We start from the raw sequence: 136,655 nt of genomic DNA on the forward strand, positions 1-136,655 counted from the left end.
CGCGTGCGCGCAGGCAGTAGGGAATCCCAGGCTCCGCCGCAGTGCGCGGGAGGGGGCGTGAGACGGGAGTTCCGTGCCCTCGCAGCCCTCCTCACGCGCGTTGCCAGGACGACCGGGCGGGGCCGCGGGGACGCCGAGCGCTCACTGCGCCTGCGCGGCGATGCTCCCTTCACGCGCCAGGGCTTTCCCGTCGCCCGCAAGTCGTGGGGCGGGGAGGGGGGGGAACACCGCGCCCAGCGCGCATGTGTCAACACCCGCCAGACCCCCGCCCGTGGGCCAGGGAATCCTCACCCGCCGCAGTGCGCACTGGGGGCGGGGCGGGGAAACCGGCTCAAACCGGAGTGGTGTCTGCTTTTGAGGTGGCGGGGGAGGGAGCGAGAGCAGGGTCTTCCCAAGGTTCCCGCTCCGGCCCTTGCCGTAGCTGTGGCAACCCCGCGCGCTGTCCGCAGTGCGGGGGCGACGGCGGCCTGGGGAAGCCGGGCGGCTCTGCGCCTGCGTGGAGCTCCGCTTCTGTGGCCGGGGTTCCCTCTTGAGTGCTGGGGGATCGGCTGGGGAGGAGAGGAGAGGGTGGGCTACCCGGGAGGGGAAGAACGTGGAGGGAGGGGCTGTAGAGAAGGGGTGGGTGCAGGAGAAGGTGGGGGGAACGCGCAGGGTAGGGATGATGAGGAGAGGGGTGCCGAAGGAGGAGGGGTCGGGGGAGGGCGTAGAGGGAGAAGGATAACAAAGGAAAAGCGGGGAAGAGAACTTTGGGGAGCAGTTAAGGAACATGGACAATGTGAAGGGGACAAAGAGAAGTCTATGAAGGTGGCACGGGAGGGTGTTGTGGGTGTGACTGGAGGAGAAGTGGTGGGGGAGGAGGGGGGAGGAAAGGGCAGACACCTCTGGAGCTACCTACCCCAGCCAACCCCAGGTTTGCTTGGCCAGAAGATCCAGGCCTAGGGTTTCCAGATTCAGAAAAGAAAAAAATATACAGGACGCCCAGTTAAACCTGGCTTTCAGATAAACGAATGTCATTTTTATTATAAGTATGTCCCATTCCATGCCCTGTATTTTATCCGGCAGCCCTAGTCTTGTTGGGGCCACCCACCTCTCCTCCCCTCCTCCCCTCACATCGCCTGTCCCTTGAGCCTTTCTGAAAGCCACGGGAGCCTCGCGGATGATGCTTTTGCCCCTCACCTCCCGGATTCCCTACAGCCCAGCACGCCGGGTCCCCCTACCCCATTCCCTATGCCATCTCCCATCCTCCTGGCCTGAGGTTGCGTCCTGGCCAAGTAGTGAAATGCGCAAGGGCGTGGCACGCACACGCACCTTCCGGGGCCTTCATTCTCCCTTAACTCACAGGCCCCCCCACCCCTCCAAAACCTCCGCCATTAGCCTGGCCCTGCTGAGGTGTTATGTTCTTGCTCAGCCCAATGCCTTCACCTCTTGGAACCTCCAGGGCTCCCTATTGTAGGCCTGCGACCCCAGGACCCTCCTCCCCAACTGCCAGGCTTCCCCCTCCATCTCTGGGCAAATAGCATATAGTAGGTGCTGGAAAATACATTTGAGGGTAATTTTAGGGAGGCAAGTAAGGGGGGTAGTGTTTGATTTCTCAACAGGGACAGGTGTGTATTCTGTCCCATGCGGGCACATGCCTGTCTCTGAGCCTTTGTACCCTCCAACAAAACAGTTTTCCTTTTATCCCTTTGGTTTCAAAAGCACAAAATAATAAAAACTAATAGCAGGGGAAGAGTCAGCCCCAGTGCCCCTGGCCCTAGGCTGCCCGCAGCACCTCCCCTCCTCCCCTTCCCAGCTTTCCTCATCTTATTTGTCATGGGAACACATGAACAGTTGCTCCTCCCGCCTAGTTTCCACTCAACAGGCCAGGAACTTGGTATCTGTGGGTCGTTTGTCCCAAAGGTGTGTTATTCTGAAAATGAGCTAAGTGGTCCCGGGGTTGGGAACATGTGGGTGTTTTCAATTTCGCTGTTCTAGGCAGTGCCCCTTCAGAAGCAGGTCCTGGATCTTTTGTCCCAGGTCCTATGGATGCTTTCCAGGGTAGCTACCCTGTTTCCCTGAAATAAGACCTAGCCGGACAGTCAGCTCTAATGAGTCTTTTGGAGCAAAAGTTAATATGAGACCCGGTATTATATTATATTGTATTAACATTATATTATATTATACTATATTATATTGTATTATACCTGGTCTTATAGTAAAATAAGACTGGGTCTTATATTAATTTTTGCTCCAAAAAATGCATTAGAGCTGATGGTCTGGCTAGGTCTTATTTTCGGAGAAACATGGTAGCTGGGTGGTGCTGTACTTTTATTGGGGCTGGGTGGCTTCTGTGATGGTGTTGGGTCAGAGTGGCCCCCTTCTCTCATCAGCCAGGCCCAAGTTGCACTGGGTGCCACATCCCCTGGGAAACAAGGTGACAAAGTGAATAGACCACACCAGGGATTGAAGACAATAAACTAGTGTGATATGCCCAGAGAAGGCAGGACTCTAGGCAGGACGTGACGTTGGACTGGGCTCTGAAAGACAACAGGGGGTGAGGAGAGCCAGGGAAGGGTGACCCTGGCAAAAGGAACAGCAAATGCAAAGTCCCTAAGGCTGGGCTGGTTAGGACAAACAGTGGGCATGGCCAGAGCATGGTGAGTGACAGCAGAAAGGCTGGAACAAAGGGGAGTGGGAGCCAGACCACGCAGGACTTCGAAGAGGGGGTGACTCGGGATCCTTCTCTTGGTTCAAGGAGGGGGGGGTGTTGGTTATTTGTGATAGGGACCCCACCAGTCACATGGGCAAAGATGGAATTCTGTGTCTACGTCATGGAGAAGGGACTGTGGGGAGACAGTGGGATAAAGAGCTGTGGGATTGGGAGGGGCCTTCTGGGGGCCTCCACAGGGCAATTGTGGGGGTTCAAGGCCAGGGGACACCCCCAATGATGTGTGCTTTGTGACTGCTAGCTCCTTACTGTCTCTCGCTGTTTCGGACCAAGGCACGGGGGCTTCAGCCTACACTCACGGGTGGGGAGTCACACCCACGGAGATGCTGGGTGGGGCCCCTCTTCTGTTGCATCTGCAGTACCCCCAGCCTTCTCCTCTCTGCCTCCAAAATGCAGAGCCCTAGCCTCCCATCCTAGCCCGCTCCTTTGTTCTCTTTCCCTCCGTGCACTGACGGCCAGTCACGCTGGCAGCACCCTCTGAGCACCATCTCACACAGGGGAAGAGGGTGAGCTCCCAGTTTCCCCCCATCCCAGCCTGCCCTGCGCCGCGGAATCCCGGCCTCGGACCCTGCCCAGGGAGCACATTACCTTTTACGAGATGCTCCTGGCGGCGGTGGGGGTGGTGGTGGATGGGGAGGGCTATTTTTAGAATGAATGGAAGAAAGGGGGGAACAACAACAAAAAAGAATGGAGGCTTGTAGAAGCCTTCTGGCTCCCAAGAGGAAACCCCCCTCTCTCCAGGCCAAGGCAAAAGGTGGGTGGGGGTTCAGAGGGCGGCGTGGGGAGAACTCCATGATCTGGGAGGGCGCCACGCTTCCTGGAGCGAGGGTGGCGGGGTAGGGGGGGGGAAGCTGGAGGAGAAGAGCAAAACATAGCCGGCAGCCCCACATACTCCCCAGAGCTGGAAGGACCCCAGAGGTGGACGCTGTCCAATTGCTAAAACGAAACTGAGGTTCAGAGAACAGCCTTGGCAGGACCAAGGTCACCGGAGGGGCTGAGCCCTGGGCTGCCCCACTCCATCCTCTAGTATCTCAGCCCCTGGGAGCCACATTGTTCTAATTTGACAATGACCTTCGCAGTCTGCCGCCCAGGCCTCTGCCATTCACGCTCAGCGGGGTCCCCCAATGATGCGGGCGGAGGGGAGACTTCAGGGCCCAACAATGAATACAGAAGTTTTCTGTGGTTTGTTTTCTGGTCACCTGGGGTCCCCCCCTCCTTCACTAGGGCTTTTCAGACCAGGCGACGTCATCAGCCGTCCGAGGCCTCCCAATTCCCCCTGGAGCCCCCAGGCCCTAGAACTCGCTCAGGGCGGGAGGATGCTTAATTGCTTTCCCCTCACTCCCTGGCTCCAGGCCTTCCCGGACCCCGGAGAGCGACGCCCAGAGTGAGGGGACAGCAGTATTCTGTGCTGCTGGGGCGCTGGGTCCTGGCCAGGGGCTCCCCTTCTCTGAGTCTCAGTTTCCCCATCTGTGAAATGAGCGCTTTGGTCCTGAGGCGGCAGAAGGTCCTCCCAGCTATTGGAGCATTTTCTCTGAGGTTTGCCGGCCCGCCCCTGCGGGGAGGGGGCTTTCTGGAGACAAGGAGGGGGATTCCCCCTAGAGCGGGGTCGCTCTGTGGCCTCTCCCTGCGCGGGGTGGGCGCCCTCTCCGGGGCGGCGGGGCGGGGCCCGGGACGACGGGGAGGGGGCGCTCTGCGGCGGCGCGCGCACCCCTCCGGCTTGCACGCCCTTGCCCTGGCGTGCACTTGCTTTCGCGCTCCGGCCAGGCGCGGGGCACCGGCCGCGGCGGTCGTCTCCGGCTGGTGAGTAGGCAATAGGGGGAGGTTCGGGGTGGAGGTCCCAGCGGCGCTCCCCTTCTTGGTGGTGGGCGCATCAGTCGGGGTGTCCCCGACTCGGGGAATCCAAAGGGGGAGCTGCGAAAGGGAAACCCCTTTCATCCCCCGCCAACATCAAGCCGGGAGTCAGCTCCAGACCCCCCACCTCCAATACCTTTATGAGGTGGGGGCTCCCGCTCCTGCAATTTGTGGTGCAGAGACATCCCCTTACCGGAGTGAAGGTGAGGACCTGAAGACCTCTCACGCAGCCCTTGGTGGGGGTTGGGGGCGGGAAGAACTGGCCCCCTTGCCCCCTTCTACCCCACTCCCCAGTCCTTTCTCTCCCAGTATGTGGCAGGATTCCCCCGCCCCGCGGCAGAGTGACAGGATCCCCACCACCACCACCACCACCAGCAGCCAACTGTGTTTGGGAGCTGACTCTGCTCTCTTCCATAAGCTTCTTCCCTCCCCGTCCCCACGCCCATTGACTTGGAGAGGGGCCAAGGCCCAGAGAGGTTTAGCATTTACCCAAGGTCACCCAGCTGGGCAGGGGGCTGAGCTGGGTTTGTGGCACTTACTAACCCCAGAACCCCAGCGAGTGTCAGCATTAGGGTTTTCTGCTCCCTGCCTTTAACAGCAGGTGCAAGGGCCCTGTCTGGGGGCCCTGGAACTGGGGGGTGGGGGTGGGGTGAAGGTTTCCTTACTCTCCCCAAGTCTCTCCATCCTGCTGGAGACTCAGGCAGGACTGAGTGGAGAAGTCCCTGGCCTGGCTCCCTCCTCCAGGCTCCCAGGTCTCTAGTCCCCCCTGACACCCCACCGCCAGCAACATTGGACTGCTCAAGACCTCAAAGGAAATCCCTGGGGGTGGGGGAGACTTACTGATGGGTGAGCCAGAGCATCGTGAGCTGGTAGAATAATCTCCACTCTGAGGCACCTGCCTGGTGGATGACCTTGGTCCCCTGCCCTCCCAGGGTCATAGTCAGCTCCTAAGTCCCCCTGGCTGGCCCCACCCCAGACCCTTGGGGAGAGAAAAGGCAGCTGGGACATCCACAGCTTACTGTGTTTCCCTTTCAGTCCCATTCTGGGGTCTGGCCATGCCTCCTCACCCTTCCCCACAGTGGGACTGCTCTGTGTCCCCTTCTGTCCCCTCATATGGGGACTCTGAAGACCATCCTGTACAAACAGAGGGAATACTGTAAGAGAGCGACAGGCCCCAAAGCAGCAGTAGATGGGCAGAATGTGGAGGTAGCCAAGAATAGAGCTGGTGGAGCCAGGAATCCCAGGTGCCTTCATCCTCACACCTGTCCCAACCTGTCCCACCTGTCCCAAGATCTCCCCGTGATGAAGGAATTGGAGGGTGTGGGGGGAGGACAGGGAACAGCATGGGGAAAGGCAGATAGAGCCTTCAGAGAGCAGTGTCCAGTGGAAAGAGGTGGGCCCTCCAGGGCGGGGTCTGGCCTGGGAGAAGGTATCCACAGGGACTTGCTAATGGACCTGAGGGAGGAAACAGGGCCCTACTGGACACAATGCCACCCATCTTAAGTTTCCTTAAAATTTACAAGGTGACCAAGCTCGTCAGAGTGCAGATATGCCGTCAAGACCATTGCAGTATGGGAACGGTCTGTACCCCACCCTCCTGGGGCCCTGCCTCCACCTCACACCCCATATCTGGTCCTTACAGGTCAAGGGGAAAAGAAAGGTGGCCACAGCCCCCAACAGCCAAGTGGTAACACAGCAGGACTGAAGGGGACAGGCCCTTTGGTGCTGGCTTGTCGGGAAGACCCCTTCACCCCAGGGTGAGTGAATCTCAGACTCAGGTCACCTTTGGGGGTGAGGATGGCCCAGGGTCAGGATAGAAAAACTGGTGACTTAAGCAAAAGTGCCAACCTTTGAAATATTATTAACAATGTAGTAACGATGATGATAATGACGATGCTTAGATCCCCCCAGTCGCTGTCCACTTTCTCTGATCCCTGGTGGTGAGGAACCTGCTCAGAGAGTCTCGGAGACCCACCCAGTGACAGACACCCAGAAGGGGGAAGTTGAACTAGGTTAGAGGGCCAGACCCCCAGTCTCCACCAGCTGGCTCCGGCAGCCGCACTCGCTGGGGACAGCTCTTAGGGAGCGGCTCTTTTGCTCCTTATTTTCCCAGCCCAATGGACAAGACAGTCCAGGGCGGGGCCCCACGGTTGTGGCAGGGGCTCCCCAACCTCGTGGCTTTGTGGGGACTCCATGCTTATTGCAAGCTGATTCCTTCCTGCCTCTCGCCCCCAGTCCTACTTCCTCTTCCAGAGCAGGGACTGAGGGCTCAGTGGGCTGCCCATGGGGAGGACCAGGGGGTACCAGGCGCAGCCCCTCCCCACTCCTCCCTTGCCTCATTTCTTCCATGGACCATATGCAAGGGTCAGTTGGACGAGTATTTATTAATCAAGATCTTATCTTGCCTGCTGGAGTTTGTTTGGATTTTGTGTGTATGTGCTTTTGTCACCGTAGTATCCCCACCTCAAGGCTTGCATACAGGAGGCGCTCAATAAATGCTGATAGAATATAGGAAGCTTCTCTGAAGTCCCTGAATCTGGATAGCCCAGGAACAAGCCCTGTGGGACACCTGCCCCTGTTCCTGCCCCAACAATTCCCAGGACCTTAGGGGGCTTAACCCTCCGTGACTTCTGCTCTGCTCAGAATCCCGCACAGCCCTGCTGGTGGGATTATTGCCCCCCTCTGACTCGCCCCCCCCATTTGCCCCTTTCCTCTAACCCCACTGGTCTCCTTCTCTTCCTCCCAGATGCCCTCCTTGGTCCCACCTCAGGGCCTATGCCCTCGCAATGCCCTCCACCAGATGTACCCTTTTCCTAAGCTCTTCCAGAGCCGGCTCCTGGGCCCCTCTTGAATGCTCTCCCTCCCTCCTCTGACTACCCTAGTTAAAGTCTTCCCATTCCCGTTCCTAGTTTTTCCCCACTTCATCAGATCTTTTCCTAATGCTTTTATATATTTAGAATTCTTATTTGGAGAGGGTTGTCCAGCTCCTCTAGAAGTTCAGCTTCAAGAAGGGCAGGTTTGTATCTGTCTCAGACTAGGTATCTACAGCACCAGACGCAGAAGGAGCTTGGTGGATATGTGAATGAATGAATGAATGAATGAATGAATGAATGAATGAATGAATTGAGTGAATACTTTCGTACCTTCCCGACCCTGCCATCCCACACTCACAGGGGAATCAGCGTCCGGCTTCCCTTCAGGTAGCCATCACTTAGACCCAGGATGGGGCTGAGATTTCTGTGCATGCATAGTTGGGGGTGTTGGAGGGCCACCCCTGGCCACCCTCACACAGACTGTTGCCTCTGGGTCCCTCAGCTCTTGTGAGGTTCTCCCAGCTCTCCTGCACTCACACCCGGGACCACTGTCCCTGGAGAACGGGCTCCATGTTCAGCTACCAGCCTCTCCCCTGTCTGGTCTGCAGGCTATTTCCTGGGGGCGTGAGTCCTGGGGCACCAAGCCATCCTTGGATCCCTTCTGGCCAACTATGGGCTTAAGGTCACTGTTGGCAATGGAGACCCAAGTGGCCTCCACCCATTGCCCTACCCCTGTCCACCACTGCCAGCCTTATCTCTATAAGATGAGGTCCAAATAGGCAGCAGGGCAGGCTTGGGCAGGAGGTTGATCAGTCACCATGTCAATTGTCCTACGTTCAGCAGCTTGAAGGGGTCCCTGACCCCTCAGGACAGGTGAACCCAAAGGGGCAAGAGGGTCTTTCGTCTTTCCAGGGCAAGAAGGTGGGTACAGAGCCCATGAGGCCTGGGCAGGGCAGGAGGCCTGGAGGAGCCTCTGGGGGGGGGTCGGGTAGCCGATATTTTTGTGAATTTGTGAATTTCTGGATGTTTACATGTTGGACTTGAATTCAGAAAGTGTCAAATGCTGCAGGGTCCCCACAGCAGCCTGTGCAGTCCGGGGTCAGCCCATGCGCATGGCGTGAATGCTTGTCGTGGGATAGGGACTCATATGTGGGTGGGGCATTGAGTGTGGTGTAGAGATGTGTGCCATATGCTGAGGGAGATGTGAGTGGCTTCATCAGTGTCTTAGAAAGAGCCCCCAATGGCCCAGTCAGGGGAACAGTCAGGGCAAAGGCCGAGGTGGGAATGGCCATGGGGAGATGGGAGGCCTGGTTGGGGTTGGTGAGAGGCTGGGAGGAGGCAGGAGGGATGGTGCATGGCAGAGAATGACCCCTTTAGAGTCACCACAACCCCACTCGTGGCACCCTTGACAGCAGGGGATGGGTAGTCCCCAAGCCTCCACTTCCAGACCCTCACAGCCCTGGGCACTGTCACCACAGCCAGGCCTTTCTCTGGGTGTCCCAGACAGGTGGGGATGAAGAACAGGTTCTTCAGAAGAGGGGACAGGAGTCTGCTGACCCTGGGCCGTCACCTGGCCCTGCTCAGACTCACCACCATCAACGGCCCACAGGGCCAACTCCTGCCCAAGCAGTTGTCCACTCATTCATTCATTCGGTCCAGCCATTTTCTGGGCCGCAGAGGAAACAAAACAGATTCTGACCTGTTACAAAGCTCAGGTCCAGGAAGTAAACAGATGTGGGGCTTGGAGAGAGATGGGGGAGCTGCTGCATTCAGGAGCCCCCAGGCTGGAGGGACACCAGGCTCAGTCACCCCAGTTAGGGACAAGGTGACGCTGAAGTTGTGAGGCCACCTGGGGGAGGAGGAGGTCCTGGTACCCAAGGCTCCCTGCAGTTACCATTAATGTTGAATGAATTGCCCAAAGACGGCCTTGGTGCCAGGGGAAAATGGCACTGTTTTGGGGACCCCCAAACAGTCTCCTGCTGTCCTGCCATCCTGGCATTGGTTTGCTGGGTTAGAACTGGGACAGGAAGCAGAGTACCAAAGAAGGTGGCCTTGAACCCTATGCCCAGCAGGCACCCCCTTGACCCCTGGAAGCCCCCTGGCCCAACTACTAGGCACTTGGCACTTGCCAACATTTTGCTCCCCCACCCCAAGGTTCCCCCACACGGAGCAGGCGTGTGATGAGGTCATTTCGGGAAGGAGGTGTCCAGGCGCTTTGCAAAGTTGTCCCCTCAGCAAGTGCGTGTGGCTTACAAAGGTTGAGGGGTGCCAGTAGTTTGGGGGACCTAATTTTGGGATTGGACTGCTAGGAGTTCCCGAGGGCTGTCTGGGGCAGGAGTTGTCGCTTGGCTAATGTCCCCTCCATCGCGCGCCGCAAGAGGGCGAGTTTGAGGACCGCCGAACGCTGTGGGGGGTCGAACAGGGCAAGAGGAATGAGGGATCTTTAAATGTAGGCGGTGCTTGCGGGGTCGGAGGGGGCGGGGCCAACCCGGGCTCAGCCAATCGGCAGCGCCGCCCGCGTCGCACCGCCCCCTCCTCTCCCGTCCCGGGCGGGCGCTCGCCCCCCTGTCCGGCCGGTGCACAGGGCGGCGGGGGATGCGCCCACCGCTGCGGTCCCCTACCCCACCACCCCTGGGCCCCGCGCCCCACCGCTTCAGCCCGCCCCCGCTACGACTCCGGCCCCCGCCTGGGGGTCCTTGGCCGCGCGGGACCCTGTCACCTCCAGCCTCGTCCGCATGCCCGAGTCGAGCCCCGCAGGTACGGGTTGGGATGAGCTGGGGCGCCCGGGGAGGGAGGCAAGTCCAGGAGGGGGACGTGATTTGGGGCAGGGGAAACGGGGAGGGGAATGTGTCTGGGCTCTGCCCGGGTGAGTGACGAGTCTCAGACCCCCATCGCGGAGGGGGAGGGTGCTGGGTCCTCTTTGGGGGTGCAGAGCAGTGAGTCTCCAAACTCCATCGATATAGTGGGGGAGCTCTCAGCGTGGAGGCAGTGACCCGGGACTGACTTGGGAACGAGGGGGAGGAGACCCTCCGCACTGGCCCCTGGATCCAGTGGTCAGGAGCAACCCGGCAAGGGTCAGGGAGCCCAGTTCTGCGTGGACAGAAGTCGGAGTACCCCGCACAGGGCAATGCCCTGCTGTCCTGGAGGCGGCCCATAGATGTGAGTGCTGGAGGCTGGGGCCGAGTGGGAGAAGCTGACGGAGATGGAGCAGTGTGGAGGGCGCTAGTGGAGGCAGCCTTGGGGGGCAGGGCTAATTGCACCCTGCTGGCTGCTGGCAGGTCCCTGATGGGTGGTGATTGGAAAGCCTAGGGGATCCGTAGGTCAGCCAACTGCCTTGCTGCACCCTCACCAGGTAGCTCATGGGTTGGGACGGCAAGCTAAGCATGTCCACCCTGCAGAGATAGGGCCCCAAGAGGGCTGGAATGGGGGTGTCCTGGGGTCCTTCCCCACCCTCCACAGGGACACATGACCCACGACTCGCCCACACATCCTGGAAGGTTCCACCATGTGCTGCTCTGGTTCCTGGGAGCAGAGGGGTGGGTATTTTGCTCTATAGGGGCCTCTGCCTCCGGGAAAGACAGGGCAGGGGCACCTTCTCTTGGTCCAGCTCTGAAGGACAGAGCTTTGTCAGGCAGTCAGCACCGCAACAGGTATACCCCCAGCCACATGCTAAGATTTTCCACTCAGCTCTGGCTACCCACACTGTTGGGTGGGCACCGAGAAGCCCCTTTACTGAAGAGACAGTGGAGGAGGGGCTGGGATGCCAAAAGGTCCCTCACGGCAGCTGCTGCGACCAACCTGTCATTTGTAAAAGGGCTCATGGGAGGGCCTTTGGGGTCTGGTTGAGTTTCTTTGTCTTCCTGTTGGGTGAGACAGCGCCTTGCTCCCTGCCACCTGCCCACCTTTCTCAGCTCCTCAAGAACCCTCCTGGGTGTCTCCTGGGATGGCATGGAAGGGGTTTTTGCGTATCCCCCCACCCTGGCCTTCAGGGAACCAAGGTCTCATGCCCCAGACACACTTGACAATTTTGGCCACTCCAGGGTCCCTCAAAATAATGCAGCCTACAGGGTGTTCCTCCTCTTTTAGGGGAGCTCCTTGGGGATCTTGGGAGACTTCACCTAGAAAAAAATGTACCTTTTCATGGACACCCAAATTTTGGCCAGGATTTCAGAGGGGCTCTAGGTTCTTTGGAAGTCCCTGAAGATCCCAGGAACCCCAGCTTTAGGTGCAGGTTTCAGTGGGGGAGGGTGAGGTAGATCTGGGAAGGGGAGGGGTCTCTTGTCTGTGGGTCTTTCTGGTTCCACTCAGCCTTTAGAAACAGGCTGCCCCCACCTTCTGTGGGATCTCAGGCAAGCCAGTCTGTCATTCTATTTTCTCTGAAGTCATGGGAGGGGTTGGCACTCACCATGCCTGTGCCCTGAGCTCTGAGGCCCAACAAGGGCAGGGCCAGGCTGCTTCCCTTTCCAGATTATAGCTTGTCAAGAGGAAACCAGGCAGGTCCAACCACTAAGTGCCCCCCTGTTGACACTGACTTAGTCCCTGGCCTTCTGTCTGTGTGACCTTGGGCAAAGTACTGAACCTCTCTGAACCTTGTCTCCTGTCTATAAAATGGGGTCAGGGACGCTACCTGCATCACCAAGTGGCAATGGGGATTAAATGTGATAATTCTGTTTAAAGGGCTCCACCTACAGTAAGCACTACATGCTCATTAACTTAACGGGCACCAGGAATGCCCTCCACCCTTCTGCTCTCAAGGAAGCCACCTGCCACCTATCCTCCCCACCCCCTCCCTGCCCAGGGCACCTTAGGATGAGGCTGCCAGCCTAGGAGGAGCATGGCTGAATTTGTCCTGTGCTTCGGGTGGCTGAGTCACATCCTCAAATTGCATCTTCATCAGTGTATATCCGAAGGTCATCTGCAGAGCCCCGACCCACTCCCAGTCCTGCCTGCCAGGACACCCTCCTCTCCTGCCTATGCCCCCAGGAGCCTTGAGCAGGGACCTGCATTTTCAGGAGGGATGATGGGGAGGGTGCCAGTGGTTTCCTCGTCCCTTAGGTGAGGGCAGGGTCTGGGGTTACTGCGCGTGTGTCCTGGTGATAAGCTGCCAGACCCGCGTAGCAGCTAATGGCCCTTAGGGTGGGGGGCAGGGTCTCCCCCCACCCTAAGATTGGCACCCAAGTGTTTGTGAGGACAGAGAGAGATCAGGGCCCAGGTCAGCCTTACAAATTGTAAAGTGCTGGGCTTGGAGAAGGCTAGCCCACATGAACTGTGAAGTACTGGGCCTATGTGAGTCCAGGCCTTATAAACTTTGAGGTACTGGGCCTGCAGGAGACCAGCCCATACAAATCATGAAGTGCTGCACCAGCAGAGACCAGGCCTTATAAACTGTGAAGTATCAGACCACAGGTGGCCACGGCGTGATTGAAGTAATGGGTGAGAGTGGTGAAGAAGGGACATGTTCTAAGACTCATGAGGTCACTTGCCATGGAAGGAATGTTTTTTGGGCTCCTACTGTATGCTGGCACCAATGTCTGGGGACATGTAGTTAGCGGGACAGACCCAGTCTGGGGCGGGGGGGTGCTAGACAAGGGTGCAGGTGGTCGTGCGATGCATGGGATGGACACCTTGGCCAAGGTCGCCCATTGCTGTCCAGCAGCATAGCTCCTCATAGCTCATTCCTGACATGACAGTTTCCACGTCTGTCACCTGCCGAGCACAGGTTCAGGGCTGGGGAAACGTCCTGTCTGTGTACACAGCTCCCTCTTCCCAGGCCCCCAGCACATGTAGGCCTGGCCTGTATAAAGGGGACAACACTTTGGCCCACTGCCCATGGCTGCCCCACTAATTGAGAGAATCCCACCAGGCAGCCTGGTCCAGAATCTGCCCTGTGAAGGGAAACAGTCCCTTCACAACTTGGTGCCTCAGTTTCCCTAGCTGTAAAACTGGCCAACTCCCAGGACCCCCTTCTTGGGGGTATTTCAAGATTTAAGGAGAAAGTTTGTGTGAAGGACAGAGCCTGGCACGTAGTAGATGTTCAATAAATGTTGGCAGGGTGGCCACAGGTGGCATGTGAGGGTGAGAGAGTGGGCTAGTCGGAACCCAGCAGACCAAACTCCAGGCAGGATCACTGAGGTCCCTGCTCTGCCACATGACACCATACGATACAACTCCATGAAAGGACAGAATCTGAGGATCTTGCATAATCAGATCATCTGCTCCTTCGTGGCCTGGTGGGGAAAATGAGGCTGGCTCGGGGTCACATGGCCAGGCCAAGCACCTCTCACAAGCCCTATAGAATTAGTTCGGGAATCTTAGAGTTAAATCTTGGATTGCCACATTGTTCTTGGAATACATTTGGAGACCACGGACCACCCTTAGCCAAGGCAGGAAGGAGCTGAGAGTCTCTGTAACCCCAGCCTCTGTCCCTAATGTCCCCTCAGCCATACCCTGTGCCTGCATAAACATGTTCAGGCCTTGGGCCAACTTGAGGGGAGGAACTGAAGGCTCAGTAATGTCTGTCCAAGAGCCTGAAGGTCAGGAGGAGACGACCTGGATTGGAACCACCTCCCAACTGTACACCTATGCGGCCCCCAGTTCTCCTAGGCAAACCTGCTGGCAGATTCCATCTCAAGACATGCAGAAATGTTTAGTGGGTATTGGCTGTGTGGTAGGCATTGTGCTAGGTACTTGGAGATACAGAAAATCCATAGGCAAAGGTCCAGTAGGAGGGTGTTCCAGGCAGAGCGCATAGCACATGCAAAGGTCCTGAGGCAGGATCAAGCTTGTCAGGATGGGTGACAGGGAGGCCAGTATGACTGGAAGGGAGTGACTCTCGGGAGACTGAGAAGGATAAAAGCTTGGGAGTTGGACCGCAGAGGGCCTTCTGCCCACAGTAAAGAGTTTGGTATTTTATGCAACAGCACTGGGGAGCCATAGGAGGGTTTTAGCAGGGGAGGGACATAGGTGGACTCGGATGTTTCTGGAATGGCATACCCACATGTCAGCTTCTCTGGGTTCATGGCCTCCCGAACCTCAGCATGTTCTGGAGTGGCCCTCTGGCAGTTGGCGTGACCGTGTCCCCCATGCCCCTGCAGGTCAGCGTGGGAGCCCAGCTGCTGAGCCATGCCGGGCCCCAGGCGGCCTGCAGCGAGTCCAAGCCCAGCACCCACATAGTCATGAACAGCCACAGCCACAATGGCTGTGGGGGGCGGCCGCTGGGCAGCGGGCCGGGGGCCCTGGGCCGAGACCCTCTGGACCCAGAGGCTGGCCGCCCCTCACAGCCCCCGCACAGCCCAGGCCTGCAGGTGGTGGTGGCCAAGAATGAGCCAGGCCGGCTTTCGCCCGGCAGCCCCCGGGGACAGCTCCAGGACCAGGAGGAGGAGGAAGACGATGAGGAGGATGAGGTGGGCAGTCAGAGGGGCTCAGGGAAGCCCCCCAATGTGGGCCACCGCCTGGGCCATCGGCGAGTGCTCTTCGAGAAGCGGAAGCGCCTCAGTGACTACGCCCTCATCTTTGGCATGTTTGGCATCGTTGTCATGGTGACAGAGACGGAGCTGTCCTGGGGGGTCTACACCAAGGTAGGCACTACCCTTCCCCTTGGTATTCCAGGGAGGCCCCAGTGGGCATCCCAGGGAGACCGCGCTGGTGACCCCTGGCTCTCTGCTGCCCCTTGGGCATGCGATAGGGGCACATTGGCCCCAGGAGAGATGGGTGGGGGGTCCTGGGGAGCCCTGGAGATGGGAGGTGGGGGGCCATGGGGGTCCTGCTATGCCCACTTTCTGGGGGTGGCAGGGAGGCTGCAGATGGGGGCGGAGGCTCCAGCCCATTTCCCTACCTGCACCAAGGGGCTGAACCCTGGCTAAAGGTGGGGAAGGGTCATCCCCCAGGACAGGCCAGATAAGGGAACCGCAGACAAGGCCGAGGTAGGGGGCAAGGAAAGAACCCCATCACCCAAGCAGTTGGGGCTGGGTTAGAACATGACTGTGTGTCCCCTTGTGCTGCGACGGTGTGTGAGGACAGAGAGGTCAGGGCTGTGTCAGCCCATAAACTAAAGCGCTATGCCTGTGTGGGGCCAGGCCTTATAAACTGTGAAGTACTGTACCCACATAAGGCCAAGCCTTATAAATTGTGACATGCTGGGCCTTTAAGAGCCCAGGCCTTATAAACCATGAAGTCCTTGGACCACAGAAGACCAGGTCTTATAAACTGTTAAGTGCTGGACCCAGCTTGCTGTTAGTCCAGGCCTAAGGAGTAAGGACAGGAGCATCGCTTCCTGAGCGAAGTGCGCAGGCGTGGGGGGTTGGAGGACTACGCACCCCCTCAGCATCCGTCCTGCTGTCTGCTCTCTCTCTCTGCCCAGGAGTCCCTGTACTCATTTGCACTCAAATGCCTCATCAGCCTCTCCACCGTCATCCTGCTGGGCCTGGTTGTCCTCTACCATGCCCGGGAGATCCAGGTCAGTGCCCAGCTGAGCTGGGGTACTCCCTGTGCCCCACACCAGCCACCTGGGACCCCAGCCTCCTAAACATACAAGGATCAATAGCCTCCTTATAGGAAAAAAAAAAAAAAGATCTCTGTGAAGACACACTGTTTAGACCACTCTACGTTTTCCTGGAACGTGTGTCTATGTTTTCATTTTTATTGATTATTTGAGAAAGAAAGGGACGATGAGAGCATGAGGTGAGCTCACCTGGGGCATTTTCACAGCCCTGGGGTCTTCTGAGGTTTAGCAGTGGTGGAAACCAATGTTTGTAACACCAGGCTCCTTTCCTTCTTTGATCAGACCCTGCATTTAAAAGATTTATTATATGCCAGGGAGTTTGTTCTTCTGTGTTGGGAGTTAATAAAAAGCAGGTCGGGCCTGAGTTCAGCTCAGGGCATATTGGGCAGGTGTGCCCACAGAGGGCAGACATCACCTGGAGACACTAAAGGCTGTCAGGTTTGGCTTCTCCTCTCTGGCCTCTGACCCCTGACAATCTGGCAGGAGATGGGCATAGGAAAATCCTGCATGGATTGCACCCTATGCAGATGTCTGTGGGGAACACTACTAGAGTCTGGCATGCAAGATAGGCCCCGGATGTGGCTGGGGACAGCACAGAGGGGACAGTGACACCTGAGCTAGAAGGAAGCAGTTCTGAGGGTACAGTCCCTGGGGATGATAGTCTTCTGGTTCCTCAAAAAGTTAAACATAGAGTTACCATATGACCCAGCAATTTTACTCCTAGGTGTAGATCCAAGAGAAACAAAAACATCCACACAAAAACTTGTACATGGATACTCATAGCAGCGCTAGTCACAATAGCCAAAAAGTGGAAACATCCCAGATATTTGTTAACCGGTGTATGGATGAACAAAATGTGGTCCATGCATGTAGTGGAATTGTTATTCATTATATTATTCATATATTACGTTATTGTATTCATACACTCGTATTATTCACATATTGTATTATTTGGCCATACAAAAACAATGAAGCACTGTATGACTTTGCCGGGACTGCCGTAACAAAGTTCCACAGCTGAGCGGCTTAAACAACAGAAATTTATTCTCACAGTTCTGGAGGCTGCAAATCCAAGACAGGGTGCCAGCAGGGTTGCTTCCTGGTGAGGCCTCTCTCCTTGACTTGCAAGTGACCACTTTCTTGCTGTACCCTCTCGGGGCATTTCCCCAGTTTCCCTGGTCTCTCTTCTCTTAGAAGGACACAGTCCTATAGAATGAGGTCCCCACGCCCATGACCTCATTTAACCTGAATCACTTCTTTAAAGGCCCTGTCTCCAAATACAGTCCCAGGGGGCTTCAACATATGAATTTTGAGGGGACATAATTCAGTCCATAGCACTCCATCCTCTGGCCCATCCCCCAATTCATGTCATTCTCCCATGCAAAATACATTCACCCCATCCTAATAGCCCCCCAAATCTGAACCCATTCCAGCATCTACTTGAGGTCCCAAGTCTTATTTAAATATGATCTAAATCGTATTTAAGGTCTGGGTGCGATTGAGGCAAGATTCTTCTCCCGCTGTGAACCAGACAAGTCACATCCTTCCAAAACACAGTGGTCAGAGGCAGAGGATAGACGGTCTCGTTCTAAAAGCGAGAATCCAAAGGAAGAAAGGGGTGATGGCGTCCTAAGTAAGTCTAAGAGCTGGCAAGGTAGATTCCGTGAGTTTTGAAGACTCAAGAGCAATCCTCTTGGCTCTACCTTCGAGAACCAGTGGGGTGGCAGGGTCACTCCTTTGGCTCTGGGTGGTGGCCTTTTGAGTCTGGCGTCTTTCACTCAGCATGGTATAATCAAGGTTCATCCAGTGGTAGCATGTCAGTGCTTCATTCCTTTTTATAGATGAGGAATATTCCACTGTGCGGATGGACACATTTTGTTCACCCACTCATCCTTTGACAGACACTTGAGTTGTTTTCATTTCTGGCTATTGTGAACAGAGCTGCTGTGCTTGTGTGTGTACAAGGATTTGTTCTAACACCTGTTTTCATTTCTCTTGTGTATCCCACCTAAGAGTGGGATTGCTGGGACATGCTCACTCTCTGTTGAACTTTTTGGGGACCCCCTGTCCCATGTTTAGTTTGAATTGTGGCCGACCCTCACATCTAGGGAGTTTCGCCCGTGAGGCCATTTTTCCTGTAAAAGCCGGGCAGGTGGGGTTCTGGGTCGGGATCTTGGGGCGGGGCGGGGGGAGGGGTGCTGGGTGTGTGTCGAGACCCACCGCCTCCCTCCCGCCTGCCCTCTGCAGCTGTTCATGGTGGACAACGGGGCGGACGACTGGCGCATAGCAATGACGTGCGAGCGCGTCCTGCTCATCTCCCTGGAGCTGGCCGTGTGTGCCATCCATCCGGTGCCGGGCCACTACCGCTTCACGTGGACCGCACGGCTGGCCTTCACGTACGCGCCGGCGGCGGCCGAGGCGGACGTGGACGTGCTGCTGTCCGTGCCCATGTTCCTGCGCCTGTACCTGCTGGGCCGCGTGATGCTGCTGCACAGCAAGATCTTCACCGACGCCTCGTCCCGCAGCATCGGGGCGCTCAACAAGATCACCTTCAACACGCGCTTCGTCATGAAGACGCTCATGACCATCTGCCCCGGCACCGTGCTGCTCGTCTTCAGCATCTCCTCCTGGATCATCGCTGCCTGGACCGTGCGCGTCTGCGAGAGGTGGGTCCTCACCCCAAACCCCACCCTGGTGGCCCCCGTGCCCACCACTGGGTGACTTCAGTGACCCAGGCCCCCCCCACCCCCAACCCCGCCATCTCCTCTGTCCCCTTGATTCCCCGCCCCCTCCCCCCTCAGTTCCTGGCCTCAGTGACTGTCCCTCAACGCTGGGACGCCTGCTTTGTGTCCTCAGCCACCCCTGGCCCCTACCCCAACCCGCAACCCTCTTGGACCCCAGCCCTCTCTCCCTCCCCCACGTCCCCCAGGGGGAATCATGCCCCTCTTTCTCCCACTCCTCCCTTCTGTGGGCAACTGACCTCTGACCTCTGGCTCAGATGGGGAGGCAGCAGGAACAGGGACGCCCCCCATCTGCCTGTCCCCCCACAATGTAACCTGCTCTCCTTCTCCCCTCTGCCCACCCCACCGGACTATAGGGAAAACATGTGAGTCCCACCCTCGGCCGAGCTGTACGCACAGAGCTGCTGCCACTGGGCTGCCCGTCAGGAATTTAAGATTAGCTGCCACCAGGGGAGGGAATGGGGAGGGGAGGTGGGGTGGCCAGGACCAGCCAGAGCCCACGGGGTGTCAGGAGAGCCCGTCCCTGCACACAAGGCCAGGTGGGATTGAGTCAGTCCCAGGACAGCTGGAGGCAGGCCACTCTCAGGTTATATCCACTGGGCATCCTTGGGGGCCTTGTCTCCAGGGCTTGGAAAGGAAAAAGGGCTTAGCTCTGGTGTCTTGTTTGGGCAGCTGACCCCCGAGTCTGGAGCCTGGGGTGAAGGAATAATGACTCAGCCTTTAGGACCCCCCACTTGGGATTTGTTCTGAACAGCCCTGGAAAGTGGTGGGCTGTCAACCCACCTTACAGATGAGGAAACTGAGGCTCTCAGGGGCAAAGAGACACTCCCAAGGGTCTGTTCCTGGTTGACTCCACATACCTGGGGGGCTCCAGGGGAGGACGGGGCTTTGCTGGGCCTCTTAGGGCAGAAGGGTAGCTCATCCCCGAGGAGTCTCTCCTGCCTTGTGCCTCGCTGGGGAAGGCCCTGGAGGGTTGGTGCTGTGACTTGGCTTCCTGGGGGGGGGGTCCCTGGGCTGGACCTGTTCCCTAGGACCCCATTCCTCACCCCTTCTAGCCCCTTGTCCATGGCCTCCGCCTCTTCCTGACCTGGGGCTTACAGGGGTGAGAGCCCAGCTCTTCCTGTCATGGAGGCTTACCATCTGGATGTCACATGGGGTCTCCTTGGACTCCTGACTTACCCCAATGCCAATTCTCACAGCCCATCCCCTACCCAGTTGGGATGGGCTCAGGTTCAAGGTCTGGGGAGTGAGAGAAGGGTACCCCTCATCAGGCATCCCTGAGGTCTGGGCTTGGTCATTTGAGGGGTCCCTGGGTGGAGGCGGGAATGGGGCAGGGCCAGGGGTAGGCAGCCAATCCTAAATTCTGAGCCCATGATGCTGCTTGAAGCCTTGTTCCCCCCCTGTGGCTCTGTCCCACCCCTACCCCACCTCCCGCATGTCCCCCACTCCCTGGTCCTGGATGGTCCTGGGTGATTCTGTAGCACCTATCATAGGGGCACCCGAGCCTGGGACTCCCCCACCCATGGTTAGAGGGCCTTCCTCTCCTCCTGCCTCGTGGGTGGGGACGCTGGTCTCCCAAGAGGAGGAGGCTGGGACAGCTTGGGGCTCAGGTACCTCAGTGACAGATGGTGGTCAATTCCTGTTTCCTCGCAACCAACCAGCAGCCTGGAAGTCCCCCAGCAGGGCAGAGACTCCCTAACACTAGACCTGCTGAGAAGGCCTCCATCCCTTCCACCCCACATTGGGGCTTCCCGTCCATCTCCCCCCACAACCCTTGAATGCCTGACCCCAGCCTCTTCTGCCTGGAACAGCCCTCCCCTAGTTCCTCCTGCCCCACTCCAGCCAGGGGCCCACCGCCTCTGTGTCACCTCAGTTGACCTCTAACCTTGAACCCCTCCAGCGGAGGACTCTACCCACTGGCATGGGTATCAGATGGCCTGAGGTCTGGGAAGGAGGGGGTCAGCTGGAAAGGGCTCCCCCGAGCTGGAGGGGTTTTACAGGCTGGGGGCTGGGCTGGAGTAGAACCTTGAGTTGCCTCAGACCCAGAAAACCAGCCCCTCAGCTGTGGCCAGGGTCCCAGGCGAGGCTATGATGGGGATAAGATAATGTACTTTGCAAGGCCTTGGGGCCTGCCCCCACACGCACGCCAAAAGTTTAGCCCCAGGCTTTTCCCCAGTGACAAGTAAGCTGTCTCCTCTCTCCTCACGCCCAGACCAACCCTAGGCCCGAGACTGGGACAACTGGTGCTGCCCTCCACGTATTAAAGTCCCCTCTTCTCTCAAGTCCTGGCTGGAGTGCGATCCTCCAGCTTCCCATCTCCCTCAGTCCTCCTCCCTCCTTAGGCCTCTCTGGGGAAGTGCTTCATGGTTTCTGACCCGAATCCTTACCTCCACTCCCTGCCGCTGCTGGCACCCGTGGCCACCCATGTCCATGTCTATCTATGTCTGTCTTTGGGTGGGGGATCGTGGCACACGCATGAACACATGTGGACGCACCCTCACCTGGATCCCTCTCTGCCCCGTGACCAGGGCCAGGATGGCAGATGTCCCAGGCAGCAGCTTGGGGGTGGGGTGAAGGCATGAAGGTGAAAGGGAGGCTGGGAGGAGGGTGTGGGTGCCCTCTGCCCCGGGAGCTAACCATCCCCTCCACAACCATGCCTTTATCACTCTAAACCCCCAGAGTGACTAGCTCCCTACAGTAAGGCACGGTCCCAGGGGATGTGATGAAGGCAGAGGGACCTGTGTGGGCTGACCAGCCCTCCCTGCTCTCCCCAGGTATCACGATAAGCAGGAAGTGACCAGCAACTTCCTGGGAGCCATGTGGCTTATCTCCATCACCTTCCTCTCCATTGGCTACGGTGACATGGTGCCCCACACCTACTGCGGGAAGGGTGTGTGCCTGCTCACCGGCATCATGGTAAGGGCCAGGGCCCTTGCACAGCCCCACTGACAGGGAACTCACCCCATCGTGAGCTGTACACACCACAGTCCCTTGTATCCAGCCCCCCCTCTGCCGCCACCCTACTTACCTCTGAAGTGACCTGGAATTCACACCTTCGGCTTCCTGGGGACATCTCTTGGGCTCTTCCAGTCCGAGATGTGCAGCCCCCACTGTGCCTGCCAGCCAGATGCTGTGGTCCACTCTGACCAAAGTGTCATTGTTGCCCCTTTATCCTCCACTTGCCTAATTCACAGCCCGTGGATCTAGAGCAAGGGTTTGGTACTTCCATGGCTGTTTCCCTGGCTGGAAACAGTGTCCTATTCCCCTGCTTGTTGTAAGGACTGAATCTGTTCATTTATGTGAAATACCTAGAACCACAAACACCCAGTCAATTCCCCACCCTTACCTGATTTGTGGGGTGGCCCGAGCACATCACTGAGCCCTCATGGTGTGAAGTTTATCTCATGTGACTTAGTAGACGCAGGCAACACCCCATCTTCTCCAGAGACTTCTTGAGTTGGTGGTCACTGGTGAGGGCAACCTTTGACATCTGGTGCCTTCTCCTTTTCCTGATTCTATCATCAGATTCCCTCCTTCCAGAACCTTCTTTCTCTCCAAGCTTCTTTCATCTCCCCCACAAATGCGTTTCGATGTTTTGGATTATGAATTGTCCCATGCACAAGGAATTCCTCCCCAGCCCTCCCACCCCCAGGTAATGACACGTTCATCTGTGAAAAACCAGTGAACGCCAACAGGCCCTCTGACCCCATGCCAAAGTCCATTCCAGGCTTCTCCCTGGGACGTGTCCTTCCTTTTTGCAGCACAGAGAGAAATGTTTGTTTCTGCAAAAACATGATGCCATCCCCGCCACTGTTTCCTTTCCTCCCAGAAAGGGGGGCTATCTTGCAGAGGCTCAGCCCAGCCCCCTTCACCACATGGGACTGTCCCCAGTTGTCATCATCTGTCAAAGCCCGAAGCCCAGTCGCTCTGCCCTTCTTCACCTCTCATCCCCTCCCATTGGGACACAGCTGGGGGTCCACATCCTCCTCCCACCCCCACTAGGGCCGCCTTTCTGGCCCAGCTGACAGGGCCCCACTCTTGTAAAATGGCATCATGCACATTTGCTTATGTTACTTTGCAACAATAGAAGGGAAAACTGTAAAGCTTGGCCACAATCCCCCCCCGGCCCCCTCCCCCAGCAAATGAACTTTTCAAACGAACAAAGAAAAGCACTCAGATAAGATGACGGCTTGAAATACAGAAAACCTTCAGCGAAGTGGAAAAGCCGTGTTCCCTTCTCTGGGACTCAGCTCCTTCCAGAAAATCAGTTCCATATCCAGCCTATATAGCTCGTTCCCTACACACTCATGCCCTGTCATGCTCAGGGCCCTTTTAGCTGCTCTATTAGCCCTTTCCTCTTCCATCTGTGCCCCACTGTGTCCCCTCCGGGTCACTGCCCCACGGACTCACCCCCTTCCACTGTCTCACCCACCACATGTTTCCCCATTCTTGAACTTCAAGCCATCCCACCATGGCCTCCTCTGAGCTCAGCATTTTTTGCTCAACACTGCATCCATGCTATTGGGTGGAGCTGTCATTCATTTTTTTCCTTCCTGCGTACTATTCCATGTGCAGGTTTCCAGGATGTTGCTTTGCCCCCAATTGACAGGCCTTTTCCTGAGAACAGGCTCCTGGGTCCTCCTAGGGTCCTCATCTTAGCCAGGAACCCTCAACAGGGTCTCCTTGGGGGGCGACTTTGTGCCCACCCTGCCAGACTGGGCATGTTGGCTTCCGGACCCAACCAGGACGATCAACAGTGTCCCCAGCCCTTGCCCACTCCTCCCCATAAATGTTTCCTTCCATCCCTAACAAAAACTGAACTGCCCAGCCGCACCCCACCCCCGCCCCGGCCTGAGCCCAGACCTTTGCCTCCTTCCATTCTGTCCTCAACAGCCTCGAGAGGAAGCAACTGGCAGGTGAGGCACCAGGGACAGCTTCCAGTGCAGGAGGGAAGACACCTTCCGGCCCCATCACCTGCCCCTGCCACCTGCCTCCCAGTCACTCCTGAGGCTGATGACACCTTCTAAGTGTCTTGGGTTCCCTGGCCCCAAATCTCAATGGCACAAGCTCCTCCCTCCCTTTCTCCTTCCTGCATCGCTTTTTGCTTTCCCCTCCCTCAGACCTGTCTGCCCTTCCCTTTCCCTTGGGCCCTCACTCCTGCCCTCTTTCCCCCTCCCCGACCCCGCAGCCCTTGAATGGATAAGTAAGTCCTCTCTGACCTCCTTCCCTAGCCAGGGGTCTGGCTGCCATTTAGGGCATCCTGGGAAGGGTGGTTGTACTCAGCAGGGAGCCCACAAAGCGAGGCATCCCTCCCCTCACTTCCCCACCTCCTGGGACCTGTGCTTTGCCTTTTCCCTCCTTCAGATGCCCCACTGCAGGCAGCCAGCAGGCCCTGCCCTCACACTGCCCTTCTCACCTGCCCGCTGACTCCTGTTACCTGTTAGCCTGCTCTCTGTCCCCAACACCCAGACCCCGAAGCCCTGACAGAGATGCTTCTAAATCTTCCCACCTCTGTGGTCATTGGCCCTGAATGTGCCTGCAGATCCTGCCATTTCTTATCTCCGAACCTCAGTTTCCCCCACTGCCCAATGGAGATAAGAGCATTCCTACCTCCCAGGGTTGTTGGGATCAAATGAGCTAATCTGTGGGACACACTCCCCAGATGTTTGAAGGATAAAGCAAGTGGGGTCGGGAGTCAGTGAACTAACTCTGTGACAATACTGTGGGCTTGGAGGGTAAAGGCAAGGGTGGAAATCAGGGCAGGCTTCCTAGAGGAGGGAGGGTGTCTTGCTTGAGGCCTGGGACCCACATGAAATGGGATCCTGATGTGCCCCACCCCCCTCATGCAGGGGGCTGGTTGCACAGCACTTGTGGTGGCCGTGGTGGCCCGGAAACTGGAGCTCACCAAAGCAGAGAAACACGTGCACAACTTCATGATGGACACGCAGCTCACCAAGCGGGTAAGGACACCAGTTCCCATCACGGTCACCTCCCCTCCTGGTCATCAAGGGCAGACCCTCCCCACCTTACTTCTGCACACGCCAGGCACACCATGTGTCCACAGGTCACCACACTGTCCTGTGTGTGCCAAGACTGCACTGGGCTGGGCCACTTAAGGAAACGTCTGTGAGCCGTGCATAGAGATGTGACGATGACCACAGGTGGACTCCTGTGTGCCCAGTCACAGCCCAGCCATAGGCCAAGCAGTGAGAGGCAGGGATTCTGGGGCTACGCAGCCAGGTGTAACTTATGAACTGTCTGACCCTAGTAGGTCAATTTTTCTGTGCCTTGGTTTCCCCATGTATAAAATGGGGAACTGTTCTTTCTCTGGCCCCAGGTGAAAAACGCCGCTGCTAACGTTCTCAGGGAGACGTGGCTCATCTACAAACACACCAGGCTGGTGAAGAAGCCAGACCACGCCCGGGTTCGGAAACACCAGCGTAAGTTCCTCCAAGCCATCCATCAGTAAGTCCAGCACCTTTCCCGCTCACGTTTCTGTATCCGCCTGGCGCGGAGGCAGCCGTGACCCCCCGGGAGGAGGCCTCAGGCCAGGCCAGACAGCTCAGCATGGCCTTGTTACGGCCCCTCCCATGCCGGGTGGTCAGCTGGTTGGGGCCTGCAGCTTCTGTTGGGTGGGATGATAGGATGTCAGAGGGAGACACACATGATGGGCCCAACACTTGTCTGGGGAAATCACCTCTGATAAGTTATTGCAGCCCACCCAAAATAAATGGCAGAAAGCATATGTTATTCTCTGGACTAGCCAAAATGATTTTACTCCTTAGATATTGAAGCAATTTCCCCTTTTTGCTTTGGCTGCCAGGAAGCTCAGAATTAAATATGTAGCCTGAGCCATATGCTCATGTGGGATAATTAGAAATTACTTAATTTCCTCTGTTGTCCCTTTGTCCTGAGAATTATTTAATCAAGAGTTTTCATCCTTGGCTGCTCATTGGAGTCACCTGAAGTGCTTTTAAAAATCTCACAGGTCACACCCAACACCAGTTACTGTACAGTCTGGGACGCAGCCTGGGTTTAAGCTTAAGTTCCTCAGGTGAGTCCAATGTGCAGCCAGAGTTGGTAAACTTTTTCTGTAAAGGGCCAGATAGTAAATATTTCAGGCTTTGTGGACCAGCCACTCTGTCACAACTACTCTGCTGTTGTAGCAGGAAGGCAATAAAGATGAATGGGTGTGTCTGTGCTCCAAAAAAACTTTATTTTCTAAAACAGGCATCTGGCCAGATTTGGCCCACAGGCCATCATATGCCAGTCACCGTCCACTCAAAATATCATGTGATCCACCATATATCATTTTAAATTTCCTAGTAGCCATATTTCTTTTTAAAAAGCAAAAAGAAGCAAGTGAAGTAAATTTAATATACTTATTTAGTATATCCAAAATATTATCATTTTAACATGAGATTAACATAAAAAATCAATGAGATATTTAGAAAGTTTTTTTATACTAACTCTTCAAATTCTATTGTGTATTTTCCACTTACAGCTTGTTTTTACCCAGACCAGCCACATTTCAAGTGCTCAGTAGCCACACATAGGATGTATGGGACAGCACCCCATCTAGAATTTAAATGTGGGGATGAGGCACTCAAATCTAAACTAAGTTGAGTCATGTGGTACCTGATTTAAAAGAGTAAAAACATGTTTTTAGGCACTTTTCAGAATGCATGAGTTCTTATCTCTCACATCGTGGGAAACCCCTTTCACAACTGGGTTCCCCCAGGTGAATCAGATGGCTCCCTGCTCCAAGAGCTCCCAGGTCAGACTCAAAGGCCAATGAATCAGAGAGTGAGATGAACAGTGTTAGGGTCTGAACTAGTACAGCAGGAAGGTAACTGAGTCAGCTGTGGGGAACAGAGGCAACATGGAGCACACCAGTGTGAGTGGTGGGGTGGGGAGGTTGAGTGGGGGGGAGAGCCCAGGGTGTGGCTGGGGCAACCCAGCTCCTGGGGTCCCAGAAGGTAGAGTGTGACCATTTGCCGTGGAGAGACCAGGCCATGGGAGAAGAAGTTCAGACAGCTGGACTTTAATTTTTAAATTCTATTTAATCATGTTTGCCTCATTTTTAAAAACAGCTTTATTGAGGTGTAATCAACATACAGTCAAGTGCACCTATTTAAAGTATACAGTTTGATCAGTGTTGACATATGTGTACACCTGTGAAACTATCATCACAGTGAAGATCATGAACAGATCTATCACCCCAAAAGTTTCCTGGTGCTGCTTTCCATCCTTGTTTTTTAGCTAGAAAGTTTAGTCCATTTACGTTTATTGTGTTTGTTGTGATCATTGGATTGATTTTTATTGATAACAGTCCCTACTTCCCAGGACCACAGGGTCCTCTAAATGGGATGATGTGCAGAAATGCCTGGTGTGGTTCCTGGCACCGAACATGTGCTTGGTGTAATGCATGATGCTGTGCCCCCTGCCCTCGCACCCTCCACAACCCCTGCTTTCTGCCTCTGCTTCCACCATCACCTAAAGCAGGGAGAGGAGCTGGTACCCCACTTACTCGACTTCACTGTGCCCAGGTGTTAGTCCTACCTCCTCATCAGACCTCGAGGCTCTTGAGGGCAGGGAACGCTCCTCATTGACCCTTCCCACCTTCTAGTCTCTGCCAGCTAACTGTGGGGCCTGGGCAAGTGACGGTGCTACTCTAAGTTTCACTTTCTTATCTGTAAAGTGGAGATGATGATAACGTGTATCTTCTCCGGGAATGGGGTGTGGATTGAACACAGTTGGGGTGAACAGGTGACTTGCCTGTGCCTGCCTGCCACACAGTATTTTCTAAATATAGGAATTGGCATTGTTGTTATTGCCACCCTCAATATGGTCATTGTGTCATTACACAAGCATTTCCTGCACCAGTCAGTGTGCCAGGCATGGGGGACATAGACACGGCTTTGCCCTGGACCTTGCCCCATGGGACATTCCAGAACATTCTATGGGGGAAGTAGGAGTGTGAGAATTGAGGAAAGCCAGGTCTTGGGGAGAAGGCAGTATGTACAGCCAGTGAAAAGGAAGAAATGGTCTCAGAGAGAGGCTAGACTGGGGAGCATAGCTTGGGTTTGGGAAGTATTTGTTTCCTAGGGCTGCTGTAACAAAGTACCACAAAGTACCACTGTCCTGGAGGCCAGAAGACCAAAATTAAGATGTCAGCAGGGCCGTGCTCCCTCTGAAGGTACTAGGGGAGGATCTGTGCCAGGCCTCTCTCCTAGCGTCTGGCAGCCTCAGGCGTTCCTTGGCACAGTTGTAGATGCATCGTTCCAATTCTCCATTTTCACATGGCGTTCTCCTTGTGTCTTCATATCATCCTCCCTCTGTGCATGTGTGTCCAAATGGCATCCTTTTTATAAGGATACCAGGCATTTTGGATTAGGGGCCACTCCAATGACTCATCTTAACCTGGTTAAAAATCTGCAAAGATCCTATTTCCAAATAAGGTCACATTCTGAGGTCCTGGGGGTTAGGACTTCAATATACCTTTTGTGGGAGACACTGTTCAACCCATATAACAGGGACGTTCCAGAGAAGCTAAGAATGCCTTCTGCAGGGAAGGTGTGTCAGGGCTCGTCGGCAGCGCCCTGGGGCTGGGGGTGTCTGTATCCACCTCCGTTTCTCCAGACTGAAGGCTGGGTCCTCTCAGGGAACCTGGCAGGACCCAGTATAGTGGGCCCCCAGGGGCCTCCCAGAGCACCCATCACATGTGGGCACACATGGGTTCAGTTTAGACCAGTGAGGAGAGAGTCCTACTGGGAACCATTTTCCTGGGGCAGTGTAGCTATAGAAGGCACGGAGAGGAAGGGCAGGGCCACACACTGGCTAATTCCCCACCCACTTGGGCAGCTGTCTGGAAGCCAAGGGCACGGAGGCTGAGTGGTAGACAGAAGATCAAATCCTGCTGGGGTGCTAGCAAGCAATGACTTGCTCCTCTGAGCCTCAGTTTCCCCATCAGGAAACATCATGGGCAATTTTCTGGGCTAAATGTCACCTCTGGGGCTAGGTACCTGGCACAGGTTGGCAGACAGTAAGGCTGCAGGGTGAGGGCAGCTGCATTTGTCCTGGCTGGGGCTGGGTGGACACTGTCAGAGGGAGGGGCAGAGGATAGATCCATCCGAAAGGGGCTGGCATTGCCCTGGCTGGGCCACTCCCCAGAGTAAGGGCAGCAGTCCCTCGGCTGTCCAGCTCCCACAGCTCGGCACGGGGGTCTCGCACGTGGGTAAACCGGCAGGGTTGGGCCAGAGCCATTCAGCGCTGAGGTTAAAATTTCCATGTGATTTCTCTCTGCTCCGCCGGGTCCTGCCAGAGCTCAGAAGTAAGTCTACTCCTGGGGGTCAGGGGTGCATGGTGGTCATGGGACAGAGCACACACGTGGAGCGTTCATGGAGGCAGCCAGGGCTTGTGCCCCCTGTAGGCCAATGCAGGCTTCACCAGGGCCTGGGGATCCAAGTTCCTGGGACATTCTGAATCGGGCTGTGTGGACATGCCAGACGTGGGCACTATGGGCGGTGGCTGAGCTCCGCCCAGGTCCTGCTGCCCCCTGCCTACAGGGAGGGAATGGGCTACAAGGGACCTGACTCCAACTCCCGCCTCATCCTCTTGCCCCTGCATGTCCTACATGGTGACCCCGGGTTGGGCAGGTGCATGAAGGACTCCTCCGTTAATGCAGCAACCACCTAACCCTACCCATCCATCTGTCTCCAGGCTCCGGAGTGTGAAGATTGAGCAGGGGAAGCTGAACGACCAGGCCAACACACTCGCTGACCTGGCCAAGGTGAGCAGGGAATGGCCGGGTTGGGTGACTCCTCAGGCCAGGAGAGGCTGGTCGGGTCTCCTTGGAGAAAGGGGGACATTCAGTAAAGGACAGGGCCCGGCTCCTGCCGAGGGATGGACAGCACTGCCACCCACAGGACAGGCAGGTGACATAGGCAAGGGATACAGGGTGGGCAACACGAGCCACCAGGGGCCACCAGCCCTGTCTGCCAGGGTCCACTGTGACCAGAGGCTCTGATTGTGAGAGAGACTCTGGGGATCTACATCTGTGTGTAAAAGCTACTTTTAACATTGCAGCGATTTTTTTAAAAAATTAGTATATAAGAAAATAGCTGTAAGAAAAATATAGTGGGCATAATTGGTGATTTAGTACTTTTGGTATGGATATAAATTCAAATTATAGCAGCAGCAGAAAGCTAATTTGTATAGCAATTAAACACATTTCCGGAAATTAAAGTTGATTGTAAGAGCTTTATAAGATCAGTTTGTGTTATAAATGGATTTGTTGGTTCTAATATCAAGTCCTACTCTTTCCTGATTTTTATTCATCCATTGAAAGATGTGTGAACTGACCCAACTTTAGTTAGGCGAGTTCTTAGAATGTTTTCACACTATTCTGAACTCGCTCCTGGTCAATAAATAGTGTATTTCATAAATAGTTCATGTGTGAGCTTTGCTTATTGGCCACACCCCCTAGTAAATTAATCAGTCTGAGGCTAATTTAATATTATCTTTAGAAGATGTTAAGTCCTATTCTATTTTACTTCTTATACCCAGCTCATTTTGGACTCACTCTCTTCCTCATTATCAAGAGATTGCAAAATAATTTAACATTAACCTACATAAATTTAATTTGGAAAGAAATATCACAGAGGCAAAAACAATCTAGAACCCTGAAGAAATAATTAAATCCGTAATAGAGAGACTATAACCCTAAGAGCATATAGAAATTGTTGGCTAACTAATTTGATGCCACATAATAGCTATAAATATAAAATACCTTGGAAAAACTCAGATACTAGGCATTATAATTTGAATTATCCGTAGCACACTTTGTTAGCATAAACGATTAAAATTTGAATTTTTAAGTTATTTAAATCTTGTAATCACGGTGGTATACTCTCAAAATACATTTCACAAAAGCTTCCTTGAAGTCAATCTTTAGATTGGATTATATGAGTTTCTAACTTTTTAAATGAAACAAGGTTAAAATGTTTTCCAATCTTAAATGTTCATGCTTTCCTTCCCAAGGTTGCTGATTTAATTTGTATCTCTCTGACAAAAATAAAATGTATATCCTAAGTTTTAAAAAAAAATTGTTTTTAAACCTCAGAGAGGGCCAAAATGAACCATCCCAGGGCTGGATGCCTCCAGATGTTACCCTCTGGCGCTGGGGGCTGTGGATCCGTGAGGCAGGCCGGGGTGAGGGTCAGTGGCCTCAGGAGGGTCCTTGAGTAGTTTGCGCCCCCTCCAGTGGGGTCAGCCTACCAGTAACAGGAGAAAGGGGCAGAGGGCACGTTAGAGGCAAAGGCGTGGAGGCTGGAAGGGACAGGCGGCTGGTACTGAAATAGGCACCTCATTCTGTCTCCTTCCCACGGAGCGAGGAGTTGGGGGCGGGGGGTGTTTCCCCCCACAGACGGCACTGCCCCTTCAATCCTCCCCTCCGAAGCCTGGAAGGGGTGGTGAGCCGCAGTCGACCTGGAAGTCTGGTCACCGCGGAGCTGGCGTTAGAGACGCCGATCGATGTTCTAGCGCCACCTCGTGGCAAGAGTGGCGTCTGCACCGACGGCTGTCTCCGCGTAGCGGGCCTCCCCTTCCAGCATGGGTTCATCTGGACAGTGACAGAACTGGTCCCTGCTGCCTGCCTTGTGGAGAGCGATAGAACTGGTGGGAACGTCCCGCGGCCTGCCACAACAATAATTGCGGTTGTCGTGTCCCTGGTCTGTGACTGGGTCAGGTCTTCCCAGTAGACGTTGCTCCCTCCAGATCCCTGCCGGACCGGACCCATCTAATGTGCCACGTGACCGGTACAATCTATCTGGACAGATTTGGCCACAGCCATCCCTCTCCAGGACCTCCCTCAGCCTTTGCCAGGCCTGCTTTCCAGCAGGGCATTCAAGACCTGTCTATCTCCTCACTTCTTCTCCCACCATTCCCTGGGGTCCAGCAGGAGACCTGCAGGGCTGGGCGTGTCCTACAATCTCAGCAGTCTCTCTGTGTGTCTGTTCCTTCCTGTCTCACTAGGCCTCTTCTCTCTCCCACCTCTCTCTCCGGCAGACCCAGAATGCCATGTACGACCTCATGTCAGAACTGCATGCCCAGCACGAGGACCTTGAGGCCCGCCTGGCTACCCTCGAAAGCCGCCTGGATGCACTGGGCACTTCTCTGCAGGCCTTGCCCAGCCTCATTGCCCAAGCCATACGCCCGCTCCCCCCACCCCTGCCTCCACGGCCTGGCCTCCTGGATCAGGCAGCCCAGATTCCCCCATGCCAGTGGCCTCCTGTGGCCCCTTCAGATTGCGGGTGACGGCCCCGCCCGCCACCAGACCCCACAATCTTGGCCATCGTGTGGCCGCCACCTCCATGCCATCCAGGAAGCCCTGTCCAGTGGCGCCTCTTGGAGTTCAAGGAGCCAGAGCTGAGTTGGGCTGAGCGGCCCGGGGCCTGCTCCACCTAGACTGTCCCAGCTGAGGGCAGGGCTGGACCTCAAGCAAGGGCAGGGGCAACTGCCACAAGCTTCCTTCCTTATTGGAGCTGGGGGAGCCCGGAGCTTCCTCTGGTCCCCTAGCCCCCCGACTCTCCCCAGGCCCCCGGTGGGCTCAGAACAGCTGGGAGAGGGGTCCTTGCCAGTTCTGAATAAAGCAGGACCCACCCATTTGCTGCTTGTTGTGCGTGGCTGGGGGATACTCATAATTACTGCATGGGAGGTAGACACCCAGCCCAGGGTCCCAGAATGGATGGGCGGATCAAGGTGAGCCAGCCATCACTTTCCTAGCTTGGTAATCTCCCAGGTGTGGCTCAACCCTGGCCAACAGGAGGCAGTTGGTAATCAGACATCCTTCCCTTTAACCAGCTGGCTTTGCTGGAGTGGCCACTGTGGGCCAGATGCCAGTGGAGCACAGTCTAATGGGAGAGGTGACATGGATGATGAGGGCCATTCAGTCTTTGTAAGACATATATTGAGTGCCTGCTGTATACAGGGAATGGGATGTAAATTATCACATGGACTTCACCAGAACATGACCAGGGTAGGATGGGGAAACTGAGTCTCAGAGAAGTGAAGCCACCTGCCTGGGGCTACAGAGTGAGGAGGGGTGAGCCAGGACTCAAACTCGGGGGCCCACAGGCCACAGTGAAGAACCCGAATTTGGTGGAGGGTACTCCGAGGGGGCCTGGTACGAGTTGGGGAGAATGTGGTGTGAACCTGGGGTTAAAGTGGCCCCTCTGGAGTGGGTTGGAGGGGAAAGTTCTGGACACAAGTAGAATCACAAAGGCCCCACCAGTCCTGGGTGCTGGGTTCAGGCAGGGGTGGCAGGCACTTGGCAGATGCTGGGCCCTGAGTGGGGCAGGGAGGGGAGGCCTAGTCCCCAGAGAGGCTAATCTGGGCCCAGCAGAGAGCCCAGGCCCTGGAAGCCTCTGATAAGTCCATGGGCCACCTGGCTCAGGCAGATAGGTCGGATGCCAGAGAGACAAGGGTGTGGGGAGGGGCAGGTGTGCTGCCGTCAGACCTGGGTTGGAGTCCTGACTCTGCCACCACTGGGTGTCTCTGACAGTGGTTGCCCCTCTGGGGGCCTCTGTTTCTTCATCTGTCAGATTGGGTGATGAGAACAGGGCATCGTGCCCACCCTTGAGTGCACCTAGTCTGGGGGAGCCTCGGTAAACACATAGCAGTCACAAACACAGTGAATAGAGGCATAAAGAAATACACAAGGCCAGAGCTAGACTAGGGGACTCTGAGGAGGTGACACGGGCGTGTGGGGGATGATGGGAGAGCAGATCTAGAGAAGGGCACTCCTAGCAGCAGAACAACCAGTGCAAAGGCCAAGAAGCAAGACCTGAGCTTGGTATGTTTGGGAAACAACCAGGAGGGGGCAGGGACGGGAGGAGGGGGAGGCCGGGGCAGGGCTCCGGGCCAAGGGTGCCGGTTGGAAGATGCATGAGACCACAAGGCATGGCCCGATGGCTGCCTCTGCTCAGCGCCAGCCACATCCGCCCCCGCCCACGCCCGACTGTGACTCATCAACGCCGACCCTACAAAAACAGGGCCCGCCTAGAGCTGGGGGGTGGCAAAGTCAACAGCGCGGGCAAAAGAGTAGCAGGTCCCCGGTGGCCCAGACGGGTCACCGGGTGGACGCGGAGAACCAGAAGTCCGCCCAAGGCCTGCGGCACCTGCACAAGTTCGCAGAGGCGGGAGAAAGCGCGGGGATCCCCCGGGGTGGCGAGGAAAAGCGCTGAGACCCGGGAGGCCTGCAGAGCTCCGGTGGCGGTGAGCTCCGGCCGCTCCCCACGCCGGCCGCGCTGTCCCGGCCGTGTGCCCAAGCCTGGGCCATGCGCTGTGGGGGCGTGCGCACCTTCACACTGGAGCTGGCGCGGGGCCCGGGCGGCGCGTACCGCGGCGGGGAGCGGCTGTGCGGCCGGGTGCTGCTGGAGGCGGCGGCGCCGCTGAGGGTGCGAGCGCTCGAGGTGGCGGCGCGTGGCGGGGCTGCTACGCATTGGCTCGAGGGCCGAAGCGTGGGCGTCAACGCGGTGTCCAGCGACTTCGCGGCGGCGGAAACGTACCTGCGGCGGCGGCAGCAGCTGCTTGGAGGTGAGCTGCTCACCACCCACCCCATAGTGAGGATCCTGTGGCACCCTCTCCCCAGGTCTGAGCGCTCCTCTCCAGAGCGAGGAGCCCTTCAACTTAGAGGCCGTGTGGTTAGTGACCCTTCTCAAGAAGTGGGGACCTCCTCCCCAGGATCTGTACCCTCCCAATGGGACAGCCACCCACTTACTCCCTCCAAAAAACTTTTTCCAGGGAACCCCTCCCAGGATTACCCCTTCCGGAGAGGACACCCTCGACTAGAGGCTGTGCGGTGAGGACCCCCGTCTGGGGGAATCCCTGGGTGGAGCTGGGAGATCCTCTGGACCCCAGGATCCCGTTTGCCCCAGGCCTGGGGCCCCTAATTCCCAAAGAAGGCCTCCTGTCTAGCTCTGCCAGTGCCCCCTCCCTCAGTTTACCCCGCAGTATTTGCAGGGGCGAATTCTTCCTTGGGTTGGAGATTCTAGTGGTGTTTGCGGATGACGAGGAGACTTGGGATGGGGTCAGATCAAGCTGCGAGTCTTACATTGCTGTAAACCCCAGTCCCCCACCCTCAGGAGCAGAACAGGGGCCACAGAAAAGGTGCAGAGCACATGGGCATCTTTGGGAGGCCCTGGCCATCTGCTCCCTTATACCCATCTGCCAGGAAGCAGCTCAGACCTGGCTTTGCAGCCTTGTCTTAACAGCCCCCAGATGAAGGGGGTCTCTTACTTGACCAGCAGTGGAAATGAGGCATAGAGGGCATGGGCAGGACGGGGCCCCAGTGGCACTTCCCTTCCCCTGCAGCTCAAGGGAAATTGGGCTGGTCTCACCCTACAGTTCCGCCTGATCCCATTTACCAGTGGCTTTCCTTAAGACGCTGGAGGGGTGAAGTTTTCAGAGCTGCTGTGTGACCCTGCCCGTCTCTGGGCTTCTGGGGACCCACCTGTAAAATGGACTGAGGGAAATGCCTGCTCTTTATGAGCCACCCCAACCTACGCCCTAGAGTCACCTCATCCCTCAACTCCTCTTGGTTTATGGCCTCCTATCCTCTCTGTAGGCTTCATTTGGCCCTGAGAGAAGGTCTCAACCCCTTATTTCAGCCACAGAGCCCCCCTCCTCCAGGCAGCTCACAGGCTGATCACTGAGTCGACAGCCCCTGCCCCTCCCTTCGGGCCTGCTCCGACCCCTATAATGGGCAGACCGCATCCGGTTATGGCCGTCTCCTCCTGCCGAGGCTTCAGAGGGCTCCGGGAATGGCCTGAGGTAGAATCAAGGGGATGGCCAAGGTGAGGGATGGGTTCAAGCAGCAGTGCATCTTGCTACCACCAGAGGGCGCAGGCGTCCCGCAGATCACTACCTAGGAAGCAACTCCCGTCTTAGAAATCCAACGTACGGTTCTTCTCTGGAGAAGCTGAGGCCCGGAAAGGGGTCATCCCGCCCCGAGGGCACACCGCAGCCCTGGACCCGGGGGTGCCTGGACCTTCTCCTGTACTGGACTCTGTGAGCGGACCGAGGCTGGAGGTGCCTGAAGCAGGCACAAGGGCTAGGTCTAGGGGTCAAGTAGGAGTTTGCCAGGGGCTGGAAGCTGGGAAAGGAGCGTCAGGTGGTAGGAACAGCTTGGGCTAAAGCGCTTAGGCGCGACGGAGTTACGGAGCGTCGGGAACGGGTGGTCCGGGAACAAGTCTCTAGGAGGGGTCAAATAGGGGCGACACTGCGATTCATGCACAACCCTCTGAGATAGGGACTGATTTTCTTCCGGCTCTGTGCACGCGGAAACTCAGGCTCCAAGAGGTTGTCACCAGTCCGGGCTCACCCAGCTGAGCACGGTTCGAATCAGAGGAGGGGGGTAGCAGGTGCCCAAGGGGAGGGAGGCTCCACCCACTTTCTCCTCCCTCTTCCATTGCACAAAAGGGAAAATTGAGGCCCGGGGTGACCTAGACTCGCAGATCCCCGACTGGGCCAGGCCGTTCCACACCCCTCTAGCTCGAGTTGGATATGCCCGAGTCACCGCTGCATTGGTGGCCAGTTGATGATTAAGCCCAGGGACTGAAAGGTCTTTCTGGGTGACCTCAGGTCCGGGCCCCACCTCCGGGCCTCAGTTTCCCTTCTTCATCCCCCGGATTCTCGAGAGACTGGTTCTGAGCACCCAGTGTTTCAGTTTCATTCCAGGATCCACGAGCGTGAGGGGCAGCGGGCCCTGAGTCCAGGAGTTTGTTATTTTGCTCCATGCCTGGGCGGAGCCACGCCTCTCGCTACTTCATTGGTATATTTTCTTACGGGGGCGGGGTCTGAGTCTCGCTCCGCCCCACCCTGCCATATAAAAGCGGTGCCGACGCAGGTGGTGAAGTCTCCGGCCGGGTTAGTGAGTGCGCTTGCGTGCGCCGAGTGTATTCGCGTCTGGAGCTGCTGCGTCTGTACCTCGCGCCACGGCGTCGGGGGTTCGAGGCCAGGGTCTGCGTGTCGCGGGTTCGCATCCCCAGCGAGATGCTGTTCCACAAGGTGAAGGCATTCGTGGTACAGCTGGACCGCGAGGGCGCCGATTCCGTATTCAGCGGCGGCCAGGCGGTAGCCGGCCGGGTGCTGCTAGAACTGGCGGGCCCTGTGCGCGTGGGCGCCCTCAGGCTGCGCGCGCGGGGCCGCGCCCACGTGCACTGGACTGAGTCGCGCAGCACCGGCTCAAGCACCGCATACACGCAGAGCTACAGTGAGCGCGTGGATGTCCTGAGCCACAGTGCCACGCTTCTTGCGCCAGGTATGGCCGGGGACCCCTGCGCAGTGCACGTCCTGTCCTGCGCACCCCGGGAACCTCACGCAGCCACTGAGCGGCTCTCTCTTGCTCCTACCTACAGATACTGGAGAGACTACCACGCTGCCTGCTGGGCGCCACGAATTCCCATTCAGTTTCCAGCTACCTCCGTAAGTCATCTGGGGTGCCAGATTGTGGGGGAGTCCATTCCAAGTTGGAGGCTCCACTGTTGGTTTCTGCGGACCTCTGAGCCCCAACACTGTCTCACCGGAGAGCCCTCAGGAGTGTCTCTGTGTCTCAAACCCCCTAAGTCTTTGGGGATCCCCAACCTGCGAGACTCTGTATCTTGCCCCCTGAAGTCCCTTCCTTCCACCCCTAGGACCTTGGTGACCTCATTTGAGGGCAAACATGGCAGTGTCCGATACAGCATCAAGGCCACTCTGCACCGGCCCTGGGTCCCCGCTCGCCGGGCAAGGAAGGTGTTTACTGTTATTGAACCTGTGGACATCAACACGCCTGCCCTGCTGGTGAGAGGCTGGCTGCCCCTGGAGAGGGGATGGGAGTACCCGTGGGCAGGGGCCTGGCTGGGTGACCCAAACTGGCTCCTCAGCTTCTTCACGAAGTGGGGGAGGGGGGGCATGGCAGAGAGGAGGGAAGCAGTCATGGGAATGTCTGTAGAGTCCAGGGGAGCCAGGTGAATGTCTTAACTGCACCAACTTGCTGTGTGGCTTGGGCAAGTGTCTCGCCCTCATTGAGCCTCAGATGCTCTGTCTGAAATAGGGCACAGCCAGGGCTTGCAACAGTAACGGATTACTGAGCACTAATTAATTACACACTAAGCACTTAGCTTGTTCGTTTCATTCTTAGTTTAATCAGATGGGTTGTATTTCTGGATCCATCTTACATCTAGTTTCTAGATTGTGAAAAGAAACCAGGAAGCTGGGCCCTGCCCCAGGCCCTCTCTCAGCTGGGGGTGGTTTAGAAGGTCTGTGGTTTGCACAAAGTGACCCGTGTATGTTCCTTTCCTTCACCTTGTTCAGGCTCCTCAAGCGGGAGCTCGGGAGAAGGTCGCTCGATCCTGGTACAGTAACCATGGCCTTGTCTCCCTCTCAGCCAAGATCGACCGCAAGGGGTACACACCAGGTAGCAGTCGGGAGTGGCTGGATTGGGAGGATGGCCAGTGTCAGGGCTGCAGGTGGGGAAACTGAGGCCCCGCCACTCTTCATTACAGGTGAAGTAATCCCTGTTTTTGCTGAGATCGACAATGGCTCCACTCGTTCGGTGCTGCCGCGGGCGGTCGTGGTCCAGACGCAGACCTTCATGGCACGAGGTGCCCGCAAGCAGAAGCGTGCAGTGGTGGCCAGTCTCTCTGGCGAACCTGTAGGCCCTGGGCGGCGGGCGCTGTGGCAGGGCCGGACACTTCGGATCCCTCCCGTAGGCCCTTCCATTCTGCACTGCCGTGTGCTGCATGTGGACTACGCCCTAAAGGTAGAGTATCATAGAAGACAGAGGGTGCTACATCTGCTCTGTTCCCAGACAGAGTCCCCCCAGGGCTGGATCTGGGGCCTCCCAGCACAGGAAGGGCCTCCTTCTGTAGAAGGCGGGCATGGGGAGGCTGCTTGGGCGCCCTCCATCGTGGCTCCTTCTTCCAGGTCTGCGTGGACATCCCAGGCACATCCAAGCTGCTCCTGGAGCTGCCGCTGGTCATCGGCACTGTCCCCCTGCAACCTTTCGGCAGCCGCTCGTCCAGCGTGGGCAGCTACACCAGCTTCCTATTGGACTGGGGTCTGGGGACCCTGCCAGAGCGGCCCGAGGGTGAGCACCTGGTTCTGCTGTCCCCGGAGGTGGGTGGGGTGGGTGCCAGCCAACTCGCTCTCCCCAGCCTTGATGTCCCCATCCGTAATAGTGCACAGTAACAATCGTTTTGGCTGCCACAGGTCCCCCCAGAATCCCAAGCTGAGGGCACACAGCCCGTAAGCCCAGAACTGGCACAAACAGGCTCCTGGCCGTTGTCCCCGATTCCGGCCTCCCCACCTCACCAGCCTCACCCCCGGCCTTGGCTTTCACTTCCAGCCCCTCCTGAGTACTCTGAGGTCGTAGACAGTGTGGCAGCCGTGGGACAGAGTCCCTTTCCAGTGCCTCAGGACTCCGACATGAGCCTCGAAGGTCCGTTCTTCGCCTATATCCAGGAGTTCCGCTACCGCCCACCACCCCTGTACTCTGAGGTGAGCTTGGGGATACAAGAAACCCCTATGCCTCTTCAGGCCCTGGGAGCCAAGATGGGGGTGGGAGACACAGGAGTTTTAAATGTTGATGAAACTCCTATATCTATATGTGTTCAGGGCTCAAACCAGCCTTGAGCCCCTGTCTCCTCTAGGGGTTGCCCTCTGGCTGAGTGTGGGAGTTGGAGACTAGCAGGGATAGGAAGGGTGTTTCTGAGCCTCGGGTGCCCCCTGAGGCTTGATGGGTTCATTTTCCTCAGGAGGATCCAAACCCACCCTCCGAGGCCATGAGGCCACGCTGCATGACCTGCTGAGTGGAAGTGGATTCCTAGAGGGACAAAGATATACGTGTGCTTCCAGCCACCATGGACCTGGGGAGTGGCTGGATCAAGAGTAGACCAGCCTGGCTGCACTGAAGTTGGGGAAACCAAGTCTCAGAACAGGGCAGGGCTGTTCTGATATCACACAGGACAGAGGAAGAGCCATTCTGGGATCTGACTTATCTGGACTGGGCCTTGTAAGACATCAAATGCCTGGTATAGGATCTGAGAGACTGTTCAAGCCGTCTATGCTAGCCTATGGGCGGGGCTAGGGTCCCCTAGGAGCCTCCAGTCTGAGAGACACAGCCAGACAGAAATAGTGCAGTCTTATGGCTCCAGAGGAAGACACCGGGCTGGGAGAGTCCAGAGAGGAAGCAGAGGAGGCTTCCTAGAGGAAAGGGCATTTTAGCTGAGGCTTTGGCATATGAATAAGAGCTCAGCAGGCAGGTAAGTGAGAAGGAAGAGAAGTCAGAGAAGGTTCAGAGCTGAGTGATGTTTGGAGACTGCCCTCTTCATCTTAGAACTGGGGCTTAGAGGGCAAGTGCCTCAGTTGAAGTCACACTGGTCCGGCAGGTGAGAGGGCCCAGGAACGAGGCATTCAGAGAAGCAAGTTATAGGAGCTTTGCGAGGCTTGTGGGCTGCAGGGGCAGCAGCTCCAGCCTTGGAAGCCTCTGAAAGCTGGAGATTCCTGCCCCAGACTGGGACTACCTGGGAGCTTCAGACACAGAGCTGCCTGGGTGCTAGATGGCCTGGAAATCCAGGTTCAGAGGGGGACATACAAGACCAGCTACATAACTTGCAAATGAGAATGTGGAGCCCCTGTTCAAGGATTATCAAGAATTTCAAGATAGTAACAGCAGAGCATTCAACCAGGTCCAGGGGACAGAGGTCAGCCTGTGTTGACACAGCAGGGCCAGTGTGTTTCTGGAGACCCCTGTGTTTGGAAGGATAAAGTGGGAGGGGGCAGCTGGACAAGCCCCCAACTTCAGAGTCCCAGCCCTGACTGGGGCAGAGCCCCCGCCTGGGACTCAGCATTTCTGATAAGCCTTAAATTGTTCTCTTTTGTACAATTATTTTTTAAAAATAAAACTGTGGAGAAGAGACTGGGCTTATTGGTTTATCATCCCCCCTCCACCCAAGCTGCCGAGGAAGCTGAGATAGCCTTGACCACCATCCTGGGTCAGGATGTTGGATTGAACACCAGACCGAGGAGGGTTGAGGGGCCCAATGTCCAGAAGGGGAAACTGAGGACCAGAGACACGTAGAGAGCCTGAGCTCGGGTTGGAGTCAGAGCCCATGCTCCATACCTCTTCCTTAGTGTAGTCACAGGGTCTGGAGTGTGAACGATGGAGGATAGGCAGAGGTCTCTCCTCAGCAAATGAAGAGGGGGCTGGGCTGGGCGGAGGGTTCAGGGTGCAGAAGGATCCTGACTGAGTCTGGGCTTTTTTTGTTTTTGTTGAGGTATGAGTCATATACCATAAAACAAACCATTTTACAGTAAACAATTCCGTAGCTTTAACACATTCGATGTTGTGCCATCCTCACCTCTACCTAGTTCCAGAACAGTTTCATCACCCCAAAAGGAGACCCTGTCCCCATTACCAGTCAGGCCCCATGCCCCGTCCGTAGACAACCATGTGCCTGCTTTTTGTCTCTGGATTTGCCTGTTCTGGACATTTCCGATAGATGGGATCATACACTATGTGGCCTTTTGTGTCTGACTTTTCTCAGTAGGTTTTCAGGTTTTATCCACTTTGTAGGGTGTTGGTGCCCCATTCCTTTTTATGGCTGTATAATATTCCACAGTGAATGGACTGCATTTTGTTTATCCATTCATCAGTTGGCGGACATTTGAGTCGTTTCCACGTTTTGGCGATTGTGACTAGGGCTGCTGTGGATGCACGTGTAAGGATTTGTTGGAACTCACTGGGCACTCAGGCAGCCTGTGGAGCAGGAGGTTGTCATTCTCCTGGAGTTGCAGGTGGGGAAAGTGAGTCCAACAGAGGGAGGTCTGATCGAGCTGTAAGGACTGAGGGAGCTGCCACTCAGAACTGCCCCCGAAACTCCAGAGGCAATTCTCCCCCAGGCCACCTGGCACCCCACTTGATGCTCCCACAACGCCAGCATTCAGGCTCAGCCCAAGTCCAAGGCCCCGCCCCCTTGGGACAGGGCCCAATTAGAACCCTGTTCTGAACGCACAGGCTGTGCCCACCAGCTGCCCCAAGGCCGTGAAAATTGACTGGTAGCCCAGGATAGCCATTGGTGGGACCAAGGAGAAGGGACGGGGCCTGCTAGGGGCTGAACTCTGGGAAATCTGGGTTGAGCCTTTGCTCTCTGTGTGACCACGGCAGGGCACTTGCTTCTGAGCCTCAGTTTCCCTATCTGGGACTCTGGGACACCTTCCCTCCATAGCCTCCATCACCCTTTTTCCTGGTCTGTGTTTGGGCCTTGATTTCCAGCTACTCCTCGTCCTGGGGTCCACTCAACGCTCCCTGTCCAGCAGCAGCTGCTCTGGGCAGCTGACTTAGCATCCAGCTCTGAGCACACCAGACTTGGAGGTCACTGGGGCTGGGAGGAAGGGAGAGCTTTCCGTAGCGCAGTTACCCAGACCCCAAATCGGCTGCCTCAAGAGGGGGTGAGTTCCCCATTGCCCACGGAGTGTGAAATACAAGTTCCCGGTTTCCAGATTTATGTTCCCAAACTGAGAGGAGTCCGAGGTTTTTATTGCAACAGCAGATGCGGTACAGTTCTACAAAAGGTTGTCTCTGGTGGGCTTGGGAGGACTAGCCATCCTGTGTCCCCAGGACTCCTGTGTCTGCAGCTATGGGGAATCCGATCCTGAAAGGAGGCAGATTTTCTGGTTCAGATACATGACAGCCAGGATGGAGCTGGCTTAGGCAGTCCAGAATCCAGGGAACTCCCTGAACATAGGGAGGTGCCCACAGGGCATAGAGGAGAGTGGCCAAATATTCTCCTAAAATAAAATCCCACCCCTCCCCGGGCTGTCCATCCACCTCTCCTTTCAGCTCCCTCTCCATCCCTGGCTGCTACTCAAACCCCCAAAGCTGGTTCCCACCACAGGGCCTTTGCACATGTTCCTTCTGCTGAAGGCTCTTCTCTATGGTTGGCTCCTCTTTACCCCCAGCATCGTCTTTTCAGGGATACCCCAACCTCCTGGCTGAAGTACTCTGGTGTAGATAAAGATTCTAGTGGGGTGGGAGTGTCACTGCCTTGCACTTGTTCCCAGGACCCCCTAGAATCAGACGTGGAACCTGTTTGGAGAGTCAAATGCCAAATCTGTCTCTGTCTCACTGCTGTCTCAGTCTCTCTCACTCACTATCTGTCTCTGTCTCTTGCGTCACTGTCTCTTTTGGTCACCATCTCTCTGTCTCTGACCCTTTTACCCTCTCTGCCTCCTGCCCTGGCCAGGCCAGGCCCAGGGCATGGAGTGACAGGCAGGCAAGACGCCTGCTGCTTGTTTTCTGCCCTCACTGGCAGAAGGCCCAGTCAGGCTGCTGTTCAGGAATCCTCCAGCCGCCCCGCTCCAGCCACCAGGCACAAGCTGCCACCAGCATCTCCTCCCCAGCACATTCTGTCCTAAGCAGGACCTGCTGGCGGTGAACGGGAGGGGGAATGCATTTCTGCAGGGCTCAAGTTACAGGACAGTCAGTCCTGGTGCCCCTGCTCCCCACCAGCCCTGCTCCCGACCTGTGCTGCCCCCTGACACCTCCCCTCCCTGCTCTGGGCTTAGATCTTCCTGAATGGGCCCCCTCGGCCAGCTCATCCCCACCTCAGGGCCTTTACATCTGCTGTGCCTTTCACCTGGAGCTCCCTTTTCCCAGATCTACCCAGGCCTTCCCTCAGATCACACATCACCTCCTCAGAATGCCCCCTCAGTCCCCTGCCCCTGCCTGATGCATTTAGCTTTCTGATCTGTCCTCCTCCCCAGAGTATATATTTACTTGTTTGCTGATGTGTTGTCTATTAGCCCAGGGCCCTGCTGGGTCCCCAACTCCAGGCACACACAGTAGGTGCTGGGTGAATAATTCAGAATTGACGTAATTTCCTCCCAACATTCAGCTCTGCCAGAGCCGCGCAGGCTCACTCACGCAGCTGCCCACCCCCTCAGCCTGCCTGACCCTGTGCTCCCCTGCTGTCCCCTATACTTCCCTGCTGTTCCCTGTACCCTCCTGCTGTTCTTTGCATCCAACAATCTCCCAGCCCTCCTGCCTTTGCAAGGGAGTTCCCTCCACCAGATCTACCTTTTTCACAAGGGATTGGGTCTTTCTGTCTCTTAGGTTCGTGGGGATTCACACACAGGGCAGCCCTGATGCACATACACATACAGAAACACACACGCGCAGAGATACGGAAACGGGCCAATGAACTTGGGCATACGTGCATCAAGCACGCTTAACCTGTCCAAATAGGTACGACAGTAATGACCACGCTTACCCCAGGGCCCGATGCCCACAGACCTGGTTGAGAGCTTGCAGGATGTTCACGTGTAGTTTCCCCACTTGAGGGAAAGGCGGTTATGGCTTCCGTGTTACAGGTGAGGACGGGACATGGGATTGAACCCCCACCAGGGTGTTCACAGACTTGTTCACATGCACCTCTGCCCTCACTTCCCCCACCCGGGAGTTGTCCCCACCTTGTTTTTGATATTCATGGAAGGCCAGGAAAGTCCCCAGAAAACATCAGGCTGGGCAAGGGGCCCAGGAGGAAGTGGTGACTCAGCAGGCAGCCATCAGTGCCTGCCATGCTGGGCGGGTAGCTGTCTGGGGGAGTCACAGAGAACAAGGATGGGGCTGCAGGGTAAACAGCCCCTCCCCCACGCAGCAAGTAGGGGAGGGGCACCTGTGCTTCAATACCTTAGCCCTGCTGAGCCCAATTCACAGGTGGAACAACTGAGGCACAGAGAACAAGTGACTTCCCCAAGGCCCCCCAGCCAGGATGGGGCAGGCAGGTACCCCCAAGTCCTTGGTGAAAGGGTCTTGAGGGCATCTATTCTCCCTGCCTGCCTTTGGTGGGGAAAAGGAGCCAGGTCCACTTCTGGGCTCCAGATGTGGACACGTGACTAGATCTGGCCACTTAGAGCTTTTTGTCACCCCAGATGCAGCCATTGATTCAGGGTTAGGCATATGACTCTGGCTGAGCCAATCATCCTGGGAGTTTGGGGGCTCCCTGGTGGTGAGGATAGGAGCCATCTTGCCACCATGACAAGGACAGCAGAACAGAGTCCAAAGAACTTTGTTGTGGAGTCCACAGACACCCCCAGCCCTGTGGAGTCAGGCCACCCTGAGAGTCAGGCCAGGGAGAAGGATGGGGGCATTGGAGGGTCCTGAAACAGCTTCCAGGAAGAGAGGACATTGGTGTTGGGGCTTTGGTGGATGAAGAGGAGTTCTCCAGGTTGCTAAGGAAAGGTATTCTAGGCAGAGAGAATAGCCTGTGCAACCACAGCAGGCAAGAGAGAGTCAGATGTGTCCTCAGCTATCCCAAGTGGTTCTGTGGAGATGGAGCACAGATGAGGCAGCTGCAGCCATGTTTGTTTATTTACCCCTAGGGCTAGGTGCTCCCCCCACCACCAGCCCCCTGAGGGTGGGACTGGGTCTTTTTTGTTGGCAGCTGATACTCCATTAATATTTGTGATATAGGTGGCCCTTCTTCTGGGAACATGAAGGGTAGGTTGGGTGGGATGGGTAGGGGGATGGTGAATAAGGGGAGGTTGCATCCATGAGGCAGGAGAGTTTGGGGCTGTGTGGAAGTGGCCTCTGGAGCCTGGGAGCCACGGTGCAGGCAGTAAGGGCATTCCTCATCTGTGACCCCCTGATCCCAGGCATGGTGCTCCAGAGGGAGGGAGGTCAGAGCTCAGGGTCTGGACTCCGGGTATCACCTCTTCCTTCCTTTGTGACCCTGGGCTAGTGGCAGCACCTCTCTGAACCCCAGTTTTCTTTTCTGGAACCTGACCTCACTGTAGGACAGGGTCAGTAATGGACACAGAGAAGGTGCAGCATCTGTGGGGCTGGATAGGGGGCGCTGAGGCAGTGGGGCGGGGTGGGGGCAGGCTTGTCCAGAACATTCTGTCAGCAGTTCCTGGCTTCTTTGAAAACAGGAAGCCAGCTCTCAAGGGAGCCCCCAGCAGCACTTCCTGAGCCTCCTCGTGATGTGACTGCGTGCTAGTCGGCGTGTGTTTGCCGCCAGCCTGGAAAGAGGCGGGGCCACATGTGTGTTTGGGTGTCAGCCTTGTTGGTGGAACCCCCCAGAGGTGTGCGCATACATTTTATATATTCTTGCATGGAGATGTACACATCACAGATAATGCAACAAGCAGACGAGCGCTGGTTGGTGCATTGACAAGTCTGGATTTGGTGTTGGCATGGGTGTCTGTCAGCAGTGGGTAGTGGTGTGTGCTGGCCCATGTAGGCCTATGCTGACATGGGCTGGTGTATGCTGTTGGTTGCTGGCAGATGGTGGCCGCCCCCAGGCCTCTGAATCCCCAGGTCTGCCCTGATTCAGCTACCGATGGTCACCCTAGATTACATCTCTTCTCTGCCCCAAACCCACCATGGCTCCTCTTGGTCCCCAAGGCCCTGCGTGGCCCCTGCTACCACCCCTCATCCTTTCCGTCCATCTCCTGTTGCTCATCAGCCTCCATCCACCTGCCTTCTTCCTGTCCCTGGAGGCTGCCAAATAGGTTCCTACCTCAGTGCCTTTGCACCTGCTATGTCGACGGGCTAGGCTGCTCTTCCCTCCTCTCCTCTCCTCTCCATCTCTCGGGCCTCAGAATGAATAATGGCCTTCGGTGACTCACCCCACTCCTGCCCCCTGCCCTGCCCCTAGTCCTGACCACAGGCCCCAGCTTTGACCCCTTCCCTCTGCAGCCTAAGATGGGTGGCCTCCCTCTATAAACCTCAGTTTATACTCCTGTAAACTGGACTGATTTTGGTGTGGCCTCACTTGCCCAGAGTCACCCAGAAAGTGGAAAAGCCTGGATTCAAACCTGGGCTGGCCTGGTCCCAGAGCCTTTGTCCTTGTCCCATCAAATGGGGGAGACACTTTAGGGTCAGAGACACTCTGGGGTCACTGAGCCATAGGGGCCAGATGGGACCAAATTGTGGCCTCCTGTAAGTCACATTCCTGAGATGCCTGTCTCTTGCTGGCAAGCTTCTACTCATCCTTCAAAATCCCACCTCCAATATCCGTTTTCTCTGACCCAGTCCTGATCCCATGGGCTGAGGGCATCTGTACCTGTCTGCCAGCGCCGAGGCCTCTCAGGAGCCCAGCAACACCCAGCCAGAAACACGAGACTGTGTTTCTCACATGCTGCCTTTCTGGCGCTGACCCAGTCGCCCTGCCAGGCCTGATCCTCCTGCCCGCGTTATTATCCTCAGGACCTGCCGAGCTTGTGGTTTAGAAGGGCACACAAGACATTTCACTTGACCCAGAGGCCCATGTGGTCTGGAAACTTCCCTGACCAGGCCCACGGCCCCTCTGGCCTCAGATCACATCAGCTTCATGCCAGCTGGTTTACCTGTGAAACGGACCAGAGACATTCTAAGACCCAGGCAGTGCAGTGAGGTTTCTTGCTGGGGTCTCAGTGCCCCTGCCCCGGGGAAGCCACGGGACACTGTGAAACAAGGCTTAGATCTCATCCCTTATACACCCTCCCTGAAGCCCAGGAGGTCTCCCATGGCCCAGCCCCCACAGCCTCCATCACAAGTTCGGTCCCACCTCAAGGCCTTTGCATACGCTGTTTCTTCTGCCTGGATAGCCCTGCCCTCACTCCCCACAAGGCCTCTACTTTTTCCTCCGTCAGGTCTACGTTCAAATGTCTCCTCAGAGGCCCCTCGGCCACGCTGACCAAAGCGGCCTCATTCTCAGCCCTTCCCCTGTGCTTCTAGGATTCATAATTAGGACGTATTGGTGGGTTCACAGCTGTCCTCTGCCGTCCTCTGTAATGGGAGCTCCAAGAGGGCAGGGCCGTAGCACACAGTGAGTGTGTAATGAATGCACCATAACAAATGAGATTACGGGAACCCAGAGCACGTCCCCCAAAGGCAGAGTGTCCCAGCCTGACCCCTGGCCCCCAGATCCTTGCCATCTCCTTCCCCCAAAGACTGCTTGGTGTTTGGGTGGCGGGGTGGGGAGGGTAACAGAAAGTGCTGTTCAGTTATTCATGCACTGGCCTCTCCCATGAAACCTAGAAAGGTCCGTATTCTGGCCACCTCAGCCCACCGCATGGATGGGAAGTCCAAGGCCACGAGTGGTTCTGTCTCTGCGTCCACGCTCTGCTCCAACTCCAGCCATAGCTCCCATCACCCTCAGGAGAAAGTCCAGCTCTTCAGCTCAGAGTTCCTGGTCCTGCCCGAGTGGGGAGAGAGCCTTCCTTTCTCCTTTGCCTAATTCTCAGTCACTCTTTACCTCTCATCTTGGTTGGTTTCCCAATAGTGACTGTTGACAGTCTCAGGACACATTAGCTGCTGTCAGAGACCAAATATTCACTGCACGGAGCCGGTCAGCACATCGGACTGAATGTGACTCTTACAAAGTAAAGGGACTCACTGCTCACTGTTTGCACAATACATCAGATCATGGACCACTGAGTTCATTGCTTGCACCGTGTACAAGTATGAACACCATGGACCTTTGACCACTAGCAGGACACTAAGTACAATATAGGTGACAGTGACAGCCTAAGAGCTTAGAGTGGGAATCAACAAACTTTTTCTATAAATGGCCAGATAATTAACATTTGAGACTTTGTAGCCCATACAGTCTCTGATTGTAACTATTCAACTCTGCTGGCTTGAAACAGCCACAAATAATACACAAGTGAGTGGACATGGCTGCATCCCAATAAAACTTTATTTGTTTTATTTGGATGCTGAAATTTGAATGTCATATAGTTTTACTTCATTTCACAAAATATTCTTCTTGCGATCTGTTTTAGTCATTTAAAAGTGTAAAAGCCATGACTAGGTGGTGAGCAGAGGTGTAGTTGGCCAGCCCCTGGGTGAGGTAACAAAGTATCAGGATTCATTGTTACAAAGAATTGGAAGGCTGTTTAAATACCTTCCAGGTTGCCCGCTGAGAAATATTAGGGCAAGTTGGTGACTAACAGGGACCACTGACAAGTAACAGGTATCTGGACTTGATGTTTACAAAGTATCAGAACAAAACAAGTGCTGATTGCTGTTGGGGGTCAGGACCTGGATTGAAGTTAGACCCGGCTGCTGGCCCTGCACAGCACAGACCCGACAGGGTGCTGGTACCCATTCTCCGAATGCTGTTTACCAAGTATCGAGTGACAGGGGCCAGTGGCAGGGTATCGAGTCACAGGGCAATCACACTGAGACTTGGGCACTGTGACAACTCTAGACACCAGCTGTTTACAGTGACATGAGACCGGCTGTTTACAGGGGACTGGCCGGCCTGCTTTCAGGTGCTGGAGTCTAGATGGCCAGTGAGATGGGCTCTCCTGCTGTTGTTCCCAGAAGCCCTGGTCCTGGGACCCCTCTCCTGCGGCTGTCTCCAGCACCAGGAGTGGGAATGAGGAAGGGGCTTCTGACTTACGCCAGGTGGGGCTTTTGCTCACTCAAAACACCTATACTCCGTCTTGGGCTCTTTAGAGGCAGAAATTGAGTGCTAAAGGCATTGGGTCCCATGGTCCAGCTTTTGTCCTCCTTCTGCTCATCCCTGGCTGTGCCACTGATCTGGGCCTCTGCTTCTTTATCTGTAAAATGGGCACAATGACCAATCAGTGTTGCCAGACAAAATACAGGATACCCAGTTAACTTTACATTTCAGATAAACAATGAAAACAAAATTGTTTTAGTATATCTCATGCAACATTGTGGATAGACTTATACTGAAAAAAATGTATTGGTTGTTTATGTGAAATTCAAAGTGAATTGGGGGCCTAGATTGTTTATTTGCTAATTCTGACCTCCCCTAGGATAAACCCCCACCCCACCCCCACCCCCCTCCAGGAGCTTATGAAGATCCTGAGGCCAGGCACAGAGAAAGTACCTGATAACTTGTAGTCCTGGGGTTCACTGTCCTTGTCTTTCCGAGGATGGGAAAACAGGGCTTGAGTAAGTTCTGACATTTGGCTCATAAATGCATCGACTGTCTCTGAGTAACAAGAACAAGAATGGCACCATTATTCAAGAATTTCATTAGAACATCAGCAAGAGACTCTGGATCACAGGGGTTCCATGGGAGGGCACAATTCACAGCATATCCCCAGCACCCAGAGCCTGGCCTGGTACCCTGCAGGGCTCAGTAAAGAGTTGTTGAATGAATGAAAGATTGGATTCAATGAATAGTTATTGAATACAGTGATTGATTGATTCCACCACTCTTTATTGAATACTTACTGTATGTACCTTTGCCTGCCCACAGCTTCCCATCAACAAAGGAGGTTTAATCCAGTCATCACCATAAATGCAAAATTATAACTTGGACAAGATCTGCTAAAGGGAGACACGCAATGCTAGGACTCCTGCATGCGATCCAGGAGGGCTTCCTGGAGAAGGTGACATTTGACAGAGACCTGGAAGAGGAGATTTGTAGGTACCAACAAGGCACAGCGAGTGCCAGGCAGAAGGCACGCCATGTGCAAACATCACGGGGTGGGAGGGAACACAATGATTTCAGGGGGTGTCTTCATGCCCCCACCCCCAGCTTCCTTTGATAGTTTGCAGGCTCCAGCAGATAGTCAACTAGGCTAAGTTTAGGATGGCCAGGGTCGCCTGGCAAGTCAGGCAGGATGTGGCATCCTCAATCGCCGACAGGGGGAGGGAAAGAAAGCCCTGGCACATCCTGGGCCCAGGCGGGGGTGAGAAGAGCAGTGCCTGGCACCACCTCTACCCTGGAATTTCCCGAGCCACCTGCCTGCCTGGTACACTCTCCAGCCCACGTTGCTGTGGCCACCTCGGGGGACACAGAGCAGAAGGCGTGGGACGTGGCTGCAGGCTGCTGGGTGGGGTCAGAGAAAACATCTTTTGACTACCCTGCTGGGAACTCTCAGGACCAAGAACCAGAGCTGGGATGGCCACAAGAGCCCCCACATAATAATAGCTAACACCTACGAGTGCCCAGCTGAGACTTGATGGGAAAGATCTCATTTAATAGCCATAAAAGTCCCACAAGGCTGGTTCCATAAGTGTCCCCATTTTACAGACAGGGAAACAGGATTAGGGGGATGAAACTGCTGGCTAAGGACTTGTGGTGACCCCAGGAGACAGTGGGTCTTAGTCGGTTCGGGCTGCTATGACAAAAATACCAAAAGCTGGGTGTCTTTAACAACAGACATGTATTTCATGTATTTCCACAGTTCTGGAAGCGGGAAGTCGAAGATCAAGACTCTGAGAGCTGGCTGTCTTCGTGCTGTGTCTTCCCATATCGAAAGGGCCATGTGGTCTCTTTCAAAAGAGCATGAATCTCATCATGGGGCTCCACCCTCATGACCTAATCACCTCCCAAAGGCCCCACCTCCAAACACCATCACATTGGAATCAGGGTTTCAATTTATGAAATTCTGGGGGACACAAACATTCCATCTCTAGCAACACCCACCTTTTACTTTTGAGGTGAGATGGAGGCCCAGCATCTGGGTCCAGAATGGGGGCCACTGAACCTACTGTTCCATTTGTCTCTAGCCTCAGTAGTACTGGCTGCAAAATGGGACTTTGGACAACGGCAGAAGGCCGCGGGCAGACCCTCCCCCAGGCTCCTGGGGGATTGTGGCAGGAGTCCCCTGCTCCCTGCCCACTGAATCGGTAACTCACTGTATCCAGTCAGCAGAGACAAATGTTCTCATCCAGTATTCATCACTTACTGTATACCTGGGGTGGGGGGCTGATTGGCTGCATAGGGTCCCCTGTGGAACTTTCTGAACAATAGGAACATTATATCCAGTTTGATAGTTCAGGACTGGATGCGTCCAACTGTACTCTGTTGTGAGTTATACTCTGACTGACCTGACCTTAAAAAGAGTTCTAGGATATTTTATTTCAACCCTGGGGAAAAGGCAACATAAGAGCAAAATCTAAGCGCTTTATACAAAGTCTTCTGTTTTGGAAACTGGTGCTTTTGGTTGTAGCTCTGGAAGGATGAAAAGGGGTATCTTATTCTATACTCTAACATCAGACTGCCTATGGATGTTCTTTTTTTCACTTCAAAAGAAAACACATCTGTATTTTACATTTTGTAAATATGAACGTGCTATATACGAAGCATTATATAAACACAGAAGAAAACATAAAAGCAGTTGATTTAGAAGTGGAGGTAGTACAGCTGTTGTAGCTGTGCCTGCAGATGCTGCCTCAGTTTCCCCATCTGTACATGGGGGTGATAACCCCCATACTATGGGGCTGAGGTGACGACCTGGTGGGTTGGCTGGCGCAGTAGGTGCCATCAGGCTGGGATAAGTAAATCCTGGCGTGAAGTTGGTATATTTTGTCCCTTGGCTATGTTTATTTGTTTTATGCTGATGTAAGTCATTATCCAAATGCTTGGGTTGTTCATTTACAGGGCAGGAGAGTTTCACCGGGGTCACCCCAATGAGAAAACAGCTCCGCTCAGGCCATGCATGGCTGTCCCTTGACAAGGTCCAGTCCCGGGGCTACTTCTATTCTAGGACAATCTTGGGGGTGGTGAGGAACCCAGACTTGTATCCTGACACCCTGGAGTCTGTGGTCAGCAATCTTGGCCTCAGGGTGACCAATGGGTAGCTCATGGCCTGGCAAGGAGACCTGGGGTGGAGGGCATTCTGAGGACACAGTAATGTGGGCCCCAGGTGGGGGATGAATTGGGTGAGGCAAGGAGGCCAGGCCCGGGGTGGGCCTGGAGTGTACGACTGTGGCCTCATCCGAAAGCCCAGACCATTCGCCATTCATTGAAGGTTCAACAGTGGCTCATCCCACTCTGAGTGGAGGCCTGGGGGTCGGTGCAGGAGTCAGGAGGTCAGAGAGGGGGCCTAGTCTACCCAGGAGAGAGATGGATAGACAGTGGGAGACAGAAGATATGGAAAGACAGGGAGAGACACGGGGAGACAGAGACAGAGAAAGAGAGAAACAGAGGGTCAAGAGACACAGGGAGACACAGAGAGACAGGGAGAGAGATAGAGAGCTGAGGAGAGACAGAGTAATAGACAAAGAGGGAGACAGAGACAGAGAGACAGACAGACAGACAGAGAGACGGGGAGGCAGAGAGGCTCCTGGGCCATTAATCCCACCCTCCACGTCTGGTTCATGGACTCTTCCCTGGCCCCCAACCAGATGGGAACCCCCTCCTGCATACAGATGGAGAAACTGAGGCCCAAAGTGGCCAACCTGCAGCTCCCAAGGCTGTGACACTGGCAGGGCCCCGAAAGCTGGGGCGGGTGGGGTGAGAAATGATAGGGACCCCAATTCCTGATGGGCTTCAGGGGGGATTTGGGTTTGGGAGGCAGCTTGTCCTGTGAGAAGCATCTGGGGTCTCTGGTGACCCTGGGATTGGCAGGAACCTAATAAGGTCAGTGCTGCCTGGGTCTCTGTGAATCGGGGACAGCCCATGGGTCACTGTGTGTTCACTGCAGGGCACATCTGAAATTTTCCATGACACCCAGCATTTTAAAATGACCCCTGGGCTCCTGGGGCTGATCCCAGGCCCGGATGTCCAGGATAGAGGGAAATTTCAGCTCCTCCTGGAGGCCAGCCCAGAGTGGGGGATGCCGAGAAAACTCCGAGAATGTCCTGGGCCTGAGAAGAAGGCGCCAAGCCGCCTCGAGGGGGCGGCTGGGAATTCTGCTTTTGGCACCCCCCCTGCCATTTTGGGAACACACAGTGCACACCCCCACATCTGCCAGCACCCAGGCTGGAATGACCGGAGCAGGGACCATCCCTTCTCACCCCTGGCGGAGGCACTTGCAATACAGAGTGGCCCAGGAGCTGCCTCCCCAGGAGATGCTGGAGGAAGCCCAGACAGGGAGAGTGAGAGACGGTAGCCTGAGGTTTTAGGGCAACTGGAGTCTCACCCCATTCCCTGAGACTGGGGGACTGGGACTCGCCTTCTCATTGACGTCCTTGCAGAAATAGTCTGGAATCCAAATGATCAGATCTGGAGAAACCCATCATTTGTAGTTCAGGAAAAATCCCTGAACTACAGCTTCCACCAAGAGCAGGAACAGGGAGGACAGGTATGCTTTAAATGAACTTGACACACATTCCAAAACAGGCAGGGGAAGATGCCAGCTGTGTGAAAGTGGGTCCACCCAAAAACCTCAGAAAAAGACTTCATGGTAGAATCAGGAACGCAATGGGAAAGGAATGACCTGGTGAAACAGGAGATCAGATCAGCTTCAATAAAGAGGAAGAAATGAGGCAGATGGTGTTCTCAGCCCTTCAGGGAAACAGACATGGCTGTATTCAGGCAGCAACAGAGATGGTGGATGTACCATATTCATGGAGAGGTTCAAAGACTGATTCTCCTCATCTGATGTTTTAACACAATCCCAATCAAAGTCACAACAGACTTTTGTTTTCCCCTGGGATTTGATAAGATGATTCCAAAATTTACCTGGAAGAGCAGAGAGCTGCAAATAGCCAGGACACTTCTGTAGAACAGGGTGGTGTTACCTGTCCTACCAGATAGTAGGACCCATTACAAAGACTGTAATTGAGTCAGAGAGATATTAGCACAGGGACAGACACATGGATCAATGGATCGGAATTAAACGCCCACAGACACCAAAGGTGGGTCAGGAATTTTATTCTGAGATGGACAGTGTCTGTCCCAGCAGCTGGGATGGGAGACTATTGCATAAAAGGATCTGGGAAGTGTGCGTCCATGTTGAAACCAATTAAATTAGATTCTATGTCCCATCATACACAAAAAACTCAACTCTAACGGGGTAAAAAAGGTTATCTGCAAAAATACAATACATAAAACTTTAATGTCTTGATAGAAAATGTAGGCGATCTTAGGGGTCAACAAGAACCAAAAGGCATCGTCTATATAAGAAAAGACGGATTGATTTGCATGCATTAAGATTAGGATTTTTTTGTTCATCAAAAGGCACCTTGACAAAAGTAAAAAGGCAAGTTACAAACTAGGGGGAGATATTTGCAATATACTCGACTGACGGAGGAATAGTATCAAAAATCTATAAAGAGCTCCTCTAACTCACCATGAGGAGCATGAAGAACCCACAGGAGGAAACGCATGTGGCGAGATGATGTTTAGCATCAATTGGAAATAAGGAAGATGCAAATCAAAACACCAGTTAGATGTCATTTGAGTGTGAAACGCTATAAAATCCAACACCAATGTTTTTCAAGTTGTAGATTCACAAGAAACTCACTCACTGCTGGCGGAGGGTGAACGGTTCCAACACTTTAGAAAAGTGTCTGGAGTACCTGAGCCCATCAGAATCCACAATCGCCCTGAAATCCTCAAAAGTAAAATGCACACCTCGTTCCTCCTGGCCAGAGTGCCCAGTTGTAGGCACTGCCCTCTCCAGGCTGGGATGGAGGGAAGTACGGGAGTGGCTTGAGGCTGCCAGAATGAAGTACCATGAACTGGGTGGCTCAACACAACAAAAATTTATTCTCTGACAGCTCTGGAGGCCCCAAGTCCAAGATCAAGGTGCGAGCAGGGCTGGCTCCTTCTGGCGGCTCTGAGGGAGAGTCCCATCCCAGGCCCCTCTCCTGGCTTCTGGGGAATTCTTAGCATTCCTTGGCTTGTGGCAGCATCACTCCAATCCCTGCTTCTGTCATCACCTGGCCTTCTCTTCTATCTCAGATCTCTTCTTCCTTTCTCTTATCTTAATGACACTTGTCACTGGATTTAGGACCCTAAATCCAGGATGATCTCCCCGCAAGATCCTTACCGTAATGACATCTACAAAGATCCTATTTCCAAACAAGGTCACCGTCACAGGTTCCTGGGGGACATGTTCTTGGAGGACACCACGCAGCCCACTACAGGGGGATTCTTCATCCTACCCACGGAGCATCCAGCAGCCTGAGGTTCAAAGGCCACGGTCCTCATGCTGCAACTCTTGTTCTCCTCTGTGTCCCCAGCTCTTGGTAAGGACCTGGCACACAGGTGGAACAGTGATGTGAGTTAATCCAAACTCCAGACAGCTGGGGTTTAAGTCCGAGGACTTCAGATCAGTGACTTGACCTCTCTGTGCCGCTGTTTCCTGGCCTAGTAAGAAGAGCTGATAATACCTGCCAGGGGAATTGTGCTCGCCTGACCCCCCAAAGATATGTCTACTCAGAGCCTTAGAACATGACCTTACAGGGTCACTACAGATGTAATTAGTTCCAGATCTTAAGACAAGATCATCCTTGATTCTGATGACTCTAAATCCAGGGACAGGTATTCCTTATAAGAGAGAGAAAAGGAAACAGACAGGAAGTTGGCCATTTGGAGATAGAGGCAGACTGGAGAGATGCAGCCACAAACCAAGGATGGCTGGCAGCCCCCAGAAACTGGAAGAGAGGCCTGGGACAGACACTCCCTCAGAGCCTCCAGAAGGATCCAGCTCTGTCCACACCTTGATTCCAGACTTCCGGTCCCCTGAATTGGGAGAAAAGTTTTTGTTGTTCTAAGCACAAGGTCATGGTCATTTGTTACAGCAGCTCCAGGAAAACACACTCACTGCCTTGTAGGACTGTTGGGAGGATTAAATGAGGGAACACCTAGTACACAGTAGGCAGTTAATATGTGCTCCCGGGGAGAATATAATGTGCTAAATCAACAAAGCATGAAGGAAGCATCAGCTGTGGATTGAATGAGTGATCAAGGCGGACTCACTCGGGATGAGGGCTCAGGGCACCTCATGCCCTAGATCCCAACCGCCCCTGGGCCCCGCGCACCCTCCCTGCCCTGACAGCAGGCTGTTGGCAGATTTCCCTCATGCACAGATACCAACCAGCCCCCAGGCAGTGGCCCCAGCAAACTTCCCTGGGCTGTAGCAGGCGGTTGGAGCCAGCGCTATTTGCAAACTGAAACCCAGGGCTGCGGCTTTGGCCACCCACTTGTGAAACTGACTGTGCTATTTCGTCCCTGTGAGAAAGTTCTTCAGGGAGGCTGCGTGGGAAAGGGACAGGCGGTGGGGCAGGGGAGGAAGGGAGGGGAGCCAATTCCATTCCCAGGGGACTTGGGGATTGACAGTACCTCTGTGCCTCAGTTTCCTTATCTGTAATTGGACGTCATGGGAGTGGGGGGAGGGTATCACAAGTTCCTGGTTGGGTAAGTGACTTCACCTCTCTAAGCCTCAGTTTCCCCATCTGTGAACTGGTGGGAAACACATAGTCACCAGAGTGACCACCTGAAGTCGTCTTTCCTTTGGGAGACACGTATCAAACCGTATCACCTGCCTTGAGACCCTCCCTGGGTGCCCCACTGCTTTTAAGGTGAAGACCAAGACCCTCCCGGTAGTCCCCAAGGCCCCATAAGGTGCAGCCCTGCTGCTGTCCCCACATCATCTCCCTTCACCGCCTCCTCTGGGTCTCAGCCCCAATGCCACCTCTTCCAGGAGGCCCTCCATGGCTATCCAATTTGGAAAGACCCTCTGCCACGTCTAGCCATGTGTCCCACATTATTTATACTGTACATCACCTTCCCTGCCCCTAGGCCATGACTCCCACTGTCTCAATTGTCCGCAGTGGTGTCCCCAAACCCCCAGTCCAGGGCCTGGCACACAGGAGGCATCTGGTAAAGGACTCTTATTATCAGCATGATTATTTTGTGTACATTGATTTGACACTGCTGAGAACAAAATACAGATTCCTGATGGCAGGAAAGGAAGAAAGGGCATGTGGGCATGTATGACATTTGAGCTGAGTCCTGAACGAGGTGGGAGAGATATCTGGGCATCTTGGTAAAACTGGCCCCAGGCGGAGGCATAGCCTGTGCAAAGATCCTGAGGTAGGAGAGTGCTTGACTTATTGGAGGAGCTTCAAGGAGGTCTGAGTGGAGTGAGCAGAGGTCGGGGGAGAAGTAGCAGCAGCAAGACCAGCAGAGCGGGGCCTTGTGGCCAAGGAGAGGACTTGGGCTTTTACCCTGAGGGAGGTGGGAGCCATAGAAGGTTCTGGAGAGAGGAAGGATGAGCTGACTCCAGCCACCATGGAGAAAAGAGCATGTGGGGGATGAGAACGGAAGTGAGGAGACCAGGGAGGTGATACTTGTGCTGGACCAGGTGGTGAGAGGGGATTTGGGAGCAATTTCACTGGTAGATGGGGTGGAGGATAGAGAATAGAGTCAAGGATGCTTGTTTGGTCCCATGTCATGGGGCGGATGACAAACTGAGGCTCTGGGGGCAGAGGGATCTGGGTAAAAAGTAGAGGCTTAAAAGGAACAGGTGGCCAAGGTCGGGAAGGGAGCCTCAGGGCCCCACCCTGAGTCACCAAGCCGGGCGGTCAGCTTCTTTTTGATGCAACCACCATCCTCTATCTCTCTCTTTGATGTTATCTCTATAATTTCAATCCTTGTTAAAAGTAGAAGACTCGCAAATCACAGTTGATGATAGGCCTGACCCGGCTTCACACAGACTCATTTATTCCCCCGGCAACACTGAGACAGGGGCGCCATGTCTGTTTTATAGATGGGGAAACTGAGGCTTGGGGAGGCAAAGTAGTTGTCCAGGTCAAGGAGGCGAGATTCAAACCCTGGAGGTCGGGATCTTGACGAGTTCCTGGGACCGCACTTTGCCTGGGGGGATGTGCGTCATCATATGTCCCACCCTGGAATGTATTAGTCAGTTCCAGGCTTCAGATGGGGGCGGGGATGAGAGCCCCCGGGTGTGCTAAGAATTCCAGTTTCAGTGTTTTTGGCCTTACGTTTTGTGGGTCTAGGATGGCATGCCATGTGTTTGTTGACTCATTTGTCCATACATTCCCCGCTTCAGGGCCTTCCTTGTGTGAGGTGTTGTCCCAGCGTGGGAGGGTGTGAGTCCAGCAGTTTCGTAGAGTCCAAGCCCGGTCAGAGGGAGGTACCCAGAGCTGGGGGTCTCCAGGAGGCTGGGAGGTAGCGGGGCTTTCTCAGCCTGAGAAGCTCTGCAGGTCCCTTTCTGCCCCACCCTCTCCCCCTCACACACACACCATGATGAAAGCCAGGAAGGGTGGGGACACCGTGAGGCTTTCTGACCCCAGAGTCTCCCTGGCCCCGCCTCGGACCTCACCCTCTAGTCCCCTTCCTGGCTGGCACTAGAAAGCCACCAATGCCACTAGGATAAGGCCTGGGCTACCTGCTAGACTGGCCACTGGGAAACCGCTTCCAGGAGGTGGGGTTGTCACTGCCCAGAGCAGAAACACCTGTGCTGACCATTCATAGGCAGGCCGGAAGGCCACTGGAGAGCCCCAGAGCCTGGTGGCCGGACAAGGGGGACCAGTGATGGGTCTTCATGATGCAGGCCTCAGTTTCCCCATCTAAAGACTATAGCGTGGGGGGAACCCTGTGTCTGGAGACTGTGGGTGTTGAGCTGCTGGACTTCCAGAATTAGAGAGGGAATCTTACATGGTTTGGGTCTTCCAGGCAGCATGTGAGGGTCCCAGGCTGCTTGGAGCTGGCCCCAGTGGGGACAGTTGTGGGGGGACAGAGATTAGAATCTGGATTCGTTGTGGAGGCCTGGGCCAGACACTGTTCAGTCCTGGGCTGACCTGGCTGGCGCAGGGCTGGTCTGGGAGCTCTTGAGAGGGTTGAGGGAGAGAGAGAGGCAAAGAGAAACAGAGACAGAGAGAGAGAGAAGGAGAGAGAGAAGGAGAGAAAAACAGAGAAACAGAGGAATGAGAGACAGAGAGTGAGAGAGAACAGGGGAGCCATGAGACAGAGACACATACAGAGACAGTAGAGACAGAAAGACAGATAGGGAGAGAGAGGGGAGGGGCAGTCAGAAAAGAGCAAATTTTGGGGTGCAGGAATAGCCACCTGGTAGGATGGACCAGAGGAGCCCCTGCGTGAAACGAATTTCTGTCCTAAATAAACCATGGCTTTAATATCGAGGATATTAGCACATCTCCTATGGTGGACTCCCTCTTACCTCTCACCTCTCACAACCCTCAAGGAGGGTTAACGATCCTCATTTCTCCCACGAGGAAACCAAGGCTCCGAAACTGTGCAGCTAACTGGCGGCAGAGCCAGGGTCCGTCCTGAAGCTGTCAGAGGTTTGTCGACTGACTATGTGACCTCCCCAACCTGTAAGTACAGGGAGACTCACAGAGGAGAAACCTGCCCCTCCCCTCCCCTCACCCCCACAGTGTTTTTATTTCCCTCCGCCTGGGTGTTTTTGGTTTCAGCAGGAACCGGGTGCAGGAGCAAGAGCAGGCGGTTCTCACTGGGCAGGGTTGGCCCAGGGCGGGACAGGAGCCAGGAGTGGCTCCACGCCAGAACACAAACAGTGACCTCTGCTGTTGTCCCGACACCAGGACCAGGCAGGTCCAGTTTCCCACTCAGCCCCCGCCCCATGCCTCGGCTTCCCCACCTGGAAAGTGGGGCCCTGCGTGGGTGCTGGGGGCACTTCTCTGGCTTCTGGCCAAAGGGCAGATGGCTCCAGGAGCAGTTTCCCACGTCCCTGCCAAGGTTTCGTGTGCTCCGTTATTAAATATTGATGGAGGCTACCTGGTGCTGCCCCAAAGCCTCCCGTGGGGGGACAGAGGTGGATGCAGATGCCCCAACCCCAGTTGGGGGAGAGTTCGGGGTGGGGCTAGAGGGAGGAGGACAGGATAAGTGCCTGCAGAAACCAGGAAAATTCTTAGCTATGACGTCTAAAGCACAAGCGACCAGAGGAAAACACGCATACATAAGTTGGACTCCATCAAATTTACAACTTTTCTTCCACAAATGACACTCTTAGGAGAATGAAAAGACAACCCACAGAATGGGAGAAAATATTTGCAAGTCATATATCCGACAAGGGATTAATATCCAGAATAGATAAAGAACTCTCACAACTCAATAATAAAACGATAAATAACCCAATGTAAAATGAGCAAAGGATTCGAATAGACATTTCTCCAGAGGATATACCAACGGCTGATTTGCACATGAAAAGGTGCTCAACATCACTAGTCATCAGGGAAACGAAAATCAAGCCAGAATGAGATACCACCTCACACCAACTAAGCTGGCTAGACTGGAAAACAACCGTGTTGAGGACATGGGGAAATCGGAGCTCTTGTATGCATTGCTGATGGAATGTAACTGTGTAGCCGCTTTGGAAAACAACTGGTGGCTGCTCGATAAGTTAAACATAGAATCACCATATGACCCAGCAGTTGCACTCCTAGGTACAGACCAAGAGAAATGAAAACGTGTTCACATCAAGACTTGTACACAATACTCACAGCAGCACTAATTACAGTCACCAAGAGGTAGAAATAATCCAATTGCCCATCAACGAATGAATGGATTAAATGAAGAGTAACACACCCACACAGTGAAATATTACTCAACCATAAAAAGGAATGAAGCACGAACACGCTACAACGTGGATGAACCTAGAAAACATCATGCTGAGTTTCTTTCCCAAAAGAACAGACACAAAAGGTGACACAGCGTGTGATCCCATGTGTATGAAATGGCAGAAGAGACAAATCCACAGAGACAAGAATTAGGTTGGTGGTTGTCAGGGGCTGGGGGATTGGAATGGGAGGTGACTGCTCATGAAGACAGTCTCCTTTGGGGTGATGGAATGTTCTGGAACTAGAAAGAGATGATGATTGCACAACATTGTCTTAATGCCACTTAACTATTTACTTTAAAAGGGTGATTTGTGTGGGATATCTTTAAAAAAACACCAAAAAACAAAAAAGGAAGAATGGATAAAGGTGCCCAAATGGGGGAGGACATTCCTGGCATTTGGGGCCAGGTCATGAGAAGGGGCCAGCAATAAAGCATGAGAGGCCAGGTCAGTTCTATGTCATCTCCTGCAGCCCATGGGCCCCAGAGGGCCCTGACACCCTAGCCTCATTCTGGCTTGAGGGCAGAGGTAGAGACGACTTCTCTTTTTGACCAAACCCAGAGGCCACCAGAAAGACAGAGGGGGGAGGTATTTGGGGAGGTAAACTGAGGCAGCTTGTCTCCCTGACTCACGCTGGGAGCCATGGTGAAAGGGAAAGTCAGCCCAAGACAGAAATAGAGAAGAGGAAGTGAGGAGGGCACAAGGGCTCTGGAAACATCACTTTACCCATCTTACAGCTGGAACAGTAGGGCCAGCAAAGCTGAATCACCTGCTCTGTGCCAAACCACAGCAGGAAGACTCTGGACAAGTCACGAATCCGGTCTCGACTCCTCTGCTCCAGGATACGCCCACCCCCAGACTCAGAATAAACCCATATGACTCCAGCCCCATGGGCTGTGACCTCTATTTTCCCCTCACTTATTCCCCCAACCACACCTGCTTCAGGACCTTTGCTCTTGCTGTTCTCGCCTCTCTTCACCATCTTGGCCCTAGCACACCTCTTCCAGGAAGTCCTCCCTCACCCCCATTGACACACTTTAACTTGTCACTCTCCTAAGGTGTATTATAATTCTGTATGATTACCGTCCGCCTTCCCCACCCAACCCAGAGCCCCTCATGATGGCACCTGTGCAGAACAGGGCTTGGCAGGCAGTAGGTGCTCAACACTGACTTCCTGAATCAATGAATGAATGAAGCTGTGAAATGAGGTCTACCTTAATCTTGACTCCTAGAGCTGCTGAGAGGAGCTGAGGAATCAACACTCAGAGGAACCAGGGTAATGAGTACACAGCAGGCGCTCAATAAACACTGGGCCAGGGCTCTGCTAAAAAGGGTTGCCTGACCCATTAAGGTAGAGACAGCAACCAGTGCCCCGAACTCCTTTGTATTATACAGACGGGCAAGCAGAGGCCCAGAGAGGAACCTCCTGTGGGCCATTTCCGCAGCAGAAACAGAACTCCAATTGGCTTTAACCAAAAGGGAACCTGATGAAAAAAAAAAAGAAATCCCAGTGTGGTGGATTTTAGGCATGGCTGAATCCAGGGATTAAGGATCCATCTCTCTCTCTCTGTACTGCTGTCCCCCTTGCAGGCTTCTCTCCGAGGAAGGCTCAGCCTTTCCCCATGGAAGCAGGGTGTCCCTTTTCCCATTCACTTCAGCAAGAGTTCCAGGTAAGGCTCAATAAATATCTAACTCCTGCTTCTTGGATCCAGGGGGCTATGCCTAGGGGTAAGTGTTTAGCCAACTCTAGGGGCCACCAAACTGGGTCTTGTGATACTGGGTAGGCCCAAGACTGGGACTGCTGGCATGGGGTCATTTAGCTCCCTGGAGTCTCCATTGTGGGGGGTGGGGATGGAGGGTTCTGGAATTGAGGGGAGTCAGGTCACTCTGGTCTTTCTCATGAGGCTGATAACCTAGCATCCTCTCCTGTCTGTCCACTTGGCCCTGCGGCTGTCCAGGCCACCTTCTCAGGCTGGAGCCCAGCCCTAAGGAATGAGGAGGGGGACCCTCCAGGGATGGCATGCCTGGTGGAGGGCACAGCTTGTGCAAAAGCTGAGAGGTGGCAAATCCAAGGGCAGACACCCCACCCCCACCCCTGCTAAAGCAGCGGGGCCTGGACCTCTCGCCCACGGGCCTTACTGGCTGCCCGACGTCCCTCACCCGGAGGTTTTATCTCCTTTTGCCATGAAATTCAGTTGTTCTGAGTTTTAATCTCTGCTTCCCACCCCGTTTTTAAAAACCTGCCTGTTTTTCAAACTCCGTGGGAGGTGGGCTGGGGCGGAGAGGGCTAGGCCTGGGAGACACGCGGCGCTGCTACCACCTGGTGGCCATGGGGGAATCCGCGACAACGCATTTAAGGATTGGGGGGACAGGCGGGGAAGAAGCAGGAAGCAGGGGATTCAGGGTGTGTATAGGGGTGGGAGACATGGGTCCTGTGCCAGGATTTGGGTGTGAGAAGGAGGGAGGAACCCCAGGTCCCGGCCTGAGCCCATGGAGGACAGCCCACCGACTCCTGGGAGGGGGTGGGGGGGCGTGGCAGACACAGCCTCACTCTCCCTGGGGCCGTCCCTCCCCCTGCCCAGTCCTGACTTTGCAGAGGGATCATCCATCTGTGTCTTGCTCAGAATGGATGTTCTTGGAGGAGTCCAGAAAGGGAGACTGATAAATGCATGTGGAGTGAGTGAATGGATGAATTCTCAAGCTCCTATTTGGGGATTTTGAGCAGGAATTCAGGCTTCAGCCGGGGGAAAGACACCAAAGAGAAGGCTCATTTATTAAGGCTTAGACCCCCTAACAGCTCTGTGAGGAGTCAACATTATCATCACCCCCATCTTACAGGGGAGGAGACTGGGGCTGGGAAGGGGCAATCGTGTCCCTAGGAATGTTAGAGTCCTAGATCCTCTGAACCTGGAAACCTGCAGTGTCGGGGAGAGCTCCCAGACTCCCCATCCAGTGCTGCTGGGACAGAACGCCCAGCTCAGGGTCCCGGGATCAGCTTAGCCTCATTTGGGCCACGCTTCAGTCTATTCCACCCCACCAGGCCAATGACGGTGCCTGTCCCTGCCCAACCTGTCAGGCCCAGCCTGGTGTAGCAGCTTGTTTCATGGCAGTGTCTAAGGTTCCCTTCACAGGACGTGTTGCAACAGGTACTGGACAAAGTATGTGTGTGGGTGTGTGTGGGGGGGGAGGTGCAATGATGGCAGAGCCTGGGAGGCAGACATGGGGGTCTGGGTCGCTTGGCTGAAGTTTAACTCCCTCCTGTGCTGTGTGGCTTCAGGCGAGCCACTCACCCTCTCTGCACTTTGGTGGTGGTCACATCTGTAAAATAGGATATCCATGTACCTCAGACTTCATGTGAGTGTCTGCATGGAACAGGCTACGTATGCAATACCCATGTAATCACCAGCTGCCATCATTGCGATCATCAGTCTTTCTGTTCATAACATGAAGTCGATGTCCCCTTCTCTCCCTCAGGCCTCCAGGCCCACATCCTGAGGGCCACTGGACCTGGGGCTCTGCATTAGGCCTTTTAGGAGCAGTGGCAGTCCAGCTGCCTGGGCAGGGCTGCCCTCCAGACTGTCCTGCTCCCTAGGCCCCAGAGCCCCTGCCTCAGGGTATCCGTATCCTTGCACCTGTCTCCTGTCCTCCAAGGGCAGCTCTGTGTCTAGGTCTGGCTCAGGGACACCCGGAGGCAGCTCCATCTTGTCCTTGAGAGGCCCGGATGTGTCCAGGTCAGGTCCCTCGCCTTTGTCCCAGGGCATGGTCACCACCAGTGCTTCTTCCTCTTCCTCCTCCTCCAGGAAGTCTGCTGGGCTGGTCCACTGCCAAGCCTGGAGAGGGAGGATGGGGCCGAGGCTGTGGGCGGGGCCCTATTCCCCATCCATATAAGGATGGGGTGGACCAGGTCCCCACTGGCTAAATTCTCTAAAATCTTGAGACCAATTTGAGGATCCGTTGGAAGGACCCGTCCCGCATTTCTCTTTGGGAAATTGCCCCTGCTTGTCTCTAAGTTGATGTGGTCAGGCCTATGACCCTAGCCCAGCCAGTCAGATCACTCCAGGCCCCTGGTGTCTGCCACAGGCTCACGTGGGCATGTGATCCATGTTGGGCCAATCAGTGATGACCCTGAGAGTTTTGCTCCAGTCAATGGAGAAAATGGACATTCTCTTCCATGGGGGAAGGCCGAGTGACTGGGAGAGATGCCCGTAGGAAGGACAGCAACACAGAGAGATGGATTCCTAGTTCCTGCATCCAACCATGCCTAAAGCTCACCACCCTGGGATTTTTTTCCATCAGATTCCCATTGGGTTGAAGCCACTCTGAGTTCTGTTTCTGCTGCTAGGAAATGGCCCACAGGAGGTTCCTCTTTGGGCCTCTGCTTTCCTGTATGTAAAATAGGACAGAGTCCCTGCCTTAGTGGGTTGGGGGAGAATAAAACAAGCTAATTCATGACCGTTACTCAGCAGAGCCTTGGCCCAGAGTATGAACCCAATACACAGGACTTGGGATTAGGGGGAAAAACCTCTTACCTGCTTCCCCTGGCTTCCAGGAAACTCAACAGCAGTGCTGGCACGGGGTGTGGGCAGGGGTGGGCACATGTGCTGAAAGGCCCTGGGGAGTGAGGCAAGCCGGTCAGAGGAGCAGTGCTTCTGTCTGTTTTTTACTATTTCATTGTTCTGACTTATATTTTTCATCTTCATTAAGTTATAAAGGGAGTGAGGATATGGATTGGGGGAGGGGAGTGCAGGAATCTGACAGACGGGGGTCACATCTCAGCTCTGCCCCCACTGCTGGATACCCTGACCATCAGGGCCTCAGTTTCCTCATCTGTAAAATGGGCACAAATCCCTACTTGGTGTGAGCAGTTACTACTGTTACTATTATTATTGCTATTGTCAGGGGATCGTGTCAAGGAGAGGGTGCAAGTTACCTGTTCAGGCTGAGGTACACAAGGGCGCCCAGGAGGAGGATGCTCAGGAAGCTCCCCAGAGATATGAGGACAATGGACAAAATGGACAACTGGAAAACCTGGATTTCTTGGGGGCAGGAGAGCTTGGGTTAGGGGAAGGATACGTCCTGCCTCTAGTCAGGGAGGGAGCTGGGTAGGCTGGACCCTCCATCAACTCGCTGCTAAACCTAGCACACCATGGGCCCCACAATGCCTCAGTTTCCTCATCTGTGAAGTGGGAGACCAGGGGATCCACCTGCCCTGTGACTGCAGGATAAAGGCCTAGAACACACGAAGTGCTCAGAACTCTGAAGCTCCCCTGGACACAGGGTTGCCCACCCCACACCAAACCTGACTTATTGGTTCATTCTCTTGGGAACAGAATTCATTGCAAGGGCAACAGGCAGGGACCATGGCAGGAACAGGGATCGTTTCATCTCCAAATCTCTCACAGCCACACACCCTGACAATGGAACCCACCTCCTTATCTTTGTGTTGAGGAAAACGGACACTCATTCATTCATATGCATTCATTCACTTATTCAAAAAACAGTCCCCCTGCTCCCTCCTCTTCTCCAGGAGCCCCCAGTTGGGGGAGGCAGAGCCAGACACAGACACCTCCATGCACTCCCAAGGTGTCAGGTGTGGAGGAGGGGCAGTCACAGCTGCGGGGCACCCAGAAGGAAGCACAGAATGCTTCCTGGAGGAGGGAGCTTTTCGGCTCTGTTTTGAAGGATGAATAAGAGTTTGACAACAGGAGAACAAACATTCCAGGAGGAGGGGCCCTCATGATCAAGGCCACGGGAGTATGAGAGAAGGTTCAAGGGGGAAGCTATAGGAGACAAGGCTGATGGAGGCAGTAGGGGCAGATCAGGCTGGGACTTTCTCCAGAGGGCAACACATGGAGGGTGGGACTGCTCACAGATGCAGGTGGGATGAGGCAGTGCATGCTGAATACATACTCAAGCCCTGCCCCTGTCCCCCAACTCACCCATATGGAAGTGTCGGGGCTGGCTCCAGGCACCCTTCAGTGTTGCCGTGTCTGCTCGCACCTGCACGCTGTAGTTTGCACCAGCCCGTAAGCAACCTCGAAGGATGACCTGGGTCTCTGTGGCGTTCACGGACAGCTCTGCAGGGAAAAGGCAGCCATGGGTCCCTGGATCCCCTTCGCTCCTAGGAAGCCAGGCTCAGGTGGTGGGTTGTTCTGAGTCCCTCCCAGCTGGGATGTCACACCATGGGAATCAAGTTGCTGATACACCTGAGGGATTGCCATCTATGCGCCTGGCATATCATGAGCACTTGGCCAGTGCCCACGGGGAGTTCTCTGGGTGTCTAAAAGGGGCAGTCAAGACCCTTGAGTCCAACTCTCTTGTGTTATCGGGGGAAAACCAGGCCCAGAGAGGGGCAGTGAGGTGCCCAGGGTCACACAGCAAGGTGGAACTCAAGCCTAGACCCCTTCCTCCCCCACATACCAGACACCTGGTTGCTGTCTTTATTTTGGCAGCGGATGACATACTCCTTCAGGACGCCGGGGCAGGTGCTCAGCGGGGACGGCTTCCAGTCCACAGAGACAAAGTCCAGGCCACCTTTATTCACCGACACGTGCTGTGGGATCCCGGCCACCGAGGCTGCAGCCAGCACCATTGCCACAGTCAGCTCTAAAAGCACTGATTGAGCACTTCCAGCCCAGCACTGTCCAGGTAACCTTGGCCACAGAATCCCAGCTCCACCACTCAGGCCCTTTCACTTCCCTTCTTTGAACCTCAGTTTTCTTATCTATGAAATGGGGCAATGCCTCTCAGGGTATCGTACGAGTCAAGTGAGCTTACTCTACGTTTCCGGCTTCTGGCCAGGGCCCGACACACAGTAGGTGCCTCTAAATGCTTATTCCATCCTCCTGACCCCCAAGGCCACTGCTGAGTCCCCCGAGGATATACCGCCTGCAGGTTTGGGTCACTCACCATTGCCCCCAAAGTGGTAAGCAGACAAGAGGGTGGACCATGAGATGGGCTTCTCTGGGCGTGCAGAGGCGAAGATGATGATGTGGTAACATGTCGTCTGCTGCATTGCCCCAGACGCTTGGCTCCAGTGGTGGGTTACTGGAAGAATTAGCAAGGGCCAGGCCATTTAATAGTTCATGTTCCCACCTCTGCACCATTGCACTGGCTGTGCCATCTGCCAGGAACTCCCAGAGCACTCCTACTCATGCTTCAAAGTCCTTGCTACAATGTCCCCTCCTCCACGATCCCTTCCCTATGCCATCCCCAACCCATCCCTACCCTCTCCAACGCAGCCCTTATCCCACGGGGCAGGGGTATCTGTATCCAGCTCTCTCTCCCCAAGCTGGGAGCTCTTTGAGCGACAGGTTGAGGCTGAGGTTTCCCGGGTCCCCGGCCAGGCCCACGGCAAGAAGTGGGAGAATGAGAGCCTGCCTGGGCCGTATGGCACTTCCTCTTTTCCTCCAGAGACCTCATTAATTTGCCACCAGTATCTTGCTAGCTGCCACCTTCCCTGGCGAGGGTGAATGTTTAAGAAACACCCTGGAATGTGAGACTCATTACCCGCCTGGATATCACCTGCCCCGGGCTGAGTCCTGACACCACAGGTTCCCAGAGGGAGGCTTCAGCTTGCATGGGGGTGGAGGGTCTGAGTCTTGGGTTGTCACCACCTCTGTGTGATTCAAGCAAGTGGCAAGACCTCTCTGGGCCTCAAACACCATGTACAGTCCCTGTAGGTCTGAGCTGACCCAGAACTCTAATGGAGGACACAGAGTCAGATGGAAGGCAAGTGCCATCATGGTACCCAGTCCAGTAGGGTCCTGGTCTTTGGGCATAGTCAGGGTGCAGTTGGCAGCACTCCCGTCCTGGCCCTGGGGCTGCCACTCGATGCAGTACGTCAGACCCGAGGCCTGGGCTGGCCAACGCATAGTGGTCCCACTGGTCCTGACACTGATATTCAGAGCTCTTGGTTCTGGAAGGAGACAGAGAAGCACATCAGGACAGCTGCCTCAGTCTACCCACCGCAAGTCTCCCATAGACCCTCTCTACCTCCTCGCCCAGCTCTACCCCATAGGGCCTGGATTATTTCCCCACACTGAGGGCTGAAGAGTGGGGGACTGGGCACAGAGGGGACCAATGGGTGGTTTGAATGAGTTTACTCCTCCCCCAAACTGACCACAGCTTCCCTGCCAGTACGTCCCCGTCAATGCTCCCTGGACGGACACAATCCCTTGCTCCAGCAGATGCCTCGCCACTCTCGTCCGCCTCACCCATCAGTGGGTGGCACCTGACTGGAGCTTAGAAGGCAAGGATGTCCCGACTCAGTCCCCGGGGCACGTCTCCCCCATTCCCTAGAACAAGGGTTTCTGCAGCCACCTCAGAGAGTTAGGTGCTTCTTCCAATTCTGGAGACAATAACTACCATTTACTGAACACCAACTGTACGTGACAGGCCAGTGCCAAGCACTTTACAGACACCACTTGGCTAGGCAGTGGGACTATGATCACCCCAACAATACAGAAACTGAGGCTCAGAGAGAGAAAGCCACTAGCCCAATGTCATACAGTGAGGCCATGGCCCAAACCAAGCCAGAGGCTGGCAGACTCACTGCTGTGCCACCTTGGCAAGTGGCTTCACCTGTCTGAGCCTCGGTTGTCTCAGCTCTGAAATGGGCATCATCATAGCAGCCCTGCCCTTGCAGGATTGTTGGGTGTCCAGCAGGGCTGGGACCAGGTGAGATGAGCAAGGCACTCATCTCAGGCACAAAATTCAAGGAGGCGAGGAGAACTCAATCATCAAGAGAAACAATGCCTTAATGCAATTTTTAAAAAATCAAATTAATGCAAAAATATGTGATGAGCATTATTCATAATTGCAAAAATGTAGATCAGTGGATAAACAAATAAACAAAATGTGGCCCATCCTCACAATGGACTATTACTCAGTCATAAAAAGTACTGAGGCACTGACACACACTACAATATAGATGAACCTCGAAAACATGATGCTGAGTGAGAGAAGCCAGACACAAAAGGCCACATAGTGTGTGATCCCATTGATATGAAATGTCCAGAACAGGCAAATCCATAGAGACGGAAAGTAGATTCGTGGTTGCCAGGGGCCTGGGGGAGGGGGAACGGGAAGTGACTGCTCATGGGAATGAAGTTTCATTTGGGGGTGATAGAAACGTTCTGGAATTAGAGGTGGTGGTTGAACATTGTGAATTCACTAAATGCCATTGGATTGCACATATTAAAATGGTTAATTTTGCTAAGTGAATTTCACCTTGGAAAAAAATATATGTGTGTATACAGAGTCAAAAATGTGTACACGTTTTAAGAAAGGAAAAAACTATTAATATTGTGATACTCAATATATACCAATAATAAAGATAAATACAAGTCACGCTTGACTTCTGCAAGTACAAGAGGTGCTCAACGTGGTTACCGTCAGCGTCCAGACACTTCTGATTGCGGCAAACTACTGCTTGAGCAATGTTGACAAAAGTGTCCATCTGTATACATGTTTTTGGCACCCCCGGTACATACAAGATGTGCTCAAACACGGTGAATGTTTAAATTTAAAAAAAAATTATTACAGTAAAAGACACATTGCCATTAATGCCCTCTCAAAATATTCCCCCGGCTTGGAACACACTTATCCCACCGTTCTTGCCACTTTCTGAAGCAGTTCTGGAAATCCTCTTTCGTGAGTGTCTTTAGTTGCACTGTTGTGGCTGCCTCGATGTCCTGAATCGATTCAAAACGTTCACCTTTTCATGGCCATTTTGACTTTGGGGAAGAGCAAGAAGTCACACGGTGCCAGATCCGGTGAATAAGGTGGATGAGGACACACTGTAATGTTTTTATCTGACAGAAATTGCTGTACCAGAAGCCATCTGTGATCCGTTGTGATCAAAACATATGGTGAATGCTGCTGCCGAGTGCCAGCCACTGGAAAGGCAGGGATCTTCAATACAGGAAGCGGCGCATCAAAACTTAGCAACAGTGTGTGACAAGTTTCAACTTGTTTGCTGCTGTCGGTTGGGTTTCAGCTACGGTTGAGAGAAGTTGTGTTTTAAAGTGTGCCATAAATCATCCTCCATCATGACAACGTTCTGTGTCACATATCGCTTCTGGTGTATGGCAATTTCTGTTAAATAAAAACATTGCAGTGTGTCCTCATCCACCTTATTCACCAGACCTGGTACCATACAACTTCTGGCTCTTCCCCAAAGTCAAAATGATTCAGGACATCAAGGCAGCCAAGACACTGCAACTAAAGACACGAAAGAGGACTTCCAGAACTGCTTCGGAAAGTGGCAAGAATGATGGGATAAGTGTGTTCAAAGCGAGGGAGAGTATTTTGAAGGGGATTAATGGCAATGTGTCGTTTAATGTAATAAATATTTTTATTTTAAACATTCACCATAGTTTTGATCACACCTCGTATGTATATACATAATTATAAATCTTTTATATTTTATATGTAAATACATGTATATATTTAATATATGTGTATATGTGTATATATATATATATATATTGAACAAAATATCAAGATTTTAAATGAAGATAGGATCAACTCTGTACTTGCGTGATCCTGCCTCACTCGCCACATCCTTTTCCTGGCCCATGTCCCAATAAAACTTTATTTATAAAACAGGCAGTTGGCTTTGGTTGCAGTTTGCAGTGAGAATTTTTAAAAATATTGCATTAAAATATTATGTATCCTGATTACTGACTTTTGATACACCCCTAAATTAGACACCCCCTTAAATTTTTGTGCCTCGCCCACTTCCCCCTAGTCTAGCTGAGGCTCAGAGTAGGTGCTCGCCTCCGAGGGGACCTCCCATAGCCCTCCCCAACCGGAGGAGGCACCTGTGTGTGTGTCGGCAGGAATATGCAATGACTGGTTGGGGCCTGGGCCGAAGCGATTACAGGAGAAGACAGTCAGGTTGTAGGCAGCACCCGAGAGGTGAAGCGTTTTTCTGAAGCGCATGGTCTTTGTGGCCTGGGCCTTACAGGGGCAGGACAGCATGTGCAGGTGGAGGTGGTAGGTCACCTCTGCGCCAGACTTGGGCCCACGGCAGCCTTCTGGAAGCTGGAGCTGGGGCCGCTGTCATGAATGGGAGAGATGGTTTATGGGGACCTGAACATGCTCATTGTCCCCGTGGGCTGACATCAGGGCACAGCCCATGAACTCAGACTCATCCACAGGCCACAGCCAATGACATGCACCAAAGATTTTTCAAATAATAAACCCCAGTGCTGGCAAGTGTGTGCTCCAGTGCGTGTTGGGGTTTTTTTAGGGCGGGGCAGGGGGTTGGCGTAATTTTACCACAATGTAAAGAAAAATCTGAAAACAACTCTTGGAATTATTTCCGAGCAGATAGGCACGTGGGCAGGAGGAGGCCCCCGCTGGCAGGGCTAGGGACAAATGCTGACAGTCACCCCACCCTCTCCCTCCACCTGGGCCACATCTCTACTCCAGAGCTGCCCAGGCTCCAGCTTCCTGTGTCCTTTGGGAAAATATCTTCATGACACAGTCACTTTCACCTGTCAACTCCTTGTGCAGTTTTAAAAGAATAAAACCCACCAAACGAATTGGAAAAAGGAACATTGAGAAATGTTTTCTTTTTAGATTATGGATTCACCCCAATTTACAAAGTGAAACTTTCTCACTGCCACCTGTCACTAATTTTCACTAATTTCTCCCGCTGCCTTACTTTGAACCCTTGTCACCTTGTTTCTAACACTTGTTGCCTTAGTTCTACTGAGAGCCAGGAAAAAAGTTTTCCATCTTTGGATCCAGTGACTTCAAATTTTTTCTAATAAAAGGAATTCAAATGACAGGAAACTTTGGAAGTGAAGGAGCTTCCCTGTAGACTTATTGTGATGGCCCACTGGGGACCTGGCTGGGTCAGTTATGGTGAAGCCAGCGGGTGAACGACATCATGGTTTTATCCCTGACTCAAGCAACAAATTTTCCCTCTGTGCCTCAGTTTCCTTCTCTGTAAAATGGGTTTAATTAGACTGTACTAATGGGTTGTTTCGGAGACTTCAAAGAAATCATCTCCCATCCAGACCAACACAAATGACCCGTTCCTAGCCTTCCAGCATTCACCAGAGCCCCCCGCCCTACAATCTGTTCCCCTGATGGTAGCCAGCGGGAGCCTGTGAACACCCGAGTCCAGCCATGTCCCTCCTCTGTACACACACCCTCCATGGTTCCCCATCCCCTGTAGAGTTAAACCCACGGCCCTCCCTGTCCCTGCACCTACACGTCTTGTCTCCCTCCATCTCCCGCTCACACACCGCGGCTCCAGCCTCTGGTCTCTTCCCCCCGTTCCCAGGCCACCGCACAGCCTTGCCAGATAGGTCCATTACCTGCACCTGCAGGGTCACTCGCCTCGTCCCATTTGAGGCAAGCGGCTCCACCGAGAACCTCACCTCGGGCTGTGGGGGGGTTCCTGCCATGAGACAGCAAGACAGTGACATTAGAGGGGATGGAGGTGCCCTTCCTCACAACCTCCTTCAGACCTTGGGTGGGGCATGGGGACCTTTTCTTCCCTCCCATGAGACACAGGATTCCATGGGTTCTTAAATACTTTTCCAAATCTGAAAACATAGATATGTTCCACAACATGAATATACTTAATGCGATGGAACTGTACACTGAAGAATGGGTCACATGGTGCGTTTTAAGTTATGCGTTTTTGACCACAATGTAAAGAAAAATCTGAAAACAACTCTTGGAGTTATTTCCGAGCAGATAGGCACGTGGGCAGGAGGAGGCCCCAGCTGGCAGGGCTGGGGACAAATGCTGACAGTCACCCTACCCCTCCCTCCACCTGGGCCGCATCTCCACTCCAGAGCTGCCCAGGCCCCAGCTTCCTGTGTCATTCGGGAAAATATCTTCATGACACAGTCACTTTCACCTGTCAACTCCTTGTGCAGCTTTAAAAGAATAAAACCCACCAAACAAATTGGAAAATGGAAGATTGAGAAATGTTTTCTTTTTAGATAATGGATTCACCCCAATTTACAAAGTGAAACTTTCTCACCGCCACCTGTCACTAATTTTCACTAATTTCTCCCGCTGCCTTATTTTGAACACCTGTCACCCTGTTTCTAACGCTTGTTGCCTTCGTTCTAATACCCTCTGTCCCCATTCCCGTAGCTCTGGGCACTCTCACCAGGGGGGACACACACAGGGCGGCTCCAGCTGCTCCAGGGACTTGCTGGGGCGCCTGGCCTGGGCCGCTGCCGTCTCCGTAGCTGGAATTCCTGGGCTGTGTCTATCTCCAGGGGGCAGAGGCATGACTCTGGGGGAAAAACAGGTCAAACGCCAGGCCAAGGGGCTGTCCTATACTTGGGAATGCATAGGGCATGGCACTGGTCACTTAGCTGTTGTGCACTTATTGAGTGCTAACTGTATGCATGCGCGTACTAAGAGCCAACTGTGTGTGGGCCCTGAGGACATGGCAAGAATAGGCCAGGGCATGTCCTCTTGGGGCCTCAAGGATCACCCTCTTCTTCCCCTTTCCCAGGTTTGAGTCACAGCAAGGCCGTCTTTTGGAATGTGACTTTGGCCTATGGCCTCTCACCCCCCAAGCCTTGATTTCCTCACCTGTGAAGTGGGAATAATCCATTACTGAACTACAAGGTGGGACAACGGCCACACAAAGAATTTAGCACTGGCCTGGCACACAGTAGGTGCTCAGTTAATGCGAACTTGCTGCAGCTGTTGCCCTTACCACTATTATTCTCACCGAAGTCAGCATCATCCTGATGTTCGCAGTCGCCCTAGGATGAGACCATATTTATATATTGTTTTACATTTTGGTGTTGAAAAAAATCTTGGCTCTTGAAATGTTAAGCAATTATTTTACTAAGTGTAACGTGGAATCCTGGACTGGATCCAAGAGCAAAAAGAGGACCTTCTGGGGAAGGCGGGGGGCATCCAATAACCTCTGGAGTTTGGTTCATAGTGATGTATCCTGTTCATCTCAGTTGGGGATATAAGATGTTATTAATACTGAGAGGGAAGCCGGGGGGACGGTTCTATGGGAGCTCTTTGTATTTCTCTGTAACTCTTCTGAAAATCTAGGATTATTCCAAAATTAAACATTTATTTAAAAGAATTATTTTCGTAGGCAACATTTATTTTATAATTTCCTAAAAACTTATTTTAGGAGGCAAAACCTGTTTGTAGTGTTGGGGATCAGGAGAGCCCAGACCCAGCCTGCTCCACGCTCCCCGTGTGACCCTGAGACGTCCCCGACATCCTGAGCCTCAGTTTCCTCATCTATAAAGGGGGCTGAGAGAGTCTGTGCTTAAGGGACTGGAAATAAAAGATACAGAGAGGTCCCATGTGATGGGCCACTGATTACTCTGAACCCATTCACCTGATGGGAAACTGAGACTCAGGGAGGGACCCAACATTTGGAGCAATGGAGGGGCTGGAGCTAAGGCAATCCCTGCCCTTGTGACGCTGCCAGTCTGAGGGAGGAGAAGATTGGCCGCAATTCAGAGGCTGGGGGTTTCTCCCTCAAACCGGGGACTCCTTAGGGACTGGGGCAAGGCTGAGGTTTCTTGCAGGTGTAGGCTTATCTGTCTGGGGCAGTGGGGAAACAGAGCAGGGAAAAGACAGTAGCTGAAGAATGAATAAAGGTCCAAAGGAGACATACAGATGGCCAGCAGGTACATGAGAAGATGCTCGACATCACCAATCATTAGGGAAATGCAAATCAAAACCACAGTGAGGTACCAGCTCACACCTGTTTGAATGGGTATCATCAAAGAGGCAAGCGATGATAAATGCAGGCGAGGATGTGGAGAAAAGGGAACGCTCGCACACTGTTGGTGGGATTGTAAATTTATGCAGCCACTATGGAAAACAGCATGGAGGTTCCTCAGAAAATTAAAAATAGAACTACCTTATGACCCAGTGACTCCACTCCTGGGAATTTATCTGAAGGAAGCAAAAACACTAACTCGAAAAGACATATGTATCTCTATGTTCATTGCAACATTATTTACAATAACTAAGACATGGAAACAACCAAGGTGTCCATAGATGGATGAATGGATAAAGAACATGTAATATATGTACATACAATGAAATATTATTCAGCCATAAGAAGAAGGAAATCTTGCTATTTGTAGCATCACGGATGAACCTTGAGGGCATTATGCTGAGATAAGTCAAACCGACAAAGACAAATACTATATGATCTCACTTATATGTGGAATCTAAAAAAACAAAACAAACAAACAAAAACTCATAGATACAGAGAACAGATTCATTGTTGCCAGAGGCGGAGAGTTGGGGGTGGGGGATATGCAAAATGGGTGAGGGTGGTTAAAAGATACAAACTTCCAGTTATAAATAAATAAGTCATGGGGATGTAACGCAAATGGTCACTATAGTTAATAATACTGTGTTGCTATTGAAAGTTGCTACCAGAGTAGACCTTAAAAGTTTTCATCACAAGAAAAAAAATCTGTAACTATGTCTGGTGTTGGAAGTTAACTAGACTTATTGTGGTGATCATTTTGCAATATGTACAAATATTGAATCATCATGTCATACACCTGGAACTAATGTCATATGTCAATTGCATCTGAATTTAAAAAAAAGAAGGGAGGGAGGAAGGAATGGGTGAAAGGGCAGCTTCCTGGAGTAGGTGGCCCTTGAGCTGGATCCTGAGGATGGGCTGTATTCACATGTGCTCAGGTGGAGAAGGGGGCAAGCAGGTAGAGAAAACTTCATGTGCAAAGGCAAGGAGGCTGGAAATCTAGGGCGTGGGTACGACGGCCATTCCAGGAGGGTGCCAGAGGACACATGAGGCAAGTGAGGGCCCCTAGGGCTGGCTTTGGCGGGAGAGGTCTGTGCCCACTCCTGACCTGGGGAATAAACTCACCAATTTCCACGGGCTGCCAGGTGTCCGGTGCCGGAACTGCAGCTCAGCGCCAAACTGGCGGGCTGGGGTCTCCCACTCCATGAGCAGCTGCCCTGCTGACATTGACACCTTGATGTCTCCTGATGGAGGAGGGTCGTATTTAACTGGAAACAAAGAGGGGGGTTGGAAGGGGAAGCCGGCATGCGTGTGAGTTTTTGGTCCTGAAAATCCCATAACATCTGCCCAGACCCCTCCCAGCCAGGGTAGGCAACTGAGTCCCCCAAACATGAATCAGGGACACCCTTGCAGGTCCCACGTAAGCCTGGGATTCTATGGGTCAAAGAGTCAAAATTTAGACACAGGATCCTGTTAGTGAAGCGATCTTTAAAATATTAATACGCATCACTGGCAAGGTTGTGGTGAGACAGGCACTTTTGTCAATTGCTGACAAGAGGGTAATTCATGGATTCTATTTTTCTAAAGGACTAGTAGGGAAATCTTACTCATTTTTTAGCCTCACTTCAAGCAACCTGATCTAAGGAGAGGTATCTATCATTCTTTCTGCATCTTGGCGTTCCATGCCTGATTCTACCTCAGGGCCTTTGTACTTGCTGTGAAACACACTTCCCAGCCTGGAACACACTTCCCCACCTTTCTTCCTGCCGTATTCATTTTTATCTTTCAGGACTCAGCTTGCGCTGGAGGCCTCCCTTGACCTCCCAGCAGTGTCTCATCATGTATAGTGATCACATCTCGTCCATCAGCCCCACTTGAATTTGGGTTCCATGAAGGCAGAGGCAGGGCTGGGATTAGGGTGAGGTGTGTGCGGCAAGGTTGTACAAACACAGGGTCAGATCCTATCTTTATTTAAAATGTTGATACGTTGTTCATCATGGATATTTTTGCATTAATTTTGAATTTTAAAAATATTGCCTTACAATGTTGCTTATGTTGACAACTGAGGGGTTTTTTGGCACCACCTTAAAATTTTGTACCCAAGGTGGTGCCTCGCTCACTTCACTCTAGTCCCACCCAGCCTTAGGCTGTGACCTCTGTTGACCTTGCCGCTGGCCCCTATGGCTCAGCATGGTACACGGGTAGTGGCTCAACGACTACATACTAAATGCATGTTGTTGACTCATAAAAACAGAGTTTAAAGACCCAACAGGGTCCTGGCACCATTGCAGTGTCAGGGACAAACCAGAAGCAACCTGAGTGTCCAGCAGTAGGAGATAGGTAAGGAGACCATGAAAGACTCTGCCAAGTCACACAACGGTGTCTGATGTGTGAATAGCTGGAATTTTCAAGCACTTTGCCCAGGGCTAAGAATCCCCCCAGATCTAGGCTTGGGGACCAGAGACAGCTCTGCGTGAGGAAAAGGGAGAGTGGAGGAGAAGGAGAACAGGGTGCTGACCGGAGTGGTAGAGATTCAGGGTAATCTCAGGCGACTTCTCCGTCCGGTTGGTGACCCAAGATTCCACCCAGAGTGTGACAGTGTGGAGCACAGATATACCATCCTGGTCGGAGAACTGCAGCTTGGTGGCTGAGCCTACAGCGAAGTAGCAGCAGCGCCCAGGCCTGAGGCTGAGGGAAGAAGTGGTGCTGAATCTGAGGTCCTAGTGGACCCCATAACGTCTCAGCAGCCACAGCAGACAGTGTGCAACACATCCCTGCATCCTTCTTTGCCGCTTTGACTCCCCTCCCCAGCCTGGGGGTTTGGGGGGATCAACCTAGGACTGAGCAGCTTGGGAGACCCCAAGTCTTCCAACATGAGCTGTCACAGAGGGAAGGAAGAAATGAATGGATGGATGAATGGATGAATGAATAAGGGAGAGGGTGAGGACGAAGGAAGGACTAGAGGGACCCTGACGGCTGCCCAACCGGGATGTCCACCCATGTTGAATCTCCCACAACACAGACTTCCGCCCTCCCTGCTCACTTGAGAAACCGAGGCCAAGGAAGAGGCAAAGACCAGCCCTAGGCTGTAAAGTCAGGAGTATGGGGTCAGGAGCAACAGCAGCACAGTGGGTGAATGTTTGGGGTCTGGGAAGGGGTCCTCACCAGCACCTCAGGAAGTGGCTGACCCCGGCTGCAGGGCCGTCATACTCCCAGGAGCATTCAAAATCGGCATCAAATATCCGGTAGCAGCTCAGGTCTCTGGGGCCCGAGGCTGAGCCTGGAGGCGATCCTGGAGGTTTGAGAACAGATCAGAATAGGGGAGGAGGCTCCGTGTTGACACATCCTTGGCATGAATCTTCGTGACACTGATGTCATCTGGTGTCACTGCTGCATGAATGGCTCCCAGGACCCTGCTGTGCCCTTCCCACCTGTCTCTGGCCATCTCCCCTGTTCCCCCTGCTGCAGCCACACCAGCCTCCTCATGGGTCCTCAAACACATCAGACTTACTCCTACCTCAGGGCCTTTGCTCTGCCCTTCCCCCAGATCTTGACATTCTAGTTTCTTCTTCAGCGTCACCTCCCCCACCAGCAGCCAACCGGAAGCAGCCCCCTCCCTCTCCATCCTCCACCCTGCTCTGTGCATATCATTACAGGCAGTGTATGCATTTATTTATCTGTTGTCCACTTCCCGCACGCAGCTGTGACCCCAGGAGGACAGTTGAGCTTACAGCTGATTCCTTCATGGCTAGGACTGAGTGTGCACATAGTAGGTGCTCAGTAAATAGTTCTTGAACAAAAGAATGGAAGATGTGCCTGCTCAGTGGCAGACCCTTAGTAGAGCATTACAGGCCTAAAGGTTCCCGCAGGTCTGCCTGGGGCGGGGGATTCAAACTTCAAAATATTTAACAGCTACTTAGCCCCATGTGTTGACTAATCTGAACAGCTACAGCCACCATTCCTGTGACCCTGCTAGGGAGAAGGCCAGGCTCAGAGAGGGTGACCACTCCAGGACATAGGAGCTTGGGTGGGCGCTCCCAAGACCCCAGGTGGGCCCAAATCTTTGGCTGGGCAGGAGGAAACTGAGGGAGGAACCGCTAGGAACTCATCAATCAGAGCCCAGCACAACCCCCCCCCACACACACACACAGTGCGGAGCTGCCCCAACCTGAATCTGCATCCAGATACGGTGGGTCCTGAAAGCAGCATCTACTGGTACCACAGGCCTCGGCTGTAAAGATAATGAAGAGATAATGACAGTCCCACCTTTCACTGCTTGGGGAATGGGGCTCAGACTGGGGATTGGAGAAGTGACCATCCACCTGCCCACCCACTTTCCCACCGATGCACCCACCTACTCATCCATCCATCCATCCATCCATCCACCCACATCAACCTCTGGGGCTGCTCCTTCACAGCAATCCAGGGTCTACTGAACCCTTCTCTGTCACTGGTCTCCAGCCCTGCCTGACACCCAAAGGCCCTGAAACCTTGTTAATCCCCAGTTTACAGAGAGGGAAACTGAGGCACAGAGAGGCAAAAGTTTACACAGCAGCAACAGCAGAGCTGGGGTGAGAGTCCGAACCCATCCATCCACAGGAAGCTGGGCCCCTTCCACCCAATTCTACAAGATGGAGGGAGAATATATATATATATATATATATATATATATATAATACTATGTTAGATATATCTATCATATACATATGTGCTCATTATCCCTTCCTTAACAATTTCTCATTGAACTCTGGGAGGTGGGAAAGATTCAAAGATCCAGCTCATTCCATATGAGACAAAATCAAGACCAGAAGGGAGATGTCCAAATCTGACCCCAGAAGCCATGATCACTGATTATCCATTTGACAGAGAGAGAAAGACAGGCACAGAGACACAAAACCAACTCAGGAACTGGGTCTGGGGCCCTCCACACACATGCCCCCCAGAAAAAAAAGCCATAGTGCCAGGATGGGGGACTCACCGCCCTGCTCAGGGAGCAGGAGGAGGAGGAGAGGGACCAGCCTGGCCACCGGCTGCCCCATTGGGTCCACGCAGAGGCCGTGGCCCCAGACGAACTTCTGAGCTGCCAGTGAGGCCCCAAGTGCCCTGTCCATGCCCCAGAACACGTTGAAGCTGAGCAAGAAAGAAGACCAAAGAGATTTAAAAAAAAAAAAAAAAATGTTAGGTTTCATGGCCCCTCCTGGGCAAGTCAAAGTGAAAGAGAAACCCAGGAAGTCAGCTCGGTGGTAGTCATCTACCTCATCTCAGCCACAAATGCACCCACGGGACAAGTCAGACCAAGGCCCCAGGTCTGAGGTTCTGCTCTGCTGGCCCCAGACCCAAGCTGGACACCGGGAACCATCCCCTTGGGTGGCCTGGGGCTTTGCGCTCTTGGCTGAGTCTCTAGCCCTCTGAGACTCAGGAGCTCCTTGGATCCTCCCAACAAACTGTTATGAGGTGCTTGCTGTATGCTAAGCCCCACAAAATTCCCACCTCCCCATTTCCCAAACTCCAGCCTCAGGACACCCTGGGTCCTGGCTCCTAAAGAGTCTCCTGGCTTCCTTTAGACTCAAATTAGTCTTATCTCTGTTTCTCAGCCTCTGGGGGTCTCAATGTCTCCCCCTCTCTCCCCACCATCAACAAAGGCCCAAAATGTCCATGGAGAAGATGCATGTTACAATGTGGATGAACCTCAAAACCATGATGCTGAGTGAGAGAAGCCAGATACAAAACACCACATGGTGCAATGTCCGGAACAGGCAAATCCATAGAGACAGAAAGCAGATTAGTGGTTGTCAGGGGCTAGGGAGGGGGATGGGGAGTGACTGCTCATGAGGATGGGGGTGTCCTTTTGGGTGATGAAATGTTCTGGAACTAGACAGAAGTGCTGATTGCACAACATAGTGAATGTGCTAAATACCACTGAATTGTACATTTTTCAATGGTTCATTTCATGTTATGTGAGTTTCACCTAAAAAAAATGTTCCTGGGACTGAGGAGCAGGGTGAAGGTCTCTGCTGGGAGAGAGCATGTGGGGAAACTGAGGCCCAGGTGGGTGGGCAGGAGACCCCTCCTCTGAACAGATGCAGGCTCCCAATCTGGAGGGGGTAGCTGGGCCACTCAGGGTCAGGCGTTCAGCAGGCCATGAGGTCAGAGCCACGGGAACAAAGAGGTAGTGTTCCAAGCCTGGCACAGTGGGGACGGGGACCCTGTGACCCCACACAGAGTAGCCTTCACCAGCAGCACAGCAGGGCCCAGGCCAGGTCAGGGGGTGGACTAGGTTTCAGGTCTGCTGTGTGAGGCCTTGGGAAAGGGTAGAGTCAGAGACAGAGATTGAGAGAAACATAAAGAAAGATGGAAGAGTTGGTTGGAGACAGGGGCAAACCTATGGCCCCCTCTCAGTGATCCTAAGACCTCCCACCCCAGGAGATGCCATCATGTACCCCATTTCACAGATGGTGAAACTGAGCCCAGAGGCGCCTTGACCACTTGAGGCCTGGGCTGGAGATGAGATGGATTCAAACCCTGAGACAGCCCTCCAGTAGGGCCAAGATTTGCCTCTTTAGGAATAAGGCCCCTGACCCAGGACTACCCCCCACCTCCCACCTCACAGAGGTTGGGTTGGGAGGCCAGGCCTCAGCTTCCCTAGCTGCACGATGAGCTGTAGTGAGGGTAAGGAAATGGTGGACGCTGCCCACTAGAGAGCCAGTCTGATAGTCACTGTTTTGGGAGCCCCCTCAGTGGCTTCTGCTCTTGTCACACCTCTTTCCCATCCCCCCAACATCAGAGCAGCGGCTGGAAAAACACTGAGGGAGGGAGAGAGGTGGGGGGCTGCCTCCCTGAGGGTTGGGTGCAGGGAAGGGCAGAGTCTGGGGGTGTTCCAAAGGGCAGCAGGGAGGGTTGCCCAGAGAAAGGAGCTTTTGATTTATGGAATTACAAGGTTTTCCCGTCAGAAGGCACAGCAGAGGCAAAAGGCAGGGAACACGCTTTGGGGAACACCAAGATGAACATGGCAGAGCTTGAGATGAAGGTGGGTCAGAGCCTTGAGTGCCAGGTGAGGGGCTGGCTTTCATCCAAGGGCACCGGAGAGCCATGGTGGGTGTGTGGGCAGGACCCCAGCCACACATGAGGCAGTGTTTCTACTCTTATCAAAATCATAGTCCAAGGCTCAGCCTGAGGTTCACTGCAGCGGACCTACCCTGTGCAAAGTCTTTGCACACCGACCTCCCTTGCCCCGCCTGCTGCCTATGCCAGGAAGCCCCGCTGGGGCCCTTTTTGGCTCCTCCTAGCTGACCTAGAAGCACAACTGGGATACACCCTCAGGGCTGCCCCATTTTCAGATGCCCCACAAACTGAGGGGAGGGGGAGTCAGGAAGGATCGGGTTACAGGCCCCCCCTCTATCCCCCTCCCCCGGAAATCGGAAATCGGAAATGGTGACAGGAGGAACCACAGAACTACCCCACCCCCTCTGCCTCCGTTTTCTTCTCCAGGAGAGGGAACTTCAGTCTGAGGGTTAAGCTTACTTATCTCTGTGTGGGCAAGAAACCCTGGTGGTCCTGAGGAACATCTGAGGAGGATGTTAAAGGATGAGTAAGAGTTTGCAAGGAGAAAATCTATTAGTTTATTTAACAAACATTAATAGTAAGAACATGTTTTATTCATTCAACCAGGACTTTCTGATGCCTGCAGAGAATCATTTGAGGAAATTTTAAAGAATACATAGGTTACCAAGGAAAAAATTCATTCATTCATTCAACAATCACACTCCTTCATGCCCCTTATGGAGACATCTGAGGAGAGAGTTTTGATAAATGTGTAGAAGTTCACAAGAAAGAAATCTATTTATTCCTTCAATAAATGTTTTCTGACGTTTCTCAAAGAGAATATGAAGTGGATTTTGAAGGATCCATAGGATTTTGAAGGATACACCATGGAAAAATTGCATTAATTCAGTCATTCAGTCAGTCAATAATGCTCCCTGTTGCCCATTGAAGGGGTCATTTTGGAAGGAAGTCTCCAGATGAAGCAGAGGCATTTGAGATCTCTCTAGTTACTCCCCTTTCGGTAGCTCTCCATTTGTCCAGCCCAACTACCTCTGATTCAGAGAACCTCTGTTCCCCAGGATTCCAGCCAAAGTCCCAGGGAAGACTCTGATTGGCTGAGCTTGAGTCACATGTTCACCTTGAACCAATCACGGTGGCTGAGGTGAATAAAACCTCTAGGTCCCATGTAGACCCCAGTCTGGACTAAAGGAAACCTTTTAGGCAGAACTAGCCAGAGACAGAATATTTGGCCATTATAGAGCCTCCCATCACCTGGAGTATGCAAGCCACAATCTGAAGTCCAGTTAGGGTAGAGTCACCAGATAAAACACAGGATACCTAGTTAAATTAGAAATTCAGATAACACATACATTTTTAGCACAACTGTGTGCCAAGTATTGCACAGGACATATACAGCAAAATTATTCATTGTTTATCTAAAATTAAATTTAACTGGTGGCTGTATTAGTTAGCTAGGGCTGACATAACAAAGTTTCAAAGACTAAGTGGCTTCAACAGAGATTTATTTCCTTATAGTTCTGAAGGCTGGAATTCCAAGATCAAGGTGTTGGCAGGTCTGTTTTCGTCTGGAGTCTCTCTCCTTGGCTTGTAGACATCTGTCTTCTCCCTGTGTCTTTATATGGTCGTCCCTCTGTGCATGTCTGTATCCTAATCTCCTCTTCTTATAAAGACACCAGTCATGTTGGATTAGGATACACCCGCATGACCTCATTTTACTTTAATTACCTCTTTAAAGTTCCTATCTCCAAATACAGTCACATTCTGAGGTCCTGGGGATGAGGATTTCAACATATGAATTTTGGGGGAACACAATTCAGCCCATAACAGTGGCTGTTTTGGAAAACAGACTGGCAGTTCTTGAAAAAGTTAAAAAAAAAAATAGAGTTACCACACAACCCAGGAATTCACTCCTAGGTATATGCCCAGGAGAATTGAAAGCAATGTACCCACAATAACTTGTATATGAATGTTTATAGCAGCCAAAACAGCCAAACTAGTCACAAGAGCCAAAAAGTAGAAATAACCCAAATGTCCATTAACAGATGAATGCATAAAGAAGTGGTACATCTATACAGGAATATTATTTGGCGATAAAAAGGAATGAAGTGCTGGCATTTACTATAATGCAGATGAATCTTGAAAACATTATGCTAAGTAAAAGGAGCCAGACACAAAAGGTCACATGTTCTATGATCCCATTTATATGAAATGTCCAGATCAGGCAAATCCATAGAGACAGAAAGCAGATTGGTGGTTGCCAGGGGTTGAGGGAGGGGAAAAGGGAAGTGACTGCTCATGGGTACAGAGTTTCTTTTGGGGATGATGAAAATGTTCTGGAATTAGTGGTGATGGTTGCACAACTCTGTGAATATGCTAAAAACCACTGAATTGTACACTTTAAAAGAATTTTATGTATGTGAATTATACGTCAACTTTAAAATGTTTATGAGAAAAACAAGTTTTACCTGGCACTCTTGTATTTTTATGTGCTCAATCTGACCACAGTAACTTGGTGGGAACTACAGGACCTCACAGGCAATTGGAGGGATGACTTTCCCTCCAATTGTGTTAAAATATTATTTATGTTATTTATCTTGATTACTGAGTTTGGTGGGGGCACTTAAATTTTTCACGAAAGTGCGTCCCTCACTCACTTCACCCGAGAACCGGCCTTGTGTGTCCTGGGCACGTAAATTAACCTCTCTGAGCCTCAGTTCCTTCATCTGCAAAATGGGGATGATAATGCTCCCTTCCTTCTTAGAGGATTCATTTAAAAATGTTTACTTCTAGACTCCGGACGGGTTGGGGCGGGGCCTGGAAGGGCGGGGCCTGGAAGGGCGGAGCCGGCTCGCCCAATGGGGGGCGGGGCCTGCCAGGAGGGCTCCCGAGAGGGGCGGGTCAGGTCTCATCAGCTGACTGGATTGGCCAATGGTGGTGCCTGGCAGGCTGGGGCGGGGCCAGGGCGGGGCCGGGGCAGGGCCGGCGGCAAGGAATAGCGGGCCATGGACGAGCCGAGCCTCCTGCGGCGCCGCGGGCTCCAGGTGAGGCCCCTGCAAGGGCGCTGCATAGTTGACCTGGCCTGGGGGTGGGGGGCGGGGCCTCGGGGTGCCAGGGGAAACTGAAGCAGAGGGCCGGGCGCTCTTCGGTCGCTCCCTATTGCCCAACCGCTTCTCAAAGTGCTTTTCGTCTGGTGGGAAGGAGGTATGCCCCGTTTGACATATGGGGACACTGAGGCTGCAAGCGCTAGCGTGAGAGAAAGAGGCCGAGGGTTTCACCTTCCCCACCAGCTGCTCTAATCATAATATGAGCAATAGCAGCCCTTGAGCGCTCACCATATGTTCACCATATGTATTAATCCCATTAGAGTGATATACTAATATTAATTAATGGATAGCAAAATCTGCCTCGTGCCTTCGCTGCACCACTGCGCCCCTGCCTCCGCTCATCCCTAAAACGAGCCGGGGAGGTTCGGGCTGTCCAGGCGCCCATTTGTCAGATGAGGGAACTGGTCCGGGAAAGTCACTAACCAAGATCGCCCAGCGGGGATTTAACCCAGTGTCTTTAACTAGCTGTCTCAGGGCATATGCCACTGATCACTGGCTATGTGGGAGGCGGGCGGCTGGAGGCACCTTCGCTTCTCCGGGCCTCAGTTTCACCTTGCGCTATCAGGGCGCCCCTTTTCTAACTCTGGCTGGTGTTCAGGAAGTTGCGCAGAGGTCGACGTTCCAACCCATGCAGGGGCCTTGTGACCCCCGACTGTAACTCCTTTGACCTCTCTGGGAATTAAGAGGATCAAGCCATTTCCCTCTGGGGCTGAGACCACACCCTCACGAAGCCACCAGGTTGCAGTTGGGGAACCTGGAATTTGTCTTTGACCCAACAAACATTTATTGAGTGCCAGCTGTGTGCCTGGCTCTGCAGAGGCAGCGGAGTGTTCCCCACCCACTTGAGCCCTCCTTCTAGACCTCCCAGTGGTCAGCTCAGAGGGAAGCTCAGGCACACCTGGAGAGTGCGAGGGAACCAAGCCTTGGGGCAGAGCGGGCAGCGGCTGGTGGTGGGCAGGGGGTAGGTATTTGGAGAAACCAAAGAGGCTGAGAACCTAGAAAGGACAGAGGCAAGAGGGTGCTGAGGCTGGCCAGGGACGGGGAAGACGGGTCTTGAACCCTGGCTGCTGTGGGACTGCGAACTCTGCCAAAGGTGATGCGAAGGTGTGTGTGTGTGTGTGTGTGTGTGTGTGTGTGTGTGTGTGTGTGTGGTGTTAGGGGCATTCAGGGAAGGCTCCAGCAGAGCTGCAGGGCAGAGATGCCTGAGAGCGTGGCAGGGGATAGGGGCGGAAGGGGAGCCTAAAGGAGGGGATGGGGCAGGGCTGGTGAGCAGTGGGATGTTGTGAAGGGACAGACCCCGCCTGAAGCCCTGTTAAGACTCGAGCCTGTCCCCCCCCCACTCGCCCGCGGCCTCTTAAAATAGAGAAACCGCCTTTGGGTAGGCGAGTGGGGGCGCTGCTGATGTCAGAAGTGGGGACCCGTTCCAGGGAAAGAAGGCACCCATTCCCTGATGATTCCCATGTTACAAAACGGGAAACTGAGTCTCAGAGCAGCATAGCCACTGTCCAGGACAGCGTGTAGGTGATAGAACCGGGATTTGAATCCAGGCACGTTTTGCTTTCCTTCCAGAGCAATCCTACCCTGAAAGACCTCCAGCCAAGGAGGTGGAGGGATGAGGAGGGATAGCCCACATGCGTGAAAGCACAGCATGTGCAAAAAGGCCCAGAGACAGGAAACCATATGTGTTTTATGAGGAAACTAGAAGCCATTTCTTAGTGGTAGAGCTGACTGTGTGAGAGGGGACTGTTTCCAATGCCTTCAACGCCGATTTTGAAGAGGTTATACCTCCGTGGAGTGATTGGGAGCTATGGAAGGTACTGGAGTAAGGGAGGAATGCCCAGGTCTGAGGTCTTGAAAGACTCCTCTGGAGCTGGTGGGGGGCCAAAGGGGAAGCCAGAAGCCAGGGGGACACCTGGAGCAAAAGACCAAATAGGAGACAATGGAAATCATAATGAAATAATAGTAGAATTAGAAATAACTGTTCACATTAACAGGCCCCACAAATGTTAAGCACTGTACATTCATTTAATTCTCCTAAGAGATCGAGAGATCAGTGCTGTTAATAACCTGATTTTTTCAGAGGGGAAACTGAGGCTCAAGAGGGTAAGTAACAGCCTGGTAAGTCAGAGAGTTGGAATTCTAACCAGTCTGGCACCTGAGGGTGCAAAAATTTTAAGGGCCTCAGTTTGGGGCATCAGCCACAGACTCCCTTACCTGGGGTACTAGTTAATGGTGCTGGGAACACCCCAGCCAATCAGGTGGCAGCCTGCTGGTCAGAGCCAATCAGATGTCCTGGAGGTTGATCTTTGCCAAAGGCCAATGAGTCAATTCATAAAATCTTGGGGAAGCTAGGGGACTCAAGTCAGGTGCTGATTGCCCAGCCCACACAATAGTATCCTGGCCAATCTGGGAGGTGGTAAACAGGATTGGCCTGGCCCACTGGCCATCAGTTTGCCAGCCACCAGTTTGTGGGCCACCAGTTTGGATTGGCTGTGGGTCAGGGAAAGAGGAGAGACTGGTACTTCCTGATTTGGGTTACGCTCCGTCTTCTGTGTAGCATTTATAGGAGCCAGTTAACATGAGCTGTTATTACTAACCACGACTATTACTATTATTTTATCATTATTTTCATCACTTCCCACTTGGAAACCACAGACTTTTAAAACACCAGATTCCCCAGAGCATCTGGGGTAGAGAAAGTGGCAAGAACCTGTGTCTGGCCTTTGTCTCTGTTGCTGCTAGGAGACTCCCTGGAAGGTCCAACCTGCTTCCTTATGGCCCAGTTCCACTTATTCTCCAGTAACCCTTGAGCTTGTGCCATATGGTGCCTGTTGACATGTCTCCCAATTTGCCCCAGCTGAGAAATTTCCAGGGGGCTTGGGGCCCACTGGGCTGAGTCCCATCTCCACCCAACTGTTTCCCATTGGCCTGCTGGCCCAGCCTGATGCCCCTTTCCAGCCCCTTCTCTCCCTCTGGGTCCCCTCTAATGCCTCCAGTATGGGAATTGTGCCCTGCTCTGTCTCCTCCGGACTGGGGGTTCCTCAAGGTGCAGCCGAGGCTTCTGGTGGGGAGGCATCATTGCCAAACCCAGCAAAGCATCAAAGAGGATGCTGTAAATATTATCTTGAAAGGGCGGTTCTAGGGGATCAGGGTCCCCTCCTACTCTCACCTAGGTGGGAGCCATTCTCTGGGGAACAGCCGGCAAAGAGGGGCCTGAGGGTAGCAGCAGATGGTGCAGGGAGCACAGGGTCCGGGGGCGGTGCTGGGAGAGTTCCGTGTAGGCCTGGTCTTCCACAGAGCCTTTGCAAGAAGGAGGCGAGGGCACGGCGCATCTTCCCTCATCTCTCTCTGCCACTTCCTGTCATTTTGTATTTTGGAAGCAAATTAATATTTGTGGTGAAATTGGTGGTTATTATTAACCTCACAAAATTATTGTTGTGGCTCTGATTTACAGAAGCTGCCCCTGAGCTTGCTCCTTGATTCCTCCCAGGGCCATTTTCCAAATAAGGAAACTGAGGCACAGAGGGGTGAAGTCACTTGCCAGGGGTCACACAGACCAGATTGGGGGGAGCCGGACTGGGAATCCAGTATTCTCGGGGCTTTGGAGGAAAATGGTTGCGGAAGGGTGTGTGTGCAGTTGGTACCCTTGGTTCACATCCCAGCTCCTCCCTGTTTCTCGGGTCAGTAGAAGTTGGGAGTGGGGAGCTGGCATAAGATCCCATTTCAGTTGGAGGGGGCAGAAGGAGACCCTAATGGAGGTGGTGGTGATTGCTGGCTATATGACCGCTTGCCCTGAATAGTAGTGAGTTCTCTGTTCCCAGAGGTATTTAAGCAGAGGAAGACCTCAGGGTGACAGGTCAGCCTTCTCCCACCTTTAATGGCTCAGTTTCCTGAGCTCAAGGTAGCTGAGGTGTCCTGGGGGTGACACCGCACCCCAACATACTCTCCTCTCCCGCTACCGACTACCCTGCCAACCTTTCCCTTGGGGTTGTCCCGCGCCCAGCAGCTTCCGGTCCCCTCCAATTGGCTGCGGGGGCTGGTGATGTCACTGGTTACCATGGCAAACGCCCGGCTCTGGATGTGGGCAGCCGGGAGCCCACCTAGATAAAAATAGTCGTGTGTCCTCCACGCGACCGCCTCTGCCCGCGCGCACGCGTGTCTGTGTGTGTGTTGGGGGGACGGGTGTCCAGAAATCTGGATTCTCGGCCTTCTCCCCGCCAGGAGGCGTTGGCGGTCGGCTTCTCTCCACACCTCAGTTTCCCCATCTGGGAAAAACGGACCTTGCTCCTGGAGCGCAGTAGGCGACTCAGTAAATATAAAATTTGCCAGGTTTTCTGATAGTCCGCGGAGGCCCTTGCTGAGCGCAACAATAACAACAATAATAATAATGGCTGATCATTATTACCGTGGAACCCTCCTGATCTCCAAAGTACAGACCAGAGAACATAAGCACACGGAGTTCAAGTCACTTGCTCAACGTCCCATAGCCAGGAAGGAACAGATAATAGATCTGGACCCAAGTCTGAGTGTCCACAGATTCTAAACTTGTGCTACACAGCCTTTTGAGAATTTAAAATTCCTCTTGGGTGAGCCACATTTGAGGGTGGACTCTGGGGTCATAGTGGACCCCAAGCACAGGGCTTTTCTGACTTGTATGTGAGGGCACCCAGGTTTGGGCAGGTCAGCTTGCTGAGCTCTAAAAGGGTCTTCAATAGGGAGTCACTGGTCAGGACTCCCTCTCCCCACCAGTGCTCAGAACCTAAACCTGCATAGACTCTGCGGAGGATGAGGGGAGAATGGCTTTCAGATCTGGAAGGGGCAGAGTGAGGTTGACTCAGGAATCTCTCTTTCCTCAACAGATTATTAGTATTTAGCCACTATTGACATGCTTCTTTATAAATATAACTAATTTGTTGTTTTAAATAATGAAGTTATTTTTAATGCAAGTAGGTTATAAGCTGGGCAGGGAGATAGATTGGGAGTCTGGGAGGGCTTCCAGGAGGAAGGGCTACTTGAGCTGAGAACTGAGGGATGAGCTGCAATTAACTAGCACCAGAGGAGAAGGAGGGTGGGCCTGGCAGAGGACACAACTGGTGCAAAGATCCTGAGGCAGAGCTCAGCCTAGTGTGTGGGGCAAGCAGAAAGAAGGCATCTGTTGGAGCAGGGTGAGCATGGGGCCGATACGGAGGTGAGGTGGGTGGAGGGCCAGGGATGAGAAGGATTTGTCTCCCTGGAAATGATCTTTGTTTTCATCTCATTTCAGAAGGAGTTGAGCCTGCCGCGCCGTGGTCGTGGGTGAGTTCACCTGGGGCTGGTGGGCTGGGTGGGGCCCTGTGGTCCTGGGCATGGATATTTCAGCACCAGCCTCCGAATTGTGAATTTTTTCAATAACTACAACAAAGCTTCTCACCTTGATCCTGTCCCTGGTTTTTGCAAAGTGCTTCATAAGTGCCTCACTTGGCCTTACCAGAGGGTGGGAGACGCAAGCCAGCTTGCAAATGAGGAAACTGAGGTGCAAAGGGGTTGCCTCACTGGTTCAAGGGCAAGCAGCTCAGAAGGGGACAAACTTCTCTGGCATCCAGAGTCTAGACTCTAGAACTCCAACTTAGTAGTATGGAAGCAGCTTGCATGCTTCCCATGACAGGGAGCTCACTGTCTTTCAGTGAACCTGAGTAGAAAATTGTATCCTTCAGGGTCACATACATGTTCCTATAGGTTGGCATTTTGGGATTCCCTGAAGGTTCAAAGAACATTTTATTCAGTGCCTTTGCTAGTTAACAGATGGGGAAACTAAAGCCCAGCGGGGGTTAGGGTTTTGCCTTGTGCTGGTGGTCTGGAGGTATGTAAGTGCAGACACTCCCTCGTGGGGGATGTGTTTGCCTGAGTTGGGGGTGCAAATTTCTTGCCCTTCAGTGAAATCGCTCACTCAACAAGCTGTTTTTTGAGTGCCTACTGTGTGCCAGGCCCTGTTCCAGACACAGAGGACACAGGGACAAGTCATTGCTATACCCTGCCCACAGAGTTCAAACTCTCTTGGGGAAAGTGATGGTGAAGTGATATTATGAGAGATGAAATAGAGACAGATGGCTGGGGGCAGCTTTAGCTCTGAAGAAGTGGGCCTCTTGCAAATGTTTGAGTCGAGATCTGGAACAGGAGTAAGAGACCAGGAGTAATATCTAAGGGGAACAGCATTCCAGGCAGAGGGAACAGCATGTACAAAGGTCTTGAGGTGCGAACCAGCTTGGCATTGGAAGAACAGTTTGGAGAAGGGTAGGTGGAGTGAGTGAGCACAAGGGAGGTAGAGGGGGAGGAGAAAGGGGAGGTCCTGGGTGTTGGATGAGAATTTGAAATCTGATGGTGGAGTATGGGGACAGAGTGACCCCCAAACCCCGACCATCTGCTGTGTTTGCACTGAGGATAGTGCAGCTGGTGGGGAGGTGTTTGAAGGCCCTGGTAGGGGCGGGGGCTCGGACATTGCCCAGTAGGCACTGTCCCCGACCTTTGCCCAGGCTGGGGGAGGAGTGATGGACAGTGAATCAGTCAACCACGGGGAGGGCAAAGTTCCGGGCCATGGGGCAGGACGGGGACAAAGACTCCCTGAGGTTTGTCTAGTCTCCGCCAACTAGGTATACCTGAGGTTTCAAGGGGGTCAGAGCCACGACCCCAGTCCTTCTGGGAATCTGGGCTGGAGAGAGGGTGGGGTTCGGGGTGCCCTGTGTGGTCGAGTAGGGGCGGCTTCGCGGAGGAGGGGCTAGTGAGGGGCTGACGTTCCTGGCAGAGGGACCCAGTGGAGCACAGGCCTGGAGACATCGCCGGGGCCTCGCGTGGAGGCTGAGACCCGCCGCCAGAGGTCGCCAACGTTGGGGTTGAGGGATAGGGGCGGAGCGCGCTCGGATTCTGGGTACCGGAGACCCCTGAGAGCGGGGCGGGAGCAGAGGAGGAGAACGGGCGGAACCAGACGAGCGAGCAATGATGCGGGCCGACCAGCGATGACTGCCCTTCCTTTCCCGCCATGCAGTCCGAGGGCCTGGGACCCAGTAGCCTCGGCGTCCCCCCCCAAGAGGGGTTGGCACCGGCAGATCCCGCCTCACGCATTCCGACTGCTCCCACTGGGCTGGGCCTGCGCACAGGTGCGGGACTCCGAGCCCCGCCCCGAAGCAAAGAGATCCCGCCCCCCTACCACCCCGCGCCCCAGGCGGCCCAGTCTCCGCGCCGCGTCAGCCGCTCCCGCCAGGCGTGCTGTCCCTGGGTTCGCGTCTGTCCGTCTGTCAGATCGCGCCGCGAGAAGGGCTTGGGGGCCACGAAGGGGGCGTCGGTACCCGGCAGCATAGACGCGGCCCCGGCCTCGGCATGAAGTCCCGCAGGGACAAGCTGCACATCCCGGCGCTGACTCTCGAGTGAGTGCTTGGCCGGGGAAGGGGACGGTGGTGGGGAAGAGCAGGCTGACAACCACCTTTCCCCGGCTTCTCTGTTCAAGTCGCCCATACTGGCATCGCCGCCTCCGGGGAACCCTCCCGGGTCATCGGTCTGGCCCCGCCCTCGAGGCCTGCGCTAGACCCAGAATCCCGGGCCTTGGGCCCCTTCTCCCGAAGGGAACCGCAACCCTGGTCCAGTATCCGGATTCGGCCACACGCAGGGGGCGCTGCCAGGTTCACCGTCCCTGGCCTCTTTCTTTGCAGTCTGTCTCCGAGCAGCCAGAGCCCATCCTTGCTGAGCCCCAGCAGCCCCTGCAGCCCTTGCAGCCCCTCGCTGGGCTTGCACCCCTGGAGGTAAGTGACAGTGCGCCAGGCGGGGCTCAGACATCACCCTGGTACCCCAGAGCCTTGGAAACTGCCCAGACCCAGCTCTCTCCCCAAGGTACTGTGGGCTTCTGACCTCGCCTCTCTGGGCTTCAGTTTACCCCTCCATAAAATGGCACTATGATAGAGCTGTGATGGGGAAACTGCATTTTCAGTCATAGCCAGCAGATCCCCTATCTGACAGGTGGCCAAGGCGAGGCCAGAACTTGAGTTGTTGCCCAAGGACATCCCGAGACAGGTGCTGGGTTCCCAGCCTTCTCAGGGCCCCTCCTGTAGAATTGGCCTGGCTCCCAGGCTGTGACCTCAGGGATTCTCCCACACCCAGCTCAATGGGAAAGCGCCTCACTCTGAATGTACACACACACACACACACACACACACACAAACTGCTAAGAGTCTACCATTAGAGCCCCATGCACGGCTTACCAGTCAGAGTGTCCAGTGGCTTACCCAGGCAGAGAGGTATAGGCAGAAAAGAACAAGCTTGACTAAGCACTAGGCTTCCATTCCCTCCTCAACCCTGGGAGGGAGGCACCCTTCCTGACCCCATTTCTTAGCTGAGGAAAATGAGGCTCAGAGAGGAGACACCAGTTCTCCTGGTTCAGTATGTCTACGGGAGAAGCGGCAGGGCCAGCTTGGCCACCAGAGTCTGTTGAGGGTTTGAGCCACCCTCTGTGACTGGTGGGGCTCAGGGTCTTGCCCCCATACAGGAGGTAATAACAGGGTTATTATGGGCTCCTTGCACAGCTCAGGCACAAGTTCAGGGAGGGGACAGATGTGAGGGTCATGGTGTCTAGAAGTTGGTGACCCATCAGTCCTTTACATTTTAGTATAAATGAGCTGCTCAGGCTCTTCCCACAGGCCTTTAATGGGGAGAAGAGGGAACAATTTGGAACCCATACCAGGTGCAACAGGTAGGTTGCACCTTCATTCAGTCAACAAGAACTTACTAGGCCCCTACTGTTTGCCAGGTACTAAGGGAATACCTGTGAACAAGATGAACATAATCAGTCCCTTCCTCACGGGTCTCTCAGGAAGTGGGCAATGAATAAGTGAATGGAAAGACAAGATACTTTCAGACAGGGACCTCCTGGGGGTAGGGAGGTGATGTTTGAGCCAAGGCCTGGGCAGAACTATGGAGAAGAGAGGCACCAGACAAGAGGGAACTGCATGTGCAAAGGTCCTGAGACAGAACTGAGATATTTTTTAAAGCCTCTGGGCTGCATTGCAGGGAAGAAAGGTCTGCTGGGACAGAGGAGAGGAATGGAGGTGGCAGAGGCAGGGAAGTGGCTACAGCAACATCTGGGTAGGAGATGGTGGGCCTGGACCAGTCAGGGTGTCCAGTGGGATGCAGGACTGCTGTAGTCCCCGTTTAGCAAAAGAGGAAACTCAGGATCTCAGTGGCACAAGACGTCAGATTATGTTGTCCAGGGACACATGGAAGAGAGTGTCAGGCCAGAACTGACTGTGGGTTCTTGGCCTCAACCCCAGGAGAGGCCAGGATGAGGGAGGGACCTGTTGAGAGCCCTTAGCCAGTTTTACCAGGAAGAAATGGAGGCAGTTTGGGGCTCTAGCTAAGGCCACGGGGCTCCCTCACTAGCCACCAGGGGGCAGCATAGCAACGTCACCTTGGGCGAGGCAAGGAAATGGGTCCTTGCCTCTCCTACTCCAAGCACCCTAGGAATAAGCCCACATTTGTCCCCTCAGCCTCCAAGTCCCCCTAGGTCCAGCCCCTTTGACTCCTTTGCTTTCTCCCTGTCCATCTCTCCATCATTCACCCTGCTCTAGCCAAGCAGCTTTCTGGACTGCCAGCACGCGAACTGGTCCAGCCACAGGGCCTTTGCACTTGCTACCCCTTCTGCCCAGAGCTCCATTTCCTCCTTTCTTTGTCAAATCTCCATCAAGCCCTCAGATAGGAAGTCTTCCCTGAACACCCCCATACACACACTTAAGAGCCCCTAAGCTCTGGTTACATCCATCTATTTTCCTCATCCGGATCCCATCATGGGTGTGATTTCCATGTTTTCTTGTGTGATTATTGGGTTATTTTTCTCAACCAGAGGTCTGGGAGCCCCTTGAGGGCCAGACCTGGATCTGTCCCGGTCATCCTATATACCCTCAGGGCATATACCTATATACCTATACACCAGGTATTCAGTTAATGCTTGTGGCATGGACACATGGGAAGAAGCTGGGAAGGCACTGCCTGTGGTGGTGGTGGGAAGGGGAGTTGAAGTAGGTCCTGAGTTGGGCTGTCACAGACAAGGGGGTGACAAGTTGTTCCAAGCAGGAAGAGCACTGTCAGAGAAGTGTTCCCTCTGGGACCTTGCATGCCAAGGATGGGAAGAATTTGGGTTTTCTACCCGGGGTACGAGGAGCCCTACAAGATATGGGGCTAGAAGGGGTGTGGACAGCATGTGGGCAAGTGGGAAGGGCTGAGGTAGTCAGACCTATGAGGGGTTTTGGGGGGGGGGGTCTGTACATCCACCTGGGGCTTATCCATTTACAATCACTAGCAAAAGCAGAGAGGCAAAGCCTGAGTCACAGACAGGGTTGGGATCCAAACCCTAGGAGAAGGATTTACCCAGGAGTGTGTTTTTGCTGTAAAAGCAGTAAAGAGCCATGGAGGTTGTGTGAACAGGGGAGAGACGTGATCTGGTGGGCAGTGGGCTGGCACCAGAGGTTGGTGGCTCAGGCAGCCTTCCATGGGAGGCCTTTGCCATGGCCACAGGCCCTCTGGATTGTCAGCTGCAGCCCTATTCTGCAGAGGAGGAAAACTGAGGCCAGATGGGCGTAGGAGAGACAGCTACTGGGGACGCCAGTGCAGTGGGCGTTACCGGGCATGTAGGTGGTACAGAGTTCAGCCGCAGCTGGGGAGGAGGGGCAGCTGCTTTCTTAACTGTGTGTACACATCGGGGGAGCTCATGGGTACAGCATGTAAGCATACGGTGACACAAGACCGTGGTTTCATCCCTACTTGGGTGCCCCAGACCTGGGGGACCTCAAGTTCCCTCTACACAGGAGGCTGGACACGTGAGGGCAGTAGGTGACCCCACCCATCCTCATCTCCACTTCTGGCCCCTCAGCAAGGCCTGTCCTTTGGAGTCAAAACAAGTCTAGAATCCACCCACTTGTCTTCACAGCCCCACCCTGATCTAAGCCTCAGTGTCCCCTTCCCAGACCCCGTCACAACCCCTCACTAGTCTCCTGCCACTTCCACTCCTGCCTCTGACAGCTTCTGTTTCCGATGGCAGACACGGGCAGGTTTACAGAATCCAGACCACACCTGTCCCCATATCCTCCATGGCTCCCCATGGCTCCTATAGTAAAACTGTACTTTCCCTGCAGCCCACAAGGCCTACATGGTCAGTCCTGCTGGCATCTTCCCCTCAGTCCTGCCTCAAGACCTTTGTACCAACCGTGCCCTCTGCCTGGGACACTCTTTCTCCATGGCGGGTGTCTCTTCCTTCTCAACATCTCCACGGGCTGCAGTGTTGCCTTCTCAGAGAGGCCACCCAGCTACAGTTGTTTTTGCCAGTGTTACTCCTGTTCTTTTGTTTTCCTTGACTTCAGTGATTGAAATTAACTTGTTCATTTAATTGTTTCCCATTTGCTGTCTGCCTCCCCATGAGACTGCGGGTCCCTGAGAGGAAGGATTATTTGTGACCTCATTTTCACTGGGTCCCCAGGGTTAGGCACAGGGGCAGGCACACAGTAGGTACTCAATCAGTGTGTGATGAGTGAATGAATGGTCAGATATGAGTGTTTGAGCCCCAGTCTGGGGGACCTGGAGAGCATTCCTGGGGAGATACCCAGTAGGTATCTGGACCACAGGGCGGGCCATCTGAGGGTGACACTGGACATGGAAGAGCAGAGTAGAGAGTCTGGGAGAGACTTGCGGAGCAAAATTGGTGGCAGGAGGGATGGGCAGGGTTAGGGCTACACACTGGACAGCAGCACCCCCTCCACGCATGAGTCTCCCCTTCTCAGATGTGGGGTCTGTGGGATCTGGGTCAGTTCCCAAAGTGTCGTGTGGCCTGTGAAGGGACTGCCCTCAGAGTGACGATGTCCCAGACTTCCTAGGGCTGTCATGAGAGGAGGAAGCATTAATTCACTGCCTACTGTATGAGACATTTCTCCTTCCACAGTGAACACGAAGTACTGTATCCCCAGCCTAGTACCAGTCACTTTCTGTGCCTTCAATGCTATTCCATTTTCACCAGGAATATGTGTAGATGGGGAAACAGAGACCTGGAAGTAGCCTGATGTTAACATTTACGTCTAACTCCTGTAATCCTCTTGTCAGCCCCATTTTCCTCCCATTTTACTGCTGAAAAGACTGAGGCTTGCGAAGTTAAATCAGTCATCTCATTCCTGACTGTAGGAAGGCTGATGGCCTTTTCTATCACACAGACAGGCAGAGCGTGTCAGATGCCCTGACTCAGTTTGCTAAACACGCTGTCTGTGCCATCCCAGTACTGGGAGATGCAGAGACCATAAGGATCCCAAGGGCCAGGGGAAGACAAAGCCAAACAGACACAAGAGAAGGCTTCCTGGAGGAGAGAAAGCTGGATTTTGCCGGGCAGGAAGGGCATTCCAAGAAGTGGAGCCAGTGTGGGCGTGGTAGCACGATCCCGGCCAGGCCTCTGGATGGGCCTTGAGTGTCGCACTCAGCAGAAGGGGTTATAGCCGCCTGAGAAGGGGAAAGGGGGACCGAGATCAGATTTACATTTTAAGCAAAAGGAACCCAAGTTCCAAGGCCCAAACTCCAGGTACCGCCAACGCCCCGCCCTCACCTCCCACACCCCTGGCAACGCCCGACCCTCCGACCGCGGCCCTGGCAACACCCCGCCCGCTCAAGAGCCCGCGGGGCGGCCGGGCTCGCTTCGGCGCCGCTCGCCCCGCCCCCTCCAGGTCCCGCCTCCGCGCTCGCCTGGGCCGGGTTCTCGGCCGCGCTCCCGAGCGCGCGCTTCCTCCTCCCCCCGCCCCGCCCCCAGCCCCGCGGCGCGCCCCCCTCCCCTCCCCGCTCCGCTGGGCCACCCCGGCGGATCCCGCCGCGGAGGTTCGTGCCCTGCCGCCGGCTGCTCCCCCGCGCCTCCCGGGCCTTGGGTGGCACAAAGGGAAGGAGCAGCATGTCCGACCCCAGCTACTGGACGGCGGTGGCGGCTCCCGGCCACCGGAGCCGCTTGGCCAAGGGCGCGCTTCTGCAGCGCTCCAAGAGGTAGGGGAAACGGCGCGGGGAAAGGCGCGGCGGCCGGCCGAGTAGACACGAGTTGCCAGGAATGTGTCCCGGCGGCGTGGCGAGGGCCCCAGTGCGCGGCGGTAGGAGGACGGGGGAGGACTTTCTGGGATCGAGGTATCCCCTAGTTTTCCAGACATCCTTTCTGCGCCCCTCGTTACTCTCACTGGGATGTCTGTCGGGGTCGCGGCTAAGGTGGTGAGGAGGTAGTAGGGCGTTGAGACAGAGGCAGGATTTAAACCCGGGGCTCGAGGTCTGGGCCAACCTGGGGAGGTGCTTCTTGGAAAACCTGAGGCTGGTCTGTCCCTGGGGCCCAGTCAGCGGAAATCTTGGTTCACAAGCAAATATTTGCTACACGAGGCTGGCGTGCATGTGGGGTGTGAGGAACGCCGATCGCTGGGTTTAACCTAGAGCAAAGCCTGGCCTCTCTTGGAGTCTCAGTTTCTCCTTTTGAAAAGCAGAGAGGCTACGTGAAGGCTATGGGCTCTACTGGACCTGGGTTCAAATGAAAGGTCAGGTACTGCCGGGCTGTGTGACCTCAGGCAGTTCATTCACCTCTCTGTGTCTCATTGGGTGTCTCATTGGTGCTGGGTTGTGACATTCCCAGAGGGGAGCACAGGTAGAGGCCGGGCGATGGGATCTCGAATGCCAAGTCCAAGGGCTTGGACTCGTCTTCCAGACTCTGGGGAGCCACAGAGGGCTTATGGGCACCTCAGAGGCTGGGTTCAGGAACTTGGCCTTAGGCCCCTATTTTCTGTCATATTCTCGTTCTCTGTTGAACCACATGAGTGGTGATTGAATGACTAGGCCACTTCTCAGGGTCCTGGGCCTCCTCCAGGGAGGGCTGAACAAACAGTCTGCACTCGATAGTTGCTCAGGAAATGAACAGATGATGCCCACTTCCCCTTTGACACCTCCAACTTGGCTGTTTTCAAGAAGGCCCTGCCTGAGAGTAAGAGGGAGGTGGCCAAGTGTTTTTCCCAAATGCTGGAAGTGACAAATGATGCATTGCGGTGCGGTGCGAAGGGAGGGGTGTGGGGGTAAGGAACCAGGTGAGGGGCAGGGAGAGGATGTGGGACTGGTAAGTGGAGCGGGTAGGCAGGAAGTTTTGCAGGAACCTGTGGGTTTCACTTTTGCTTTTGTACCTCAGACTAGAGGACAATCCCTGTGGTTGTTGACATCTGTAGCCTCAGTTTCCCCCATGGGGAAATAGGTGCAGCTGGTCTCTCCCACCTCCGGACTTGTTGGGATTGACAAATGGTGACTTAATTCACTGAGGAGGCCATGGCGCGTGAGCACTGTCAGGAGAAAGATGACAGTACACATACCTGCCACCATGTACCCCCGCTGGTCTGAAGCTGAGCCCCGGTGTTTGGGTTTCATCAAATCTTTCCAGCACCTTTCAAGGCATGCAGATGGGGCAACTGAGGTTCAGAGGGGCAGCTGTGGGGAGGCCATTCTCCCTCCCCCCCCACCGCCTGTCGTGTCGTGTCGCCTGGGTTGGAGGGTGACCATGCTCTCCCACATTTTGGCCTGCACTGCCTTCTGCCTGGGACACTGTTCCTGGCCCTGTGAGGCCCAAGGTTTCATCTCCCTCCCTGCACAGTGTGCTGTGGCTGAGCCGCGTTGGCGGATGGGGTGTGTGGGCTGATGCACTTGCAGAGCAAGAGCAAGCAGAGCCGTTGCTGGGTGACTGCTCTGGGGGGTGGGGAGGGAGGGGGACAATGTTGCTCCCAACTTCCCTCTGCCAGGGTGGGGGCTGGGGCCGAGGCACCAAAGGGCACTGCCTGGGCAGGGGGCTGATGGCTAGAAGGAGCTGGGATGGAGGGAAGGAGGGAAACACTTTGGCAGAACTGGAGACAGGACTCACCTGTGCAAGATGTTGGTGTTAGGGTTTTTAAGGGTCAGACTGGCATTTGGGGGGACCTTGGGGAGGGACATTGCCAAGAGACTTCGGCAGTGGCCTTGGAAAAGGGTGCACGGAATGGGGTAGGGGACTACCTCAACCCACCTGCAGGCTGCAGGGTCCTCTCCACCCTCTTCCTTATTTGCCAGAGCTCCTGGCAATGGCCACGCGTGGATAAAGGTGTGAGGGTGGGACTGTGAATACTGACGCCTGACAAGACAGGGTAGGGGCTCCTGGCTGTTCACAGCGACCACCAGGAGGCCAGCAGCACTTCATGCCACCACGGATAATATAACAACAATAGCAGGAGATTTAATAATAGTAATATGTGTCCAATATGACTCCCACTGGGCCTCAAAGGCTGGGCGAAGGAAGGGCCATGGGGGGTCCCGCTGGGGGCAGAGTGGGAGTGGTCGTGCCCAGCTTCCTATCCTGCCCCAAAGCTGGCCTCACAGGTGCTCCCCCCTGGGCACTTGGGAGTCAGCACCTGACCTTGTCCCCACCTCCCCCCATAGCTGCCGCAGCGGGAACCGCAAGAGCCTTGTGGTGGGAACACCCTCACCAACGCTTTCCAGGCCGCTGTCGCCCCTCTCAGTCCCAACTGGTGAGCATGAGCGTGGAAGCAAGTGGGTGGGTGCTGTGTCCTGTCTCCAGCCCCGATGACTCAGTTTCCCCTGGCCTCCTTCTCAGCAGGCAACAGCCCCCTGGATAGTCCCCGGAACTTCTCAGCAGCATCAGCTGTCAACTTCCCCTTTGCCCGGAGGTTAGTGGTCCCTGGTTTGGGGGGGATGGTGTCCTCTTGACTGGTAAGGGGACAAGCAGGGGGCAGTTACTTAGTGGACCTGCCTCCTCACTGGCCTTTTCCCCTCCCCTGGCCCCTGCCCTGCCGTGATCCCTCCCTCTGGCTTCTGCCCCTGGCTCGGTCTTCTGCAGCCACATCCCTCGCACAGACAGGTAATTTCAACGAGCCCTGGGGAGGAAGAGGGACCACCACCAGGTCTAAGAATCATTAATTCACTGAAAGCCATTCACTTAACAAGAGTTGTTGTGTGCCAGGCATTTAAATGTCACTTATTCATTCAATACTTATTGCCTGCTTGCTGTATGCCACGTGCTAGGGGACTGAGGAAGGGGGAGCTGGACTTTGGCCCTTGGGAAGTCCTCAGTCTGCTAGAGGGGGCCAGCATATACCCCAGCGGCTGTAACTCAGAGAGGTGGCAGTTTTAATTGGGGGGCACACTGGCAGTTGGAGTCAGGGAGGACTTCCCAGAGGAGGTGTCTGAAGGATGAGGAAGAAACACGCAGTGGACTTGCTCACTCTGAATCACTGTTCCCAGCCTTGTAGAGGATCCTTCCTCCAATGGAGCCAGAATCTATATCTGTCCTTGGGCCCCACAAACCACAGGGGCTAAGCCTTCCTTCCGACTCTTCTGGTTCTCCTCTCCAGGGCTGACGGCAGAAGATGGTCCCTTGCATCCCTCCCGTCTTCTGGCTATGGAACCAACACGCCCAGCTCTACCGTCTCGGTACCCACAGTCCCACCCTGGTGGGCAAACAGGCGGGTGCGAGGTTGGAGGGGAACACGTCTTTGGTTTTTTCAAGGGGTCAGATAGTTATGCAGTCAGTAAACATCCTTACTGCTCTCTCTGTGCCCCATTCTGGGTAACGTGGGGGGTCCCTGAGAGGTTCTAGCCTCAGCCCCAGGAGCTCCCAGTCTGGGTTACACAGATGTCCTTAGCCTGTGGGGTCAGGGCCTAGCCATGGGGGGTCTTAGGGCTGCCAATGGGGCAGACAGGGAGGGCTTTGGTTTTGAGGGATGCATAGGAGCCAGGCAGGTGAGGGTTACCATCAGGTGACCAGCTGGCAGCCTGGGCCTTGAAGAATAACGCTGGGGGTTCTGGCTTTGGCACTGACCCTGAACCTGTGGCCCTGATAACCCCCTCCTGCCAGTCAAGCTCATCCTCCCGGGAGCGTCTCCACCAGCTTCCTTTCCAGCCTACGCCAGACGAACTGCATTTCCTGTCCAAGCATTTCCGCAGCTCAGAGAGTGTGGTTGACGAGGAGGTTGGACACCGCTCACCCCGCCTTCGGCCCCGCTCCCGAAGCCTCAGGTGGGCCTTGACCTCTGACCGCTGCCCCAGCCACTCCCTGGGCTGGCTTTGGGATTCACACCATGGCTCTTCCTCTGGCCCTGACCCTGCCGGAGCCTGGCTTAGCCCCCTTCCCCTGGGCTAGGTCTCAGGTCCCGTGTCACAGGCTGACGGTCCTCCTCTCCCCCCCTTCAGTCCAGGACGCACAACAGGCACCTTTGACAATGAGATCGTCATGATGAATCATGTGTACCGGGAGAGGTTCCCCAAGGTAAGCCTCGCCATGTGTCTGGACTGACCCCAACGCCCCTCCATGTTGCTGTCCCTCTCTGGGTGACAGACAGGCACTCTCTGTCTTCTTGGCTATATCGCCACATCTGTCCATTTCTGTTTTTCCCTCTGGGTCTCAAATCCCCCTCCACTCCCGAGCCCTCCACCCCCATCGGCTCCATCATCACATCCCCTCTCTGTCCTCAACTGTCTCCCCTGCCCCCATCTGCACGTGCTGCTCCCCAGCCCCATTCAGTGACCCGGTCGCCCATCTCCACCCAGGCCACAGCCCAGATGGAGGGTCGTCTGCAGGAGTTCCTCACTGCCTTCACGCCTGGTGCTCGGCTGGCACTGGCCGACGGCGTCCTGGGCTTCATCCACCACCAGATTATCGAGCTGGCCCGCGACTGCCTGGCCAAATCTGGAGAGGCACTTGTCACTTCCCGCTACTTCCTGGAGATGCAAGAGAAGCTGGAGAGGCTTCTGCAGGATGTGCGTGGGAAGCTTGGGGCTGGGGATCCCCCGGAGGGGCAGGCCAGGGTCAAGGGCCTTCGGGTGATGTCCCACCACCCTGCCCCCAGGCCCATGAGCGCTCGGACAGTGAGGAGGTTAGCTTCATCGTCCAGCTGGTCAGGAAGCTGCTGATCATCATCTCACGGCCAGCGAGGCTCCTTGAGTGCCTGGTGAGTCTTCGCACACAGCCAGATGCAGGGGCCCAGCAGAGCTGAGATCAGGCCCCTGAGCTACGAGACACTAGTTCCCGTTGCATAAGACATGGAAAGGGGCACAGGGTGCTGCCAGGTTGGGGTGGGCTTCCTGGAGGAGGGGCCAGGAGCTAAGACCCAGGGACAAGTTGGAGCCACCGGTCAGAGTGCTCCAAGACAGAGGGCACAGCATGTGCAAAGGCCCGGAGGTAGGACCAAGCCTTGGCTGACCAGGCCTCTGCACCCCCAGGAGTTCGACCCTGAGGAGTTTTACCACCTGCTGGAGGCTGCCGAGGGCCAGGCCCGCGAGGGCCAGGGCATCAAGACAGACCTGCCACAGTACATCATCGGGCAGCTGGGCCTGGCTAAAGACCCCCTTGAGGGTGAGCTGGGGTGGGGCAGGGTGGAAAGGAGAGACTAAGGAGAGGCTGGGGTAGAGCCATACTATCCTTGTGTCTCTGTGTCCTGCCCTTAGCCACCTGTGGGGCCCCCTGTGGGGACAGTGCCTGGGATTTCGGGGTCAGGCGGCTGCACATTGGACCCCCTGACTGGCCTCCGTGTCCTCAACTGCCAAGTTGAGGTGGGCCAGGGCACCAGGGGGCCACGCTGGCAATGGCATTCCTGTCGTCCTGCAAATTCACAAAGCCTTTCCCAGTTTCATCTGCCTGTGGCCTCAGAGGTGGACTCGGAGCCAGGTCCACCCTCAGGCAAGAACTTCTCCAAACAACCAGGACAGGGCAACCAAAACAGGGCTCAAGGGGAGCACAGAACTTGGAGCAGCCTGGTCTGGGGGTGATCGAGGAGGCCCTGGGAAGAGGTGGGGTTGAAGCTGAGGATGGAGAGGTGACCAGGTGGGGATCTGGGGGCCGGGGAGAACCAGGCGGGGGTATGACAGAGGCCCTGACGTGGGACCATGTCTGGCGTGTCAGAAGAGCAGCAAGGAGGGGGTGCGGCTGAGGAGCAGAGGAAAAGGGGGAGCTGGGGGGAGGCGAGGGGGTCATCAGGGCCTGGCCGCAGTGGCCAGTGGTCACCGAGCGAGCATCATTGCTGTGTTAAGCCTGGGACCGGGCTGCTATCGTCCGCATTTAAAGCTGGAGACACTGAGATTCTGGGCAGATGAGACTGAGCAGGGAATCAGACACAGGGGTGCCCAAGGCCATGCCACTCTTGGGTTGGCCCTGTGGCGGTGGCCATCCTCCTGTCTGTCCAGTGAAGATAACGCAGGTGGTGCTGGGGGTGGGTCTGGTGTCAGAGGATACGGGAAATGGCCAGACAGGTGACGGCTGAGGCTGTGGGGGCTGATCACCGACCCAGCATCCTAGGGGGCCCACTGAGAGTGGGAGGGGCTGCATTTGAACCTGGGCCTGCCTCACCCCTGAGACTCCACCATGCCATCCCAGCCTAGCTCTGGGACCACGAGACATTCTTCAATGCCACTGTCATGGCTCATGTTCAGGGACCAATCACTGAGGCCACCCCTCTGCCAAGCCCTGGGACTGCACTGGAGGGGGCGCCCACAGAGCCGTACCCTGAGCTGGGTGGTTATTAGGATCCCGTGTCGCAGCTTGTGTTCACAGGCCAAGGCTTGGAGCCAGGGTTTGATAAAAGCTGAGCAACTGGAGCCTGGGCTACCCACTGGCCCTTCTCGATGGTTCCTCAGTTGTTGCTTAGTCCAGCCTCCTAGGTTTGGCTGAGACCTGGACATAGTAGGGGCTCCTTGTCAGTATTATGAGAGCTGGTCAGGGGAGGCTCCATGTCCCCAGTCCTAGATGGGCCCTGGAGGCCTCAGGAAATCTTTGGATGATGGAGGGGCAGGTGGTGAAAGCCCCATTCAAAGCTCCTTCCCCGTCTTGCAGATATGGTGCCTCTGAGTCACCTCAATGACAGAGGACAGACCCCAGCACCTGAGTCCCTGGAGGTGAGGTGTAGAGCTTTGGGGCCCCCTACCTGTCTTGTTCTTCTCAGAGCAGACCAAGCAGCCATAGGAGGGGCTGGGTTTGCAGAAGTTTTGCATGCAGTAGGTGCTTAATAAATTCCTGACTTGGGAGGAAGGTGGGGGGAGGGAGACTGCTGTGCCATGAAGGTTGGGCATGGCAGGGCTGGAGGGGGCGCTGGAAAGGTATTTTGGAGGATGTGTGCAAGTTTTCTGGGAAGAGGGCGTGGCTTGAGCAAAAGCTTAGAAACTCCGACACTGAGTTGGAGAAGTTTGGGTGGGGAGAAAGTAGCATCAGGTACAAGGACTTGGGGGCTGGATGAGCCCAGCCCGCTTCTCGGGGGATCAGGACCCTGAGGCCTTTTTGCCCCCCAGAGCCGTGTCCTGGTCAGCCCGTCACGGAGGAAGCCGTGTGAGAGCGACTTCGAGACCATCAAGCTCATTAGCAACGGGGCCTACGGGTGAGTCCTCGGGTCCCACATAGACCCGTTTCTCAGATGCCAGCAGGGATGACTGACACCCAGGCAGCCCCTAAGTGTGCAGACAACTGCAGAGGAATGTGGCAGAGTATGGCCTTGTACAGGTGTTCACAATCCAGGCCCTTACCTGTCCCAGGTATAGGGGGTTACTGAACAGGGAAAAAGAGGACCACACGGTGGCAGGAGCGTGCAGTGAGCATTATTTGTCACTTTGACAGGTTTGTGGGGGTGGGGGGGAGTGGGATGGTTGGCAGGGGTGTCCTTGACAGCATGAAATTGGCAGAGGGGGATGGGAGGGCGCCAGCAGCACAGTGGAGAGTCTCTGGGTCAGAGAGCCCCAAAGGTCAACAGCGGCGTGTGTGGGCTCCTTATAGCTCTAGCGCGTATCTGGCTGGGAGCAGTGGGGTGCAGTTTCACTGGGTACACAAAGCAAGCAGACTCTAACTGGCCAAAAAAAATCTGTATATTTGAAGTATATTTAAAGTACTTTGAGTTCAGTGTAGGCTTTTGAGCTAATGGGTCTCCGCCTGCTGTGCATAAGTAAACAATCTGAGGGCCAATATACTGGGGCCAGGTGTAGTTCATTTATAGGACACCAGGGCGACTTAAACTCAGTACCTACTTTGGGAGCGGGGCCAGGTGTGGATGACTGTGTCCCAGGTGGAGGGCGCAGCACCAGCTAACGCCCTGCAGGTTGGGTCCTGGGCCTACCAGGGCCTCAAGCTCAGGCCTCAGTGAGCCCTCCCCGCCCCCTCCCCCAGGGCCGTCTACCTGGTGCGGCACCGGGACACACGGCAGCGCTTCGCTATCAAGAAGATCAATAAGCAGAACCTGATCCTCCGTAACCAGATCCAGCAGGTCTTTGTGGAGCGTGACATCCTCACCTTCGCTGAGAACCCCTTTGTGGTCAGCATGTTCTGTTCCTTTGAGACCCGGCGCCACCTCTGCATGGTCATGGAGTACGTGGAAGGTGCGGTCTCGGGGGTCTCATGCCCCTAGCGCCCGGGAGCTCACCCCTTACTTGGGAGAATGTCCCTCCTTGGGCCAGGCTGGGGTCTGCTCTGTCCTCTGGGGTCCCAGCCTGCCTTGGGGCCCGTCAGTATGGGATGGGGTGGTCGGGGCTGGGGCAGCCCAAAGAAGAGTGGGACCCTGGAGGATAGGGTCCTAGGCGGGGGGAACTGGTGAGCAGAGGCCTGGAGGGTGGCAGTAAGAGCAGGGGAGGGCGGGGGACGTCCCGGGTAAGGAGTTGCAGGTTGGGGTTTGCAGTCAGGAAAGACCGGGGCCTTCAGGTAAGTGCAGGGACAGACGTTTACCAAGGAGCTATCAGGCAAGGACAGGGAGCATGCACTCTGGAGTCACCCACTGCGTATAGGGAAGGGACCAGGTATGTACAGAGCCGCCACCCTGCCAAGGAAGAATAGGCTGGGAGTCAGGGTTGCCCCTCTCCCACCCCCTGCCTGGTTTACCACCCTGATTCAGGACTGACCCGCTAGGGACCCTTTGGACCAGGCCGGGAGGGTGTGGAGGCATTGGGTGTGGCTGCTGAGCCCACAACCACTGAGAACGTCTGCCCCTTGCAGGGGGCGACTGCGCCACGCTCCTGAAGAACATGGGCCCTCTGCCTGTGGACATGGCCCGCATGTATTTTGCGGAAACGGTGCTGGCGCTCGAATACCTGCACAACTACGGCATTGTACACCGGGACCTCAAGCCTGACAAGTGAGGGGCGGGTCCACAAGGGGGTGGGGCCCAGAGGCTTGGGGGCAGTGCCTGGCCAGCGGCGTGGGAGTGCGGCCTGGTTCTGCTCAGCAGCCCGCGTCTATCTGGATTCTGTTGGCGTCAGGGGGCCCCTGCTGGCAGGAAGGCAGGGAGCTTGCTCATGTTGAGCACTGGATACGTACAGAGGAGAGCAGTGACTTAATAGGTATCTGCTGTATGCAGGGAAAGGACTGCCCTTATGGAGGTGCTCCGGTCACGGAGAGGGAAGGTACACTTAGGATGCACAAACAACATGGGGAGGGATCCTGCACTCCCAGAGCTGCTGCCACACAAGGGGAAAGAACATGCACTGCTGAGGCACCAGCTATATATATATAGAGAGAGAGAGGGAACAGGAACATGCATGTTGCAAGACCTTATATGTGAAGAAAGGGACTGTGCATGTCTTGAACATACGTTGTGTGTTACTGCAGGAAAGAAAGGAAAAAAACATGTTTATTGAGAGCCTTGGGATGTTTATTTTATTCTAGCATCTAGGAAGCACCTACTGGGTGCTAGGAAGCACCTACTGGGTGCTAGGTCCTCTGTGGGTGACTGGGAAACACAAGCATGCATGTGAATAATCCTTCATAATTTTCAAAGCACCCTCCCTTGCATTAATTGAGCACCTGTTGTGTACAAAGGAAAGAACCACCCCTATATTGAGTACCGTCTGGATGAGGCCAGAACCACATGTTTCTCAGGTACTTGGCTACATGGAGGTGTGAACGTAAATGTGAAGATCCCTGTGTGTTTTCAGGGCATTTTGTAGTTTGCTTAGGAAACAAAACAAATGTGTATTTAGCACCTGCTGTATACCTGGGCCTGTGCTTGCTGCCTTAAGGACTCTGTGCCCAGCAAGCCTCTCTACGATCATCCCAGGGCGGGGTGGGGTCTTCCGAGTGTCTCAGGTCAGACCCCAAGGCAGTCCCTGCCCCTCTCAGGACCCTCGTCTGCAAGATGGGGTGGGAAGGTACGCAGTCTTGAAAGGTTGAGGAAGGAATAGACACACATAGTAGGTGCTCAACAAAAATACATTTTCTTTTTCACTTTGGAAGATTTCAAATACACCCCAAAATCAAGAGAAGGTACATTAGTTCCCTCGGCTGTCATAATAAAGTACTACAGACTGGATGACTGAGAAATTTATTCTCAGTCTGGGGGCTGGAAGTTTCTGGTCAAGGTGTCAGCAGGGCCGCACTCTCCCTGAACACACCAGGGAGGGATTCGTTCTAGGTCTCTCTCCCAGCTTCTGGGTAGTGCCTTGGCTTGTGGCAGTGTCATTCCAGTATTTGTGTGGCCTCCTCCCTCTGTGCATGTCTGTGTCCAAATTTCTCCTTTTTATAAAGACACCAGTGATATTGGACTAGGGGCCACCCTGCTCCAGTGTGACCTTATCTTAAGTAATCACATGTCCAGCAACCCTGTCTCCAAATAAGGTCCTATTTGTAGTTACTGGGGGTTAGGACTTGAACATGTGAATTTGGGGGAGACACAGTTCAGCTCATAACGGAAGGGTACAGCGCCCCATGTCCCTACTCAGATTCCACATCCACCAACACTCGACCGATCCTGTTTCCTCCCTGTCCTCTCCGTCCCTTCCCCGCCCACTGGAGGATTCGAAGGAAATCCCAGGCATTGTATCATTTCATTTATAAGAAGGAAAATATTTTTAAATAGCAGATATAGTCAGTGTTCAATAAATGAACGTTTTTTTAACATAGGTGTGCCTGTGGGAGCTCAGGAAATGTTGTTTGTCTTAACAGTGGTGGCTGTAGGCTTGTTACACGGCCTTCGTGTTAGAAGGTGTGGCTGTACCTGGTAGCTATACCAAAGTATTGTTTTTTTTCCACAGCTGGTGTACACAGTAGTTGCTCAAGAAACACCTCTTATTTTTAAAAAGCAGCAGGTGCACAGAATTGTTTCTTTATAGAGGCGAGGTACACAGTAGGTGCCAAAGAGACGGCTCATCCAACAACTTGGATATACACAGTGCATTTTCTAGAAATTTATTTTTAAGCAGCAGAGGTGCATGAAAATATGACTTTATATAAAGATAGAGCGTGTGAATCTACCGCTTAGCAAATCATTTATATATTTAAGCAAGAAAACTTAAAACAGCAGCATACATGGTAAGTGTGCAAGTTTAATGGATGCACTTCTGAGGTACACAGAATTATTTCTGTACACAACAGGTGCTCAAGATATGTTCATTTTTCAACTTGGGATGTCAACAACGGGTGCTTGCAAAATGTTACGATAATGGACATAAGTACAAACATACACTGTATGTGCCCCCCCCAGCAGGTGATCAGGAGATGTTTTAATGCAGTTGGCAGATGCTGTGATTCTGAGGAATTTTGTTTTACGCAGTCGAGTATATAGTAGGTACTCAACAGCAACACCAGATACACCCAGTAGGTGCACAGAGACGTTTGCCAAATTTGTAATATTTCCCAAGACCCATTGGTTCTTGTGATGATGTGGCTGTGCAATGGAAGTGCCTTCCACTCCCCTGGGGGGGTCTGGCCTGCCCAGAGTGGAGCCAAGTTCAAGGGCAGCAGGAGGTACCAAGTGCCGGGGCCCCCAGCCCTGAGCGCGCTGCCTGCCCGCCCACAGCCTGCTCATCACCTCGCTTGGCCACATCAAGCTGACCGACTTCGGCCTGTCCAAGATCGGGCTCATGAGCATGGCCACCAACCTCTACGAGGGCCACATCGAGAAGGACACCAGGGAGTTCGTGGACAAGCAGGTGGGCGGGTGGGCAGGAGCCCTGGGTGCTGGGCCCCCTTTGTCTGGAATCTGACCCTGGAACCTGGCAAGACTCGGCTGCGAAAAGGAGAAATGAAAATGCCCCCTGTAATTCTACCCACCCCTTATTCCCAGCCTGGCCCCGGCCTCTCAGGTTCTCCTGAGGACCCTCCCAAGCTGGGGGCCACCTTCAGTTTCCCTGTTCCGCCTGGCCCAGGTGTGCGGGACCCCGGAGTACATCGCGCCCGAGGTGATCTTCCGCCAGGGCTATGGCAAGCCGGTGGACTGGTGGGCCATGGGCATCATCCTCTACGAGTTCCTGGTGGGCTGCGTGCCCTTCTTTGGAGACACCCCTGAGGAACTCTTTGGCCAGGTGGTCAGTGGTGCGTTCTCCATCCTCTGTCACCCCAGGTTTGAGTCTCGGCCACACGGGGGCTCTTCCCTAGCTACGCTAGCGAGGGGAGCAGCCCCATGTGTGGATAGGGCACCTACGATATGCCTGGCCCACGCTGGGCACTGGGGACATGCGCAGGGGCAAAGTAGACAGCCCTTGTGGTCCCCACAGTCCAGCAGGCAAGACAGACAGCGAGGTACAGAAGCAAATTTTGGAGCAATTAGAGGCCAAAAATGCCAAGAGGGAGAAGCAGACCGAAGGGAGGGGGCACGGTGCTGGGGGCGCTGCAGTAAATGGCAAGTTGTGGAGGCCTCCGAGATGACTTGTGAGCAAAGACCTGAAGGAGTGAGAGGGAGCCACAGACAGAGAAGAGGGGAAGGTGCTCTGGACAGAGGGTGCAGCCAGAGCAAAGGCTGTGAGGGGGGACGGATTCTGGTGTGTGGAAGGACCAAGGGAGGCTAATGGGTCGGAGCACAGTGAGTGAGGGGCAGTAGTGGGAGGGGCGTGGCAGGACTATCCCACCCCCCTCACTCCCTCCCCTCATTGTAGATGAGATCCTGTGGCCAGAGGGGGAGGAGGCCCTTCCAGCGGACGCCCAAGACCTCATCACCAGGCTGCTCCGGCAGAACCCACTGGACCGTCTGGGCACTGGTATGTATGGGGCCTGCGGCAAACAAAAGCTCTACTTGAAAGGCTGCATGAAGGAGGGGGACTTGGGGCTGGGGTTTTGAAAGGTGCACAGGCGTTTGCCAGGCATTAACTTAAGACCTTGAAGGAAGAGCAGGTAGCTGGGTCTGGTACAGACCGGGGACACTGAGGCTGAGTGAGTATGTGAGCCTGTAAGATCACCAGGGGCTGTGTCCTAAGGTCCTCAAAGGCCCCGCCCCATGGCTCCCACTGTCCCAGTTTTCCCAGCCACTTAATGAATGGTTAAGGAACTATTTGATACGTGCAGCCAGCCATTACCATGGCCACTGCAGGTCATGTTCTGATGAAACTTGGCCATGGGAGAGAATGGTCGGGGCTGAGGTCGTGGAACCTTCAGTCAGCTCTGCTCCATGGAAGCACGTGGAAAGGGCCCAGGAAGGAAGCCCTTCTAAGTCTCGGGGGTTTCTGCGGATGGTGGGATCTCAACATCCAGGAGAGGGAAGAGCAGGGTCTGGGTTCGAGCCCTAGCTCAATTCTCTGGGCTCTTCAGTGGCTGCTGGCTTCCCCTCCCATCTTTCTGGTTCTGTGTTAGCCAAGTTTTGGTCCCCCATGGGCCCAGGGGGCCACGAGGTTGGGGACCCACAGAACTCCACTGGGCGTGTCTGCAGGTGGCACCCATGAGGTGAAGCAGCACCCCTTCTTCTGGACACTGGACTGGGCTGGTCTCCTGCGACACAAGGCCGAGTTTGTGCCACAGCTCGAAGCCGAGGATGACACCAGCTACTTCGATAGTGAGTGGGGGTTCTGGGAGGGGAGGGTTGTCTGCTAGGGTCTCCGCCCGGGCTCGGCGCCTCACCCTGGACCTGGAACTTGCGACTTCTGGAGCTTTCTGAGAAGCTAGGGCAGGTCTGCCCTCCCCACTCCCGCTGGGATTTCTTGTACTTCTGGGTTCACGAGGCACGGCACCCCCTCAAATTGTGGGAGGGGAAATCAAGGCACTGAGTGTGGCAGACCCTTGCCTGGGGTCTTCTAGCATGTTCCACCTCCCAGCACGGAGCCCTGTATCACACAGGAGGGTGGGGCGCCTTGCTGAGCTTTTGTGGAGGGGTCCCCTCAGATACTTCCGTGGGTTCTCCCCACTCAGGGTTCTGGGCAAACACAGCAAAGGCCCTCATTGTCCAGCGCCTCTTCCAGAACTTGTTGTGTGGTCTTGGGCATGTCAGAGGTCCTCTCTGAGGGTCTGTTTCCTCTTCTGTAAAGTGAGGAACATACTTTATGTTTCAGGTACACAATTTTCCTAATTCTGGATAACCTGTTTCAAGAGTAAGAATACTAAGGCTCAAACACAAAAATTCCCAGCAATGGTCCCAAAGCGTTTAGGGACATGGCTGGGATGGATTCTCCGTACTCACTCTGCTGCTCAAGCCTCTTGTGGTCCCTAAATGCAGTGGGTGTGGTCCCACCTCGCAGCCTTCAGCCTTCCGCCTTTGCCCTGGTGGTGGCCCTTGCCACACTTGCCCTCCCCCGTTATCCACCCCCTAACCCCCCCCCCCCCCGCAGCCCTCACCGCCACCTCACACGGGCTGCATGTGCCTCTCGTCCCGCAGCGCGATCAGAACGGTACCGGCATCTGGGCTCTGAGGATGATGAGACCAACGACGAGGAGTCGTCCACAGAGATCCCCCAGTTCTCCTCCTGCTCCCACCGGTTTAGTAAGGTGGGGGCCGGGCTCGAGATACAACTAGTGCTCAGGAAATATCGTGAGATGTTTAGTTATTTGCATGTTTTATCGTGGTAAAATACGCACAACATAAACTATACTGCATTAGCCATTGTAGAGAGTACAATTCAGTGACATTTAGCACGTTTAAACAGTATTGTGCCATCTTCACCAGAATCATTCTGGAACATTTCTATCACCCCCAAGGGAGACCTTGTCCACCTCATGAGCAGTCACTCCCCATCCCCCCTCCTCCAGCCCCTGACAACTACCAGTCTGCTTTCTGTCCCTATGGATTTGCCTCTTCTGAACATTTCATGTAGATGGCATCACATACTAGATGGGCTTTTATGTCTGGCTTTTCTCACTCAGCATGTTTTCTAGGTGCATCATGTTATAGCGTGTGTTAGCGCTTCATTCCTTCGTGCGGCCGAGTAACGATTCCGTCATGTGGATGGACCACATTGTGTTTATCCTGCATCAGCTAGCTGATGGACATTTGGGTTGTTGCCACTTGTTGGCTATTGTAACTAGAACTATGCTGGGTGTCATTTTATAGCTTCGCAAGTTTACATTAAGTTCCTTCCTTTGTTTATAATTGGATAAAAAAACCCTCTGCACTACTTGTGGGCCTGGGCAGGGTATCGTAGTCAGCGACAGAAACCCTGGCTGTGGCCCCCGTTGGTGGCTGGGCCCCTCTGAGCCTCCGTTTCTCACCTGTACAGTAGGCTACAGACTCTGCTGTCTTTAGGCACATGCTGAGTAAGGATTTAAGGAAGTGAATCACAGGGAAGCGGGTGGGTTGACCTTCCTCCACCAGCCCAGTGCATGTAGGAAGCGGGTGTGGCTCCTGTCTCCGTTGTTTTTACTGTTGTTTTTTATTACTTCCCAGGTCTACAGCAGCTCTGAGTTCCTAGCTGTGCAACCTACCCCTACCTTTGCTGAACGGAGCTTTAGTGAGGATCGGGAAGAAGGGTGGGAACGCAGTGAGGGGGAGTATGGCCCCCGGCAGAGCACTGACGTCCGGTAGGTGGACTGGGCAGTATAAGCAGATCCAGCTTCCAAGCCTGCTAGGAGGTGGAACCACAAAATCTAACATTGGAAAGAGCTTCCCAGTGGCCCAGTAGAAAAGGGTCAAACATTGGCCAACCTGTCAGTCCCCTGCCTCCCTGGCCCCTATCATCACTCCCTTTGGCTTTGCACTCCTAACCACACCCAACATAAAACAGCCATGCACCATCATACTGTTTCGCTTCTGCTCTACTGTTCCTTCTGTCCAGAATACCCTCTGCTCATGAACTTCTATTCATCTTTCAAAGTCCAGACTCAACAGAAATAATCAATGTCAGCTAGAGGATGGACATTGGAAGCTGGGTTTTAAAAGATGAATGAGAATTCTCCGGATAGACAGAGAACAGAGCAAGCAGAGAGAACTCACACTCTATTTACACATTTCCCTGACTCTAGGCTGAGACTTAAGTTGTGGCTACTGGGGATGACTGCGTGTCCTGGAGTGAGGGCACTTAGCAAGTGTGACTTGGGCTCTTCCCTTTCAGGCTGAGGTCCTGGACGTCCTCTAGTTCCTCCTGCCACTCATCCTCTTCCCAGCCTGAGCGGGGACCCAGCCCATCTCTCCTGAGCACCATCAGCCTGGACACGATGCCCAAGTTTGCCTTCTCATCAGAGGATGAGGGAGCCAGCCTAGGCCCTGTGGGCCCCAAGAAGCCCGTCTTCATTCTGGGAGAGCCTGACCCGCCACCAGCCGCCACCCCAGTGATGCCCAAGTCCTCAAGCCTCTCTGGTAGGTGATGTCCAGCGTGGGAAGGGTGGTATTGTGGAAAGTTTCCCAGGGGAAGGGCTATTTGAGATGGGTTTTGAGGATGAGTAGAAGTTCTAAAGGGAACATTGACTTTTCTAATAAAATCTTTAAGATAGGAAAGGCCAGGGCTCTAGAGAGGCTTCAGGCCTCAGCTTGGCCCCCAAGGAGCCCCCAGCTTCATTGGGTCAGGATGGGACTAGAGAGATGGACAGGACTGAGGGCTTCCAAGAGAGTAGCTAGGGGTCTGATGGGTGGAGAGAAGACTTTCTGGAGGAGAGGAATTGAAGAGTGGAGCTTTCCAGGGAGAGCAATGCAGGAAGGTTTTGCAGGAAGAAGGAACTGCCTGGACAAAGGCCAGGAGGCTGGACTGTGTCCACGCCGACCTTGCCTCCTGAGGACAGAGGGGCCGAGTGGTGAGATGGGAGTGCCAGACTGACCCCCTCACCCTGTAAACCCCCTAGCCGATCCCGCCGCCCTCAGCCATGCACGCCTACGGAGCAACAGCACTGGTGCCCGACAGTCCACACCCAGGGCCTTGGATGCCGGCCGGGGCCGCCGCCTTGGGGGCCCACGAGACCCAGCCCCCGAGAAGTCTAGGGCTTCCCCCAGTGGGGGCCGGGTGCCCAAGTCGGCCTCAGTGTCTGCCCTGTCACTCATCATCACCGCCGGTAATGCCCATGGCCCAGCCTCATCTCTGCTTAATATAACCATGGGTGGGGTCCATGTCCATTTTAACCACGAGGTGGGGTCTGCTTTGGCTGGGGTGTCTGGAAGGGGTCCTTCAAGGTCATGTAGGGCCTGAGCCCCAGAAAAGGGGAAGGAGCTGGGCGCAAGGAGATCTTGGGAACTGCATGCCTAGCACAGAACACTACATGTGCAAAGGTCCGGCGGGGGGACCACACTTAGGGGCATGGGAGCAGCAGTGAAGCAGCTGGAGTGGTCGGCGCGGTGGGAGGGGAAGGTGCCCTATGGGGAGGTGCACTAGGGAGTGACCCCTCCCCCGAACCTTCATTCCTGCAGATGATGGCAGTGGTGGCCCCCTCATGAGCCCCCTGTCCCCACGTTCATTGTCCTCAAACCCGTCGTCCCGTGACTCATCTCCCAGCCGAGACCCGTCCCCTGTGTGTGGCAGCCTGCGGCCCCCCATTATCATCCACAGCTCTGGCAAGAAGTATGGCTTCAGCCTGCGGGCCATCCGCGTCTACATGGGCGACAGTGACATCTACACTGTACACCATGTCGTCTGGGTGAGCTGGCCTGGGGGGGGATGGGGGGGGACAGCCTGACCTGGTCTGAGGCTGGCTCTGGCCTGGTGAGGTGTGTTTTCTAGTCTGTGAGGTTTGGGGGCCCAGGGCAGGGAGCTCATGCCCTCTGTGCCTTTGCCATCAGTTATGGGAAGGGGTTTGGGCAAGAGGGACAAGGCCGGATAGAGACCCTAAATGGGCATGAAGCTTATACCCCCTGCTGGCAGGCGCACAGTGGGTGAGTTGTCCTTCGTCCCCCAGTCCAGGGCTCTGCCCGTCCTCTCCCCTCTGGTCAGTCTCTGAACAGCACCCAAGGTCAGGGAAACTGAGTCAGCATGCGTGGCAGCAGCTTGATGGGGTCTCCTGCTGTTGGACCCTGGCCTGGCTGCTGACCTTGCCATTTCCCCCCAGAGCGTGGAGGAGGGGAGCCCCGCCCAGGAGGCGGGACTGCAAGCCGGAGACCTCATCACGCATATCAATGGGGAGTCTGTCCTGGGGCTGGTACACATGGACGTTGTGGAGCTGCTGCTGAAGGTGCCACTCCCACTCAGTGCTCCCAGGACCCCCACCCCCTGCCCTCCCTCTGGGCTTCCAGGACCCCCACACTCCCTCTTGGCCTCTGCTGCTGATTCTCCATGGGTCTCCCCTCTACCCACACTGTTCCACACTCATGCCAACTCCAGGCCTGGCACCCCTCTCCCCTCAGCCTAGAATGTGCTTCTTTCTTTGGCCCCTAATAGCACCCTTCAGAGCCACTCCCCCAGGAAAACCTTCCTGATCCTGTGGGGCTGTACCATCTGTGCCTCCCTCCCACCAGGAGTCCTTGGGGGCTGAGACCTGAGGGTGGGGACACAGGATAAGGCAGGCCCCTGGTTGGGTAGCTCCTGGGACCAGCAGGTGGGGGGACAGGTTATTGGATGGGTACATGGATGGCGGGCATGTATCTTTGACACAGTGAGCGGGGAGTCGTTAGGTGACACCTGGATAGATAGGACCTGGGGCTTTGAAGGACGGATAGGAAGTGGGTGGGTGGGGGCTCATGGGATGGAAGCACAGAGGCATCCCCTCACCGTCGTGCCTACAGAGCAACAACAAGATTGCCCTCCGGACCACGGCCCTGGAGAACACATCCATTAAGGTGGGCCCCGCCCGGAAGAATGTAGCCAAGGGCCGCATGGCACGCAGGAGCAAGCGGAGCCGCCGACGGGAGACACAGGACCGGTAAGCAGCCAGGGAGTGTGGAAGGGGGACCTTTCTCAGCTGCGGTGGGGGGCCTCTAGGGGCGGGATCCTGAAGCACCCTGGGTTCTCACCCACAGGCGGAAGTCACTCTTCAAGAAGATCTCAAAACAGTCCTCCGTGCTACACACCAGCCGCAGCTTTTCCTCTGGCCTCCACCACTCCCTGTCATCCAACGAGAGCCTCCCAGGCTCGCCCACCCACAGCCTCTCCCCCAGCCCCACCACACCCTGCCGCAGCCCAGCTCCTGATGCCCCAGCAGGTGGGTGCACCTAGGGCTGCCCAGGAAGAGAGCAGGCAGATGGGAGGATAGAATGACGCTATGGAAGAAACAGATGACCACAGATGACTGGAAGGGCTTTTCCAGTTGTCTGGAGTCTAAGAGGCAACGTGGGGGCAGGAGGGCTGAGGGGCAGAGACAGGTACAGGGAAAGGGAAGGGTATGCCCAGCAGAGGGAACATCATGAGCAAAGGATTCTAGACAGGAGGGATGTGAAAGCTGGGGGAAAACTGAAGAGGGGCCATTGGGGAATGGATCAAGCCCAAGAGCTGAGATTCAACTGGCAGGGAGGGGGCCGTGGGGAGCTATGGACGTTGTGTGAGCCAGAGAGGGCATGGCAAGATTGTTCTGGGGCAGGAAAGGATGGTGATTTGGTCCAACACTGAGGTCCCCCAGTCTGTGAGGGGGACAGGCTGAGGCAACCCAGAGGAGACGCAGGGCTACTCCCCCCTCCCCCTGGGAACCCCAGCTGCTGTCTCTCCCTCTTGCCCACCCTGACCTTGTAAAGCAAGTGGGATCTGTGCCATCTCTTTCTTCCTCATACCAGAGGTCCTCTGGGACGGAGGCCTAGGAGTGGGGAGGTGAGGAGGAAGGGCCCTTGTTGGATAACTTTGGGGGCCCATGAGTGGATGGCTCATTGTATGGAAGGATGGACTGTGAATGGGTATCTTTGGCCCAATGAGTGGTGGGTTACTAGGTGAGAAGTGGGCGAATCAAAGCTAGGGCTTTGATAGATGAATAGGAGTTCACCACATCTAAGCTAAGGGAACAGCCTATGCAAACAGGAAGCAGGAAAAGCAGGCATGATAGGTGGCTGCAGGGAAATATGTGGGCTTTGGCAGGTGCAGTCAGTCCCAAGGCCCCAGTTCGAGGCTGGGGACGTGAGGCCGGTGGCCCTGACCTTCTCCTGTCACCCACAGAAACTGCATCCCCACCCAGTGCATCTCCGAACTCTAGCAGCCCTGCCTCTCCAGCCACTGCTAGCCACACCCGCCCCAGTTCCCTGCACGGCCTGGCTGCCAAGCTAGGGCCACCCCGTCCCAAGGCTGGCCGCCGCAAGTCCACCAGCAGCATCCCGCCCTCCCCGCTGGCCTGCCCACCCGTGCCTGCACCCCCACCCCGCTCACCCTCACCCCTGCCGGGGCACCCACCCACACCTGCCTGGTCCCCAAGTTTGCGCCGGGGCCAGTCAGCTGACAAGCTGGGTGCAGGGGAGCGGCTGGACGGGGAGCCGGGTCGTCGCAGCCGCGGGCCAGACTCTGAGCTGGTGGTCATGCGACGGCTGCATCTGTCCGAGCGCCGAGACTCCTTCAAGAAGCAGGAGGCTGTGCAGGAGGTGAGCTTTGACGAGCCACCAGAGGAGGCCGCCGGGTTACCTGCTGTGGTGCCCCAGATTGCAGTGGAGGGTGCCGAGGCTGTACCTGAAGCCCTGGGACCTGCAGCGAAGGACTGATCCTTCCTACCTGGCCTCCCCCCGGCCTGGAAGTCATGCGGTTTTTAGTGTGCAAGGTTTTTCAAGTCAAGTGGCACCTGGATGGAGACTGAGCCACTAGCTTGTGTCACCCAGAAGGCAGGAAGCCATCATGGTCCTTGCTGGAAGGTGCAGTCAAGCGCCTCCCTCGTGTTCTGGTACCGATCCGTCAGGGGCTATAAGGCAGGAATGGGAGGTGATGGTGGCACTGTAAATAGCAGCAAATCCCTGCAACTAATTTATTACTTTTTATAAGCGATGGCCAGACAGAGCTGCCCCTGTGACAGCAGCTGCCCAGGGCCTGCCCCATGCAGACCCTGCCCCCAGGGCTCTAAAGGAAGCACTTTGGACAAGTCACATGTGTTCGTATTTTCTTGTTGTTCTGTACTTTTAAAGTTTTCTGTGTGTTACTTGATCCCATCATTGACCCAAGACCCACCGATTTGAAGGGTTGCAGCCCAGCTCAATTGTCTGGGCCCGGTTTAGATGTGACCCGGAGGATCTGTAATCGATTCCCTTCCACCACAAAACAAAGTCATCTTCATGATGGACTGGATGCTGACGGCTGCTTCCCACCATGGTAACCTCCATCCGTAGTCCAGCCTGGCTAGAATCTGCCTCCAGTCCTGTGGGTTTAGGGGATATGGAAACTGGGGCTTTGATAGATCACCAGATCTAGGCAAAGGATCACCCACTCCACAGGTTGACACTAATGCCCCAGGAGGCACAGGCCTCAAAGGGCACTGCCAGGGCAGGAGAAGAAGATCCCCCTTGAACAAGATTTCACATATTTGATGCCCACCAGGGTTAAATGTGGACCATGATGTTTGAAACATCATGGTTCCCTCGATATGTTAGAGCCTCCCTGGGATGAAATTCGAGTGAGAAAACCCAACGGGGGTGGGAGGGGAGGCAGTGAGGCCCGAGTTTGAATCTTGGCTTCACTCTTTGGCTCTGGGAAAATGGCTTTCCCACTCTGTGCCTGAGTTTCCTTATGTTTACAAAACTAATCCCAATGACGATTAAGCACTTACTGTGTGCCAAGCGCTTTTACTTGTGGCTTCTCCCTCAGCTGGCCTTGAGAAGCCTGGAGGTGGTATCGTCACCCCCATTTTACAGACAAATAGCTGAGACCTGGTGTGGGTGGAGAGTCATGCAGCCAGGCCTTCTTGTGGGCCTTGTCAAGGGAACTTGAATGCAGAGTCTGGTATCAGATACAGCTGACTCCAGCCAGCCTGTGATGTTATGTGAACCACAGGGGCATCTCAGAGCCTTTAGCGTTTCCCATTTAGAGGTGGCTGGCAAGATTGCTGTGCCCCACATGGTAATGGCACTTTCCAAATACTGCAGCCCTATCTGCATCCCTCCCCCCGGCCCAGCATTGCCTGGTGTTGGAGCTAGACCAAGGCTATGCATGACTTGCTCCCTTCTTCCATCCCGGAGCTGACAGTGAATAAAATCCACATTGACAAACAGGAGGTCCAGTGTCTGGATTTGTGAAGGGACAAAAAAAGAGTAAGGAAAGAGTGAAGGGAGCGGGGTGAAAACAGACCCTCGGCTCAAAGTCATTTGAAATGGGTTTTGAAGGCTGCACAGGAGTTCATCACTGAGATTCTCTGGTCCTGGCCTCCTGCTGCCTTCTCTCTGTGAGTACCCATCCTTGGCTATACCCTTAAAAGCTTCATCCAGACACCCATCTGGGGCTCTCGGCTGTGTTAATAAAAAATTGATAAACCATTTTTGTGTCCTTTCTATACCCGCTTGGGCTGTGTCCCTAAAAGTTCCCTGGTCCCCACCCGACCGAGCGTTCGGTTACTTCCGGAGTTCTAGTTCGAGTCAGAAACCTTTGGCCACGCCCCCACTTGACAGTCTTCGGCTACTTCCGGAAACAGTCGTCTGCATCTGGTCCCGAGTTGGGCGTGTTCTAGCAGTGGCAGGGCCGGAGTTCTTTCAGCTGCTTCCGGACGCTCAGGGCTGCCATGGAAACGCCTTCAACCCTGGCTCCTCGGCCCTATGTTTCTGGGATAGCCTCTTTTCTACTCCGCCGCTTTCTGTTCCTTGAGTTCGGGGCCGCCTCACCCGTCCTCCGGAACCGTCCATTCTTCGGCAATTTCTGTCTCTGGGTTTGAACTCCTTAGGAACCAAGCACGCTCGGTTCCTTCCACAAACTCTTCTCAGTATCGGGGCTCAGCCTCTGTTCCGCCAGTCGGGCTGGAGCACGCTCGGCCATTTCCGGAATCGCTCGGGTGTCTAAACTCAATGGAGTCCAGACGGCCCCAGCCTCGGGGTCACTCGTCTGACTGGATTGCGCTCGGCTATTTCCGGAATCCCCCGGGCGTCTCTAATCTCAACGAGCGCAGCCGAGCCCAGCCGACCGCAGCCTCGGGAGTCATTCGTCCAACCCGATTGTGCTCGGCTGTTTCCGGAAATGAACGGCTATCTCGGGGGCACCCTCGACAGTACAGTCCCGCGGGGGTACGTTTGGCTCTTTCCGGAAGCATTCATACGTCCCTAGGCTCCGCCTTGGCCTCGCTTCGTCCTCACGGCCCGAACACGTTCGGCTATTTCCGCCGGGGGCGGGCCCGGCCGTTCGGAACGGCGGCGGCAGCGGCGGTGGCGGTGGCGGCGGCGGCGGCGGCCGCAGTGGAGCCACCGGTCGGGCTCTGCTCGGCGTGACGGCGGCCGTGGCAGCGGCGGCGGCGGCGGCGGCCACAACCAGGTAGGCCCCCGCCGGCTGGCGGGGCTGGGGGTGCGCGCAAATGCAGGGCGCCTAAGTATAGTGTGGGGATTGGGGGCGGTGGGGGGGGCGGGCCACAGAGAGCAGGAGGCCTCGATCTCTACCTGGCAGCGGTGCAGCCGCCCCGGAAGGTGGGAGCAGACCTCCAGGCAGAGATAAGGTGCTGGAGCCGCGGCCCGGAATGGAGGGAGGCCCTGCTGGGAGTGGGGCGCCGATCAGAAATGAGGGGTGCCCAGGCATTGTGTGGGCATAGTGGGGTGGTAGGGTCGGGGGTCGGCTGCACTTCCGGTCCCTGGACTGGGCTGCGGGGTCCACGCAGGCCGAGTGCACGTCTGAACACGCGTGAGCGCACAGGCCCTGAGTCTAGTCGCCGAGCCCCCAGCCAGGCCTGGCTCCGCCAACCCTCTTCTTGAATTGGGGAGTGCTGGGTCCCCGGCCTGCGCACCGGGCATGTGCAAACGTGTCCAGGCGGTTTCCTGGACATCGCCTCTCTGGACCTCAGTTTCCCCACCTGTAGAACGTGGAGCCTCTGCTCACTGCTCGAACACCTCCTGGGGCTTCCTGTGGTGTTTTGGGGGGCAGTAAACCCTCTGCCTGGCACTGGAGGCCCTGTGCGGTCAGTGGCTTTCTTAGAGCCGCCCTGAACTCTTGGCAATCAACTTTCCGCTGTCAAGCCTTTGCATGTGGCCAGTGCCCCCTCCTGTCTTTAGTGAGAACCTGCCCTCCAGAAAAGCATTCCCCCACCCCAACATCTTCAGAGGACTGAACCTGCAGAGCTGAGATTGGAAATGTGTGTGTGCTGGGCTCTGCCTCCCTGAGACTGGGGGCTCCTGGGGGTGGTCATCACTCTGCAAACAGCAGCCTGCCCCTTAGAAGCTGCACTGCCCTCCTGCCATTCGCCCATCTCCCTGGAGCCAAGGTCCCCTCTGCCTCCCACCAACCCCTTCATGTTCTGAGCGCCCACTGTGGGCCCCCATGCTGAGTCTGCCATGACCTCTGCTCACCCCTCCCTTGCAGAGATCAGAGATCCTTTTGCTTGGACTCACCCCTAGGACTTTGCCTGTATAGGTGAGCTCTGCCAGGAACTCCTTTCCTACCCCTCTGGGCCCCTGCGGCCTCCTCCTGTGCTCAGCTGGCCCGACCCCCCCCCATGGCTCCCACAGCACCCTGAGTGTCCCTTATTGCCCTACCTGCTCTGGGTCTAACTATCTGACTGCTGCCTCCTCTCATTCATCCTGGGCCTTGAAGTTGAACAGATCTGGGTTTTTGAGTCCCAGCTTCCTAGCCCAAGAAAGACCTCACTGCCCTGAACCTCAGTTTCCCCATCTCTAACAGACCTTGTTTACCAAGTGAACATGCAGTATGCCTGGGGCAGGTACCCCAAGGGAGGGCGATTATTGAACCCACTTTACAGCTGGAGAAACAGACCCAGAGAGAGGCAGGCACTGGCTCTTGGTGACCCAATGAGTCAAGGGATTCCAACCTGGGGTCTGTCTGTCTCTAAGTTGAGGGTGGGAGGAATCCCACCTGGCTTATGCTGCTCTGCCATCTCCTCCTAGGTCAGCGTCCCCTGCTGAGCATGGTGACAGCCTGTGCCCTCGGCCCCCTCGTCTGGCGCAGCCGGAAGAGCCGCCAGTCTCGGGCGCCGATGGCCCCCCACATAAGGGAGTGAGTGGCCTGACCTGACGTGGCCCTGCAGATCGAGTGGAAACACAGCAGCTGAGTGACCAGAAACCACGCTGCTGACCCCCTCCCACCAGTTGACGAATGGTGGATGGAGCAACGAGTGACCCTTTTCAGGGTCGTGGAATAATGGCAGGAAGCCAGTCGTGAGCGTCCCCTGTAACTTCTTGGTGGAAATTGAGGTCTAAGTGCTTCAAGCCAACCCAGTGGACCCTCCCGGCCCCACCCCAGCTCATGGGGCCACTTGGGCCCTGAGCCGCTGCCTGACCTTCCAGATCACCCCCCAGCCCACCATGGCTGGCGCTGAGGGCTTCCAGTACCGTGCACTGTACCCGTTCCGCCGGGAGCGGCCAGAAGACCTGGAGCTACTACCAGGTGATATACTGGTGGTAAGCCGGGCAGCCCTGCAGGTGCTGGGTGTGGCCGAGGGCAGTGAGCGCTGCCCACAGAACGTGGGTTGGATGCCTGGCCTCAACGAGCGCACGAGGCAGCGTGGCGATTTTCCGGGCACCTACGTTGAGTTCTTGGGGCCTGTGGCCCTGGCTCGGCCTGGCCCTCGCCCCCGCGGCCCTCGCCCACTGCCAGCCAGGCCCCGAGAAGGGCCCCCGGAGCCAGGTGAGCAGCATGCAGGGTCCCTGTTGAGGGTGGGCGTGGTCCCCTCAGACCCTCAGTTTCCTCTTCTTTCCAGTGAGGCAATGAAGAGGAAACTTCCAGGCGAGGGGGAATAAGGACATTTGGTCAGTTGACAAGTGTCAGCCGTACTGCTGTCAAGGGCTGGGCGGTTCACAGTCCTGGGAATATGGGGTGGATACAGGCCTGATCCTGCCTTCATGGGCCGTCTGGTTCCAGAAGTGACAAGAATGTGATTAGGTGACAACAAAGGCTATGTAGAAGGAGTTGGGGGTGAAGGGTTCCAGGTAGCAGGCCCACCAGGGTAGAGGCTGTCAGGTGGGAATGTAACGGGTTCAGGGAACAGCTGGTGGGCAGGGTGGAGTGAGGAAGGGGAAGCTTCCAGGGGCCACACTTGGGGACAGCATGGGATTAATTTTGAAGACAATGGGGATTCAGAGGCTCAGTTTAGCTTCATTCTGTGGTTTGCAGACAGGATCCCTTGAGGCAACCCCTTGATTACTGATTTTACCCGGTTTCCAAAATGAAGGGAGTCGTGAAGTTCGGAAAGGGTGGGACACTCAGTTGAGGCCATGCAGTGTGGTTCTGTCTGAGGACCCCACAGCCTCCCCAAAGACCTTCAGCCATCCCCCCTTCCAAGGGGTGTGTTGGGAATGGAGACTCCAGGACACTGAGCATACTTTGAAATTGCTGTATGCTGGGCAGGGGGCGTTGGTTCTAGCCAGGGAGACAGGCTCAGGTTGTGGGGAAGAAGCGGTGTTGAGTACTGGGCGTGGTCTGCTCCAACCTCACAGCAGCCCAGTGAGGCCCGTGTACAGACGAGAAACCAAGGCGCAGGGGGGTCAGACCACTCATTCAGGACCACCCAGTGAAGGCCGAGGCCATGGGAGGCACCGTGGTTCTGACCAATGACCTGCCTGGTTTTGTGCCAGAGAAACACTAATGCCCACAGAGTCCCCCAGCCTGGGGCGGAATGGGGGCCACCAAGGCAGTGTGCTTGGGCCTTGCAGCATCTGGTGTCTCTAGGGCCTGGGCCTGCGTCCTGCCGTGGCCCGGGAGGAGCAGGAGGCAGCCCCATCTGGGCTCCCAGCCAAAATCTGCCTCTCTCCCTGGTAACAGCCGCCTCCCTCTGCCTGGCCTGGGTCCAGCCTCCACACACATCCCCACTCAGGGCGGCAGCCCCGCCCTCCAAATCTTCAGGGCTGGGTGGCATCGGCCAGGGGCTAACTCTCTCCAAGCCTCAGTTTCTTCCTCTGGAAATGTGGAGGCTCCGTCCCTTGGTGCCTTTAGGCCCTGCCCCTCCGGGATTCTGGGACCACCACGGAGTATGCTGTAGCTGCCTGCATTTCCTCCATTCCACCCCACACAGGGGTGCAGCCCCCGAGTGTTGCCTGGGCCTCTTCCTGTCTGTCCACCCATGAGGAGGTCGCTGCCTCTCTGAGCCTCAGTTCCTTATCCATAAAGTAGGGTGACACCTGTTCTGAGAGAACCTCCCTCCCCGTTTCACAAACTGGTCGCAAACAAGTTCCAGAGTCAAGTTTCAGAACTGTGGCTGCCTACCTCCTCTCCCCTAGTTCTTTCTTTCTTTTTTCATTTTCAGTGCAGTTGGGCCTTTCTCCAGCTAGAGGCACCACCTGGCCCATCACTCAGGGAGGCCCCGCAGGCCCCAGCTTGCTCCTGCTGTGTGCCAGGGCGTCGCGCCGAGGGCCAGAGCCGCATCCAATGGTGGCAGTGCAGGCAGAGCTTCTGAACACAAAGGGCCTGGTGGGGCGGGAAACTCAGGGCCTGCAGAGGCTGGGCCAGGGAGGCCCCTAGCACCTCCTGGGAAGGGTTTCAGCACTTTCAAAAGGGGCAAGATAACATTTTCAAGTGAAAATGACTTAGAAAGTGGAGGAAGCTCCTCAGAGTGAGGTGTTCCGGCCTCAACAGGGATATTTTCCTTTTCTTCTTTCTCAACCACTTTGTCTTTCCCACTAAGAAGAAAAAGATGATACGAGTTTCTCTGTGGAGGAAACTGAGGCACAGAGAGGGCAGGCCCTGTGCCTGAGGTTGCACAGCCATCAGTGGCAGAAGCCAACACCTACTGTATGAGTTTCCTGGGGTTGCTGTAATGAACTCCCACAAACCAGGTGGCTTCAAACCATAGGACTTGATTCTCTTACAGTTTGGGAAGTCAGAGGTCAGAGGTCCAAGATCAAGTATGAGCAGGGCTGCACTCCCTGTGGAGGGTCTATGGGAGGATCCTTCCTGCCTCTTCCAGCTTCTGGGGGTTCCAGGCATCCTTGGCTTGTGTCCACATCACCCCAGGATCTGTCTCTTTTGTTACATGGTTTCTCTTCTTATAAAGACACCAGTCACTGCATTTAGGGCCTTACATCCAAGATCTCAACTTGAAATCCTTCCCTTAAGTATATTTGCAAAGACCCTATTTCCAAATGAGGTCACAGTCACAGGTACCAGGGATTAGGACGCGGACATGATTTGCAGGGGACCCTAATCAACCCACCACACCCGATCTCTGAAGTGGTGTGGCTGATCTCCTAACGCACAAAATTGTTTCCCACTAACTCTGCCCTCCCAGTCCCACTTGCAGGGCTTCTGGCTTCCCCCGGGTGGTGGTCCAGATGCCAAGTCCTTGCCTGAGCTGGACCCTGCCTTCAGATGCCCCAGCTGAGATGCAGCAGGCCAAGAGAGAGGCTAGGGTCCTTTCAGGGACCCCGCCAACATGTCGTCCCCTCCTGCCAGGTCTCACCCTCCCCGACCTGCCTGATCAGTTCTCCCCACCTGACGTGGCTCCCCCTCTCCTGGTGAAGCTTGTGGAAGCCATTGAGCGGACAGGTGAGCCTTGGCCTGGCTGCAGCCCCTGGATTCTGCTTGTTTACCTCTGGTGATGGGCTAGTCATCTCACAGAGCTGCTGGGCTCACTCTGCATGGGAGGAAGCTGGGCCCCGATACTCTGGGCCTCCGTGTTGAACTAGGGAGGGACTACCTCCCAGGGGAAGACGGGACTGTGAACACCGGACCCACCCTTGCATGTGCTGTCATCTCCCTCTCCTCCCCCTGCTCTTATCTCTGGTAGGTTGAGTAGCCACCCCAGGCCCTATATGGGGTCAGGGCAGCATTTGACAGCTGGCCCACCCTTTCCCTTCCTCCCACCCCAGGGCTAGACAGCGAATCCCTCTACAGGCCTGAGCTGCCAGCCCAGCGCACAGGTGAGGGGGAGCTTCCACGGGCAGGGGTGGGGCGGGTGACCTGGACAGCCCCCGCGACGCGGCCCTCCCGCATCCGCAGACTGGTCCCTCAGTGATGTGGAGCAGTGGGATGCTGCAGCCCTGGCGGATGGCATCAAGGGCTTCCTACTGGCTCTTCCCGCGCCCCTCGTGACGCCGGAGGCCGCGGCCGAGGCTCGCCGGGCCCTGCACGGTGAGCCTGGTGTGGAACCTGAGATGGGAAGGGGGCCAGGGCGCGCGGGTGCCGGCTCACCCTGCCCGGCCTTCTGTCCCCAGAGGCCGTGGGACCTGTTGGGCCGGCACTGGAGCCCCCGACGCTGCCGCTGCACCGCGCACTCACACTGCGCTTCCTGCTCCAGCACCTGGGCCGGATGGCCCGGCGTGCCCCAGCCCCGGGCCCCGCGGTGCGAGCCCTGGGCACTGCCTTCGGGCCACTGCTGCTGCTACACGCACCGCCTCCCTCGCCGCCACCGCCAGGGGGCGCACCCGACGGGTGAGCAGCCGGTACTTAAGGGGGCGGGGCTTTAGATGGAGGAAAGGTCAGGGGCTTGGGTGGGGGTAGGATAGGTAGCAGGCTAGAGCTGTTGTGATGAGGGTGGCTGGGAAAGATAACAAGGAGTGAACCTGGGCTCCAGGAAGGCCCCATCCCAGCAGTGGTTGGTGCCTGCACCTTCGCTTCTGCTCCCCCTACCCCAGGTGCTGGACTCTCGTTCCGGTCTTGTATGCGCATTTATTGAGCGCTTACAGCATACATACCGGTAGCAGCAGTTGGCCTCCCACACCTGCCCGCGTCATCAGCCCTTCTTACCAGCTTTCACGTGTACCCCCCAGGTGTGCAAACACATGCAGGACCATGTGCACACCCGGCTGCAGACAGCCCTACCCAGCTTACTGCACTCCCCTCCCCCAGGTCTGAGCCCTCCCCGGATTTCCCAGCTCTGTTGGTGGAGAAGTTGCTTCAGGAGCACCTGGAGGAACAGGAGGTCGCACCCCCAGGTGACCACCCCCCACCCTTGTATTGTTATCCTCTCATTGTTGGAGGGCCATGAGTGCTGACTCAGGGCCCGCAGCGTCAGCAGGCTCAGTGGCAGTGGGAGTTGACCACAGTAAAGAGTTGGTGCTCAATGTGCATTTGTTTTCCTGTCCCCCAGCTCTGCCGCCCAAACCACCTAAGGCAAAACCGGCTCCTACAGGGCTGGCCAATGAGGGGAGCCCACCCTCCCTGCAGGATGCTGAGTGGTACTGGGGTGACATCTCCAGGTAGGGTTGTGGGGTAGGGCCACGTGGTGGCTAGGGCCTGAAGGGCAGGGTCTTGGGCAGCCCTAATTCTGGGTGTCCCTACAGGGAGGAGGTGAATGAGAAACTCCGGGACACACCTGATGGCACCTTCCTGGTTCGAGATGCCTCCAGCAAGATCCAGGGGGAGTACACCCTGACTCTCAGGTAGGGGCCTATCCCCTGTGGGATGACAGTTGTGAGAGGCGGGAGGAGGACATGTGCGGTGTCAGGGCCAGGAGACCTAGGTGTCAGACTGGGGGTCCCACTGGGCGCTGACACCCTCTCTTATCCACCCCTAGGAAAGGCGGGAACAACAAATTGATCAAAGTCTTCCACCGTGATGGGCACTATGGCTTCTCAGAACCCCTCACCTTCTGCTCTGTCGTGGACCTCATCACCCACTACCGCCATGAGTCTCTGGCCCAGTACAATGCCAAACTGGACACACGGCTCCTATACCCCGTGTCCAAGTACCAGCAGGTCTGGGGCCTGGGCAGGAGCTGGGGAGGGTGGCCTCGGGCCTCCGTTAACCAGCAGGTGGCTTTGCTGATTACACTGGGTGTCCTCAGGACCAGATCGTCAAGGAGGACAGTGTGGAGGCAGTGGGTGCCCAGCTCAAAGTCTACCACCAGCAATACCAGGACAAGAGCCGCGAGTATGACCAACTCTACGAGGAGTACACACGTACCTCTCAGGTACCTCGGGCTGTACACACAGGGAGATCAAGGCACAGAGGGGCAGTGGCGAGGCCACAGGGACAGACAGTCACTTCCAGGTCGCAGAACAGGCATTTGTAGCGCTGGGGACGGCCCTAAAAACATAGAAATAAATGTACAGGGTTTAAAAAACAAAAACATATGACAAGGTACCAACCAGCCTCTCAGGAACAGCCCGGCCAGGAGCTGGGAGGAGCCTAAGAGTCTCTCAGGACCTAAGTTTCCCCATCTGTAAACTGGAGCCCTGGGTCTTAATTCCTTCTCCATCCCCTTCCACCTGGACGTTATTCACAGTGACAATAACCTGACGAGGGGTGAAACAGACGGCCAGGCGGTCATGGTGAAGAGCAGCGTCTTCTAAAACAGGGAAGGGGAGGTTCTATCACTGGGCCTGTGTTGATAAACTCCTTTTGCAAGTGGAGACACAACTTAACTCAGATCGAATGTCTGTCACAGTCTAGGAATGGCTCAGTCTCCCCTGGCGTCCCCGAGGGAGTTCTTTCTTGTCCCCTTTTTACTGATAGGTCAGCTGAGGCTCTAAGTGGACAAGATGCCTGTCTGGGATCAGTTAGGCACATCATGACGTTGGACACGACTTAGGCCCCCCTGAGCCGCAATTTCCCTGGTAACAGTTCTGACTTTGTAGGAGGTTATTGGCAGGTTTTGTGAGGTGCTGTGTGGGAAGTGCTCAGTGCAGCATCTGCCTCGAGAAGGAGCCCTGTGAACTGGAGCATCTAGACTTCCCCTTAACTCTCAGCAAGGCTAACAAGTCCAGGTATTTGTAAGGTGCCTAAAGGAGGAGTAGGTTTGCGGAGTGGGGGCTTGAAGGTTGACGAGGAGTTCGTTTGGGGCAGCAGGAGCTATAGAAATGACATGCCTGGTGAGTGGAACAGCTTGAGCAAAGTGTCCATATCGGAATTGGGATCTGTCATCACCCTCGTGAGGGAACTGGCGGGGAGTCCCAGGAGGCGCTAAGATTCACCCCCTCCTCCAGGAACTGCAGATGAAGCGCACCGCCATTGAGGCCTTCAATGAAACCATCAAGATCTTTGAAGAACAGGGCCAGACGCAAGAGAAGTGCAGCAAGGAATATCTAGAGCGCTTCCGACGTGAGGGCAATGAGAAAGAGATGCAGAGGTGAGTCTGGCTCCTCTGCCTTGCCCTACCCCAACCTATCTGGTGCAGTGCAAGCTGGGAAAGAAAGGAAATAGAGGGGACAGCGGGAGGGAGGATCAGTTAAAATGGACTTTGAAGCATGAATAGGAGCTGGCCAGAAAGAGAAATCACGGAAACCGCATATGCAAAGGCTTAGAGGCTGGGAGCCATGCAAGGCCTCTGAGCCGCTCCTCCCGCAGGATCCTCCTGAACTCCGAGCGGCTCAAGTCTCGCATCGCCGAGATCCATGAGAGCCGCACAAAGCTGGAGCAGGAGCTGCGGGCACAGGCCTTGGACAACAGGGAGATTGACAAGCGCATGAACAGCCTGAAGCCAGACCTCATGCAGCTGCGCAAGATCCGAGACCAGTACCTGGTGTAAGTGCCCTGCGCTCGCCTGCAGCCCCATCGTGAAGACCTCAGCAAGGGCTCCCCTCCCTCCCGGACCTTAGATGCTTATGTGCCCCTGCTGGATGCCAGGTACTGTGCTGAGCAACCGTGCACATATTAGCTCATTTTGTTTTCTCCGAGTCCTTTGTAAAGTTTCCCCTTTCCAGCTGGGGAAACTGAGGAGCAGAACAGACAACTGCCCTGTGTGGAGGCCAACAGCACTGCCGTGCAGCCCCTGAGACTGAGCCTCTAGTGGTGATAGAAGATCCTGCCTGGGTAGCATGTTCTGAGGGCTCAATACGTGTTAACAGAAACAGTACATAGGCAGTTTCCTGGCGGAGCCCGCCAGGTGGCGCCCCACCTCATGCCCAAGCTGCCCTTGGCCAAGTCAAGGCTGACCCCTTGTGGCAACCGGCAGTATCACACCCGAAACTACCCTCCTAGGTCAGCCCTTTCCTCCAGCCAGGCTGGACTGACCCCTGTGGGTTCTCCTTGCCTCTGCTGCACCACCCACCTTTCCCCTTCCTCCCAGGTGGCTCACCCAGAAAGGTGCCCGGCAGAAGAAAATCAACGAGTGGCTGGGGATCAAAAATGAGACTGAGGAGTGAGTGATTACCTGGAGTTGGGCAGGGAGGGCTTTCCAGAAGAAGGGCTGTTTTGGGTGGGATTTGAAGAATGAGTAGGAGTTCATCAAGGAGGGAGCGTTGTCCAGGTGGCAGGGGGGACTCAGAGGCTGGCGGGTAAGTGACCAGGTCTCCTTCCTGCCTCCCCCATAGTCAGTACTCACTGATGGATGACGAGGACGACCTACCTCACCATGAGGAACGCACTTGGTATGTGGGCAAGATCAACCGCACGCAGGCCGAGGAAATGCTGAGTGGCAAGCGGGATGGCACCTTCCTCATCCGTGAGAGCAGTCAGCGGGGCTGCTATGCCTGCTCTGTGGTGTGAGTGCTGTGGGGGAGGGGTGGGGAGGCCGCATGTTCCTCCCAAGAGCTCTTATTGAGCACCTACTGTGTGCTAGGCCTTGGGAAGACAGCTGGGAAGAAGACCCCCCCCTGGCTGCCACAGAGAGAAGGGGTTATGGGGGACAGGGGAGGGAGGTGGGCCAGTGTCCTGGCTGGAAATGGAGGGTCTGGACCAGGTCAGGGTCTGGGAATTGAGGGAGCGCTGGGAGAGCCCGTGGGGGCCCTCCTGACCAGCGTTTGCCCATCCCACAGGGTGGACGGCGACACTAAGCACTGCGTCATCTACCGCACGGTCACCGGCTTGGGCTTTGCGGAGCCCTACAACCTGTACGGGTCCCTGAAGGAGCTGGTGCTGCACTACCAACACACCTCCCTCGTGCAACACAATGACGCGCTCACCGTCACGCTGGCCCACCCCGTGCGCGCCCCTGGCCCTGGCCCCCCGCCCGCCCGCTGCCCACAGACAGGGACGGAGCAGAGCTACCTGGGCCCCAGCAACTGAGCCCGTGGGCTCCATCTTTCTGTCTGTCTCTGATCTCTTTCAGGTTCTGTCCGTCTGTCTCTCTTCTTTGTGAATCTTTCTGTCTTGATCTCTTTTTCTCTCCACTTCTTTGCAACTCTGTTTCTCTCCATCATCTCTCCTCTCTGCTTGTCTGTCTCTTGCTTTCTCTGAATCTCTCTGTTACTCTCTTTCTATCCCCATCTGTCCTGTCTCTCATGGTCTCTGTCCCTCTAAGTCTCTTTCAAGGGGCCTGCCTCCTCCACTTCATGCCCCTTTCCCCTACAGGCACTGCCTGCCCCACAACTCTGGCTGCCCCCGCAGGTCTCCGGGGTCCCCAAAGCCCCACCTGTCTGCACCTGCCATGTTTACAGAGGCCCCTGGGCTGCTAAGTCCCAGCCTGGGCGCCCTGATTTTTAAGCCATAGACCTGGGGTTGGGGCAGGAAAGAACTTCACTGGACTGCTTCCAGGATCCTTGGCCGTGACATGAGGGGCCGGGCAGGACCCGCCCCATAGACCCCAACTTCCCTTCCAAACCCTGAAGTGAAACCTGTCATGGGTTATTCCCATGACGGGGCTGCTACCAAGAAGCTGCCCCAGAAAAGAAAGTGATTAAAAATAACCTCCAAAGCTGGCCCCACCCAGCCCCCGCCGGCCTCCCGGGAATCGAGGCTGCCGCGTTGCTGGCGCAGGTGTGATGCACCGCTGCCCGTAGCACCTCCGCTCCGTACAGTTTCACGGCTTCTCCTCGATCACGTTGGGTTCTGTTTCCTTCACTGTAAAGCCCATTTCCTCTCCTCTTTTGGGACGAGAGCCCCGGTTTTCTATGCTGCCGCGGACACCCTCCTGCCTGCCTGGCTAGGCTGGAAGGCAGGTTTTGTACGGTACGTTGATACTGATGTGAATATAAAACATGGAACTCGGTGGATGCTTCTGTGTTCAGGGGGGCTTTTCTACGGCCACGGTGCTGGGGGCCTTGACATTCATGAGGTCACACAGATGGGCTTGAGTTTAACTCAGGATGCCAGTGAGGGTGACAACCCCTGCTCCCCAGTTTAGTTGCTCATGTCCAGAGAAGTTGAGAAACCTGCCCAAGGTCACACAGAGAGGCTCAAACCCTGAGCTCTGTCTCACACCCTTGCCTGTTCGAGGGACCCCACCCAGCCCAGCTCCACCCCCCAAGCTGACTCCCTAGGTTTGAGTCCCAGCACTCAAGCCACCAGCTCTGCCCTGTGATGTGCAGCTTCCTCATTGCCAGATGGGGTCCACAGTCATGACTTCTCCCATGCCACCCAGAGGTGTCCTCCATGTTCTTGATGCCCTTAGGGCCAGCCCCTCTCTGCTGACTCCTCTGACCCTTTCACACCTATTCCTGACACTCAGGCTGCCAGGTCCCAGGGGACACTGAGCTGGGTCCTCCGTGTCTTTGACCTAGATTATTCACCATCCCCCACCTCTGAGATCCCTTTCCCTGGGCCCTCCCCACATATAGCACTGGTCAGGGCCCAACACACGTGGGCCCCATATGTCTCTGAGAGTCCTGTGATCAAATGGGTGGGTTACATGTATGACTCCATCCGGAATTGTAGCAATTTTATTTATTATTTCTTTCATCCTGCCCGGCACAGAGAGAGCACTCCACTAGCTCCCAAAGCTTTGTTGCTTTGATTTGCAGAGGCTTCAGGAAGGAAATGGATTTTGCGAAGGGTCCAAAGGGATGGTGTGGGGGGATCATCCAGCCCTGTGGACTTGAGGGAAAGCTGGGCTCCCAACCGCTGTTGAGTGTGGATGCTCAGCCTGGAGGGGACATGTGCTGGGTGCTGGGGGTTCAGTTGTGTTCTGGTCCAGGTGTGGTCATTTCCTCCTGTGGGATCCAACCCTGTGTCCCGCCTGGCATTTGAGGTCCTACAAAGTGTGGGGGTCTTGGTGATTTCCCCCAACACCCCCATCCTCCAAGCTTCATCCAGGCTCTTCTGTCTGCTGGCACTGCCAGGCTCACAGCCCAGCTGCACCACCCCCACCCCCAGCCTGGAGCAATTCAATCTTTGCCTCTAAGCCCTCCATGTGACTTCATTCCCCAAACCTCGCTCTTCTCCCATTTTACAGACTGGGAAATAGACTCCATCACTTGAGGTACCCAGCACAGTCCTGGAGCCCACCGGGTCTGGCTGACTCTGCTGCTTTAGCTCCTACACGGCCACCCCCAATCCCTTCCTCCTCCCCATGGACATAGTACAGGCTTCTGGTAATTACTGCTCCAACCCCTGGCTTCTCTCCCCCCAAGGGAGCACGCTGGGGGCCGGGGTGCACCCCTCCCCAGCCTGGAACGGTGGGAAAGAAGATACTCCAGCTTTCCTCTCTCCCCTCCCCCACAGCCAGGGGTTGGGGGCCAAGAGAAGTGAGCGCCCTTCCCGCGCTGGCTTCTGCTTTCTGGGCCAGCTGTGGCCAAGCCTGAGTCAGCCCCGCGGGACCCAGCGTCCTGGCTGGGGAGCCGGAGAGGGGGCGGGGACGAAGGGCAGGCGAGTTGGGTTGGGAATGAGTGGCGTCCCCGGCCAGGCTAGGGGGACGGGGCCGGGCTGTGCAGTCGGTGCCCACACCCAGACGGGAATCGCCCCGTTAGTGCACGGAGTCCCCAAGCTAGAGACGGGGGCTAAATCACCCTGACCACCCTAAAGGTGTCGGTGGCGCGAGACCCTTCCGTCTCCTTTGGTCTCTGTGTCTCTGTCTCTGAAGTACCTGCTTCGCGTCCTCTCCAGGCGCTCTGGTCCCAGCCTCACATGACTGGGCGGGGCTGATTGCTGGGACGAGGTGTGTGTGGGGGGGGTACCTCTGAACGGCCCGGCGGCCGGGTGATTGCTGGCCCAGCACCGGGTGGGGGTGAGGGAGTTGGAAAAGGAGACCCAGAGAGAGAAGCGCCAACACCCAGAGACGCTAGCCAGCCCCGAAGGACGTGAGCCAGGGAGGCGGGTCCCGCCTGGGGGCAGGGCCACCGCGCGGTTAAAGGCCGCTTCCTCCCCCCGGCGCTGCTCCCGCTGTCGCCCCGGTGCCCACCCCGTGATGACTTGGTCTCCACTCCTGCCGTTCCTACCGGTGCTGCTGCTGCTGCTGCTGCAGGTCCCCGCGGCGGCATGTACATCCCCGCTGGATACGCTCCCCGAGGGGGCGGCCCCCTGCAAGGTATGACCCGCGCCGCGGCGGGAGGACCGGCGGGGACCACGCCGGGCGGGCAGGAGGCTCATCCTCTTTCCCAGACCTAACCAAGGCTGCCGGGGGTCTAGAGGGAACGTGCGCCATTGGTTCCAGAACCTCCCCTGTGTAACCCCGGGCACTGTGGCCACACTCTCGGATTCCTTTCGCTTTCCCATTTCGGGCTAAGACGCTCGGCTATTCCCACCACGTCCCCACCCGCCCCGTCCGAGGGTGTATTTGAGACCTACTGTGTACCTCTGCGGTGGGAATCGGGGTCTCCTCTTGGAGGTCAGGGAAAGACCAGACAAGCCTGCCCCTGGCACCTGTTCCCATTAGGAGCAGGGAAGAGCTTGAGTGTTTCTTTGAGGAACAGCCACATGCCCCAGAGGCTGAAAGACTTGCTCACAGATCTGGGTGCCTGCCACCCCTCAGCTGAAGCCGGAAGTCAGCACTTATTAGGTGCCACCTCCGCAGTGGGCTTGGGTGGGGTTCACGTGAGCCTGTTGAGAGGAAGAGGAGTCAGCACTGGTGTAAGGCCAAGGCTTTGGACATGAAGTGGCAACAAATGAGCATGCATTAGTCTCCTGTGGTATGCACC

The 136,655-nt window shown here is 55.0% G+C and overlaps 6 protein-coding genes and 2 long non-coding RNA genes across 32 annotated transcripts in view; 6 read left to right on the forward strand and 2 right to left on the reverse strand.

Moving 5' to 3' along the window:
- Window positions 1-3,367: 3,367 nt before the first annotated feature.
- KCNN1 (potassium calcium-activated channel subfamily N member 1) lies at window positions 3,368-32,243 on the forward strand. 10 transcript variants are annotated; one of them, XM_033135531.1, is made up of 13 exons: window positions 3,381-3,461; window positions 4,060-4,243; window positions 6,201-6,315; window positions 14,466-14,948; window positions 15,731-15,826; window positions 18,119-18,537; window positions 18,969-18,977; window positions 21,387-21,528; window positions 24,462-24,572; window positions 24,950-25,077; window positions 28,937-28,945; window positions 29,335-29,404; window positions 31,681-32,243. In XM_033135531.1, the coding sequence occupies exons 4-13, from the start codon at window positions 14,547-14,549 to the stop codon at window positions 31,927-31,929; spliced, it is 1,635 nt and encodes a 544-aa protein (XP_032991422.1). In that variant the 5' UTR covers window positions 3,381-3,461; window positions 4,060-4,243; window positions 6,201-6,315; window positions 14,466-14,546; the 3' UTR covers window positions 31,930-32,243. The 10 variants fall into 10 exon arrangements, 8 of the variants coding, with proteins under 8 accessions (XP_032991424.1, XP_032991422.1, XP_032991423.1 ...); XM_033135533.1 differs by lacking the exon at window positions 4,060-4,243 and having other exon boundaries at window positions 3,368-3,461; XM_033135532.1 differs by lacking the exons at window positions 3,381-3,461; window positions 4,060-4,243 and adding an exon at window positions 4,446-4,507.
- A 1,431-nt stretch (window positions 32,244-33,674) lies between these two features.
- ARRDC2 (arrestin domain containing 2) lies at window positions 33,675-40,571 on the forward strand. 3 transcript variants are annotated; one of them, XM_033134913.1, is made up of 9 exons: window positions 33,675-34,209; window positions 36,521-36,934; window positions 37,032-37,098; window positions 37,308-37,455; window positions 37,969-38,071; window positions 38,160-38,416; window positions 38,581-38,743; window positions 39,002-39,153; window positions 39,411-40,571. In XM_033134913.1, exons 1-9 carry the CDS (start codon window positions 33,951-33,953, stop codon window positions 39,462-39,464), a joined length of 1,617 nt encoding a protein of 538 aa, XP_032990804.1. In that variant the 5' UTR covers window positions 33,675-33,950; the 3' UTR covers window positions 39,465-40,571. The 3 variants fall into 3 exon arrangements, with proteins under 3 accessions (XP_032990804.1, XP_032990806.1, XP_032990805.1); XM_033134914.1 differs by having other exon boundaries at window positions 34,101-34,209; window positions 36,341-36,934; XM_033134915.1 differs by lacking the exon at window positions 36,521-36,934 and having other exon boundaries at window positions 33,676-34,209.
- Window positions 40,572-48,424: 7,853 nt separating this feature from the next.
- LOC117038112 (uncharacterized) lies at window positions 48,425-59,634 on the reverse strand. The gene is made up of 3 exons (XR_004425627.1): window positions 59,513-59,634; window positions 49,503-49,607; window positions 48,425-49,206 (listed from the first exon to the last, which is right to left on the reverse strand). It is a non-coding gene; the product is annotated as an uncharacterized LOC117038112 (long non-coding RNA).
- A 2,817-nt stretch (window positions 59,635-62,451) lies between these two features.
- On the forward strand, window positions 62,452-74,604 carry LOC117037502 (uncharacterized). The gene is made up of 3 exons (XR_004425533.1): window positions 62,452-62,594; window positions 67,377-67,572; window positions 74,423-74,604. It is a non-coding gene; the product is annotated as an uncharacterized LOC117037502 (long non-coding RNA).
- Window positions 63,696-81,371, reverse strand: IL12RB1 (interleukin 12 receptor subunit beta 1). Its single transcript, XM_033133526.1, has 17 exons — window positions 81,305-81,371; window positions 80,652-80,803; window positions 79,842-79,904; window positions 78,839-78,965; window positions 78,192-78,361; window positions 76,799-76,941; window positions 74,645-74,678; window positions 74,069-74,197; window positions 73,260-73,342; window positions 71,751-71,988; window positions 68,675-68,842; window positions 67,834-67,971; window positions 67,345-67,500; window positions 66,864-67,001; window positions 65,855-65,960; window positions 65,454-65,535; window positions 63,696-64,754 (listed from the first exon to the last, which is right to left on the reverse strand). Exons 2-17 carry the CDS (start codon window positions 80,782-80,784, stop codon window positions 64,395-64,397), a joined length of 2,268 nt encoding a protein of 755 aa, XP_032989417.1. The 5' UTR covers window positions 80,785-80,803; window positions 81,305-81,371; the 3' UTR covers window positions 63,696-64,394.
- A 4,301-nt stretch (window positions 81,372-85,672) lies between these two features.
- MAST3 (microtubule associated serine/threonine kinase 3) lies at window positions 85,673-121,319 on the forward strand. Of its 13 annotated transcripts, none has more exons than XM_033135068.1 (29): window positions 85,683-85,776; window positions 91,103-91,134; window positions 93,519-93,608; window positions 101,299-101,387; window positions 101,474-101,546; window positions 101,717-101,737; window positions 102,231-102,309; window positions 102,734-102,894; window positions 103,069-103,144; window positions 103,426-103,635; window positions 103,725-103,826; window positions 104,098-104,230; window positions 105,704-105,765; window positions 106,156-106,241; window positions 107,021-107,229; window positions 107,840-107,978; window positions 110,637-110,769; window positions 110,986-111,151; window positions 111,712-111,813; window positions 112,479-112,601; window positions 113,418-113,527; window positions 114,423-114,556; window positions 115,087-115,331; window positions 115,811-116,017; window positions 116,370-116,596; window positions 117,005-117,127; window positions 117,678-117,814; window positions 117,912-118,093; window positions 119,032-121,319. In XM_033135068.1, the coding sequence occupies exons 1-29, from the start codon at window positions 85,738-85,740 to the stop codon at window positions 119,562-119,564; spliced, it is 4,023 nt and encodes a 1,340-aa protein (XP_032990959.1). In that variant the 5' UTR covers window positions 85,683-85,737; the 3' UTR covers window positions 119,565-121,319. The 13 variants fall into 13 exon arrangements, with proteins under 13 accessions (XP_032990968.1, XP_032990970.1, XP_032990959.1 ...); XM_033135069.1 differs by having other exon boundaries at window positions 101,477-101,546; XM_033135077.1 differs by lacking the exon at window positions 93,519-93,608 and having other exon boundaries at window positions 85,673-85,776.
- Window positions 121,320-122,161: 842 nt separating this feature from the next.
- On the forward strand, window positions 122,162-133,790 carry PIK3R2 (phosphoinositide-3-kinase regulatory subunit 2). 2 transcript variants are annotated; one of them, XM_033135082.1, is made up of 16 exons: window positions 122,162-122,301; window positions 123,879-124,617; window positions 127,378-127,470; window positions 127,794-127,844; window positions 127,924-128,055; window positions 128,139-128,355; window positions 128,773-128,858; window positions 129,014-129,122; window positions 129,207-129,305; window positions 129,440-129,620; window positions 129,710-129,835; window positions 130,851-130,993; window positions 131,212-131,388; window positions 131,933-132,004; window positions 132,177-132,347; window positions 132,621-133,790. In XM_033135082.1, exons 2-16 carry the CDS (start codon window positions 124,296-124,298, stop codon window positions 132,868-132,870), a joined length of 2,229 nt encoding a protein of 742 aa, XP_032990973.1. In that variant the 5' UTR covers window positions 122,162-122,301; window positions 123,879-124,295; the 3' UTR covers window positions 132,871-133,790. The 2 variants fall into 2 exon arrangements, with proteins under 2 accessions (XP_032990973.1, XP_032990974.1); XM_033135083.1 differs by having other exon boundaries at window positions 123,879-124,377.
- A 1,980-nt stretch (window positions 133,791-135,770) lies between these two features.
- The window catches only part of IFI30 (IFI30 lysosomal thiol reductase), a 3,612-nt gene continuing 2,727 nt past the window's right edge, over window positions 135,771-136,655 (forward strand). Inside the window, exon 1 of the mRNA XM_033133330.1 lies at window positions 135,771-136,045. Coding sequence (XP_032989221.1) covers window positions 135,926-136,045 — 120 coding nt within the window. The 5' untranslated portion in view covers window positions 135,771-135,925. The remainder of the gene's footprint in view (window positions 136,046-136,655) is intronic.

Source organism: Rhinolophus ferrumequinum, chromosome 18 (assembly GCF_004115265.2).
Source record: "Rhinolophus ferrumequinum isolate MPI-CBG mRhiFer1 chromosome 18, mRhiFer1_v1.p, whole genome shotgun sequence".
Classification (NCBI taxonomy): Eukaryota; Metazoa; Chordata; class Mammalia; order Chiroptera; family Rhinolophidae; genus Rhinolophus; species Rhinolophus ferrumequinum.

Excerpts from the sequence above, each read along its gene's own strand:
- PIK3R2 (XM_033135082.1), top strand. The coding sequence starts at position 124,296 with ATGGCTGGCGCTGAGGGCTTCCAGTACCGTGCACTGTACCCGTTCCGC. Across the intron at positions 128,056-128,138 it reads GGCTCGCCGGGCCCTGCACG|AGGCCGTGGGACCTGTTGGG; the intron begins GTGAGCCTGGTG and ends TTCTGTCCCCAG. Across the intron at positions 130,994-131,211 it reads AATGAGAAAGAGATGCAGAG|GATCCTCCTGAACTCCGAGC; the intron begins GTGAGTCTGGCT and ends CTCCTCCCGCAG.
- IL12RB1 (XM_033133526.1), bottom strand. The coding sequence starts at position 80,784 with ATGGACAGGGCACTTGGGGCCTCACTGGCAGCTCAGAAGTTCGTCTGG. Across the intron at positions 79,905-80,651 it reads CCTGCTCCCTGAGCAGGGCG|CCGAGGCCTGTGGTACCAGT; the intron begins GTGAGTCCCCCA and ends TTATCTTTACAG. Across the intron at positions 67,972-68,674 it reads CCAGGACCCTACTGGACTGG|TAACCCACCACTGGAGCCAA; the intron begins GTACCATGATGG and ends TAATTCTTCCAG.
- KCNN1 (XM_033135527.1), top strand. The coding sequence starts at position 9,967 with ATGCGCCCACCGCTGCGGTCCCCTACCCCACCACCCCTGGGCCCCGCG. Across the intron at positions 14,949-15,730 it reads CCTGGGGGGTCTACACCAAG|GAGTCCCTGTACTCATTTGC; the intron begins GTAGGCACTACC and ends CTCTCTGCCCAG. Across the intron at positions 24,573-24,949 it reads ACACGCAGCTCACCAAGCGG|GTGAAAAACGCCGCTGCTAA; the intron begins GTAAGGACACCA and ends CTCTGGCCCCAG.
- ARRDC2 (XM_033134913.1), top strand. The coding sequence starts at position 33,951 with ATGCGCTGTGGGGGCGTGCGCACCTTCACACTGGAGCTGGCGCGGGGC. Across the intron at positions 36,935-37,031 it reads TGCCACGCTTCTTGCGCCAG|ATACTGGAGAGACTACCACG; the intron begins GTATGGCCGGGG and ends TCCTACCTACAG. Across the intron at positions 37,456-37,968 it reads TCAACACGCCTGCCCTGCTG|GCTCCTCAAGCGGGAGCTCG; the intron begins GTGAGAGGCTGG and ends CACCTTGTTCAG.
- MAST3 (XM_033135068.1), top strand. The coding sequence starts at position 85,738 with ATGGACGAGCCGAGCCTCCTGCGGCGCCGCGGGCTCCAG. Across the intron at positions 91,135-93,518 it reads CTGCCGCGCCGTGGTCGTGG|TCTGTCTCCGAGCAGCCAGA; the intron begins GTGAGTTCACCT and ends CTTTCTTTGCAG. Across the intron at positions 102,895-103,068 it reads CCCCGCTCCCGAAGCCTCAG|TCCAGGACGCACAACAGGCA; the intron begins GTGGGCCTTGAC and ends CCCCCCCTTCAG.